Genomic DNA, 144,179 nt, shown 5'->3' with positions numbered 1-144,179 from the left:
CAGATTAACACTTTTTTTTCAAAGACAGAATTTTAATACTTTGCCCAGGATCGCCTGTAACTCCTAGGCTCAAGAGATTGTCCACCTCAGCCTCCTGAGTAGCAAGGACTACAGCTATAGGCATTCGCCACCACACCCAGCTTTGTTTCTTTTTAAATACCCCACATCTCTCTACACTTGTACGATTTAGGTATTTTTCAGAGAGTGGCAGAATTCTTAATATGGATCCCTAATCCTATTATGTTTTAACCCTATCTTTTAGGATGCTTTGGGCTGCAAATAACAGAATCTCTAACAGTTTAAACAATAAAGACACTCTCATATACCTAATATCTAAAGGTAGTCAGTTGCAAGGTTGATTCAGTAATCTAACTATGTCATTAAGGATCTGAGCTGTTCTTACCTTTCTGATCTGCCATACCTCAGAATCAGAAGATAGTGGCTACGCTTTATGAATTCAGTCCATCAGCGTCCAAGGCAGCAAGAAAGAAGAAGAGACTAAAAGGACTTTGTCTTTAATTTTTTTTCAGAAAGGAGCATCTTCCTCAGAATTCTTTTCCTTCCTCCCCCAGCCCCTGAACAGATTTTCTCTTTCATCTTGCCAGAACTGGATCATATGCCCTTCCCTATATAAGTGCCTTATGAAAGGTCAGGGGGGAACCAGTGAGATTCCCCACTTATTATTATTATTATTATTTTTTGCCCTTGTGCCTCCTATGATGAAAGGACACAGCAACAAGGCACCTTCTAAGAGGGCATCTCTTAGAGGCAGAGAGCCCTCAGCAGACACCAAATCTACTGACAACTTGATCTGGAACTTCTCAGCCTCCAGAAATGTAAGAAATAAATTTCTATTATTTATAAATTACCCACTCTTAGATATTTTGCTATAACAAAGCAAATGAACTAAAATAAGCACTAAGAGTTTTCACCATTTTTCATAGTGAGATAGGAACTAGACATTTCTGTGGGAATTCACTGTGTTTTTGTTACAGTTTGATGTATGCATTAGCCAGAGTTCCCTAGAGATCTCTAAACAGAACCAATAGGAGATTGTGTGTGTGTGTACATGTAGTTGTCCCTTGGTATACACAGTGGGTTGGTTCGAGGACTCCCCTCATTTACCAAAAGCCTCATGAGTTTTGGGGAATTGTTTCTAAATACAATTTTACTGTAAAAAGACACAGGAGATAGCCTGTAAGAATTCTCAATGGCCAAAGCTGGAACAATTTGAGCAACAGAATATTGATGGTATTCTGTTATAAACCAAAGAATAAAAAATACATACATGAGCCCATATTGCTATAAATAAATGATAAATATATAGGTAAGTGCAGGAAAAGCAGAAATTTTTCTGTACAGAAGAATTTTAAACTGTTTTTGTAGATATTTGTTTCTCCAGGAGGTAGGGCTTAATTTCCCCCACCTTAAGTGTGGACTGAACTGAGTGACTTTCTTCTAAAGAACAGAATATGGGAGAAAAAAACTGGCAGATATTACATGAACCAAGTAGATAAGGTTAGCATCATCAGTGATAATTCATGTTGATAGCATGTCCTCCCTGATATGCTATGATGTAATGAAAAAGGCACTTCACCTTTGTGATAATTTTCCCCAAAACTCATAACTTTAATATAATCATGAGAAAAACAGAAAAACCCAGACTGAAAGATATTCTACAAAGTATCTGACCAGAACTCCTCAAAACTGTCAAAGCCATGAAAAACAAGGAGAGACTGAGAAAACATCAAAGATTAGAAGGGATTAAAGAAACATATTGACTAAATGCAATGTAGGATTTTGAATTGGATCCTCAAACCGAAAAAGGACATTAGTGAAACAACTGACAAAATCTGAATGAAGTCCATAGTTACTTGTATTGCAGCAATGTTAATTTCTTAGTTTTAACAACTACACCATGATTGTATAAGATGTAGACATTAGGGGAAGCTGGGTTAAGGGTATATGGAAACTTTATAGACTATCTTTACAACTTTTTAGTAAATCTAAAATTATTTAGAAAGTAATATTAAAATGTTTAAGCAAGTTCAGAAAAGCAAATTCTGGCAGTGTCTAGTATAAGTAAAGTATTATTTTGTAGGTCAGGAATATTTCCTCAGTCCTCTGCATGAGTTGTCTGAAAAATGCCTCAAGTCTAGATCTCTCCTTTGGCTAGAATTCCTTGTTTAACCAGCAAATTTTGGAATACAGCAAAATGGGACTGTGGTCCTGAGAAAAGGAATGCATCAAAGAGGGCACATGAGCATCCTGTCACTAGGAAGATATATCCTGTATTAGTCAGGGTTCTCTAGAGGGACAGAATAATAGGGTAGATACATATAAAAGGGAGTTTATTAAGTGTTAACTCACATGATCACAGGATCGCACAATAGGTAGTCTGCTAGCTGAGAAGTAAGGAAAGCCAGCCTGAGTCCCAAAACTGAAGAACTTGGAGTCTGATGTTCAAGGGCAGGAAGCATCCAGAATAAGACAAAGATATAGGCTGCGAGGCAAGGCCAGTCTCTCTTTTCACATTTTTCTGCCTGCTTTATATTCTAGCTTCACTGGCAGCTGATTAGATGGTGCCCACTCAGATTAAGGGTGGGTCTGCCTTTCCCAGCCCACTGACTCAAATGTTAATCTCCTTTGGCAACATCCTCACAGACACACCCAGGATCAATACTTTGTATCCTTCAATCCAATCAAGCTGACACTCAGTATTAACCACCACATATCCTCAAATTGTAAATCAATTAACTAGCATTCAGGACAACTGCATCAGCCTCAGAAAATTTAGTTACTGAGTTTCTCTCATCCTAGGATCTAAAGTCTGCTTTCTGGACCACCAAGGCTCAAAATGAGGCCCTACAAACTGTTGGGCTACATTAGTCCGATCTCACATTGCTATAAAGAACTACCTGAGACTGGGTAATTTATAAAGAAAAAAGGTTTAATTGGCTCACAGTTTCACAGGCTGTACAGGAATCATGGTTGTGGAGGGCTCGGGAAACTTACAATCATGGTGGAAGGCAAAAAGGAAGGAGGCAGGTCTTTCGTGGCTGGAGCAGAAAGAAGAGGGCAAAGGAGGAGGTGCTACACACTTTTAAACAACCAGATCTCATGCGAACTCACCATCATGAGAACAGCAACGGGGTCATCTGCCCTCATGATCCAATCACCTCCCACCAGGCCCCTCCTCCAACACTGGGGATTACAATTTGACATGAGATTTGGACGGGGACACAAATCCAAATCTTATCATGGGCTTCCCCTACACACACCCCTAGTCACCTCCCTGCTCTCTTACCCCTTCACTCTTTTGTCCTTATTGCTGTTCTAGCCCATTTGTCCTGGTAGCCAGCTCTTTCAGGAATAGCCCCAGCAACACCAAAGCTGCTACATACAATCAAGCCTATTTCTTATACTTTGACATTTCTTTTACTTTCTTAAATAATAAGAACACTAGTTTCTCCCATTTTCAAAAGTGTCATCCCTCTCTCCCTTGACATTTTTATTAATTAAAAGCTTTGGTCGTATTGTGGAAAATATAGAATAATAATCAATGGCCCTAGAATCCAGTCTCAACCAGGTTTTTACTGTGTTAAAAGAAAAAAACTTGATTCACTCCCTCTTGTGTAATGAATCTTTCTTTAATCTCTGTGTACTTTCCTTGTGCTTTTAATCATTATGTGTTCGAAGGCCCATGTAACCTGAATTGCCACTTTTCTTTTCAGAGATAAAGAGAAAAGTACACATTTCGTTTGTATGTCAAATGTTAGGTCCTTCCTCTTTCTCACTTTTTATGGCTTCTAAGACTTTGCCTTTAACTTCAAGTTCTTCTGACCAACATGACTGTAACCTGGTTGTCAATAATTTTTAATACTTACGGTAACTGAGGGCTTTTCTTCCCCACCCAAAGATCACCAAATGCTACGCTGTTTTGTCAACTAGAATGTGTCAGTGAGTCAAGCATAAGGCATGCAGGGTATCTTCTTAGGTAAGCCAGAATGAAAACCAAAGTTACTGAATATTTGTTTCCTCTTCATTGTTCAAACTTTATTTCACATAACTTATTTTGATGATTCCTCATTCCACAGTTGACAGGCCTATGCAAACCTACCCCTAAAAATTCAAGGAAGCAGAGAAGCTGAAGAAAAAGGCTGACATATTCAGTTTCTCAGAAAGAAACATTTAATAGAGACTTTCGAACAGAAACCATGTCTATGTCTCAGGTAGAGGTGAGGCAAGGTGGTGGCTCCATCAGTCCCCAGACCCAGGGCTTATATACCACAGGAAAGGAATATGTGGGACAACTATAGGGAAAGGCAAGAATGCTATAGGAATAGCATAAGGGCAGGATGTATGGTCAAGGTTGTTCTGATCTGAGAACAGGATCTAAAGTAAGTATGTGTTCTTACACAAGGAACAGTATGTAAAATAGAAATCTTAGAGCTATTCCTGGAACTAGGGTTAATCCAAAATCAAAATGGCAGATTAGTATTTAAGATGGAGTTGCTTTGGCCTCCACACTCCACCTCGCTAACCTGGCTTTTATAATCTCATGCACCTTCCTCTTCTGTGATGGTCCCTGAGCTTTTAGAGAGAGTGGTTAATATGGTACAGCTTTAGTAGCAGTGCACCGGCAATGGAAAACAGATCAGGCCCAGTGGGATTCCAAATAAGGGAGAATAACAGGCTCTATTGAATCATCTCTTGTCTTTGAAATACCATGGCTTCAGTTTTCTTTGAAAAAGTAAAACAATGAGATACAAAACATTAATAATTGGAATAGTAAAAATATGATGCACACAATGATTACGTCAAAAGAGAATTTGTGTGTCAGAACAATAACAAAAAGAACCTACTCTGTTAGAGAGCCACCACAGGAAGAAAGTTAAAACCCTATTCTCCTTTAGAGACTTCTTGTAGCCAGGAAGTAATTTGGGTATGAAATAATTTCAATATAGTATAATTTCAAGCTATAAATAGCTTAAGAGAAAAAGGTTTTCTTTTTTTTTTCTTTTTTTTTTTTTGGAGATGGAGTATTGCTCTCGTCGCCCAGGCTGGAGTGTAATGGCGTGATCTCCGCTCACTGCAACCTCTGCCTCCTGAGTTGAAGTGATTCTCCTGCCTCAGCCTCCAGAGTAGTTGGGATTACATGCATCTGCCACCATGCTTGGCTAATTTTTGTATTTTTAGTAAAGACGGAGTTTCACCATGTTGGCCAGGCTTGTCTCAAACTCCTGACCTCAGGTGATCTGCCCACCTCAGCCTCCCAATGTGCTGGGATTACAGGCGTAAGCCACCTTGCCTGGCCAAAAAAGGTTTTCTTGACTCTTCTTCAATCAGAGTAGCAGACTTCCAAACAAGATGTTGTTTTTTCACTTTACAGCTGCCATCCACAAACCACGCAGCTCTTTGTCAGTCCGGTAAGAGCTGTTTATCAGTCTCCCTAGAATCCAGCAGCTCCTCACACAGTTGCAGAGTTAGTCCCAGGGGAAAAAGAGGTTCCCTGCTCATGCATATCTCTGCATGCCTTAGGTAGCAAAACTCTATATAAACCATTTCAACTTTATCATGGAACTCTTTTGGGCACTGCTATCCCCATGAAAGTGATTCCCTGACATCACCCCGTGAGTCCAATAAATGTTCCACTAAGGGCCATTGGGTGGAGAATTTGTCCTTACCAGCACTCCAGCTTCTACTCTACACTGTGTGGGCTTGGGCAACCTCACTGGTTCCCATTTAGCATGCCCAATTAATACTGCTCAAAGAGCAGAATTACATGCTTCTTTTTTGAAGTACTAGGTAGGGAAAACATTCCCCAGTTAAACATAAGATTTACTTTCATAAAACATTTAGGTAAAAGATACACAACTACTCTACATGAAGCTTTTTTAAACTTTTCAACTTTCATAATGCTGTCAACCTTTACATTTTCTGTTCTGGTCCCAGAAACTTCATATTTCCACCTTCATGACATTTTACACTCTCTTGCGAAAAAGGATATGGGTTCCCAGCACAGGGTGGAGCCTTTTGGTCCATATTTGCTTCAAGTAACTCGCCTCAACATTGCCCCCGGCAATTGGTCAGCATTCTCATTGTAACCTTTGCCTTCCGATATTTTTTTTCGATCTGGAGTAAATATAGAAAACTCATTTGGGGCTCCCTTTGGTTCACTCAACTTTTGATAGTGTTGTATTAAAATCTTTGCTCTAACCTCATCAATTTCTATTTTACTCATTTCATTTCTTAATAACCATCTACAGATTTCTATCCTGTTGGAATGAGTCCCATGACTTTTTTTTCTTGTAGTTTCACCCCAATGTTTTCTTTCCTTTTTTTTCTTTTTTCTTTCTTTCTTTCTTTCTTTTTTTTTTTTTTTGGTGAGACAGAGTCTCGCTCTGTTGCTCAGACTGGAGTGCAGTGGCAGGATCTCGGCTAACTACAACCACTGCCTCCCAGGTTAAGCGAACTCTTGGGCTCAAGTGATCCTCCTGACTTGGCCTCCCAGAGTGCTGGTATTACAGGTGTGGGCCATTGCATCCAATCCAATGTTTTCTTTATTCACCTTATTGCTTAGTAACTTTTCAAAAATTCTCACCTTCATGAGATGATTCTTTTGACTCTTCCCTCTACTCTTCACCATTTTCTTGTTAGTTAATTGAATGTTTTTATTACCATCTGTAAGACCCATGAGAGAAAGCCGTGATGGCACATTTGATAAGGTTCCTGGAACCAAACCATTATTGGATTTACAGAAGTAATGGCATCACATGGGATGCCCATGTAAAAGGAGTCTCCCAAGCCACAGTATTTATCATGACCTGGGTAATGGGCATTTTGAATGGCCCTGTGGTCATGAAGCCAGTCCCACATGGTTTGCATATGAAACGTATGAGCTGCTTCATCTGGTGATATGGTTTCAATTTGTGTCCCCACCCAAATCTCATATAGAATTGTAATTCCCAGTGTTGGAGGAGGGGCCTGGTGAGGCGATTGGGTCATGCGGGCAGACTTCCCCCCTTGCTGTTTTCGTGATAGTGAGTGAGTTCTCACGAGATCTGGTTGTTTAAAAGTGTGTAGCACCTCTCTCTTCACCCTCTTCCTCCTGCTCTGGACATGTAAGATATGCCTGTTTCCCCTGCGCCTTCTGCCATGATTGAATGTTTCCTGAAGCCTCCTTAACAGTACTTTCTGTACAGCCTGAGGAACCATAAGCCAATTAAACCTCTTTTCTTTATATATCACCCAGTCTCAAGTAGTTCTTTATAGCAATGCAAGAACAAATTAATACAGCTGGGGTAGTTCACTGGGCATTTATAGGGGCTGTTGGGCAGGCCCCCGTCTCCGGGTAAACATATCTTACAGTGGCTTTTATCTAGTCCACCAGACTGGCTGTTCCTTCAGGTATAACCCACAGCATATCTGGATCATGTATAGTCATCTGCTATACGTTGTTCAATACTGAGCTGTGGGTCCTGCATCAACCCAAACATGCTCTTTTACTCTGCAGCATTTAAAACCAAGATACTGCCCCTAAATTAGTTATTCTCACAATCCACTTTAGTAAAGGCTACTCAGGGAGCTGATGATACCTGTCTATAAAATGGAACACTTTATGCACACTGTATCCTCTGGTTTCAATAATTAACTTGGTTTTTCCTTTCCCCCACATTGACTATCTTCTTGGTGACCACAGGTCTTAAAGGTACTTTCTGTTGCCCTGGCATAATTTTGCCCCTCATGGGTAGTTTTGAGGCTGGTGACCTGAGCTCAGACAGACCACATCTGAGCTTGGTCCAGCCTCAAGACCTGATCCAGCACTCTCTTTTACTTTCATTTTAGCTATCATAGATAACAATAACCAAGGGATTGAATATATTGCTTTTTCCTTATTAGTTTGCATTTCCTTATGCAGCCAGTGAACATTCCTGCAAGAGTGGAATCCATCTCTGAATTCCACTGGTAACTTTTACCTTTAGTAACTGAGTGCAGCACAGCTGCAGCTCTATACCACGAATGGTGACCACATGGCCACCTGGGAATGAAAAGTTCCTCATCCCCACCCTTTTATCCTTTCTCTCTGTCTTTCTCTCTCTTTATATAAACACACACACACACACGTATATATGTGTATATACATATGTGTATATAAGTATACAAGTGTGTATATATGTATACATGTGTATATATGTATGTATGTGTAATATGTATATGTGTGTAATATGTATTTGAATGTATATGTATTCATAAATGAACGTATATATTCATAATGTGTTCATTATATATACTATATACTCATATATACATTAACTCAAGACAGGGTCTCACTCTGCCACCCAAGCTGGAGTGCAGTGGCATGATCACAGCTCACTGTACCCTTGACCTACTGGGATCAAGTGATCCTCCCACCTCAGCCTCCTGCCTCAGCAACATGAGTGGCTGAGACTGCAGGGCTGGTCTCAGATTCCTGGTTTCAAATGACTCTTCTGCCTTGGCTTCCCAATGTTTTGGGATTATAGATATTTGCCACCACACCTGGCCTATCCTTTTTTTTCTGTTAAATTTTATCTATACCATCCTTCTCCTCCTCCTTGTCCTCCTCTTTCTCCTTCTCCTTCTTCTTGGTCTTCCCCTGAGCCCATGCTGGAGTGCAGTGGAGCCATCATATCTCCCTGCAACCTCAAACTCCTGGGCTCAAGCAATGCTCCCATCTCAGGCTCCTGAGTAGCAAGGAATACAGACATGTGTCACCTTGCCTGACTGATTTTGCTTATTTGTTTGTTTTGATAGAGATGGGGTCTTGCTTTGTTACCTAGACTAGTCTCAAACTCTGGGTCTCAAGTAATCCTCCTGCCTTGACCTCCCCAAAAGCTGAGATTACAGATGTGAGCCACCACACCCAGCCTTTTCCTGCATTTTGAAACAACCTTTAACTAACATCTAAACTAGACAAAAAACACTTCTTCTTTAGCAAAAACCACATCTTTATGTCATTTTTATAAACTTCCTTACCAAAAACACATCTTTCTTTGCATACTCTCCATATAGATTGTTTCTGTTATATATAGTAGTTTTAATTACACATACTAACTACTGTTTAAACTCTTAGTAACCCTAATTTCCAGTGAAAAATCTAGGATTACTTAATTTAACATAACATGACTTTAAAATTTTAAATTACTGAAGAAAATGTTGAAACAAGTTTTATTTGTCAAAGACCACTAAAGTCATGTGAACTAAAAGGCATTTGAGTCGGTTTTTATTTTTCTATAAGTGTGTGCTTTTTCTTTCTTTCTTTTTTTTTTAATTATACCTTAAGCTCTAGGGTACATGTGCATAACGTGCAGGTTTGTTACATATGTATACATGTGCCATGTTGGTGTGCGGCACCCATCAACTCGTCAGCACCCATCAACTCATCATTTACATGAGGTATAACTCCCAGTGCAATCCCTCCCCCCTCCCCCCTCCCCGTGATAGGCCCCGGTGTGTGGTGTTCCCCTTCCCGAGTCCAAGTGATCTCATTGTTCAGTTCCCACCTATGAATGAGAACATGTGGTGTTTGGTTTTCTGTTCTTGCGATAGTTTGCTGAGAATGATGGTTTCCAGCTACATCCATGTCCCTACAAAGGACACAAACTCATCCTTTTTTATGGCTGCATAGTATTCCATGGTGTATATGTGCCACATTTTCTTAATCCAGTCTGTCACTGATGGACATTTGGGTTGGTTCCAAGTCTTTGCTATTGTGAATAGTGCCGCAATAAACATACGTGTGCATGTGTCTTTATAGCAGCATGGTTTCTAATCCTTTGGGTATATACCCAGTAATGGGATGGCTGGGTCATATGGTACTTCTAGTTCTAGATCCTTGAGGAATCGCCATACTGTTTTCCATAGTGGTTGAACTAGTTTACAATCCCACCAACAGTGTACAAGTGTTCCTGTTTCTCCACATCCTCTCCAGCACCTGTTGTTTCCTGACTTTTTAATGATTGCCATTCTAACTGGTGTGAGATGGTATCTCATTGTGGTTTTGATTTGCATTTCTCTGATGGCCAGTGATGATGAGCATTTTTTCATGTGTCTGTTGGCTGTATGAATGTCCTCTTTTGAGAAATATCTATTCATATCCTTTGCCCACTTTTTGATGGGGTTGTTTGTTTTTTTCTTGTAAATTTGTTTGAGTTCTTTGTAGGTTCTGGATATTAGCCCTTTGTCTGATGAGTAGATTGCAAAAATTTTCTCCCTTTCTGTAGGTTGCCTGTTCACTCTGATGGTAGTTTCTTTTGCTGTGCAGAAGCTCTTTAGTTTAATTAGATCCCATTTGTCAATTTTGGTTTTTGTTGCCGTTGCTTTTGGTGTTTTAGACATGAAGTCCTTGCCCATGCCTATGTCCTGAATGGTATTACCTAGGTTTTCTTCTAGGGTTTTTATGGTATTAGGTCTAACATTTAAGTCTCTAATCCATCTTGAATTAATTTTCGTATAAGGAGTAAGGAAAGGATCCAGTTTCAGCTTTCTACTTATGGCTAGCCCATTATCCCAGCACCATTTATTAAATAGGGAATCCTTTCCCCATTTCTTGTTTTTCTCAGGTTTATCAAAGATCAGATGGCTGTAGATGTGTGGTATTATTTCTGAGGACTCTGTTCTGTTCCATTGGTCTATATCTCTGTTTTGGTACCAGTACCATGCTGTTTTGGTTACTGTAGCCTTGTAGTATAGTTTGAAGTCAGGTAGCGTGATGCCTCCAGCTTTGTTCTTTTGACTTAGGATTGTCTTGGAGATGCGGGCTCTTTTTTGGTTCCATATGAACTTTAAAGCAGTTTTTTCCAATTCTGTGAAGAAACTCATTGGTAGCTTGATGGGGATGGCATTGAATCTATAAATTACCTTGGGCAGTATGGCCATTTTCACGATATTGATTCTTCCTATCCATGAGCATGGTATGTTCTTCCATTTGTTTGTGTCCTCTTTTATTTCACTGAGCAGTGGTTTGTAGTTCTCCTTGAAGAGGTCCTTTACATCCCTTGTACGTTGGATTCCTAGGTATTTTATTCTCTTTGTAGCAATTGTGAATGGAAGTTCATTCATGATTTGGCTCTCTGTTTGTCTGTTACTGGCGTATAAGAATGCTTGTGATATTTGCACATTAATTTTGTATCCTGAGACTTTGCTGAAGTTGCTTATCAGCTTAAGGAGATTTTGGGCTGAGACAATGGGGTTTTCTAAATATACAATCATGTCATCTGCAAACAGGGACAATTTGACTTCTTCTTTTCCTAACTGAATACCCTTGATTTCTTTCTCTTGCCTGATTGCCCTAGCCAGAACTTCCAACACTATGTTGAATAGGAGTGGTGAGAGAGGGCATCCCTGTCTTGTGCCAGTTTTCAAAGGGAATTTTTCCAGTTTTTGCCCATTCAGTATGATATTGGCTGTGGGTGTGTCATAAATAGCTCTTATTATTTTGAGATACGTTCCATCAATACCGAATTTATTGAGCGTTTTTAGCATGAAGGGCTGTTGAATTTTGTCAAAGGCCTTTTCTGCATCTATTGAGATAATCATGTTGTTTTTGTCTTTGGTTCTGTTTAAATGCTGGATTACGTATATTGATTTGCATATGTTGAACCAGCCTTGCATCCCAGGGATGAAGTCAACTTGATCATGGTGGATAAGCTTTTTGATGTGCTGCTGGATTCAGTTTGCCAGTATTTTATTGAGGATTTTTGCATCGATGTTCATCAGGGATATTGGTCTAAAATTCTCTTTTTTTGTTGTGTCTCTGCCAGGCTTTGGTATCAGGATGATGTTGGCCTCATAAAATGAGTTAGGGAGGATTCCCTCTTTTTCTATTGATTGGAATAGTTTCAGAAGGAATGGTACCAGCTCCTCCTTGTACCTCTGGTAGAATTCAGCTGTGAATCCATCTGGTCCTGGACTTTTTTTGGTTGATAGGCTATTAATTATTGCCTCAATTTCAGAGCCTGCTATTGGTCTATTCAGGGATTCAGCTTCTTCCTGGTTTAGTCTTGGGAGAGTGTAAGTGTCCAGGAAATTATCCATTTCTTCTAGAATTTCTAGTTTATTTGCATAGAGGTGTTTATAGTATTCTCTGATGGTAGTTTGTATTTCTGTGGGGTCAGTGGTGATATCCCCTTTATCATTTTTTATTGCATCTATTTGATTCTTCTCTCTTTTCTTCTTTATTAGTCTTGCTAGCGGTCTATCAATTTTGTGGATCTTTTCAAAAAACCAACTCCTGGATTCATTGATTTATTGGAGGGTTTTTTGTGTCTCTATCTCCTTCAGTTCTGCTCTGATCTTAGTTATTTCTTGCCTTCTGCTAGCTTTTGAATGTGTTTGCTCTTGCTTCTCTGGTTCTTTTAATTGTGATGTTAGAGTGTCAATTTTAGATCTTTCCTGCTTTCTCTTGTGGGCATTTAGTGCTAGAAATTTCCCTCTACACACTGCTTTAAATGTGTCCCAGAGATTCTGGTATGTTGTATCTTTGTTCTCATTGGTTTCAAGGAACATCTTTATTTCTGCCTTCATTTCATTGTGTACCCAGCAGTCATTCAGGAGCAGGTTATTCGGTTTCCATGTAGTTGAGCGGTTTTGATTGAGTTTCTTAGTCCTGAGTTCTAGTTTGATTGCACTGTGGTCTGAGAGACAGTTTGTTATAATTTCTGTTCTTATACATTTGCTGAGGAGTGCTTTACTTCCAATTATGTGGTCAATTTTGGAATAAGTGTGATGTGGTGCTGAGAAGAATGTATATTCTGTTGATTTGGGGTGGAGAGTTCTGTAGATGTCTATTAGGTCTGCTTGCTGCAGAGATGAGTTCAATTCCTGGATATTCTTGTTAACTTTCTGTCTCGTTGATCTGTCTAATGTTGACAGTGGGGTGTTGAAGTCTCCCATTATTATTGTGTGGGAGTCTAAGTCTCTTTGTAAGTCTCTATGGACTTGCTTTATGAATCTGGGTGCTCCTGTATTGGGTGCATATATATTTAAGATAGTTAGCTCTTCCTGTTGAATTGATCCCTTTACCATTATGTAATGGCCTTCTTTGTCTCTTTTGATCTTTGATGGTTTAAAGTCTGTTTTATCAGAGACTAGTATTGCAACCCCTGCTTTTTTTTGTTCTCCATTTGCTTGGTAGATCTTCCTCCATCCCTTTATTTTGAGCCTATGTATGTCTCTGCATGTAAGATGGGTCTTCTGAATACAGCAGATGGATGGGTCTTGACTCTTTATCCACTTTGCCAGTCTGTGTCTTTTAATTGGAGCATTTAGTCCTTTTACATTTACGGTTAATAATGTTATGTGTGAACTTGATCCTGCCATTATGATATTAACTGGTTATTTTGCTCGTTAGTTGATGCAGTTTCTTCCTAGCCTCGATGGTCTTTACATTTTGGCATATTTTTGCAATGGCTGGTACCGGTTGTTCCTTTCCATGTTTAATGCTTCCTTCAGGGTCTCTTGTAAGGCAGGCCTGGTGATGACAAAATCTCTAAGCATTTGCTTATCTGTAAAGGATTTTATTTCTCCTTCACTTATGAAACTTAGTTTGGCTGGATATGAAATTCTGGGTTTAAAATTCTTTTATTTAAGAATGTTGAATATTGGTCCCCACTCTCTTCTGGCTTGTAGAGTTTCTGCCGAGAGATCTGCTGTTAGTCTGATGGGCTTCCCTTTGTGGGTAACCCGACCTTTCTCTCTGGCTGCCCTTAAGATTTTTTCCTTCATTTCAACTTTGGTGAATCTGGCAATTATGTGTCTTGGAGTTGCTCTTCTCGGGGAGTATCTTTGTGGCGTTCTCTGTATTTCCTGAATTTGAATGTTGGCCTGCCCTACTAGGTTGGGGAAGTTCTCCTGGATGATATCCTGAAGAGTGTTTTCCAACTTGGTTCCATTTTCTCCCTCACTTTCAGGCACCCCAATCAGACATAGATTTGGTCTTTTTACATAATCCCATACTTCTTGCAGGCTTTGTTCATTTCTTTTTCTTCTTTTTTCTTTAGATTTCTCTTCTGGCTTCATTTCATTCGTTTGATCCTCAATCGCTGATACTCTGTCTTCCAGTTGATCAAGTCAGTTACTGAAGCTTGTGCATTTGTCACTTATTTCTCGTGTCATGGTTTTCATCTTTGTCCGTTCGTTTATGGCCTTCTCTGTGTTAATTATTCTGGTTATCAATTCTTCCACTCTTTTTCCAAGCTTCTTAGTTTCTTTGCGCTGGGTACGTAATTCCTCCTTTAGCTCTGAGAAGTTTGATGGACTGAAGCCTTCTTCTCTCATCTCGTCAAAGTCATTCTCCATCCAGCTTTGATCCGTTGCTGGCGATGAGCTGCGTTCCTCAGTTGATAATGCAGAAATCACCTGTCCTCTGTGTTGCTCGCGTTGGGAGCTGGAGACTGGAGCTGTTCCTATTCGGACATCTTGTTCTGCCCCAGGCATGCTTTTTCTTTAAGCCAATCAATTAGAGTTCTCTCATATAAGTTGGTAGTAAATATCAAATACATGTGACACATATAAGACATACAGAGACACAGACAGAAGCTGATCTTATAGATTTATAACATTCTTCATTTGCCAGTTTTCAAATAGTTTCTTTACCCCTGTTGGAGACTATCAGTCATTTCCAGAGACATGAGTTTTAGGTAAAAAAAAAATAGAAAAGTTTCATTTCAGGTTGCTTCCAAGATGCCTGAATAGGAACAGCTCCAGTCTACAGCTCCCAGCGAGATCGATGCACAAGACAGGTGTTTTCTGTATTTCCAACTGAGTTACCTGGTTCATCTCATTGGGACTGGTTGGACAGTGGGTGCAGCCCAGGAGGGTGAGCCGAAGCAGGGCAGGGTGTTGTCTCACCTGGGAAGTGCAAGGGGTTGGGGGATTTCCCTTTCTTAGCCAAGGGAAGCTGAGAGTGAATGTACCTGGAGGAATGGTACACTTCTGCCCAAATACTGTGGTTTTTCCCATGGTATTTGTGACTGGCAGACCAGGAGATTCCCTCCCATGCATGGCTCGGCAAGTCCCACACCCATGGAGGCTTTCTCGCTACTAGCATGGCAGTCTGAGATTGACCTGGGATGGTAGGGCTTGGCTGGGGGAGTGGGGTCTGCCATTGCTGAGGCTTGAGTAAGTGGTTCTATGCTGACAGTGTAAACAAAGCAGCAGGGAACCTCAAACTGGGTGGAGCTCACCACAGCTCAGCAAGGCCTACTGCTGCTCTAGATTCTACCTCTGGGGGCAGGGCATATGTAAACGAAAGGCAGCAGACAACTTCTGGAGACTTAAAAGTCCCTGCCTGACAGCTCTGAAGAGAGCAGTGGTTCTCCCAGCACGGAGTTCAAGCTCTGATAATGGACAGACTGCCTACTTGAGTGGGTCCCTGACTCCTGTGTAGCCTGACTGGGAGACACCTCCCAGTAGAGACCAACAGACACTTCATACAGGTGGGTGCTCCTCTGGGATGAAGCTTCCAGAGGAAGGGTCAGACAGCAATATTTGCTGTTCTGCATCCTCCACTGGTGATACCCAGGCAAACAGGGTCTGGAGTGGACCTCTAGCAAACTGCAACAGAACTGCACCTGAGAGGCCTGTTAGAAGGAAAACTAACAAACAGAAAGGAATGGCATCAATATCAACAAAAAGGACATCCACACCAAAACCCCATCGGTAGGTCACCAACATCAAAGACCAAAGGTAGATAAAACCGGAAAGATGGGGAGAAACCAGAGCAGAAAGACTGAAAATTCCAAAAACCAGAATTCCTCTTCTCCTCCAGAGGAACACAATGCCTCACCAGCAAGAGAACAAAACTGGATGGAGAATGAGTTTGACGAGCTAACTTCTATTACCTTGTAATAGAAACCTTCTGAAGAAGGCTTCAGAAGGTCAGTAATCCCAAACTTCTCTGAGCTAAAAGAGTATGTTCTAACCCATTGCAAGGAAGCTAAAAACCTTGAAAAAAGGTTAGGTGAATGGCTACCTAGAATAACCAGTGTAGAGAAGACCTTAAATGACCTGATGGAGTTGAAAACCAGAGTACAAGAACTTCGTGAAGCATGCACAAGTTTCAATAGCCAATTTGATCAAGCAAAAGAAAGGATACCAGTGATTGAAGATCAAATTAATGAAATAAAGCAAGAAGACAAGATTAGAGAAAAAAGAGTGAAAAGAAACAAACAAAGCCTCCAAGAAATATGGGACTATTTGAAAAGACCAAATCTACATTGCATTGGTGTACTTGAAAGTGATGGAAAGAATGGAACCGAATTAGAAAACACTCTTCAGGATATTATCCAGGAGAACTTCCCCAACCTAGCAAGGCAGGCCAACATTCAAATTCAGGAAATACAGAGAACACCACAAAGATAATCCTCGAGAAGAGCAACCCCAAGACACATGATTGTCAGATTCACCAAGGTTGAAATGAAGGAAAAAATGTTAAGGACAGGCAGAGAGAAAGGTTGCGTTACCCACAAAGGGAAGCCCATCAGACTAACAGCAGATCTCTCAGCAGAAACCCTACAAGCCAGAAGAGAGTGCAGACAAATATTCAACATTCTTAAAGACCTTTCAACTTAGAATTTCATATCCAGCCAAATTAAGCTTCATAAGTGAAGAAATAAAATCCTTTACATACAAGCAGATGCCAAGAGTTTTGTTAACACCAGGCCTGTTTTACAAGAGCTCCTGAAGGAAGCAGTAAACATGGAAAGGAACAACCAGTACCAGCCACTGCAAAAACATGCCAAAGTGTAAAGACCATCGATGCTGTGAAGACACTGCATCAATTAACAAGCAAAATAACCAGGTAACATAATGCCGACAGGATCCAATTCACACATAACAATATTAACCTTAAATGTAAATGGGCTACATGCCCCCAATTAAATGACACAGACAGGCAAATTGGATAAAGAGTCAAGACCCATCAGTTTGCAGTTTTCAGGAGACCCATCTCACTTGCAGAGACACACATAGGTTCAAAATAAGGGGATGGAGGAAGATCTACCAAGCAAATGGAAAGCAAAAAAGGAGCAGTGATTATAATCCTGGTCTCTGATAAAACAGACTTTAAACCAACAAAGATCAAAAGAGGCAAAGAAGGCCATTACATAATAGTAAAGGGATCAATTAAACAAGAAGAGCTAACTATCCTAAATATATAGGCATCCAATACAGGAGCACCCAGATTCATAAAGCAAGTTCCTAGAGACAACCAAGGGACTTAGACTCCTGCACAAAAATAATGGGAGAATTTAACACCCCACTGTCAATATTATCAACAAAACAGGAAGATCAACAAGACAAAAAACTTAACAAGGATATCAAGGACTTGAACTCAGCACTGGACCAAGCAGACCTAATAGACATCTACAGAACTCTCCACCCCAAATCAACAGAATATACATTCTTCTCAGCACCACATCACACTTACTCTAAAACTGACCACATAATTGGCAGTAAAACACTCCTCAGCAAATGCAAAAGAAGAAAAATCACAACAAACAGTCTCTCAGACCACAGTGCAATCAAATTAGAACTCTGGATTAACAAACTCACTCAAAACCACCCAACTACATGGAAACTGAACAACCTGCTCCTGAATGACTACTGCATAACTAACGAAATGAAGGCAGAGATAAAAATGTTATTTGAAACCAATGAGAACAAAGACACAATGCACCAGAATCTCTGGGACACATTTAAAACAGTATGTAGAGGGAAATTTATGGCACTAAATTCCCACAAGAGAAAGCAGGAGAGGTCTAAAATCGACATCCTAACATCACAATTAAAAGAACTAGAGAAGCAAGAGTGAACAAATTCAAAAGCTAGCAGAAGACAAGGAATGACTAAGATCAGAGCAGAACTGTAGGAGATAGAGACACAAAAAAACCCTTCAAAAAATCAATGAATCCAGGAGCTGGTTTTTTGAAAAGATCCACAAAATTGATAGACCGCTAGCAAGACTAACAAAGAAGAAAAGAGAGAAGAATCAAATAGACGCAATAAAAAATGAAAAGGGGATATCAACACTGATCCCACAGAAATACAAACTACCATCAGAGAATACTATAAACACTTCTACGCAAATAAACCAGAAAATCTAGAAGAAATGGATAAATTCCTGGACACATACACCCTTCCAAGACTAAACCAGGAAGAAGCTGAATCTCTGAATAGACCAATAACAGGTTCTGAAATTGAGGCAATAATTAATAGCCTATCAACCAAAAAATGTCCAGGACCAGATGGATTCACAGCTGAATTCTACCAGAGGTACAAAAAGAAGCTGGTACCATTCCTTCTGAAACTATTCCAATCAATCAAAAAAGAGGGAATCCTCCCTAACTCTTTTTATGCAGCATCATCCTGATACCAAAGCCTGGCAGAGACAAAACAGAAAAAGAGGATTTTAGGCCAATATCCCTGATGAACATCAGTGCAAAAATCCTCAATAAAATACTGGCAAACTGAATCCAGCAGCACATCGAAAAGCTGATCCACCACGATCAAGTTGACTTCATCCCTGGGATGCAAGGCTGGTTCAACATATGCAAATCAATAAATGTAATCCATAACATAAACAGAACCAACAACAAAAACCACATGATTATCTCAATAGATGCAGAAAAGGCCTTCGACAAAATTCAACAGCCTTTTACGCTAAAAACTCTCGATAAACTAGGTATTGATGCAACATATCTCAAAATAGTAAGAGCTATTTATGACAAACCCACAGCCAATATCATACTGAATGGGCGAAAACTGGAAGCATTCCCTTTGAAAACCAGCACAAGACAAGGATGCCCTCTCTCACCACTCCTATTCAATATAGTATTGGAAGTTCTGGCCAAGGCAATCAGGAAAGAGAAATAAATAAAGGGTATTCAGTTAGGAAAAGAGGAAGTCAAATTGTCTTTGTTTGCAGATGGCATGATTGTATATTTAGCAAATCCCATCGTCTCAGCCCCAAATCTCCTTAAGCTGATAAGAAACTTCAGCAAAGTCTCAAGATACAAAAATCAATGTGCAAAAATCACAAGCATTCCTATACACCAAGAACAGACAAACAGAGAGCCAAATCATGAGTGAACTCTCATTCACAATTGCTACAAAGAGAATAAAATACCTAGGAATCCAACGTACAAGGGATGTGAAGGACCTCTTCAAGGAGAACTACAAACCATTGCTCAATGAAATAAAAGAGGACACAAACAAATGAAGGGAAATTCCATGCTCATGGATAGGAAGAGTCAATATCATGAAAATGGCCATACTGCCCAAGGTAATTTATAGATTCAATGCCATCCCCATCAAGCTACCACTGACTTTCTTCACATAATTGGAAAAAACTACTTTATTTCATGTGGAATCAAAAAGGAGCCCACATAACCAAGACAATCCTAAGCAAAAAGAACAAAGCTGGAGGCATTACACTACTTGACTTCAAACTATACTACAAGTCTACAGTAACCAAAATGCATGGTACTGGTGCCAAAACAAACACATAAACCAATGAAACATAACAGAAGCCTCAGAAATAACACCACACATCTACAACCATCTAATCTTTGAGAAACCTGACAAAAACAAGAAATGGGGAAAGGGTTCCCTATTTAATAAATGGTGCTGGGAAAACTGGCTAGCCATATGTAGGAAGCTGAAACTAGATCACTTCCTTATACAAAAATTAACTCAAGATGGATTAAAGACTTAAATTTAAGACCTAAAACCATAAAAACTCTAGAAGAAAACCTAAGCAATACCATTCAGGACATAGGCATGGGCAAAGACTTCATGAGTGAAACACCAAAAGCAATGGCAACAAAAGCCAAAATAGACAAATGAGATCAAATTGAACTAAAGAGCTTCTGCACAGCAAAAGAGACTATCATCAGAGTGAACAGGCAACATACAGAATGGGGGAAAATTTTTGTAATTTACCCATCTGACAAAGGGCTAATATCCAGAATCTAGAAAGAACTTAAACAAATTTGTAAGAGAAAAACAGACAGACCCATCAAAAAGTAGACAAAGCATATGAACAGACACTTCTCAAAGAAGACATTTATGCAGACAACAGACATATGAAAAAATGCTCATGATCACTGGTTATCAGAGAAATGCAAATCAAAACCACAGTGAGATACCATCTCAACAACAGATACTGAAGAGGATTTGGAGAAATAAGAATGCTTTCACACTGTTAGTGGGAGTGTAAATTAGTTCAAACATTGTGGAAGACAGTGTGGTGATTCCTCAAGGATCTAAAACTAGAAATACCATTTGACCCAGTAATCTCATTACTGGGTATATACCCAAAGGATTAGAAATCATGCTACTATAAAGACACATGCACATGCATGTTTATTGTGGCACTATTCACAGTAGAAAGATGTGGAACCAACCCAAATGTCTATCAATAATAGACTGGATAAAGAAAATGTGGCACATATGCTCCATGGAATATTATGCAGCCATAAAAATGGATGAGTTCATGTCCTTTGCAGGGACATGGATGAAGCTGGAAACCATCATTCTCAGCAAAATATCACAAGGGCAGAAAACCAAACACCACATATTCTCACTCATAAGTGGGAACTGAACAATGAGAGCACATGGACACAGGGAGAGGAACATCACAAACTGGGGGCTGTTGGGGAGTGGTGGGCTGGGGGAGGGATAGTATTAGGAGAAATACATAATGTAAATGATGAGTTGATGGGTGCAGTAAACCAACATGGCACATGTATACCTACGTAACAAACATGCATATTGTGCACATGTACCCTAGAACTTAAAGTATTAAAAAAAAAAAAAAAAGGAAAAGTTTAATTTCAAAGGCACAGAACTTAGACCTAAACATCATTATCTGAAGATAAGATTGACAGAAAGTATCTTCTTTTTAACTTAGCTTCTTAATTAGATTACCAGCTTCAGGGTGAAGCCCTTTGTATTAACCTGTTTTCATGCTGCTAATAAAGATACACCCAGGACTGGGTAATTTATACAGGAAAAGGGTTTAATGGACTTACAGTTCCATGTGGCTGGGGAGGCATCACATCATAGGGGAAGGCAAGGAGTATGGTGGGAGGCAAAGAGAGATTTGTGCAGGGAAACCCGTTTTTAAAACCATCAGATCTCGAGACTTATTCACTATCACGAGAACAGAACAGGAAAGACCCACGCTCATGATTCAGTTATCTCTCACTGGATCCTTCCCACAACACATGGGAATTATGGGAGCTACAAGACGAGATTTGGGTGGGGACACAGAGCCAAACTATATGACCCTTCAATGAACAGAGGAAAGAAAGCATGCAGTTTTTAGGGCCTAATGTTTACTGAAAGGCAGAAGACTTAGATCCCACGAAATCAAGGATTCCATTTTATGCTGAATCCTGGGTCCTTAAAAAGAAAAACCATGACCTGGTTAATGCAATGCTACCACAGTGCACCTCCTGCAAGACCATTTCCCTGAGGCTGGTGGGCAACCCCACACCAATCAGCCAATTCAGTGATCAGCCCATCCCCCATGGAGTTTTATCTCTCAGTATCAAGAGTTTCTGTATCCTCTAGATACATAAACCAAAGAAACACAGGTAGTTCCTTGTGGAAATAACCATTTAGTGTAAGCAACTGTCATCAGTCACCTCTAACACTGTAGCTCTTGCCCATGACTTCCAGCCATTATACACACTGATGTCAAGTCCTCTCATAGTACAAAGTAACCTCTTATGTCCCCGCATACCTAAAATATACAAAAGATAAAACAATACAAAAGAGAGCAGTTTTAAACTTGAGTGGAATCTATCCATTTACAACTTTTAGGGTTCCATGAGGAAAAACAGAGATTCCTTCCCAAAAAAGGAGTCTTTGTCAGCTTTCCCTGTTTTTCCCAGAGATCTCAGGTGACATGGTTTGGACCTGTGTCGCTGCCCAAATGTCATGTTGAAATTTAATTCCCAGTGCTGGAGGTAGGGCCTGGTGGGAGGTGACTGGATCATGGGGGTGGTTTCTCATGAATGGTTTACTACCATCCACCTAGTGCTGTTCTCGTGATAGAGTTCTCACAAGATCTGATTATTTAAAAATGTGTGGCACTTCCCTCTATCTCTCTCCTTCTACTCCAACCATGGGAAGTGCTGGCTCCTCCTTCACCTTCTGCCATGATTGTAAGTTTCCTGAGACCTCCCTAGAAGCAGAAGCCACTGTACAGTCTTCCTGTACAGCCTGCAAAATCATGAACCAATTCAACCTTTTTTCTTATAAATTACCCAGTCTCAAGTATTACATTATAGAAGTGCAAGAATGAACTAATACAGAAAATTGGTACTGAGGAGTGATGCAGTGCTACAAAGAAATGTGGAAGTAGTTTTGGAAATGTGGAAGTACCTGGAAATGTGGAAGTAGTTTTGGAACCAAGTAATAGGCAGAGGTTGGAAGAGTTTGGAGGGCTCAGAAGAAGACAGAAAGATGAGGAAAAGTTAGGAGCTTCCTAGGGACTTGTTGAATGGTTGTGACCACAATGCAGATTGTGATATGGACAGTGAAGTCCAGGCTGATGAGGTCTCAGATGGAGATAAGGAACTTATTGGGAACTGGAGCATAGGTCACTTTTGTTACCTCTTGGCAAAGAAGCTGTCTGCACTATTGCCTGTGGCCCTGTGGATCGGCGAAAGAACTTTAGAGTGATAACATAGGGTATCTGATGGAAGAAATTTCTAAGCAGCCAAGTGTTCAAGATGTGGCCTGGCTGCTTCTAACAACCTATGCTCATATATGTGAACAAAGAAATTATGTAAAAATCAAACTTATATTTAAAAGGGAAGCAGAGTATAAAAGTTTGGAAAACTTGCAGCCTGACTATGTGTTAGAAAAGAAAAGCCTATTTTCTGGGGAGGAATTCAAACAGCTGCAGAAATTTGCATAACTAAAAGGAAGGCAAGTACTGATAGTCAAGACAATGGGGAAAATGCTTCGAAGGCACTTCAGAGACCCTCTGTGGCAGCCCTTCCCATCACAGGCCCAGAGCCCTAGGAAAACAATAGTTTTGTGAACCATACCCAGGGCCCTGCAGCACTGTGCAGCCTCAAGACAACTGATGCCTACATACCAGTCACTCCAGCTCCAGCCGTGCCTGAAAGGAACCCAGGTACAGCTTGGGACACCGCTTCAGAGGGTGCAAGCCATAAACCTTGGTGGCCTCTACATGGTGTTAAGGCTATGGGTGTGCAGAATGCAAGATTTGAGGTTTGAGAGCCTCTGCCTAGATTTCAGAGAATGAATGGAACAGCCTGGATGTCCAGGCAGAAACCTGCTGCAGGGGCAGAGCCCTCACGGAGAATTTCTATAAGGGCAGTGTGGAAGGGAAATGTGGGGTTGGAGCCCCCATACAGAATCACCACTGTGGCACTGCCTAGTGGATTTGTGGGAAGAGGGCCACTTTCCTCCAGACCCTAGAATGGTAGAGCCACAAACAGCTTACAACATGCACTTGGAAAGCCATAAGCACCCAATATCAGCCCATGAGAGCAGCCATGGGGGCAGAGTTGCCTGAGGCCTTGGGAGCCCACCCCTTGCACCAGGTGCATCCTGATTGTAAGACATGAAGCCAAAGAAGATTATTTTGGAGCTTTAAGATTTAATGGCTGCCCTGCTGTGTTTCAGTCTTGCTTGGTGGCTGTAGCACCTTTCTTTTGGCTGATGTCTCTTTTGGAACAGGAGTACTTACCCACTGCTTATACCCTCATTGTATCTTAGAAGTAAATAACTTGCTTTTTATTTTACAGGATCATAGGCATAAGGAATTTGCCTTGTCTCAGATGACACTTTGGACTTCTGAGTTAATGCTGAAATGAGTTAAGATTTGTGGGGACTGTTGGGAAAGCATGATTTTATGTTGCAATGTGAGAAGGACATGAGATTTGGGAGGGATGAGGAGCAGAATGATATAATTTGGATCCGTGTCCCCACCCAATTTCATGTTGAATTGTAATCCCCAATGCTGGAGGTGGGGCCTGGTGGGAGGTGATTGGATCATGGGGGTAGTTTCTCATGAATGGTTTAGCACCTTCCCCCTAGTGCTGTTCTCGAGATAGCGTTCTCATGAGATCTGGTTGTTTAAAAATGTGCGGCACTTCCCTGCCCCACTTATGCTCCAGCCATTGCAAAATGCTGGCTCCTGCTTTGTCTCCTGCAATGATTATAAATTTCCTGAGGCCTCACTAGAGGCAGAAGCGGATATGCTTCTAGTACAGCCTGCAGAACCTGAGCCAATTCAACCTATTTTCTTATAAATTACCCAGTCCCAGGTATTTTTTTATGGCAGTGTTAGAATGGACTAACACACCAAGCTATTTCAAATTCCCTTTTTCAGGTCCCTCATGTGATATCAAGGGCGTCAAGAGAAAGGAGGGACAGACAGATAGAAAAACAGAATTCAGTCAACTGAGAAGTTTTACAGAGAGAACAGAGGTCTTAAAACAGTATACATGTACTTTTGACTATAGAGCTCTTTAAAAAACACTTTTTAAAAGTGTTTCCTCAAGCCATCTTACTTTGCTTCTGCTGTTAGCTGGGCTTCCACTGTCAAATGGACTACCCACAGAAGCAGCCAACTGACTGCATCAGCTACTCACTACTCTTCCTTACAGCAGTGTGATGTGTGACAGATGGCTCACAGTTAATGATCGCTCTAAATCCATCAGCATTTTCAGGGTGTTTCTGGATTTGCTTGGTGGCCTACCAATGTCTAACAGGTAAGCCACACCACTCCACATTGAAGTGGCTGGCCACCTTGGGATTTCCCCCATGGATGCTTTATTTCCTTTGCCCATTTCTTGGTCTCTCAGCTCCTGCCTGGCTTGCCACATATCTGTGGTGGGCAGGTCTACGCAAATCTACCCACAGAGGTCCAAGGGAGCTGAGAGGTTGAAGAAAGAGGCTGAAAAACTAAGTTTCTCAAAAACAAAACAAAAAAACATTTAATAGGGACTTATAAGTGGAAGCCATGTCTGTGTTTTGGGCAGCAGCAAGACAAGAAGATGGACCCCTATAACATTACCTCCTAGACCCAGGGCTTATATACCATAGGGAGGGAATGTGTAGGGCAACTGTAGGAAAAGCCAAAAATGTTATGTGAATATGCCTAGGGCCTGATTTATGGTCAAGGTTATTTAGACCTAAGGACAGGATTTAAGGTAAGTACATGCTCTTACACAAGGAACAGTACATAAAATAGAAATTTTTTTTTTTTTTTTGAGACAGAGTCTCTCTCTGTTGCCCAGGCTGGAGTGCAATGGCATGATGTCAGCTCACTGTAACCTCTGTCTCCTGGGTTCTAGCCATTCTTCTGCCACAGCTTCCCAAATAATTGGGATTACAGGCACGTGCCACCATGCCCGGCTAATTTTTTTTTTTTTTTTTTTTTTTTTTGTATTTTTGGTAGAGATGGGGTTTCACCATATTGGCCAGGCTGGTCTTGAACTCCTGACCTCAAGTGGTCACCTCAGCCTCCCAAAGTGCTAGGATTACAGGCACCGTGGCTCATGCCTGATCTCTAGTAAATGTTTTAAACTGAATCACACAACGTTATGACATTGTCACTGGCAGCCCATTAAGCACCAATACCCTACTACCTGGCACCCATATGGGCCTTCAGCATATCTGTTGAATGAACAGAAGGAAATTGTCACTCCAGCCTATGACCTAGTGGGAACACTTTCGGCCATCTCTCTTAATTCCTCTCTTTCCTTTATTTCTCCTACATGAGTTACCAGTTTTCGTCAATTCTACTTCTGAGATACTTTTTGTGGCCCTATCCTCTGCATTCCCACTACCATTGCCCAAAATTATAGTCATTTAAACTTCCTACCTTTGTTTCCTATTCTCCCACCCCAAGTCTTTTCTTCTCTTTAGTTCAACTTCCATGTGGCCACTGGAGTTACCTTTCTAAAGCTCAAAAAACATCAATCCTTTTTATTAAAAATATCAATAGTGCATGGCTTTCATGACTTTTCACATCTTGCTTTAATCTATTTTCCCAACTTCATTTCTTACTACTTTTCAGCGAGCACCCTGCCCTCTATGCCAAACTTGAGAAACAGCAAGCTATTTTTAACGTTTCAACTTGCTAGTCACTCTTTCATGTTAATGTAACATTCTACATGCTCATCTTCTGCCTGGGAAATACGTATCAATACCCTTACTCACCCATTGGGATTCAAGTCATATATTACCTCCTCTGTGATGCCTTCCTAGAATCTCCTACACAGTTGTTCCTCTGTGTGCCCACAATACTTTCTATTGACTTTTCCTGTAGCAGTTACATTTTATTGTGTTTATCATTTTTTGCCTTTTTTTTTTTTTTTTTGAGACTGAATCTTGCTCTATCGCCCAGGCTGGAGTGTACCAGCACGATCTTGGCTCACTGCAACCTCCGTCTCCCGGGTTCAGGTGACTCTTGTGCCTCAGCCTCCTGAGTAGCTGGGATTACAGGTGTCTGCCACCACACCCGGCTAATTTTTGTATTTTTAGTAGAGACAAGGTTTCACTATGTTGGCCAGGCTGGTCTTGAACTCTTGACCTCAAGTGATCCACCCACCTTGGTCTCCCAAAGTGCTGGGATTACAGGAGTGAGCCACCACCCTCGGCCTTTTTTGCCATCTTGATCAATGCTGTCCAACAGGAAGATAATACAAGTCACAAATAATTTATTTTTATTGTTTTTTAGAAAGAGTCTTGCTCTGTTCCCCAGGTTGTAATGCAGTGGTATGATCATAGCTCACTGTAACCTCAAACTCCTGGGCTCAAGTGATCCTCCTGACTCAGCCTTCCGAGTAGCTAGGATTATAGGCATATGCTACCATTCCTGGCTAACAGCCACATATAATTTTAACTTTTCTAGTAGGCACATAAAAAATGTAAAAAACCAGATGAAAATAATTTTAATTTTATATATATATATAAATAACTGGCTGCTCTAAGAAATACCATAATAGAATGATTGAATGGCTTTGTTTATGGAGAAACTGTAATCTGTGCACTGTTCTCTACTTTGGATAACTGGAGATTAGCAAATGAGTCAAATGTTTTATTTCCTTAGAGTCATGCCTTTGTAGACACTGACAAGGTTTTTTACACATAGGTGTGGTTGGCTGTGTGAAGTTCTCCCAGTCTAGGGCCGTTCTTTGCAAATCTACCCAGGAGGAGGCCTTACCTTAGAAGCCCAAGGGTGTGCTGATAGAGACTTTAGAGACTTTAGGTGCTATTCTCAAGAAGCACCCCGCAAAGAACAGGGCAAGTCAGAGTCTGGGGCTTACACCTTGGACATGCTATGACCTTAGATAAAATATGTCAAATTAGTCATTCTCATTTCTGGGCATCTGTGGCAGCTCTGTTCTGACTCATGTGCAAAGGGAGTAAATCCCTAAGAAAGAAAGAAAAAGAAAAGAAGACAGGAAAAAGAAGAATAATTTCCAGAGTTCTGTACAGTTACTATTGCTCCCAAATGAACTCCAAACCATGGCAATGCTACCCACAAAAGACAGGCAGAACAATGACCATCTAATGAGATGTGGAAATAAATTGGCCAACAAGCTACTTTCTTTTCACAATGATGCTTGGGAAATTGACAACAGATGGTATCTAAAACGTGTTACAAATACTGTGCCTCTTCTTTCCAAGACCTGGGAGCTCAGTAATACCAGGGCACTTTTAACAATAAACGTCTAGAGGAGATAGTTGAGAACCAGAAAGTCAATAGTCAAGACACAAAGAATAATTTAGAAGATCGAGGGACATAGCAGCTCCATTTTTGTTCCACTTAGATTAAACTTGTAGAATATCTGAGGGTCAGAGCACTCCCTTTTAGATGAAAACCAAACTTATTTCACACATCTCTGAAACACCCAGAACAGATACTGAGGAAATGAAGCCACAGGAACCTGTGTGTACTTGCCTAGACAGGCAATCGATGTACTGATGGAAATGTTAAAACCTTAATAGACCTTAACAGGATTTTTTGTTTTTGTTTTTACTAACAGGCTTTAAAAATATTTTTAAAGTGGACCTATTCTGGAAGCATCTTTGGGTGCAGGGCAAGGCATATATCATAAAATGAACTATAGAGAATACTGCTCTCATTAAAATTTAGTTCACTTGGGAAAAGTTGCCTGTAACTCTGTCTATGCTGAGAGTGAACATCTCTGGTGCATTCTAGACAGCTATGATGGGTTTTCTACAGCAACTACAAAGAAAGTTGTATTCTCATTAGTTTTATCAAAACAAATATTTTTAATGTACTATAGTTACTTTTAAATAGTTTATATTTTCTATTGTCATGCAATCTGTAAAGTAAAGCATGGTGAAAAGAAGGATTAATTTGGTGAATTCCGTGAGGGGTGTGTATATAAGATTCTGGGCCAGGCGTGGTGGCTCACGCCTGTAATCCCAGCACTTTGGGAGGCCAAGGTGGGTGAATCACGAGGTCAGAAGTTCGAGACCAGCTTGGCCAACAAGGCAAAACCCTATTTCTACCAAAAATACTAAAATTAGCCGGGCGTGGTGGCGGGTGCCTCTAATTCCAGCTACTTGGGAGGCTGAAGCAGGAGAATCGCTTGAACCCAGGAAGGTAGAGGTTACAGTGAGCCGAGATTGCATCACTGCATTCCAGCCTGAGAGACAGAACAAGAACAAGACTCCGTCTCAAAAAAAAAAAAAGGCTGAAGGCTGGGCACGGTGGCTCACATCTGTAATCCCAGCACTTTGGGAGGCCAAGGCGGGCAGATCACAAGGTCAAGAGAGTGGTGGTGAGTGCCTGTAGTCCCAGCTACTTGGCAGGCTGAGACAGGAGAATGGCATGAACCCAAGAGGCGGAGCTTGCAGTGAGCCGAGATTGCACCACTGCACTCCAGCCTGGTGACAGAGTGAGACTCCGTCTCAAAAAAAAAAAGATTGTGTATTACTCATTGTGAGGAATACAAAGATGTATAATGACAAGACATAATGACTTGGTCTGGTTTTGGAAGAGGCAAATGTAGCATGAGTAGAAAGATAATGGGGCTTGCCATCAAATCGATCTAGATTTTAATCCCACTTCTGCCACCTAACAGCTATATGTCTTTAGACAAGTTACTTGTCTCACTGAGCCTCAAGCTTGTCTTCTATAGAATTTAGATGAATAGATGAATACTTGCATAGGGTTGCTGTGAGGATAAAGTGAAGACTTCATCATAACTATACTGAATAAGACATTCCCACAAAAAAATATGTGTTAGAAAATGATACATGCCAGAAGAAAAGTGTTTCCTCAGAGCAGTATTTGCATAAAAATGCTTGAACTTGTTTTTTGTTTCTAAAAAGTTATGAAATTCTGAGAGTCATAATAGCCACGTTATGGCCAATATGCTAACCACGTTAAGGGTAGCATATTGGTTTTGGTTTTTATTCCTATATATTTTCTCAATGATATATAGTATCTCAGTGATATATAGTGTCTCCCTTTAGGCTAGAAATTATAATAGTACATTTTTGGCTTGATGTAATTTACCTTCATTTACAAGATATTGTTTTTATAGCATGGATCAAAAGCATGAAGAGTTGTTTCATGTTTGGATAAAATTATAATGCAGTTGATACCAATCAATATTTGGCAGCCCAATTTTCAGGGATCTTGTTGAATAAAGATGGGAAAGGCAGATGAATGAATGACTGATGTCATTACATTTTTCTAGTTTAAACTCTGGTGCAAAATCTTTCACTGCCTTTTATTTAATTACTCACTTTTTGTAGATTTGTTAATTCTCTGAATTCATTTAAGAATGATGGTATATTATGGAAGATTCAAGTCATACAACATGTCCTACCCATGAAATTGTACCATCTTGGAGAGTGATCTATTTTTTTAAAAATCTTCCTCCAGAAAGCACTCTGTCCATTTGTGTGGGTCTGCTGGAGGTACACATTTCATACACATTGACTTGAATCAAATGAGATCCCTTTATGCTCTCAAGTGTACAGCTATTTTTGAGAATCATTTATTAAGTGATTACTTACTATTTATATCATGTTTTCCTCAGAACTAAGTACTACTTTGCTTTTGTACTTATATCAATTGTTAAAATTAAGACGTATGCACAAACAACGAAAAATTTATGAAGTATTTTCTGGAAATAGTGCCTATTTTCTATAGTGATATTACCCTATCAGTACTGATAAACATCATCAGTGGTTAACTTAACTACACGTGTTCTAAGATGCTCCCGAATCCCCCATGCTGAGTTACATCTTCTTTCTAGGTATTCCCTCATCCTGTATTACACTGGCATTGTTTACGTCTGTCTCTCCATTAAACCCTATGTTCTGTGGAATACTGTCCTATTCAAGTTTATATGCTTAGTGTAGTGACAAGCACTTTAAATAAAGGCATTTACCTGATTTAAACAATTTTTAATGACTAAATTAATAAATATGAATACTGTAATCTTTGTTTTGTTGCTTGTGTTCTTTTACAGGTTAGAATTTGGTCCAAAGTTCTTACGTTTGTTTTGGGAGACTATTTTGACCCACTTCTAAGAAGTGTTTCACCTGATCCTGGCTATTTATGAATTTGGCTATTGGACTGGATGGGTTCCAGGCATACAGTGTCTTGCCTCAAGTAGGAGAATGTGACATCCCTGAGGGTAAGAAAGTGTGTTAGCTTTGTGTTCTGTGCCCTCCTCCAGAAATGACAGTACTTGGTGCAAGACTGTGAGCTCATCGAGGCAGAAGCCATGGCATTCAAATTAGTTTCCTGAGCCAGAACTTAACATCTGCCACAAAGTAGGCAGCTCAGTGAGCTTTTGTAGTTTCCAACTGGATGCAGCACTATAACTGCTTTTAGCTACTAACAGGGCCAGGCACTGAAACAAGCTGTAAATCCCCACCGAAAAATCACTCTGAGCCATCCTGGCCCATCCCTAAATACCAACCTGTGCATGCTATTCACCTTGCCAAGAGTGTTCACTCATTTTTGCTTCTCACAAATCCTTTATTTTCTTCCTATGGCTTGCCTGTTTTGAATGACAGCTAAATCCTAATGCCGACTGTTTATACAATGGAGTCCCACGGAGCCCAAAGGTTGTGGTAATATTATTACAGAATTCTTATGATCCTTTTATTATTTTTTAAAATGAACTGTATGAGTCTGGTAATACTATTAAGTGTCCGGCTCGATGAATTTTTCCATGTGTACACAGCCCGGAACGACCACCAGGATCAACACGCAATGTTTCCAGCTTTCTATAGGTTCCCTCGTGCCCCCACCCCTCAGAAGTAAACGTTATTCTAACTCCTGTCACTACCGGTAAGTTTTGTAGGGTATTATTTTGGAGGAAGTGGAAGATGGAATGAATGGGCCCACAGTGCCTTGCGGCTGGATGAGACCCGTGGAGGCTCCAGGGGTCCACAGAGCTCTCCGCTCTCACCGACCCGGGCCACACCTGCCAAGCTGGTAGTTCTCCGAACGGATCCCTCACGCCCAGCATTGGCTGCAGGGCCCCCAGGCCCCACCATAATAGCGCTAAGCACGCCACAACTGCAGCCCCGCTGTCTCCCGCGCGGGCCTCGCCGCCTGCTCCCAACTTTAGGGGTTGGCGCCCCTCCCGCGCGACGGACAGCCGGGCGTGGCCCTGGGCGCGACCCGACTGGACGCCAGCAGCCGGCGGGGGCGCTCCAGGACTCGGGATGTGGGGCGCGGGCCCATTGGCTGAGCATTCCCCCGCGAGCTGGCCGGCCGTAGGGCCCACCTCCCGGCCCTCCCTCCGCACCCCCATTGGCCGTTCGCGTTCCGCTGGCGTCCGCTCCTGCCCCGCTCCCGCCCGGAGGGAAACCGGGTTGGGGGTGGGAAGCTAAAGCAGGGAGGAGGATGAGTGGTCCTCCTGCTAAGGGTGTGCGCGAGAGCCAATCAGAAGCGGATGTGGAAAAGAGGCGCCGCGCCAGCCACTCACATCGCGAGGTGCGGTCGGGGCCGGCTGACGCGAGTGAGGGCCTCAGCCAATGGACGTGCCACTGCCCGTCCGCTCTTCAGCAGCCGGTCGGGGGCGGTGGAAAAGCGAGTGAAGAGAGCGCGACGGCGGCGGCGGCGGCGCAGCTATCGCTGGACAGCCAGTGGGAGAGCGAGGTCTGAGCCTCTGCGTCTAGGTGAGAGGCGGGTGCGCCAACGGGAGCGGCCGGGCTGCGGGCTCCTCCTCGCCTGGCTGGGGCAGCGGCTGCGGGAGCCGGGGCTGCAGGCCGGGCCGAGGTGGGGGCGACGACCAGCCGTCCCGCCCCCGCCCCCGCCCGGGTACGCCCAGAAGTGAGGGCGCCTGCCTCTGCGCGGGTGGTCTCTGCGCCGTTTGGCCCCGCCACCGCCCTTCACGGGGCCGGGACCGCGAGGGGGACGTACGGTGGGGCCTGGTTTGTAGCCGCGGAGCCCGGGGGGCCGCCTGGGGTAGGAGGCCGCGTAGAGGTGGCGAAGGTGGGGCGGGGTAGTTAACCGAGCAGCGGGCTCGCGTGCTTGCTGGAGGGTGGCGGCAAAGGGAGGCCTGTGATTGCAGGATTTCGGGTCTGGGGAGGAGGAAAGTGGTGGGAAATAAGGTGATGCTCTGAAAAGGGTGCTCAGAGAGAAGGCACGGGGCCCGGGAGTCTGGTTGGCCTCTTAGAAGTAAGCATTGATAGGGCTTGGGGGGAGATCAGCTGGGAGTGAAGGGAGGACGGGCTTGGGGTTTGAAGGTGAAGGTTTCTGAAGAACTGGGGACACGTGGATCTGGAGTAAGAGGCACCTACTGAAACCGGAAGGTGGCCGCGAGAAGGTTTTATGTGAGGTGTGGACGGGAGGCTGTTGGACTAGAAGGCATTAGTTGGTCTGTTAGGACAAAGTATACTAGCAGCAAACGCTGTAGATTTATGTGTGGTAGGTGAAGGTTGTGAATCTTTTATGAGTAGTTGAGCAAGAACAGTTGTCTGATTCTGCAGTGTGGGAGAGTAGAGGTCTCAGGTAGTGTCTTGGTTAGGTTTGAAGGTTAATTTACTGCTAGTCGAGGGCCAAACACTGAAAAGTTTTTAATTCTCACTACCGGGGCTGATCCTCCTCCTGCACTCCACCCCTCCTGCCATCCCTGTGACAGTCCATCTCTTTGTTTTGCCTCAGCAGCACAAAAACTCACTCCCTCCGAAGTAATGGCATACATATTGTTTGCTTTTGGCTGCATGGCAGTCAGGAATCCCTTAATTCTTTATATTTAAAAAAAAGTGCTGGTTTAAAGACAACATCAGAAGATACTCTCAGAAAAACTGCCCTCCAGGGGAGTTTCTCAACTGTCATGTTGGGCGTGTGTAATATAACATAAAAATGATGCAAGATCTCTCACAGTAACACAAGTGAGAATTAACGTATAAGTACAATCCTGATGTCTTTTTTTCAAATTAATTTAAAAAGTAAACAGAAACAGGGTTTGCTGTCTCCCAGGCTGGAGTGCATTAGCGAGATCATAGCTCGTTCCAGCCTCAAACTTCTGGGCCCAAGAGATCTTCCCAGCGTGGCCTCTCAAAGTCTTGGGATTACGGGGGTGAGCCACTCTGCCCAGGCCCCGTTATTCCATACATTTTCCATAAAATTATAAATTTATTTATTTATTTATTTATTTAATAAATTTTTTTGTGTGTATGAGACAAAGTCTCGTTTTGTCGTCCAGGCTGAAGTGCAGTGACGTGATCTTGGCTCACTGCAACCTCGGCCTCCCGGGTTCAAGTGATCAGCTCCTGCCTCAGCCTCTCGAGTAGTTGGGACTGCAGGCACATGCCACCACACCGGCTAATTTTTGTATTTTTGGTAGAGACGGGGTTTCACCATATTGGCCAGGCTGGTCTCGAACTCCTGACTTCAAGTCATCTATCCGCCTTGGCCTCCCAAAGTGCTGGGATTACAGGCGTAAGCCACGGCGCCGGCCAAAATTATTCCATAAATTTATCCATAAAAATTCCATATAAATTTTCTGGAGTTCGATTGTGTATTAGGCTTGTTGGGAAATTTATCACCCTTGTGAAGAATTTTGTAGTTAAGTAAATTCAGTTTTGTTTTTTTTTTCACTCAGGAAAGACATAGTATGTATGCATCTCTGCTATTCTATATGAAGCTTTTGGAATTTTTATTTATGGGGTGTGGATAGAGGCTGGAGGCAGAGACTGAGGTCAGAGAAGAAGTAGTAGAAAAGAAGGTGGCCCACTACCATATTTCCAGTGTATTTAAATGGGAGATAGAGTTTCTATTTGAGGATGGGACAAAAGGTTTGTGAAGAGTTAGAGAGTCAAGGACAGAAGCCAAAGAGAGCATTTGTTGTGTAACATGTTTCCTTGTTAACGAGATCAGCAAAGCATTTTAACTAATGGACCATTATTTATGATCTAGAAACAATTTTGTGAAAGTGATTTCTTTCTTAGTGATGCTATTTCCTGTGATCACATTTGCCCTTAGTATAACAATACCTAAGTGCTGAGGCGACTTGGAGTAGAATAGTAATCTGAGTGGTGTGGAGTGAATCAGGGAAGGTTTCCTGAAAGAGGTGAGTTTTGAGCCATCACTAGAAGTTGTGAACCAGAAGTTGGGATGTGGGTTATTAGAAGACATGAGGATGACATTCCGGGAGTTTGTACTTGGTATAAGCAACTATGGACAAGAGTGACAAATTAAAAATGGTAATTGAAGATTTGAATGAAGATTTAAGGGTTTGGAAATCAAGTAAGTCTATGTTGCAGCTTAGCTGATAAATAATTTTTTTATGTTGGTTAGGAGAGAAAATTAACAGTTAATGGATTGGAGATAGGTAATACAGGAAAGAGCATAAAAATATTATTTGATAGTTATAGGAGAATGAAGTGAAAGTAAGGTTATTGAGAGATAGGTTTAACGGTCAAACATATATCATAATCGAAAACATTTTTGAGTCCTGTGCTAGAGTGTATTGATAATAGCAAAATTTATTGGGTGCTACTTTGTGGCCGACACTGTTTTGAACCTTCCAAATATTTATTATATCATCTTCTGATTATCTGTATTTTATAGATGAGGGAGATAAGGCTCAGAGAGATATAACTTGACCAAGCTCACACAGCTAGGAAGGGACAGGTCAGGATTGGCAGAATCAGTCAGTAAACGTTAATTGAGCATCTGCTTGATGCCAGGCACTGTACTAAGTGCTGGGTATTCAACGTTGACAAGAAAATTCAAGTCAGACCTTATCTATTTTCTAGAGATTGTCAGTTTATGTAAGAAGAGCCAGTGAAGAAAGAAAAAGATTAGTTGGAGAGATTTCTATAGATACTGAGGAATACACTAGAGAAACCTGGGATAGAGTTTTAAAGAGGAGGTGGTTAGCAACAAAATATATAGCTGAGAGATTCAGAACAATTGAGAAGAAACCATTGAGTTAAGTAAGAAAAAAAGTTATGTGAATTTAGTCACAAGAAAGCTGGAATAAAGATATTAATGGTTGGGTTGGTAGTTAATTGTGTTTAGTGGCAGGTACTGTATACAAACTTAAATGTTTTCACAGTTATGGTCAGATTCATAGGAAAGATAATGGTATGGCCCTTTGTAATGTTTTAATCTTTGACTGGAAAGATCATGGATGCTTTAAAATGCTTGTACTTTTTAGTATTTTTTCAAATTTTAAAAAATGAGTGAGGCTGAGGCAGGTAGACCGCTTGAGCTAAAGAGGTCAAGAGCAGCCTGGGCAACATGGCAAAACTCCTCTCTACCAAAAAAAAAAAAAAAAAAAAATTAGTTGGGCAAGGTGGTGTGCGCACCTGTAATCCCAACTACTTGGGGGGCTGAGGTGGGAGCCTGGGAGGTTGAGGCTGCAGTGAGCCTTGATCATGCCACGGTATTCCAGCCTAAGTGACAAAGTGAGATCCTGTCTAAAAAAAAAAATAAAATAAAATAAAGAGTGAGCATTATTTTTATAATTAGTGGGGACAAGCATTCAACTGAAATGAGTGAATAGTCAGGAAAATGTGGGTTGGCTAGTCTGAACTTGGGGTAGGAGAGAAGATAGTCTTATTTCAGTCCCTACTCCGTAAGAGCCACCTTGGTAGGTGTGTTCCCATCTTGGAAATGACTGGATTGTCACTGATGGAAACTGAAACTGTATGTACTGAAAGATGGTATTTGCTTAATCTGAAGGATCCAGTTACTAACTAACACACCCGAATGGTGGAGATACAGTCTTGGCTTTCCTGAACATTTGTTTTCTTAAGAGTTTAATACATGAATTTAAAGTTTAAAAAAACCCAACAAACCACTGATAGAATTGTGTCATTTTAACTGTTTCTTTTGGCTTTATATCCTTCTTCTTCCTACACATTAGTTCTATAGTTCCTCTCATCAGTGGGTTTGTAATAGGCTTAGAGTTTCAGTTCAGTAAGACAAAATGAAAGTGCTGGATTTAGATAGAGCTGATCAACTTAAACACTTATAACTTCACCATTGTTTTGGTTCTCAATTGAAGGGTGGAAACAGACTTCAAGAAAATAAGCTTTTCGTATTCAAAGAATGATACCCAAACTAGTAGGATTTGCCCTAGGATCAATACAGACTTATGATAGTCTCCTAAACAGAGAGGAAAGAGTTGCGTAAATTAATCTAGCTTTTAGTTTAATTTCACTTAGCCCATAGGGATTCTGAGAAGAAATGATATTAATGTGATTCCTATTTCATCTAGGCACTGTACCATAATCCTTCAATAAATTATCACATTTGATTCTCATATAATTTCTCTAAAATGTGAATACCATATTACAGATGAGGAGAATGAGACTCAGAGAAGTTAGTAACTTTCCAAAGTTGGAGAGTTAAAGGGACATGGCTAGGATTCAAACCTTTCTTTGTCTAACTCCAAAACTCATGCTTGTGAAACTAGTAGCAAAGAGGACTGATTTATACCTTCAATTGAAAAAAAAATGCCACAAGCCTTAGGTGTTTAGTAACTATTTGTTACCTTAGAAGGTGAGACTCTTGCTCTCAGTGTTTGTGCTCTGTGACACTGCCTGTAAATAAATGACAGTGATTTTTTGGTGTCTCATAGGATATCTTATATTTTCTTGCTTTAGAGATGGATGTTTTCCATCTCTAAATTCATATTTTAGAATTTTTTGAAGATGTCTTGTCTGTATTTACTTCAAAATATTTGTGAAATGGATACTATGTCTTAAATGTATCTCAAAATTGATGAAGCCTGGCATATACATATAGTTTTCACACATAAGTATCTTACCAATTTGTTGTGTACTTTTTCTTCCTAGGCTTCCCCATCTTATCCTATTATTTAAAAAAAATGATTTAATAAATAATTGAAATGTATACTACCAATAAAATAACTAATTATCTTTTGTTAGTTAACATTATAGTGTAGAGAAAAGCGTTATGATGGAGAAAATTCAAATTGGGTCGGGCGCAGTGGCTCACGCCTGTAATTCCAGCACTTTGGGAGACCGAGGTGGGCAGATCATAAGGTCAGGAGTTCGAGACCAGCCTGGCCAATATGGTGAAAACTCCATCTCTAGTAAAAATATAAAAATTAGCCAGGCGTGGTGGCACCCACCTATAGTCCCAGCTACTCGGGAGGCTAAGGCAGAATTGCCTGAACCTGGGAGGCAGAGGTTGCAGTGAACCAAGATTGCGCCACTGCACTCCATCCTGGATGACAGAACGAGACTCTGTCTCAAAAAAAAAGAAAGAAAAAGAAAGAAAGAAAATTCAAATTGAACTGTGAATCGGTAGATCTGAGCTTTAATTTTTGTTTTGTTAGCTACTTGAAGTGTAACTTTAGGCAAGTCACTTCCCCTCTATGGGCTTTAGTTTCTTCATCTGTAAAATGGAGGGGAGAAGAAATTTTAAACCCGTCTGCCTTGAATGGGTTGTATGCCTTCTTTCTAATTAAAAACATAGATGCCTTAGATGTCTTTCTTAAAAACCGTATTACTGCATTTTACAGTATTTTCTTTTCTCTTCATCTTCCTTCTTTCCCTTCTTAATTTATTAGAGAGGATAAATTATTTTTGGTATCCTACATTTACCAGGACAGCATATCTTAGGAAGTAGGGACCCAGAAAATAATGAATGAATATATGTTTTATTTGAGCTAATGAAAAATTATTTAAATAAAGTACCGTCAAAAAGATGTTGAAGTTTCATTGAAAAGTAGTTCTACCTAAAGAATGAAATGTGTTTTAGTAAAGTTCAATTTGTCTACTCTGTATTGGATAGACGTACAAAGAAGAAAACCCTTGAACTTGTGTTTAAGAAGCCCTCTAGTAAGAGAAGCAAACTTCTGTAAACTTTGTATTATGGAAAATCGACAGCGATAATACACACATCACCAACTTTTAAGAGTTACCAACTTGTGGTCAGTCTTGCTTCATCCATACCTCCACCCACTTCCCTCTTTATTTTGAAGCAAATCCCTAGACTTTTTTTTTTTTAACCAGTTATTACCATGCAGTGTGATAAGTATAATAATAGACATGTTAATCCAAGTGAGGTGCAAATTTGTTCATATAAATGTATTTTGGACGAGCGTTATACTGTTCTGGGCACGAGAAATTAGATATAGTAAGCTACTGTAGGGCAGGGATAATATAATTGAAGAGACTATGTACATATGTGAAACAGAATGTAGCAACACTGAATCATGTGCCAAAATTGGTGGTGGAGACTCTTAAGTGGGAACTGACATTATTTTAGAATGAAAGTAGAACTTAAACAAGTGGCAATAGAGAGAAAGAACATTTAGGAGTAAGGTGAGGGTAATCACGTGGATAAAGCATGCACTTAGAAAATCTAACTTTGGCTTCATAGAATAAGTTATATCTAACTCTGCATCTCTCTCTCTTTATCTTGTAGACCACTACAACATGTAATTGGCATAGTGTAGATGTTACATCAGAACTTGAACTAAGCCAATTGCTGTAGTAGAAATTAGGACACACTCCTTTGTGAATATATCTCTGTTTGTGGTTAATTTTTTGGCACATTCTGTTAAAAAGCCTTCTAAATATCTTAATACCACATGTATTAATGGATCCATTCTTGTTAGAATGTTTGTGGGTTTGTGCCATCAGCTTTGGTGTGCAGTTGTGTGTGTGTGTGTGTGTGTGTGTTTAATTTAAATGTTAACTATTTGACAATTTTAAGATTTTTTGAAATACCTAGTTTAGATCATTCTTGTCTTACATGAAATTTTTTCCAGAAAAGTTGGCATGACATTTCATGAGAAATCCTTGAATTTAGGGAATTGTTATCATTATAGCTTATTATTTTGAAGTATTCTGAGAATAAAATCTTAAAGTATATTCCCTAATGCAGAAATTGCTTGTCAAAGGTCATGAACTTCTCTGAGCATCTCCTCAAAGTGTTGTGCCGTCTCATCAGAAAAATGTACATTCAGATATCCTTGGAGTCTGTGGATTCTGGCTTAATAATTTATTCTTTAATATGTAGGCAGAAAGCATACTGCTAAAATTCAACTCAGTTATCTTTCTGTGTGTTCTGCTTGCCTTTTACAAACAAGTGTTTTTAATTATTAGGAGTGATAAAATGATAAAGCTTATTATTGCAAATGCCTAATTAAAAAATTAGACTAATTCTTAATTGAATTCTTGGGGAAAAACAAGCTGTAGCCAGTTTAATAAATAGGAATTATTTCACTGAAGATTTTGGAATAAGCGTGTGGTACTTTATTTAATGGCTCCTGTCCATCCTGTATTAGCAGGAAGTAGAATATATGACATATGAATGAATAAATGCATAAATACCTTTTTCCCCCCCCGAAGTAAAAACTTTGACTTACTGTGTCCTTAGGCAGTTAAGATCTGTGGAGGAAAAGATCTGCTAAAGTATTTTGAGGTTCACATCTGTGTTGGAACAACCGGAAGTAATGCAGGAGCTTAGAAACCGTACTTTATTTAATGGCTCCTGTCCATCCTGTATTAACAGGAAGTAGAATATATGACGTACGAATGAATAAATGCATAAATACTTTTTTTTTTTCCCCCTAGAAGTAAAAACTTTGACTTACTGTGTCCTTAGGCAGTTAAGATCTGTGGAGGGAAGGATCTGCTAAAGTATTTTGAGGTTCACATCTGTGTTGAAACAACCGGAAGTAATGCAGGAGCTTAGAAACTGTTTTTGGCTGACAAAAGATTGATTCTCACTGGAGCCCTGAGATACAAGTGCTCATCGTTCACTTAGTTTGAGGAGTGGCCCTAAATGAGTTTCTTAGAAATACATGGCTTTAAAAACTTGTGGATTATAATTAAAATGTAATTATGATAATGATTGTTAGCATAAGCAGAATTCTCAGGAGATAGGAACAGGTGAATTAGCTGGTAATGGGACATTTGACCCCACAGAGCTGTGCACACACTGTTCCAAGTTCAGTGAATATTAGGTGAATTGCTTTAAAGTGATACCCTTGTGACCTGTTGGAGTTAATAATTTTTCAAGTACCTAATCTACTAGTAGGAAACAACTTATTCCAATACATAGTAGTAGAAATACAGACTGTGTGAGCCAGAAGAGATTTTAGCAATCAGTGATCTGGCCTCTCCTTCAGTGAATTTAAAGAGTGACCAGAGAGGTTGACTTGCCTAAGGTCTGTTGGTTATGGCAATCCCAACAGCGTTGTTTCTCATTACCTGATTTTTGGTAAGTCTATTGTGCTTATTTATTTTGGCTGTCTTTTCATTCTGGATCTCAGTATTTGGAGAAGGAAGTATATTAACACTAGGATTTTTAGCATGGTAACTAAGTTATTGATAAATTGGCTAAGAATTTCCTGAACTGTTATACCATAATGTTTTTACTTTGCCGTCATATATTCCTTCCATCTTTAACATAATCATAGTTACAAGATTTATTGGGGTAGGTGTTTTAGGAGCTTAATTCCATTCCATAGTTGGAAACAGATATTAAGAATCCACAATTCTTAAAACATTTTCATCATGCTTTTTTATACCTTTCTGGGGTGATCTTTGCCCAACAGCATTTAGTTGCAAGCTGTGTCTATGAACTTGGCATAGTTTTAAAAATAAACTAGGAAAAGATTTTTGAGAAGAGAATTTGTTATGGGATTTAGTCATTTAAATTCATTCTTAAAAGCTGTTTTTTCCCCACTCAAAACTAGACACTGGAAGGATCATTGACATCCAGGTTCAAAGAAGTTACTACTTACATGACTGATTCCGATTCTGAGTTCTTTTGCCACATTTGGTTCATGTGGAAAGGTTGGCTGGGGCTAAGACTTGCCCCGTACATTAGCGACGTCATAGCCAGAGTGAGGACCCTTAGAACAGTGCCTGTCGAGCTTTTTTAATCCTAGCCTTTTAGCTGAGTCATTCTTTAGCTCAATAATTTCTACTTTCTAATGGAATAATTAGAAATAAAAATGTTTTATTCTAATGGAATAATAACAATTGTAAAGGTATAAGCATTTTTTGGGAAGAGCGATATGGATGGTTCTTAATTGAGTCACAAAAAATATACTTGTCATAAAGTCTAGACTAATTAGAAAACTGCAGGCCTCAAATCTTGGTGATGGAACTGTATCAGTATATTCTCTACAGTTATAATAAAATAACTAAAAACTAAATTGATAATGATGAGCCAAACCTAATGGTAATTTTTAATTAAAAGGTAAGAATAATGACAATTGAAAATGAAGACCAACTAAAGACAACACAGTTTCATTGATGGCAAGTGCCCCTCTTGAAAGTTACAGACTTCTACGTTTTGAGTGTGCATACGTGGTAGGAGCTTCCAGCATTGCCAGTTGCAGCAACTGGACATACTAGTGGAATACAAATTGAAGTTTTACATTGTAGTAAAGTCCTCATTTTTGCAACTCTTAATAACTAGCTTAGTAGTTTATTCGTAAGTAGCTTTATGGATTAAAGGAAGGTCATGTTTTCTTTTTCTTTTTTTTGAGACTGAATCTTGCTCTGTCGCCCAGGCTGGAGTGCAGTGGCGCAATCTCGGCTCACTGCGAGCTCCGCCTCTCGGGTTCATGCCATTCTCCTGCCTCAGCCTCCCTAATAGCTGGGACTACAGGTGCCCGCCACCATGCCTGGCTAATTTTTTGTGTTTTTAGTAGAGACGGGGTTTTACTGTGTTAGCCAGGGTGGTCTCGATCTCCTGACCTTGTGATCCACCCGCTTTGGCCTCCCAAAGTACTGGGGTTACAGGCATGAGTCACTGCACCCGACCAGGAAGGTCATGCTTTCTAAATCATTTACAGTCCATCAGGAGTCTTGGCCCTTTCTTGGAAAATCATTAGTTTTGAAGGCTGGTTTAGTAATCCTTGAGCTTCTCATGAGCATTGTTTTCCTAGCCGTGTTGGGAAATTTATGAAGGGCGGGGCTTAGATAGAATTTAGTGAGTTTTTGTTTTGTTTGTTTTTAACCTCAGGACATTTGTAGTCTTTGATATGCTAATACACATCTTTAATCTCTTTGGGATAAGGCATACACTTCCCATTTACCTTTACAAATGCTGCCTTAAAGAACTGAGTCCTGTTTTTAGGTTCAGCCTTGAGAACAGATTCAGAAGGCAGCAATAAGAAAGTGACACAAGAAACAGAGAGAGAAAATACAGCATATATATGAAGCATACATAATTTACCTGTGTTAATTTCGGGTGAAGCTGTGTGTAGTGTATATGTAGTGTTCAGGGTAAACATAGTACATTTTCCTATAACATCAGTTTTACTCAGTAATTTGAAATATTTTATATAAATCTTTAGGTATATCGTGAAGTCAAATTTTATAAATTTTTAAGCAAAAAAGATATTGCAATTCTGTTATAAAAGTTTGAAAAGCTCTGTCTTTGGTAGTACACTTAAAATATTAGTATATCTTTGTATATTGGAATACTATGTTTCACTTCTCTGAGTCTGAAAGTATTAGGATTACAATTTCATGTCTTAATATGAAAACTTTTTATTAAGGTAAAAAGTATTATTAAGGTAATAAAAGTATTATAATTATATAATATATAATATAAAAGTATATTATTAAGGTAATAAAAGTATTATTAAGGTAAAAAGTATTATTAGGTAAACAATAGTTTACCTAAAAAAAGAGTCATATATGACTTACGGGAATTCTTTTATTTAAAAAACTGTTTTCTTCCCCTAAAAGAAAATTGAATACATGTTTTTGCAAGCAGCAGACTGTTTTTTTTTTTCCCTCCAATTTCACTAACTTTACTAATTGTTAGAACTGTTTACTTCTTTGTTATTTTGGGTGCTTCCTCCTGTTTGTTATTCAGTGTTACCAAGCCGTGTGTTAACAAGAACACAGCCCACCTTCTGTAGGCTTTATAGTAGAGAAGTTACCCTACTGGTTCTAGCCTTAAGGACAGAAACAGAAACAAAGGAAAATGTATATTATTGAAAAATTTGTTTTCTGATCAGCAGATAATTTTAATGCTACAAAACTGACATTTCCTCTCTGATAGAGTAGAGTTTGACTTTTTAAAGGTGTCTTTATGTTTGATTTTTACATCACTCAGAGGAATTCTGAATCTTATTTTTCTCAGTGTGTAACATTTCCTAGGATAGTAAGATCCTAGAAGCATTTTAACTCTTGTCAAAGTGCCATGCTTAGGGAACAGCATCACTATATGAAACAGTTGTATAGTGGCCTAAGAACTCATGAATGTCTTTAGATTCCTTAGTACCAAGAAGTGCCTTAGGGGGGAAGTATTGGGGAAAATAGGATATAGACAGTTAAATATTGGTAAATCAGTGCTTGTGTAGGCAAACAGAGTGGCCATTATATCTACTTCAATGGGTACTTACCACAGGGTTGGACACTAGCATCTTTTATTGAAAAAAGAAATGTTAACCGGGATGCTACAGCTAATCTTTATTTGTGGAAAATGCTCAATAAGCCTTAATTTTTGAAAAAGGAGAAAGGAACCCACTGTTATTATGAGCTTGACTACACTAAATGGTACAGTTTAGGTATGCATTTTGGCTCTTTTTTTGTTGCTTATAGATTTCTTTCAGGTGAGGTTTTCTTTTTTGAGATAGGTTCTCGCCCTGTTGCACAGGCTGATCTCAAACCCTTCACCTCATGCGATTCTTCTGCCTCAGCCTCCCAAGTAGCTGGGCACACAGTTGTGTGCCACTGTTCCTGGCTCAGATGATGTTTTCTTTGATGTTGAGTCTGTCTTAGTCCATTTGTAGTGATATAAAGGAATACCTGAGGCTGGGTAATTTATAAAGAAAAGAGGTTTATTTGGCTCACAGTTCTCCAGGCTGTACAAGAAGCATGGCATCAGAATCTGTTTCTGGTGAGGGCCTCAGGAGGCTTCCACTCCTGGTGTAAGGTGAAGGAGAGCAGGCATCACACAGTGAGAGAGGAAACAACAGAGAAAGAGGAGGAGCTGCCAGGCCTTTTTCAGCAGCCAGTTCTTGTGGCTGAGAACTGAGCCAGTTCTCACTTAAGAGTGAGAATGCTTAGTGGCACCAAGCCATTCATGAGGAATCTGTCCCCATGACCCAAACACCTCCCACCAGGCCCCACCTCCAACATTGGGAATCAGATTTCAACATGAGACTTGGTGGGACCAAACAAACCATGTCTAAACCATAGCAGTCTTAATCAAAACATTAAGTGATGACTACAGTTACCAAAATATAGTAGAAAAAACACTGGATCATTGGTTTTCAATATGTTTCAGATGGGAATCAGAAAATCTTAATGGATATACTTAGCTCGAGGCTTCTTCGTAGTCTAACTTCTGTAAAACAAGTTGTCTTGCTTTTGACTAGAGTTGTGTCAACTCCAGATGGTAATGCTGCAGAACTTTGCTCCTTAGTTCAGCTAAAACCGGGTTCAGGAGTTCATAGTTAATTGAACGTGGGAAAGTTAATTGAACATGGGAATGTGAAATTACTGTTCAGTAGATGAGGTTATTGGGTAGACAGAATATTTCAAAGTGTGAGGTCCATGAGTCCATATTTTTAAAATGGGTTTTGAGTGGCTAAAAAAATATGCAGTAAGAAACAACTCTTTGTTGTACCATAGACCTGTGAAATAGGTCCAACATGGGTTGGTGGTTGACAGTCTCAAGAGTAACAGGCAGTTACTTTACTTGATGCTCTTTGTGACAGACTGTATTTTCTAAGGATGGTTGCAACAGTATTTCCCATTGCACATGTGTGAGCTTGTACATACCCTAACTGTTCTCTCATTCTGAGATGCGATTTAAGTCCCTTGAATTTGTTCAGTCTTGTGAATCACTTGTAGCCAATAGAATGTGGCAAAAAATTACACTGTATGACTTCCAAGGCGAGGTCAGAAAAGGTGAGAGAGCTTTTGCCTAGCTCACAAGAGTACTGGTCTTTAAGTCATTAGCAGCTTTGTAAGCATCTGACTAGTCTGAGGTCCCCATGCTATAAGGAAGCCCAGACTATCTCACTGGGAAAATCAAAGAGGCTAAAGTCCGGAGCTAGAACCACTCAGCCAGAATTGCTTAGCTGAGCCCTTTCCAAATTGCTAACTCATAAAAATTGTGAAAGAAAATAAAAAATGGTGGTTGTTTGAAAACACTGTTTTAGAGTGATTTTGTTACCTAGTGATAGGTAGCCAGAATACTACTGTCCATTCAACACTACTATCCCATCCATACTTTTAAATTCTCTGCTTTTTTTTTTTTTATTATTATTGTTGTATGAAGTTTTTGAACAAAGTAGTGGGCAAGAGTTTCTCTGAGTTTGTGACAGGATTATATTCTGTGCTCTTGTTCACTTGTAGTCTTTTCTGCAAAATAATGCAGCCCAAGCCTCATCCCTGCATATCTTAATGGACTTTCCTTTTAGAAATACAGATTTTAAAAAGTATATACCTAGAAAAAGGCTATAGGTAATGTCATCCTTTTGCATTCAGCCTCTGGCATATCTATATTTCTGAAGCCTGGCATTAATTTGTTGTTTTGTTTATGAAGATATTATTGTATCAAACAAGCATTTATTGCCCGTTTTACAGTGTTGTGCCAGTAACAATAGTAGTAGTGAAATCATAGACAACGAATATTTAGACTGTACTGCTTTCCCATTGATGTCTTTCTCATTTATACTTCATTTTTCTGAATGTTTGTGGAATATTGGAAATCACTGTTTAAAACAGAGGTTGGCAAACTATGGCCTGCAAACTGTCTTCCTGTTTTTTTAAAGTATTATTGGAACACAGCCACACCCATTCATTTATTTATCATCCATGGCTGCTTTTGTGGTACAGTGGCAGAGCCGAGAAGTTGTTGCTGAGATTGTATGGCTCACAAAGTAGAATACTTGTTAGTTGGCCCTTTACAGAAACCTTTGCCAGCTCCTGGTTTAGACTATTTCTCAGTTGATTATCCTTTTTACTTTTTTAGTTTTTTACTTTTGAGGCAGGGTCTTACTCTGTCACCCAGGCTGGAGTGCAGTGGCGCTATTAAGGCTAACTGTAGTCTCGACCTCCTGGGCTCAAGTGATCCTTCCACCTCAGCCTCCCAAGTAGCTAGAATCACAGGTGTGCACCACTACTCCTAGCTTATTTTTGTATTTTTTTTCAAGATGGGGTTTCGCCTTGTTGCCAAGGCTGGTCTCAAACTCATGGGCTCAAGCAATCTGCCCACCTTGGCCTCCCACAGTGCTGGGATTGTAGGCATGAGCCACTGCACCTGGCCAGTTCCCCCTTTTAAAGGACATTTGAAGTTATTTTTTCTTTTACTTTTAAAGTCATGCAATCTAATGAATATTAAAAGATTATTTAACTTAACTTTCTATCTGCTGCTAGAATTTCTTTCAGTACTCCTACCATGTGGTCTTCCAGCCGAAAGGGATAAGATAATGAGATAAGCAGAATTAGTTAAATAATTAATGACAACCAGAGCGGAGGCTCACGCCTGTAATCCCAGCACTTTGCAGCACTTTGGGAGGCTGGGGCAGGTGGATTTTTTGAGGTCAGGAGTTAGAGACCAGCCTGGCCAAGATGGTGAAACCCCGTCTCTACTAAAAATACAAAAATTAGCCAGGTGTGGTGGTGGGTGCCTGTAATCCCAGCTATTTGGGAGGTTGAGGCAGGAGAATTGCTTGAACCTGGGAGGCGGAGGTTGCAGTGAGCCGAGATCACGCCACTGCACTCCAGCCTGGACGACAGAACAAGACTGTGTCCCCAAAAAAAAAAAAAAAAAAGAGTTAATGACAAAGCAGCCTTGGATATGGCTGTGTTAAACACAGGAATTGCACCTGATTGGGAGTAAAAAAGAAAAAAAAAACAGGTGAAATATTAATATTTTGTTCTTTGTCCATTTGCTCACCCCACTGTCTCTCCTTTGGTAAGTTTTTTGTTTTTTTAAACAATTTTTCATAGAGATGGGGTCTAGCGATGTTGCCTAGGCTGGTCTCGAAATTAAACAATTTTTCATAGAGATGGGGTCTCGCGATGTTGCCCATGCTGGTCTCAAACTCCTGGCCTCAAGCAATCCTCCTGCCTGGGCTCCCAAAGTGCTGGGATTACAGGCGCGAACAGCTGTGCCCAGCTTCATTGGTAGGTTTTGATTTAGAAGAGCCAATTTTAATAGAAAAAAACAGGTAAATGGGCCAGACTTCCAGGTATAGCTATAGGTGGTAAAATTTTTAGGCAACTGGATTTAATGGTTAGATATTCAATTTGAGACTTTCCGTTGCAGTACTTAGTTTCCCTAAATAAATGTGTAGCAGCTAAAACATGGAACTAAGAGGCCTTACAAACATACCTGTTGTTAGTTACTGGGTTTGTACAATAAATGATGATACAGAAAGATGCATACGAGCAGAGCCAGTCTAGACTTGACTGCAGTACTATATTGAGTATTGTACTATATTTGTATATTCTATGTAGTTTATTGCTTTGTGAACATAGTGAACATTGTGAACGAGGTGAATCTCACAGGAGATAGAAGAAGGTACATCGAATCCCAAGATCAACATTATCTCAAGAGGGAGAATAATTTTTCACACTCCATTCAAGAAATCCATCCTGTTAGCATCCTGTGAATTATTTGTTTCATACATAAGTAACCATGTAATGTTTTTAGTACATTTTCCATCTAATAAAGAAGTGAAATGAATTTAAGTAATAAAGATTAGTAAAAGAAGGAAAATATAGGTTGAGCAAAACATTAAAAATTTTTAGACTATTTCTGAAATCTTACAGATCAGACTGACAGCTGAAGGACCATACTGAATCATTATCATAGAAGTAAAGGGAAGATGCATGAGGAAATGTAATTGTCTACCCAGTGTTTTGTGTTTAACTTCACAAAAATGCTATGAGGTGGAGTTGGGTGGACTGGGTGTTTTATCTGTATTTTAAAGATAAAGAAACTGCGGACCCAAACAGGTAAGCAAGCTCAATAGCAAGGTAAACAGGTAAGTTTAGATTCTAACCTAAACCTGCTAGACTCGGTGCCCCAAGGATTTCTGCTGTGTCTTGGCACCGGGTTATCTGAAAGGCTTATTTCTATGAAGGGCCTACGTTATCTAGGAAGGAGCAGTTTATAAGCTGGGCCTCATTTCATTCAGTATTGAAAATGTTTTCACTAAATATTTAGTTTCCTAATAGCTCACTAGTCTGTGTACTTTATTGCTTTGTGAACATGGTGACCATTTAAGTTTAAGGCATTTAAGTTCCAATGCATATTTTCAAACTGAAGTGATACATAGGATTACCTTGGTATAGGTATTTGTAGAAACATGTTTGAATTTATTATTAGTCTTAAGCGAGACTCCAAAACTTCTTACCTTCTACCTTACCTTATTACCTCTACTGCCCTGGGGGTTTTTTGTTTCTAGTATTTCAATAAAAGATTCTCTCTAGGTAAGATTCTCTCTGTGGGTCAGGTAGGGTGGGGTTGGAAATAAATCTTTGATATGTGCATCTTACCTGAAAATGTTGTCTTTTTATTCAAATTGATAGTGTCAATTAAATCTACCTAGAACATGGTCTTCTGAGTAGTGTTCTAAGGTTGACAGTAGACCACTTATCTTTTCTCTCTCTTATTGGCTGCCTCTGGAAATGGCCCTCAGGGAAATCCTGGTAAAGTCTAATTGCCTTTAGATTTTAACTACCTGATTTTTAATTTTTTTTTGAAATGCAAATGCAAGGTCTCACATATTTGTTATTGAACCCAGCCAACTGGTACCTTCATAGCACATACAGAGAGAAAAAAATATATTCCCAATAAGACATGTCCAACTGTCCAGATAGTGGTGACATTTTCAGCTTGATATGGTAACATGGTCATGACCTTGACACAGCATAAGTATGTGTGCCATCTCATGTGCAATTCTTTATAGACCCAGTCTGGTTCTTCTCCAGTGTCTCCTTTCGGAGTTGTACCTGATTTTATTACCAGTTTTCATCTAAATCCACTGGGAATGGGACCATTTTTTGCTTTTGTTTCTTGGCCAGGAAACGCTTAATCTGGAAACTCTTGTGAGAAGACTTGGTGAGAAGCCAAGTCGAGCACACACAATGATGGTGGAGAAAGGAAGAGAGAGCCTGAATTTTTTTACAGTAAAATTTCTATACTGAGTTGCTTGTTTGGCCCATCAACTTTTAATTAAAGCAATGATGTGGAATTTTTAAGGATTCTCAGCAAAGTTTGTCTTATTTCATATGTTAAAGTTTTCTGTGGAGCAGATTCTTGTCTATTGTATTCAGTTAGTAAAAGCTGAGGCCTTGTAGTGGAGACTGCTGTTGTTTCCTCCTGTGGTGAGTCATACAACTTTAGAACTGGGTAGGACCTTCCGGATCATCTGTTCTAACCCCTTCACTTTCTCTGAACTTCTGGTGCTGTGCACCCAATTCTCATTCATGTTGTGATGCCTCACCTCGCTGAAGGACAAGTAGAAACTTTATGTGCCTTCTCTAAAAGTGGGATTTAGTTAGAAGATTTGGTTCCAATTTCACCCTACCCATATACATGAGCTGAGGGACCTTAGGCAAGAAAAGTTATTAAGGAGACTTGGAAAATAGTATCTGAAGGCATGAGAGAGAGACAGTTTGTGCTAAATAAATTTTTCTTTCCCTTTCTTCTCTTCACTATATATTTTTCTCATCACTGGTGAGTCTTCTTTCAAACTCCATTCTTATTCTACCTGGCTGGCCCATGGAATTTCCTCTCATTTCCTTTCCCCATCCCCCACTTCTTATATATTTGTTCATATTTGTCTTACTGCTTAGCAAGTATCTGAAATAATCAGCTAACATTATGGTAAAAGTTTTAATTAATTTGAGCTGTTTTAAATTCTAATACAGAAAAAGTAATTCTCATTTCTTGGCGCCAAAAAGCAGCCTTTTTAAAAAAAAATGTTAATTTTTTCTGCTTTTTAAAACATGACTAGTCAAGTGCAGTAGTGAGAAGGGAAAGAGTAGAACAAAGAGTTCTATCTATAACTGTGAACAATCAATTGTGATAACTCACGATCTTTGGACCAGGTTTATACTTTTCTGATTATTAGAATACTCCAATCTCTCATTTTAATTGCTTTATCTATTTAAAAAACTCTTAAAAAGTTGAAAATGAGAGGAGCTTGTCTTTAATTACCCAAAATTTCTAAAACTAATGAAACAACATGATTAACCTTCCATTAATATTAGGGCATTTATTAAGAGAATACAATCATGTTACAAAAGTGCAGGTTTATATTGAGTGGGGTGTTACCTTGGAAGTTCTCTGTGATTCTCCATTTGTGATCATTTCAGACTCTTTTGGTCCATGAGACCCGCGTGTTCTTTTGCCTATGAGGAAACAGGTTCAGAGTAGTAGCTTTATCTTAGGATCTCATAGCTGCTAAATGGCAGAGTTTGGACTTGAACTCCTAGCAAGTAAATATATCTTAAGTAGCTTTGTAATGTGTTTCTCTTAAGGCACTTACAAATGCAAATAAGTGATTTTTTTTTTTTTTTTTTTTTTTTTTTTACAGCCACTAGGAAAACCCACTTTGTAAGTAAGCCTAAGTGAATTCCTTGAAAATAATGGTGATACATGGTACTCAGCATTTTGCTGATCTTCAGAAAGATTTCTGCTTCTTTAATTTGAGTCAAAAGATAAGGTGTGTTTTGAACAAAATAGCTAGCTACAACTGCTAGGTGATATTTCCTAAAGCAGCCCAAGAACAGTGAAAATAAATGTGAATCACCTTCCACAGTCCTGTTTTCGCCTTCACCAAATGTGTGTGAATGCTAATGTTGCAGCTTTTCTCCTATTGCAGTGGTGCAGCTACTTTTCAACAGATGATAGGCACTTGTAGATATCTTGCTGTGTAGTAGGAATCTGAACAGCATGCTCTGGAAGGATTGTCAGCATTCCTTTCATGGCTTTTGCTTTTCTAGTTGCTTCTGGCCACTCTGGCAGAACTGTGGAAGATAGGACAAGTCCGAACTTCCCTTAAAAGAACTCTCATTTTTATTGGCTTTGCCAGTAAGTTTGTAGGGTAAAGTGTATTGTTTGGATGGGGAAGCCAAGAGTACATTTCTTTTCAAATTAATGCGGCTTTCCTTTGAGCCAGAGGCAGAGTTTAAAAATATTTAGTGCTTGTAAAGTTTTTGGTGGCATTGTGCTAAGTTGTGGGAATTGTTGTTTTTTTTTTTTTTTTCCCTAGGAGGAAAACCGTAAGTCATTATAGTAGTATAAAATCATTTGTTAATAGCTTTGAAAGAAGCCACTTCATTCTACAACTCTCTTTATTGAATAAAGCAATCTTTATTCTGTTAGGCTTGAGGAGAATTAAGTTTGGTAAAAATTTTCTGCTATTTGGTGGTGAGAGATGAGCTGTTTAGGCTTTGGTAGGGCAGATGTCTTGATAACTGAAGGAAGTACATCATTTTGGTTTTTTTTTAGGGTTGAACTAATCACATATTCAGGCTCTAAATTCTCAATTGTTAGAGGGAAAACTGCTTAATATCTTTCCCTGTCTTAGATGCATATGTACACCTATGGAAAACTTTCTGGTGCCTGGTACCTAGTAGGTCCTTAAAAAATATTTGTTGAATAAATTTTTACGTAAGAAAAACAAAAAGCTCAAACAATTAGCTGTCCTAGGTATGTTCTAAGTATACTATTTAATATATATTGAGTATGTAATTGTCATTAATATCTACTTGTTAGGAACTATATTGATGCAGAATTATTCTTCATATCTCCCATATGAGATTATTGACATCAAACCATTTTATTTATTTATTTTTAAAGAAATGGGGGTCTTTTGTGTTGCCCAGGCTGACCTTGAACTCCTGGGCTCAAGTGATCCCTCTGCCTCAGCCTTCAGAATAGCTGGGACTGTTCAGCTATTCTCTATAGTTTTAATTAGGCTTTTTGTCATTGAAATCTTGAAATAGTCTCAAACCTGAAGTAGATTATAATGAAGGTAACCATATAGTTTATTATGCAAACTGAGACATTTTTGATAAATTAATTAATCAAAATTAAGTAGGAGCAGCATGTATAAACCAGGCTTGTTCCAGGCAAACTAGGACATGTGGTCACCCTGTTTGTTTTTATTTTTCAAAGTAAATGTTTTATCGAAATATAATAAATTCAGAAAGTCCATATTTTCTAAGTGGACAGCTTGATGAATTTTTAAAAAATGAGCCTCCCAGATCAAGAAATAGAACATCACCAGTATCCCAGAAGTCTCCTTCATGTTACCTTCTAGTCACTCCATCTTCTTCCCTGCAAGACCTTTGGCCATAGGTAAGTTTTGCCTAGTTTGAACTTTATACAAATGGCATATAGTAGTACACACTTTTTTACCTGGCCTTACTGGCTCAATGCTCCCTTTGTGAGATCCCTTCACGTTGTGTTTTAGCGATCGTACCTTCATTTTTATTGTTCTTAAATATTTCATCATATGCATATACCACACTGTGTATGTTATACTGTTGATGAACACTTTGGTTTTATTTTGGGCCAACGGAAATGATGCTGTTATAACCATACTTGCTTGTTCTTTTGATGAACATATGTACTCATTTCTATTGGGTGTATAATTAAGAGTGGAATTGCTAGGTCATATGATATATGAATGTTCAGCTTTAGCAGGTAGTACCACCTTTCCTAAGTATTATATCAACCAGTACTTCCTCCAGCAGTAAGATGAGAGTTCCAGTTATTCTGCACTCTTATTCTGAGGGTCAGTGAAATGGGATCACATAGGGGTTTTAACTTAATAACTAATAAGTTGAGCCCCTTTTCATGTGCTAATTGGTCATTTCAATCCTTTTTTTTTTTTTTTTTTTTTTTTTTTTTTGGAGACAGAGTCTTGCTTTGTCGGCCAGGCAGGAGTGCAGTGGCACGATCTTGGCTCACTGCAACCTCTGTCTCCCGGGCTCAAGCAATTCTCCTGCCTCAGCCTCCCAAGTAGCTGGGATTAAAGGCGTGTGCCACCACGCCCAGCTAATTTTTGTATTTTTAGTAGAGACGGAGTTTCACCATGTTGGCCAGGCTGGTCTCTGAACTCCTGACCAGCGACCTCCCAAAGTGCTGGGATTACGGGTGTGAGCCACCGCTCCTGGCCCGATCCTCTTTTGTAATGCCCATTTGTATACTCTTCCTTGTTTGTTCAAACCTTGCCCATTTTTCTATTGGTTTATCTCTTATTGATTTGGAATTTACATATTTATGTATTCTGGATATTAATGTTTTCATTATATATAGATTACAACTATCTTTTACTTTGGTTTGCCTTTTCTCTTTATTGTTAATGTCTTGGGATAAATGTAATTTTAGTTTTGTCCAGTTTAGCAATATTTTCCTTTTTATATTCTATTTAAGAAATGACTACATGAAAGTCATGGAAATGGTCCTCCTCTGTAATCTTGTAGAAACATAATTGTTTTACCTTTCACATTTAGATCTCCAGTTTATCTGAATTTCTGTGTATAGTGTGAGATAGAGGTCAAAATTTCATTCTTTCTCTATGGATAATTGACTCTGCACCATTCTCTTCTTGTCCCAATACTACATTTCTGTAACTTTATAATACATCTCAATATGTGGTAATGTAAGTTCTCCATCTTTGTTCTTTATGTTTGTCTTGGCTAATCTTGGCTCTTTGTATTTCCATAAACATTTTAAAATCTCAGTTTTTATATTAAAAAAACAACATAGATTTTGATTGGGATTATATTGACTCTAAGGATGGTAAATTGACATCTTCAGTCTTCCAATCTAGGAATATAGTATATGTCTCCACTTACTTAGGTATTGTTTAATTTCTGTCAGTATTTAGTAGGTTTTAGAATAGAGGTCTTATATATCTTTTCTATCCCTTTCCAATTCTTGATGGTTTTTTAAAAAATAATTTATTGAGATGAGATTCATATAATATAAAATAACCATTTGTCTCCATCTGTTTTGTGCTGCTATAACAAAATATCTTAGACTGGGTAATCTATAAAGAACAGAAATTTATTTCTCACCATTCTGGTGGCTGGGAAGTTCAAGATCAAAATGTACCAATTGTTTTGGTTATCTGGTGAGAGCTGCTGCCTGCTTCTAAGATGGCACGTTGTTGTTGAACCCTCCAGGGGGAAGGAACGTTGTGTCCTCACCTGGCAGAAGGCAAAAGAAAAGCAAGAGAGCAAACTAGCCCAATGTTGAGTGAAGCCACTTTTATGAGGCCCTTAATCCCATTGATGAGGAAGGAGCCCTCCTGCCCTTATCACCTCTTAACCCTCCTCTTAATAGTATCACATTGGCAAAAACTGATTTTTGGAGGGGACACATTCAAATCATAGCACCATTAAAGTGAGCAATTCTGTCGCATTTAGTACATTCAGTGTTGTGCAACTGCCACCTCTATCTAATTCCAAAATGTTTCATCATTTGAAAGTAAAACTCCTTTAGCAGTTTCTCTATACTCTCTATTCCCATATGCCACAGGCACAGGCAACTACCAATTTGCATTCTGTCTCTGTAGATTTATCTGTTTGGGATATTTCATATGAAAGGAATCATACAATATGTGACCTTTGGTGTCCTCCGACTTCTTTCACTTGATATGTTTTTGAGGTTCATCCATACTGTAGTAAGTATCAGAACTTTGTTCTTTTTTAGGGCTCAGTAGTATTCTGTTGTATGTGTATACCACAACTTGTTTATTCATTTGCTGATTGACATGTGAGTTATTTGTGCCATTTGGCTATTGTGAGCAGTGCTGCTATAGATTGAGTGTCCCTAATCAAAAAATATGAAATTCAGAATGCTCCAAAATTCAAAACTTTTGGCTGGGTGCAGTGGCTCATGCCAGTAATCCTAGCACTTTGGGAGGCCAAAGTGGGTGGATCACTTGAGGTCAGGAGTTCAAGATCAGCCTGGCCAACATGGAGAAACCCCATCTCTACTAAAAATACAAAAATTATCTTGGCATGGTGGCGGGCACCTGTAGTCAGAGCTACTCAGAGGCTGAGGCGGGAGAGTGGAGGTTGCAGTGAGCCGAGATCGCGTCACTATACTCTAGCCTGGGTGACAAAGTGAGACTCTTTATCCAAAAAGAAAAACTTTTAAGCACCAACGTGATGCTCAAAGGAAATGCTTCCAGATTTCAGATGTTCAGATGTTCAGATACTGGGGATGTTCAACCAGTAAGCATAATGCAAATATTCCAAATTTGAAAAAAATCTGAACTATGAAATACTTCTGGTCCAAAGCATTTCGGATAGGGGATAATTAACCTTACAAACCTGTGTCAACTTGTTTGAGTACTGTTTTCAATTTTTTGGTGTGTTTACCTAGGAGTGGAATTGCTGGATCATACTATAATTCCGTTTAACTTTTTAAGGAACTGCCAAACGTTTTTCCACAGGAGCTGAGCCATTTTACAGGCCCACCAACAGTGTATGATTGTTCTAATCTTTGTACGTCTTCACCAACACTTACTTTTTTCTGTAATTTTGGTGTTTTGTGGTGTTTTAAGTGGTGTAATTTTGAGTTTAAAATTTTTCACTATTTGTTGTTGGTATATAGAAATACATTTTTTCTCCATATAAACCTTGTAATCTGGTGACCTTCTTAAATTCACTTGGGGGCTATTAATTTTAATAGTCTATTTATTTATTGGATTTTGTACTTACACCTGAATTTCCAATTTCTAAGTGCTTTCATATTATTTGTTTCCTTTTTTAGTAATTATGGATACAGCAGTCTTGTGAACAACTTGGAGAATATAGGAATTTAAGTTTTCTTAACATTTTTCCTTACCTTAGTTTCCTTTGTAGTTCTATTGCTTTTCATTTTGGTCTTTCTTTATTTTGTAGGTATTTTTCTTTAAAATATCTGGTGATCTGTGGTTATCTATTCGTATTTATAATGGAATAGGGTGGTTGGTTTTGGTAGCTGATACTGGCTTCCTTTAGTTTTTTGAGGTCTATTTCCTCAAAAGAGCTTTTTCACAGATGGTATGGTTGAGAGCTCTGCATGAGTTTCCTTTTAGGTGGGGGTATCCAAGCTTTTGGCTTCCCTGGGCCGCATTGGAAGAAGAAGAATTGTCTTGGGCCACACATAAACTACACTGACACTCATGACAGCTGATGAGCTAAAACAAACAAACGGAAAATCACAAAAAAAACTAATGATGTTTTAAGAAAGTTTATGAATTTATGTTGGGCTGCATTCAAAGCCATCCTGGGCCACGGGTTGGACAAGCTTGCATTAAGGCCAGAAGCAGAGGCTGAGGACCTAAAATGTATTCTGAGTGCTGTAAATGCTTTTTTCTTTTGGTAGTTTTTGTTAGCTCTCTCCTGATCCACTGCCTTCCCCACCTTCAATTGTGGAGGTTTGAAGCAACCATCAGGATCAGTTCCACTTCTGTTTTGTCCCTGGTACCCATGCTGGATGCTCTTCTCAATCAGATCTAGATACTAAGCCTGGGAGCCAAAGTTTATGCAGAAAGTAAGACTGTCATGAGTAGCTCTGCTGTTCTATGAACAGTCTTTTAATTACCTTGATTTCCTTATGCTTTAGTCCAGCTTCTGGATCCTGACCTTGGTGTTTTCTCCCAGGTTCCATTTAGGGGACTGGTAAAAAGAGCTCTTGCCTCGTTATAGTCCTTTCCTGTGCTTGTTTTGCTTGGGTTGCTGTTTCTTTTGGTATGGCTCTTCTACCAATTCAGTCTTATCTATTTCTTCTAGAAATTCTTCTATTTCTTTTCTTTCTTCCTTTTTGTTTGGCTTGGTTTAATGGAGCTATTTTTTCCAGGTTGTTAATGGGAATATATATATTTTTTAATTATGAAAAATTTGGACATAAATCACATGTATCTACTCCCCAGCTTAAATAAAACATAAATACAATTCAAACTCCTTATTCTGTCTCTGGTTGTATTGCACTCCCTCTCATGCATCTATTAATATTTTTCCATCTGTATGCATTTCTAAACAATACAGAGCATTGTTTTGAATGTGTTAGAGCTTTTTGTAGTGATATAATGCATGAATTCTTCACCTTGTTTTTATTTTTCCTTTCATTATGGTTTGTTTTCTTAATATATCTTTTCTGCTGTTTCAGTGGAATTTGGGTAGGGAAGATAAGTCAGCTCATGTATTTCTTACTCTAACTTTTTAAAAAGGGAGATTTAAGCACTTTTTGCATATACTGTCACTAAGAGACACGTAGTAGAAAGGGCTTGGTGTTACCTCTTCTTGTTTCAGTTGGTGTTGATAGGCGAATATGACACCTCCAGTGTTACACAAGCTAGATAATTGAGTCTTGCTGCTGACCTGTATTTGGTGTTATAAATCCCTTTGGAGTCAGAGAAACACCATTCATTTGTGTTTAGGGTGTAACTGAGATTGAATGAAGATTTGGGTTCTTACTGCTGGAAGGAATTTTTACACATCCTTTAGTACAAATTGTACCAAAGAAACTCAGGTCCAGAGAAGGTGAGTGACTTGTCTGAGGTGATACAAGGGTAAAACACAGGGTTAAAATAAGCTATAGTTCTCATTCTTCTTTCCACTTTACTACATTGAACTAGAGGTTAGAGTCCTCTCTTGTTAATGTTCTATTTTGACTTTTGCCTGCTTTTGAAAATACTTATTTGAATACCAAGAGATTTTTAGTATGTAAGAATGATGGTGAATCCTTAAACTAATGCTTATTTGCCATGTTTTTCTTAGGATCAAAATGGTTTCAATCCCAGAATACTATGAAGGCAAGAATGTCCTCCTCACGGGAGCTACCGGTTTTCTAGGGAAGGTGCTTCTGGAAAAGTTGCTGAGGTCTTGTCCTAAGGTGAATTCAGTATATGTTTTGGTGAGGCAGAAAGCTGGACAGACACCACAAGAGCGAGTGGAAGAAGTCCTTAGTGGCAAGGTAAGTATGGAAAATGAGCACTCGGAACGGAGAAAAAAGTGTGTGCTTGTGTGTGTAATTATTGTAACCGTCAGTAGCTTAGTATATTTCTTCCGTATTCTGAAAAAATTGGTAAAAAAAATTTAGTAAGTTCCTACAGGATGGCAAGAAACTGGATATGACTTGTGAATCACAAGGAGAAAAAGTTTTCCTCTGTGACTGGCAAAATTGTACAACAAGCTCTAAATTACCTTTATGGTAGGTATTTAAAGTATGTTTTTTTTTTTTTTTTTTTTTTTTTTTTTTTTTTTTTTGAGACGGAGTCTTGCTCTGTAGCCCGGGCTGGAGTGCAGTGGCCGGATCTCAGCTCACTGCAAGCTCCGCCTCCCAGGTTTAGGCCATTCTCCTGCCTCAGCCTCCGGAGTAGCTGGGACTACAGGCGCCCGCCACCTCGCCCGGCTAGTTTTTTGTATTTTTAGTAGAGACGGGGTTTCACGGTGTTAGCCAGGATGGTCTCGATCTCCTGACCTCGTGATCCGCCCGTCTCGGCCTCCCAAAGTGCTGGGATTACAGGCTTGAGCCACCGCGCCCGGCCTAAAGTATGTTTTTAGAACATTTGAGGGAGGTTGTTTGTAACTACTAAATAATTTAAATAGTCTTTTGATAATAATTAGGTGGTGAGACTACCTACTATTCTGTGAGACACTGTGCTTTGATAAAATTTATAAACACCACTTACTCCCCCACAACAGTATTAGGAGGTAGAGAAGTCACATATTCCCATTTGATAGATGACAGAGGGGCCATATAGAATATAAGACTATGTCAAACATTTTGAGCCTTGGGAAAAATATTGTAAGAAAAAATGGAAGTGAGCTGGAGTAAAATTATTTCACTATCATAAGTTTGTGAATTCTCTCAAAGTGAATGAATTTATCTGGCATTTACTAATAAATAATAAGTTGAATCGGAAAGCTATAAGCTCAATTTTGGTACACATAAGGAATCTGACTGCAGGCATATCTCAAAAAGGAATTTCAAGTAGAACATTTCTTTTATAATTAGAATAACACTCATTTGAATATCTACATTCTTATAGGCCTCTTAAAAAATCCTGAAACTGTAGCAACCCTCTTCATAGCAACCAACTAGAGTTTGACTTTGAATGAACTTCATATACCTTTATGATAGTTCTTTGGAATTAATTGTCATATCCCATTAGCATTTGTTTGACACCATGCAACAGATATTCCTCATTATGTTGGTTTTATTTTTTAATGATGGGATGTAAGATTCTTTCTTAGAAGTTTAAAATTTATTATTATACTTTGAAATTATTCAAATTAGTCGACATTAGTCTCCCTTAATCATTTTTTCTCTCTGATTCTTTGCTGAACCCTTCTGGAATCCTTTGCTTCCCTTAAAACCTATAAGGAAGGAGTCATCAATGGGGCTATAAAACCACAAGACTTGTTCTAAGTAAAATGTCTACATGTGTGTTTTGTTGCTGTCTCTGCCCTTTGCCCTTTGTTTACTCATCTTGGCATTTTTATTATGAACCTCTTGTAATTGGTATGTTTTAATTTTTCTCCTAATATTCCTCTCCCCGCTGTGAGGGGTTATTTGTTCTGACTCACTTTTTATTTTTTAGATGATATTTATTGTGCCTGTTTAGTCCTGGGGGTTTGACTTGTTGCAGGGGGTTGAATTCAGGGATAAGTAAGATACATTCCTGGCCTTTTAGACAGTTTTTAAGAGGGAAGAGGGAAGGAAGAGGAAGTGATAGTCTTGTCAGGAGGAGATAGGAACAGATATTTAAGTTGATGTGCTGGCCAGAATTGAGGGTCTGAGTAAAACATGAAGAAGACTTGGGCATCTTCTTCAGGGTCTTTAGAGCAGTGCTTCTAAAATTTCTTCCACACCAAGCCTAAGAAAATGAGTATTTTCTACTTAGAGCCTGAGGTTTCATTGAACTTCAGTGGTTTAGCCTGAACATACAGCTGTTATTTTCAATATAAAAAAAGTTTTTTCCCCAAATATTTGACTAAACTTGATACTTTATGAAATTATGTAATTTTATCTTATGCCTTCAGTTACCTCCTGGCATATCCTACCACTTAATCCTAAAGCCATGTATTCTCCATTATGTATAGCATTGCTGGTGAGTCCATAAAAATGAGCCCTTTTTATGTCAGATAGCAGTGCGTGTGCACTTAAAGTTAGTAGGAAATTTTAGGTATGGTCTACCTGATTTGAAATAGGAATAAAGAACATAATTCCAAGAGCACGTACCACCATATGGGACATTGACTTATAGTAGGGTTTCTCAGCTTCAGTACCATTGACATTTTGGGCTGGCTAGTTCTTTGTTCTGGAGGCCTATTCTATGCATTACAGGGTTATCAGCAGCATTCCTGGCCTCACTCCCTCTTGTGACAACCAAAATGTTTTTAGACATCTCCAAATGTCTGTTGGGGACCAAAATCACCCCTGGTTGAGAACAACTGACTTATGGGAATGTCTCAGGTAACAGAAACTCCATTGAGTGATGAAGATTGAATTAAAATAATTGATCATGGCTGGTCACAGTGGCTCATGCCTATAATCCCAGCACTTCGAGAGGCCAAGGCTGGTGGATCACTTGAGGCCAGGAGTTCGAGACCAGCCTGGCCAATATGGAGAAACCCTATCTCTACTGAAAAATGCAAAAATTAGCTGGGCAAGGTGGTACATGCCTGTGGTCCCAGCTACTCGGGAGGCTAAGGTGGGAGGATCGCTGGAACCTGGGAGGCGGAGGTTGCAGTGATCTGAGATTGTGCCACTGCACTCCAGCATGGGTGATGAGTGAGACCCTGTCTCAAAAAAATAAAAACTAAAATGAAGTAGTTGATCATGAAGTAAATTCAGGAAAGAGAATCAAGGATATTAAAAAGGCATTCGTAAACTTAGTAAAGTAGGAACTAATTGGGTACTAGTGGGTTGAAAGCACCAGAAAAGATGGTATTGAGTAAAGAGATGTTGGCTAAAGAAGGGAAGAATATCACATTTAAGATCTAGCAAATTTAAGAGCAGCATGATCATGTCCTCGTGGTAGTGGTATAGGTAGCTGATATTAAAGGGAATTAAAGGTCATGAGCAATCAGGAGAATGAAGAAATATGACTTTAGGGTGTTAAAAAGTACTTTTTTAGTCATTCCTTAGGTTACTTTTCCTCTGCTTGCCCTATAAGGATTGATATTCTTCAAGTTTCAGGCTTAGGCCTTGATATCTTACTAGGTCCAGTGAGATGGTTACTCAGCCTCCCTCTGTTTTATATGAGATGAATGGATGTCCTTTAAATTAGATTTGGATTTAGTTTCATATAGTTAGGATCTTGGGTAGTTATTATTGCTGCTACCTGGATAAACTCTTTCCTATTCTCCGGGCTTCAGTTACGACCTATATGTGGTTAATAAAATCTATATTGATAGTCTAGCTCTCTCCCTGAACTTAGACCCACAAAGCCAGTCACCTCTACTAGACCTGTCTTCTGGGGTGTCATGTAGGCACTTTACACTCGACAGTTACAAGACTGAATTTGTATCTCCAAAACAGTACTTCTTTCTCTCCCTGTGTTCCTCAGTCTACTGAATTTATTCACTTAACAAATGTTTAAAGTATTTATCTTGCCAGGCAAGATCTGCTCTCTTGGACTTGTATGCTGAGCAAAATAGATATGGACCCTACCCTAATGAAGTTTGCATTCCTTATCTCTCAAATCCAGTCATTGGCCAAAATCCTGAATGTTCCATCCTGAATCTTTCATTGCCATTATTTTGATTCAGACCAGTAAATATCTTGATATGAGTTAACCACAAGAGTGTCCTAAAACTCATTACTGCCAAAGGATTTTTTAAAAATTATGAACATGCTTGTATCACCTCTCTGCTTAAAATCTATCAATAGCGGCCAGACGTGGTGGCTCACGCCTGTAATCCCAGCACTTTGGGAGGCCGAGGTTGGGGGCATCACGAGGTCAGGAGATCGATACCATCCTGGCTAACATGGTGAAACCCAGTCTCTACTAAAAATAAAGAAAAATTAGCTGGGTGTGGTGACAAGTGCCTGTAGTCCCAGCTCCTCAGGAGGCTGAGGCAGGAGAATGGTGTGAACCTGGAAGGTGGAGCTTGCAGTGAGCCAAGATCGCACCACTGCACTCCAGCCTGGGCAACAGAGCGAGACTCCCATCTCAAAAAAAAAAAAAAAATCTATCAGTAGCTCACCATTACTCCCAAATAAAATTCATCTTTTTAACGTGGCTTAAAAGACACAGTTATCTGGCCTTTCTTATCTCCATACAACTCTGGCCGCTTTTTCCTGCATACTCTATGTTCTAGGCTGACTGAATTATTTTTAATTTCCCAAGCATGTTAATGCCTTCTGATTTCTAAGGGTTATACATACTACTTCCTCTGCCTAGAAACACTATTATTCTACTTTGCAATTTCAGGGCCTTCCTCCCTCACTTTTGTCCCTAACTCACACACATACCACACACAAACACACACATTCTGTTAAGTGTCATTTTCTCTGAGAAGCCAGCTTGTGTGTTTTCCTTCAAAGCTGGGTTAGTTGTTTCTCCTATGCAGACCCATAACACTTATCTGTTATTACTTAGAACACTATATTTTAATTGTACATTTACTTGGACCAACGGCCATTTCGTTGTGTCTTTAGAATCTAGAAGGTTCCTGCCTGGCTCATATGAAATAGTAAGTTTTTATTAATATAAGAATACATTAATATTCAAGTCATGTGCTAGCAGTGGAAGTAGCAGTAGAAGCTATCAGTAGGAGCGAGAAGACTGTTATATACTAAAGTCATCCAGGAAGGTAAAAGTGAGCACTGATATGTTATTTGTCTTTCTCCTTAAGTTAAGACTCCCATTAAACCTCAAGTATGAACTTCAAATGTGTTAGTGCAGTGACCTGGAGGTAGCATCAGTGTTCCTCTGTCAAATCTGGGATAAAAAGTTTAACTTGACTCACAATTGAATATGCCTTTAAACTGTAATCATTTTGTGATCTGATTGTCTAGCAAAATTTATTCCTTTGGGTACACTTAAAGAATGTTGAATTTGCAGCTTAAATCCTGTATATGTAATACTTCCAAAGTTTGTTCAGTTTCTAGTTTGCATTTGCTTACCAACTTTTTCCTTTAACATGTTGACTTTGTTTTCCTTTTTAAAAATTTGTTCTAAAATTTTAGGTAGAATGTAAATCATGTTTTTCTCTAATCTACCAAAAGGGAATAAAATAAAAATGAAGTGAAGTGAAAAATTAAGATCTAGATTTTAGAAATCTGAATGATCATTTTAAACATTGTCCTGATGTCTATTGCTGAAGTCTATTCTGAGGGGTGATACAATCTAATCAGCCAAGGCATGGACAGTTCAAATTCAACTCTGAACTACCAGCTTTATGTACTTAGCAAACTCCTTAACCTCTCTGAGTCTCAGATTCCTTATCTGCAAAATGGGGATGATAGTGGAGGACTCATAGGGTGTTTTCTATATAGAATAATAGCAATTAAGAATAGCAACTTTAGGAATTGCATAGTTTAAGTTTCTAAAAAAATAGTCATCCTTGGTGGGAAAAAATGGTGATAATGAGTGTTAGAAAGTGGAAAAATACTGCCCTAAAATATTTTTCCCCTTTGATAGCTCTTTGACAGATTGAGAGATGAAAATCCAGATTTTAGAGAGAAAATTATAGCAATCAACAGCGAACTCACCCAACCTAAACTGGCTCTTAGTGAAGAAGATAAAGAGGTGATCATAGATTCTACAAATATTATATTCCACTGTGCAGCTACAGTAAGGTTTAATGAAAATTTAAGGTAAGTACAGGTAATTATATAATATTTGGACTTCAGTATAGTTATTTAAAAATCTCATTTTAATTCTACTTTTTAGTCAAGTTGTTTTGACTGTGATTTGAAACTATTTGCCATATGTTAACTGTGGCTTTCAGTGTCCTACCAAGTGTTAAAAGAATTTTCTTCTTCTTCTTCTCAGTTTAAAAACCTTGGATAACTAATACATGTTTATTGGAAGAAGTTGCCATGAATTTAAACATGCAACAGGGAAGAGGCAAAAAATGGAGTAGAAGAAAACTTAGTCTTAACAACTAATAGTGTTTATCTTCTCTTTCTTCAGAAGCCTAAACCCCAGCAGCTTTATTCTTCTAATTCACATCCTATCCTTATGAAAATAAACAAAATTAGGCTCAGGTTTTACAGGATAAGGTAAAATTGCTTATAAATTTAAATCACACACTTATAAATTAAAATAATAAAGTTTTTTTATTTTCAAACTTTTGTGGTAGTGCTAGGGGCAAGGTATGTTGGACATTAATTTAAAAAATAATTTAGACATCTTTCACGATGCCTGTTGCAAGAAAAAGACTCTAAATGTCCACTATTCCTAAAAAATGTAATGAGTATGCATTTCAAATAATGGTTCTGAATTCAGAGCATTCTTTTTGACAGTGTGGCTAAAAACACAGTTTTTATAATGTCAATCTAATTGTATAGTCTCATGCCAATTAAAATGGTATGGACTTGGTATAGGTTTCAAAGCTATTTGAAATGTAAAACGTTCTCTTTAAAATGTTTTAAAGATAAATAACTAAAAGGAGGATATTGAATGCTCTAACAAAGAAATGGTAAGTGTTTGAGATGATAGATGTGCCAGTCACCCTGATCTAATTACTATACATTGTATGCATCAAAACACCGCTATGTATCTTATAAATATGTACAGTTATGCCAATTTTAAAAATAAAATACATTTTTAGAAGTTTAAAAATTGAGTTCTGAGGCTGAGGTGGGAGGATCGCTTGAAGCCAGCCTTGGCAACATAATGAGACCCTGTCTCTACAAACAAAATAATTAGGAATAAAAAAAATTAAAAATTAAGTTCTAATTACAAAAGGTTTGATATTATTCCCCATATTGTCTTTATCTAATACGGAAGTATAAACATCAGTCAACATTATATAAGGTGACAGTTCAGTGCCAAAGCATTACAGTATGTTTTGCCTGTATTCCAGGTGAGGGCACTGTAATAGTCCCTTAAATCTAGTCCTTTGTGGGTTTTCAAGGTATTTTCTCATTAATTATTTTATTCCATGGTCTCCTTACCTACTATAATATTATAGGCAAATTCATTGTACGCTTGAGGAAGCTGAGGCAGCATTGTAATGGAAGGGCCATGAGCTTTGGAATTACATACACTAGTTCTAATCTTGACCATATCATTTATTTACTGGTGAGTTTGTGTAAGTTATTAACCTCCTTAAGCCTCAGCTTCCTGATTTATAAAATTGAAGTAACATTTCTCAAAAGATTATTTTTTTTTTCCTTCAGGAAGTTTAAGTGATGTCTGTTTGCCTGTCCATGACAGGAAATCTGCATGTGTAGCAGTTACTTTATTTATTTTTTAGCTCTTTCTGTGCAGCCGACAGGTAAAATATTGTGCAGCCATTATGTGTTAATGATTCAAAGGTGACAAAAGAATGTTATTAGGACTATAATATCTTATTTTCATAAAATATATGTGTAGATGTATTTATGTACATGTCTTTCTATATTTGCTGATAATACATTTATCTTTGAATGTTGCAGTTACAGGTACATTTTTAGTCTTACCTGCATATTATTTTTTCTACTATGAACATGTATTAATCTTCAAATAAAGCTGTATACAAATGACTTTTAAAAATTATTTTTAAAAGTAACACCTATAAGAAATCTTAAAGGGACTGATACCCTCATAAACTAACAAAACTCCTTATTTTTTACATTTAAAATTTTCGTTGTGTGTATATATTTTTGTATATAGGTCTGTTTGTTTTTAACTAGCATTTCCAAGATTGAGAATGTGATCTCTAATTTTTGGTGCTTTATCTTTTCCTAAAATTCATTAGTGTGAAGTGGTCAGTATAATAGATTTTTTGCCCCCATAGTTCTGGCTTTTATTATTTCCTTCATAGACAAAAGAAAGAGTTCACACAGCTTTATGAAGCTTAGCATGTTTTCATGAAAAGCATATGTAGATATTGGCTAATGGTGGTATAGTCCTCATTGACTTAACGGGGGAAGTTATATGCTTTGAAAGGTGAACAGGAAACATTGATTAGGGTAAAACTCATAAAGGGAAGCTTTACAAGCAGGATCAAAGTACAGCACTTTCAGGGAACTTACTTTCTGTCCCCCTAGGGTAAGCAAGGCTACCATTAATGAAAAGGACACCTTCTCATTATTATTTCCTTATTTTACTAGAGATGCCATAGCAGAAGGCATCTTACATATTACATTGTTCTTCTCTTCCTTTTTCAAGGCATGTATGTTCATTGATCTAGCCCTTGTCATTACATTGAAATTATTTCTGGGAAGCAATTTTAATGTATGTTGACATCCAAGTGGTGATAGGATGTTAGGTTTGGGTCAGACACTCTTTAATACTCCTGGTAGGCATATAACAACTTCGTATGAAAGAATTACTGTTTGTTTTTGTTTTTGTTTGAGATAGGGTCTCACCTTTATTGCCCAGGCTGAGAGTGCAATAACAAGATCACGGCTCACTGCAGCCTCGACCTCCTGGGCTCAAGTGATCCTCCCACCTCAGCCTCCCTAGTAACTGGTACTACAGGAATATGCCAACATGCCTGGCTAATTTTTGTATTTTTTGTAGAGACAGGGTTTCACTAACAGTTACTCTTCATAACTACTTGTTAAGTTAACCCACAAATAAAAAATGGCATGAAGCTTTTACTGTTGGGAGGAAGTTTTCAGATGTTACTACAACGTTAAGCCCAATACCTTGGGAGAGAAACCAACATAAATTGCACACAGATCTTATTTGCAAAGTGCATGTGATCTAGAGGAGATAGGATATGCAAAACAACCATAATATAGGATAGAAAATAAGGATTTATTAAGGAACATATGTGAAATGCTATTAGAGTTGAGAGAAGGTAGATAGAGCTCACTTATTTTCAGATGTGGTGGTTCCTAAATCTTGAGACAGGTGAAAAATAGATATCAGGCTTAGGATTCATAAGGAAATACTGACAAAAAGTGTGGGGAGGGTCAGGCCTGGTGGCTCACGCCTGTAATCCTAGCACTTTGGGAGGCTGATGCAGGTGGATCACCTGAAGTCAGGAGTTCAAGACCGGCCTGGCCAACATGGTGAAACCTCGTCTCTACTAATAATACAAAAATGAGCCGGGCATGGTGGTACACACCTGTAATCTCAGCTACTTGGGAGGCTGAGGCAGAACAATCACTTGAACCTGGGATGTGGAGGTTGCAGTGAGCCGAGATGACACCATTGCCAGCCTGGGCCACAAGAGCGAAACTCCATCTCAAAAAAAAAAAAAAAAAAAAGCGAGGGGAGAAGTGAAGGTAATAAAAGGAGTGACTTAAGTAGTTCATCATGGGATCTGGTATAAGGGAAGGTACTAGTAAAGGAAGTGCAAGTAAGACAGGGTCAATAGAGTTGACAGTAATGGAGAGGCAAGAAACTGGAGAATGTGAGGACAAAAACCAGGCTGAAGGGAGAGATAGATGGACAGATGGTGTGGTTTGGGGAAAATTCATAGTACAAAATTTTAGAAATAGAAGAATTCTGGGTGATAAGACCCAAGGTATGAATATGGAAGATTTTCAGAAAGGAATGGAAGTTAAGATTGATGCTTAGAAAAGATCAAGAAACTATTGAGTTTGTTGGTCATTGATTATCAAACTTTAGAAAGTATTAAGAATCTTAAGAATTACTGGAAAGTGTGTTAAAAATGCATATTCCTAGACTTGCCAAAGTTTGACTTTTTAATTTTGGAATCATACTCCAGAGTTCTTGTTTTTAGCAAGAGTCTTAGGTGTGATTTAGTCACTGTTGGACCTTGTTTTGTCCCTTTAGGACCATTGCTGTCAGAATCAGCTTTGGAGACATGTTTTAAATTACAGATGACTGAGCCCCTTACTCTAAGATTGACTCATTGTTCCCTAAATGTCTGTGTCTGTATTTTCATTAAGATTTTTAAAAAATGGTGGCAGTAGTGATGAGATCTCATCTAGACAATATTTTCTCAGAGGCAGGAGGGTGGAAAAGAGATTTGTGTCAAAATGGCCTGGAGAACTTATTTAAAATAGTTTTCCAGACCTCATTTCATGTGTTAAAAGTATCTGATGATGAGGTCCAGGAGTCTGCATTTTTAATACACTGCCAGGTATATGTTATGCCAAGTATGAGAACCCTGATTTAAGGTCGTTAGAAATATTATCAACATAGATTTCTTTGAAGAACCTAAGATGCCTGTAGAAGAAAGACGAACAAGAAAATGTATTGGCATTTCAGGTCATTGAGCTTTTTTTCTTCTTAAATTTTTCTTTGAAGTGATTTCCATGTCTTCATTTAGTGAAGGATTCTAATTACAAAGAGTTTCTCATTTTGTACCCCTCTCCCAAAAGCCTGTCTTATTGAAGATACATTTATGACTCCGTATGACCAAAACACCGAAAATATTATTTTTGTTTAGTACTAAATGACTTCTGATATCACATGTCAGAGTCTCATTCTGAAGGTCAATGGAGTAGAAATTGGATTGAGGTAAAACAGAGTTAGGTTGACTAGCCTGGCAGAGAGATACTAGACATTACTCATGTGGGCGCAGAATGGCTTCAAGTTTGGGCTCTCAGGTACAGATGCAAAGGGAAAAAGGCAAGGCACAGAAGTGTTCCTCTCAAGTTATCCCTTATTTTCGGTGACCTAGAAACTCTGTCACCATCCTCAGGGACATGTAACAGAATATCCTTTGTGTACTTTTCCCAAAACATTGCTCTTCCTGCCCCTATTGTTTTGCAAATGCAAAAGAAAATAGTGCATTCCCTTATAGTCTAGTGGACAGTATCTTCTGTGTGAAATGTCTTTCTTGTTGGATTTTCACTTAAACAGATTTTCTCCCTCAGTTGAGACAAGGAAGAAAAATAAAAAGATGCATCCATGATTTTAAGAGCTCAACCCAATTATTTCATTAAAAAAAATTATTTCTAGTATGTTTTCATAGGGTCTCGGATACTATTAAATTAAAAGAAAAAATATGGCACAGGACTTTTTTTCTCTCCTGGAGTTATTCCTTGTTCCTGGTGACCCAGAACTTGTTGTCCTGTCCTCAGGAACCTGTAACAGAATATTCTCTGTATTCCTCTCCCAAACAGTACCCTCCCTATCCCCATTGTTTTGCAAATGTGATAGACATCAAAGCACTGCTTTACAGTGAAGTGGACTGGATTCTATCTATGAAATATCCTGGCCTTTTAAAACAATAGTTGGATTTTTTTCTTAAATACTGAAAATAAAAGAATTTTAGAAAGTACTGAAAACTATTTTTGTTTTTTAAAAAAATTTCCTTTGTGTTTGAACAGTATTTTTCTTTGTTATAAATATAGACTTTCTAATTTTACTTTTAAAACTTAATATAGAAACAATTTCTGTATTTCTAAGTTTTTCTGTAGTTATAATTTTAGTGATTTGATGATATTCCATCATGTTGACATACCACAGTTTATGTATTATTCACTTAGAATAAACTTTAAGGAATTTTAGTTCCTTTTTATTTGAAAAATGAAGATTAGAACAAGTTTTTCCTCTGAGTTAATTTCAACAAGTTAACTAGATTAATAAATATACCTTTTCTGTAATTCCTGGTACTTGAACATGTCCTAGGTTCCTTCAAATCATTTGTGTCAGTTTGTAGTATCAACAACAGTGTATTACTTTGCCATTTTTCTCACTGGTATTGAGTATTTAAGTCTTTTGTTTGTTTTTATTTTTTTAGTTAACCAAAGGTTTTGTGTACGACATGTTTTGAAATATGTATACATTGTAATGGTCAAATGAGCTAATTAGCATATTCATTATCTCATACTTTGTGTGGTGAGAATGCCTAAAATCCACTCTCTTCATAATTTTTAAAAATAACAATACGTTGATATTAACTATAGTCTTTATGTTGTACAATAGATCTCTTGGTCAGTTTTTAAAAAGCTGTAAACAGAAGATTAATACAAAGCAAATCTATCCACCATCTCATTACCTTAAGAAATATTTGTTGACTGCCTGTTTGGTGACTATGTTAGAAATACTGCTAAATGCTTGCAAGCTATTTGTTTAATTTTATACCAGTCTTAGTAGGTAGGTTTCATTACTGTTCCCATTTCCAGGTAAGAAAACTGAGGCCTGAGTGCTTCAGTAACTTTATGTCCTGATAGGTAGGCCAAGTCAGGATTTGAACACAGTCCTGATTCCAGAGCCTTGTTTTTAATCCTGCTTCACATCATATTTATGTATTTTTTTGGTATTATTCATACAAATTTTTCATGTTTTTATAGACTTCACATAATTATTTTAGTGACTTATATTCTTTCATTGTGATAAAATACCTACTTTATTGAGTCATTCCATATTCCATAGTGAATATTTGGGCTCTCTAGGTTTTTATTATTACATGATGCTTCATTGATAACTTTTCTGCTTATATGCTTTTGCTTTTGTGGAATTATTTACTTCAAGTAAATTCCAAGAAGGGAATATATAGATTATTTTGGGGTTTTGCATATGCCTTGTAACAAATGTACCAGTTTTATTATAATGTCCCTTTGAATTTTATAAGGTAGCCTTAGAAAAGTGTTTGGATTGATTGCTACAAAGAGGGAAATACACATATTCTTTCTTGATTGTATGTTAATATAATTCACTGTTTCTGAGTTTTCTCTGGCTGTATCACCCTTATTAGTGACTGTACCTTAACATTTTAAAATTACTTAGCCATTGTTTTTTTCTCCCTGTGGCACATCCATATTATGCAAGATTATACTTTTTAAAAATAAGTCCAGCATGACTTCAAAATGTGTGCATAGAAGCTAAAGACTGAAATTATCTGTTTGTTCCTGGACAATTACATAATTTTTAAATTTCTACTTTAATTGTTATTATTATTATTTTTTTTTTTTAATTTTTTTTTTTAAATATGGAACGCTTCACGAATTTGCGTGTCATCCTTGCGCAGGGGCCATGCTAATCTTCTCTGTATCGTTTCAATTTTAGTATATATGCTGCCAAAGCGAGCACTCTACTTTAATTATTAAGTGCTGCAATGCAGTTTATTTTATAATCAAAAATTTTTTTTAACACAGCTGATAGAGTGAACATATTTAATATGGAAATAAAATACACACAATCACAGCTAAAGGCTAAGTTGTAAAGAAACAAAAATTTCTGTCTCTGTTTCTCTACCTTTCTAATGAAAATAAGATTTTTTTAAACAGGTAAAATAAATAACATAGTTTCCTAATTTTCTATTGTTACTTTTTCTTTTTAAACAGAGATGCTGTTCAGTTAAATGTGATTGCAACGCGACAGCTTATTCTCCTTGCACAACAAATGAAGAATCTGGAAGTGTTCATGCATGTATCAACAGCATATGCCTACTGTAATCGAAAGCATATTGATGAAGTCGTCTATCCACCACCTGTGGATCCCAAGAAGCTGATTGATTCTTTAGAGTATGTTTGTTTGAAATTTATATACGTTTACTTTGATCCCAAAAGAGGCCAAGGCGGGCGGATCATGAGGTCAGGAGTTCAAGAGCAGCCTGGCTAACATAGCGAAACCCCATCTCACTGAAAATACAAAAAAATTAGCCAGGCGTGGTGGTGGGCGCCTGTAGTCCCAGCTACTTAGGAGGCTGAGGCAGGAGAGTTGCTTGAATCTGGGAGGCAGAGGTTGCAGTGAGTCGAGATCGCGCCGCTGCACTCCAGCCTGGGCAACACAGCGAGACTCTGTCTCAGAAAAAAAATAAAAATAAAAACAACCTTTGGATTCAAACTCTTCTCCCTCTACTCGTCACCACACCCCATATACACATGCACAAACACACACATACGTATATCTCTTTTCTTAAAAAATTTTTTGCATATCCCCTATATTCTCTTTATTGTATAGATTAATATCTAAATAAATGTTAGTGAAGTCAATGTGTAGTTTTCACTTTTGACCAAGTATAATGGTAACATTTGGAGGAAGGCCCCTGAACATCTTATTAGTGATATTAGGTGCTCTCTTTTTCAGGGAATCAATCTTAGCAACCAAGAAGTACCTGTGGAGACCCATGACTGCCTGTTTAATAGCAGGCCTCTAATTTATTAAAGGATTGCATTCACCACCCCCCGCCCATGGAGTATATCTATAGAGGGGCCTTTAATTATTAGAGAATCAGAGGAATCATAGTCTTTTAATTCATACCCTTTGTCTTACTGTTTATCATCTTTCTGAGGATTGAGATCTTGTCAGCAATTATTACATGAAAATTATTTGTGAGTATTGATAGATAGGGATTAAATGAGGTAGTGTATACCATGACCTTGTTCTCATTTGCTGCAGCTTAGGCTTTCTCATCAAACAGACAAGGTTCAGCCAAGAAAAAGAGAGATCTTTTTTACTTCTATAGACTGCAATTATATAAACATTCCAGTATCCACCATATTTTCGCATTTGTTAATCCTTACATAATATCTTTGAATTTTTTCGTCCTTTCTTTTTCCCTGTCTCTTTTAGTGTCCTTTCTTTCCAGAGATTCTATCCACTTTAACTACTTAGTTAACATCTGCTGCTTTCTCTTAAAATAAGCACAGTCTTTTCTTTAAGGCTTTCCTGCTAATATGAAGAAACAGATTGTAAAAAAAAATAAGTATGAGAAATTACCAAGACATTTTCATTGTAATTCCCTAATTTCTATTTTCTCACTCGTTTTCTTAGATGGTCCCAAATATCTACTTCATTTTCTTCATAGGTCAATAGACAGAAGTGTTTAATATCTGTGGGAAAAGTTGAGTGTGGAAGTTAATGAAGCATTTTACTTTTTCTCTTACTAACAATATATACAAACATCTGAGAAACTGAAAAAGAACTTGTAAGCTAATGCTGTATCTCCTTTCCTTGCTGCAAAGAAATCTAGGTAACATAATTTTAAGATAACTCATGGGTTTGTTCTGTAAACTCGTTCTAGTAATAAGGCTTACTGGCTAAAGTTTCTCCTGAGTTTAGGCAGGTTTTTTTTCCCCCACGTGTCAACTATCCCTTTCATTTTTCAAATCTCATCTCCATGGTGGAATTTTTCCTAAGTTGGGTAGCAATTTCCCTTCAATTTAATTAATGTTCTTTTCCTTTCATATACAAAAAGTACTTCCATATACAGAAGAAAATTTTATCTTGATCTCCATTTTATGCCTTTTTGTCAATTAGTATGGGTATCATTAGAGTATGACAATATACTGAGTCTACTTGCATACATAACATTATCGACAAGAAGGAAAACAAGTACATAATGTATTAGAACTGAAAACAAGTACATAACATATTAGAACTGAAAACAAGTACATAACGTATTAGAATTAGAAGTTTAGGAAAAACCATGGACACCACCTAGTATACCACCCTCCTTTTACAGATGAACAGAGTAGACCATTTCCTCAAAGAGAATTGGAGGAATTTTTTGACTTCATAGTAGGTTGCTAATTGAATTTTTATAGCATGGTTCAATTTATTTTTATTGTTCATCATACTAGGCCTTTTATGCCTTTTATGTTCATTATAAGTGTATGTTAATTGTAACTGTATATAATTTAACATGTTACTTCATTAGGTGGTTATATACAGATCTATATTTCCTAATCTGCAACCTTCTAAAAGGTTTCAGATATATTTTGGAATTTATTTGGACTTTAGAGAGGGAATATAACTTATGTACTATGTAATAAGAAAAAACTTTAACTTGATCTGGGTTAGTATCCCTCATCAAATACATATAAAATATATGAACGTTTAAACTAAGTTGTATCAAAAAGAAGACCGTAAGTCAGTGTAGATCAGATTTTGCTATCCACCGTATGATTTATAAAAGAACTCTTAGTTTTCAGATCTTTTTGGATATAGAAATTGCTGATAAGGGATTGTGGACCTGTAGTTGATGTTTAAGAAAAATAAGACTGAGTTCCATTTTTCAGTAAAAATTGTCAAATGATTTGAGTCAGAACAACAGGTATGTTTGAATGTGCAAAGTTCAATTAAGTAGCTTTTCATTTTATAGTAAAATATCTGGAAATATATTTGTATGCAATTTCTTTACCAGGTGGATGGATGATGGCCTAGTAAATGATATCACGCCAAAATTGATAGGAGACAGACCTAATACATACATATACACAAAAGCATTGGCAGAATATGTTGTACAACAAGAAGGAGCAAAACTAAATGTGGCAATTGTAAGGCCATCGATTGTTGGTGCCAGTTGGAAAGAACCTTTTCCAGTAAGTTGTTAGAAACCTTTGTAAATAATTGGAGTTGAGAATTTTAAGTTGTATAAAAAGAGCTGGCAGTTCTTTAAGAACAGGTATTATTTACTAAAGGTGAATTACCATGGCAAAGCTGTTTTGTGTTCATAGAGTTAATTTTATTGGTACTTTCATTTCTATAATGTGATGCTGGGTGTATAGAAATGTAGATCAACATTTTAAAAATCCTAATTGAAAATTAAATCAGAAGCTGTGACATTTTCTTAAGTCAGAGGAGATTTGGTTTGTTTCTTAGTACCAAAAAGAAGCAGATCTTCCAAGAGGTAGACCCCTTCCTCTGTAGATCACAAAGCTAAAAAAGGTACAGGGTGTTAAGGTATTTGTGAATTCCTGGAATGAGAGAAAGCAGAAATATAAACCAGTTGGGTAAATTGATTTAGGCAAAACCTAGGTCTATGTAATGGTAGTAAGTGACAGCATCTCTTGTTGCTTTGACAATTATTCTATTTTTCTGTTTTATTCATAATTTTGAGGAGGATTTACCATTTTCCCTAGTCTCAGGATACTGAATTAGTAAATAGCATAAAATCAAACTTGAACAAGCTTAATTTTACCAAAGTATTTAACAATATAAACCCTCTTTTATAAATTTCTCTTTGCAGAGAGTTAATGGAAGAGTAGTAGGTAACCCTTTGAAAATGATTTTACTCAATCATTTTTGATCCCAGAGGAAGACTGCTTCTGTTTGGAACTGGTAGAAATAGTCTGGCCTGAATCTAGTATGTTTTTTAGTTTTTAGAAGACAGCTACCAAGTATATATTTGGGGTTGTAGAGTTCAAATAATAAGTCTCTAGCTTCATAATGTTTCTAAGCTTCTCCCCCTTTTAAAATTTTTGGTATTAGGGATGGATTGATAACTTTAATGGACCAAGTGGTCTCTTTATTGCGGTAAGTAAACCTTTTGATTTATTTAATATTCTATACATTTTTCTGCTTTTTGTATATCTTTAAATATACACTATGGCTTATATATCTTAAGGTGTTGTTTTTAATTTCAACAAAGGCAGGGAAAGGAATTCTTCGAACAATACGTGCCTCCAACAATGCCCTTGCAGATCTTGTTCCTGTAGATGTAGTTGTCAACATGAGTCTTGCGGCAGCCTGGTATTCCGGAGTTAATAGGTATATGAGGTGACAATGTCGCTTATTAAATATGTAGTAACTGAAAAGGGAAGACATACCTATTGAGTAATGTTAATTAATCCCTCCATCCAGATATTGCCATACCAATATTTAGGCAGTAGCACTGCCAACTCCAAAAGTTGGTATTATCACAGACAATAGCAAGTGCTCCCATCAGTAGTAATGAAAAATTAATGTTAATGCTCATGTATTACTTACAAGATAGACAAGTTCACTAGAGGTTAAAAATGGAAAAAACAACAACAACAACAACAAAAAAATCTCCCTAAGGATGATTTTTTAATCCAAACTAAAACTTGGTATATATAAAAAGCTGAAATTCACAGAACATGGTTTACATATATTAAACATGGTATTAAACATGGTGTTACATATATTAAACATGATTGATTAAACCAGAGCAGCTTTAATCAACCCATGAGCATCTTTCCTTTAAAAGGTAATAGTAGCATTCACAGGTAACACTTAAACTTTAAACTTCCCAATAACTTCTTTTTTCTAGGTAGTAAACTACCCTTATTTTTGATAATCAGTATTTTCTGTCCTAAAAAAAGAAAGATAGGATTATGTGAATATGTTGTTTCTGGCATAAGGAAACTTAGTCCATAATTTTTTTTCAACTAGATCCTCTGAAAAAGACAAGAAGAGCTGAGGTCGTTTGATGTTTTCCTCATGTTTAAAAACAGATATTCCTAATAATATAAGGAGGAAAAATGTGAAAGAAAAAATGTATTTTTTTAAAATAAGTAATTCTTTTTGGTAGGGGAAGAAGAAAGGGTAATTGTAAATAGTCATTAACATAAAAACTAATCTTTTAAGGATAATTAAAAAAATAATAATTAGTATAGAAAAGATGCCCATCATCCTCATGTCTTCTCGAATACTATGTAGGACTTAGATTGGATATGTTTGGCCTCTTATTATGATTAATTGGTTTCATCTTTGTCTTTGCAGACCAAGAAACATCATGGTGTATAATTGTACAACAGGCAGCACTAATCCCTTCCACTGGGGCGAAGTTGGTATGATTTTACCTGTGTTTTTGAATGTTAGAATAAATCTTAAAGAACCAAGCTCCCTGAAGTTTTAATGTTAGAATACTTATGAGACATTAAGGCCACTGAGTTACCAATTTGTTCTTAATTGTCATCTTAGAAGTAATATCTACCAATACTACCTTGTGGTCCTTAATAATGTTTCACAAATTTAAAAGTATCCTGCTGTCTATTCTTACCCACCCACCCTACCCTTGTCTAAGCCTTGCTGTTTTTCTGCTGCCATCTGCAGTAGCCCTCATAGATACCTATAGCATGGGAACAGTGCTTTTTTTCTCCCTTGTGAGCACCCTTGGTCTTGATATTGCCTATCCATAGACAGTATCACTTCTTACAAGAGGTGGTATATCAAGTGGTACTCAGAGTAATAAATAAAGGAGTTAGGAAGTAGGATACAGTTTGCCAGAATATTTTCTATTAACCTTTATTAATCTATTTAAATTCACAGATTCACAGCAGATACACGTGTTCCTAGTTCTATAGGAATAGTATAACTTAAATAGAAATGGTTAAAACCCATTGAAATTGAATCATTTTTAAATAGTTGGTTGATGAGTTCAAATTTAAAGTAAAATTTTTTTTGGCATTGATTTAGTGATAGATCTTATTTAACCTCTAATTGAATAATTACCCCTGCAGAACAATTTTGATTTCAATGTAAATTTTGTATGACATTTGTCCTAGAATTTTTCTATGGCATTTTTATTTCAGTGTAAAATTGACCATTAGAGCATATAAGAAAAAGATAAAATCTAAGGTGATTTTAACTTTAATTATTTTCAGTATTCTTTCAAGAATAAACATTTTTAATGAGTTAGGTTTTTTGGTAATCTTTTATTGTGTCATAAAGTTTAGTAAAAGCTGAAATTGAGCATTATATTTTAGTGACTATCTCAGTATACATTTCCAGTAAAGTATTAATATAGATGATACTAGGTTTGATTGTGTTGACATTACATAGCCTATGTAAATTACAACAGAAATTAATTTTGGGTTGTTTTAAGCCTGTTGATGTATGTTAATTTAAGCATCTTAAGCAAAGGATGATTATTTTCCTTTTCTTTTTTAAGTAAGTACAGTAATAAGAGTCTGGAAAGAGGAACAGAAAGAAAGAAGCTATCGAGAGAGGTGAAATATAGAAAGTGACACTGTAAACTGACATAGGTAAAACATTAAAAGGATTTTAAGAGTGAATTTTAGAAAAAATTCATTCATCTAATTAAAATTCATGAATAGCAGCAGTTATAAAACCACTTGAGTTTAGCAGTCTAATAACCATATTCTCTTAGCTACTAGAGAGTAGAAAAGTTTGTTTTTTAAATGAACGAACTCTGACATCTTTGGTAAAATATTTTGCATTGTAAAAACGTGATTTTTTTTTTCAAAACTTCATTACATGGTTATTATCAAAGCTGTTACACAACTTTTCTTCTTCAGAGTACCATGTAATTTCCACTTTCAAGAGGAATCCTCTCGAACAGGCCTTCAGACGGCCCAATGTAAATCTAACCTCCAATCATCTTTTATATCATTACTGGATTGCTGTAAGCCATAAGGCCCCAGCATTCCTGTATGATATCTACCTCAGGATGACTGGAAGAAGCCCAAGGTAATGGTGACTAGCTCTGTCTTATCTGTTCCTCTGACTGTTAAACAACCCATGCTTACACTAAAATGCATATTAACTCTGTATTTGTTTATGCTTATGATAAGGCTTAATAGCCTTTTGTGAATGAGAAGACTCTTGAATTTAAGACTTTGTCAGAAAAGCAAAGGTAGTGTTGTAAGTCACTCTAATTTGTTTAAAGTTTGGATAAGTTATCGTCATGTATTGAATTCTAGGTCTTACTTTAGGTTTCTTTCTAAATAACAATATTTAAAATGCTTTGACGCTTATTTTTCCTACAGGATATTATGTAAGTCATTCCTTCAAGATGAATCCTTTAAACCAAGTATTCAGGTGCCCCAGTTTTAAGTTTAATTCCAACAGCCTATCGCACCATTATCGGAAGGGTGTCAGCCATAGAGTATCTGCATTATTGCTCGATTGCACTCATGTTGACAGGTCAGAAACCGCGGTAAGAAGAATAGCAGTAAATACACTATGTATTGGTAAGGTGGTGGAAGCTTGCTGGAGAGATGGAAAATCACTAGCATGAGTTTTACCTTTAGATTTACTCACCTGATTAATCACAATCAGAATGCTAGGACATTTCTTAGAATTTGGAGGTCTTTGGGGACACTAACTATGGACCACATCGTATTGGGTCATTGATCCTCCAAAATTCCATAATATAGGAAATGTCCTACATTATGGTTATCATAGTTATTATAAGCTGAAATTGAGCCCTTCTCTCCCTCTTAAAAACCTAGGGATGAGTTATTATAGGGGATTAAGGGCAAAAGTTTTGCTTTGAACGGATGGTGCAGTTTTATGTGAAAAATATAGGATGCTTCTAGAAAATTACTTGAAATATCTCAACTGCCCATTCAGCTTATAATATGGTTATTTCAGTTTTTGACTAATTTTCCAGGTTTGGAATGGCATAGTTATGAAAGAAAAAGTTAATAACAAATGGAAAACTTTGTTTTCTTATAGTTGCTATAGCCTTACTTTCTTTCTTTTTTGTTTTTGTTGAAATCCCACAAACTTAAAGATCTCCTACTGTCTTTACCACACAATTACAGTGGGATATACTATAAAAATACTTATTTTTTTAAAACTACAATGGCATTACAGTAGAGTCTTTGATTGGAGAGTTCAGGATTTGAGTATTTTTGTATAAAGAAGATGCTGATCCCAGAACTTCCATCAACTACTCAAAAAATAAAAGTGAAGTATCTGCCAATTACAGTGTATCAGGATCTGAGTTCCTTGTAGGTATTGTCTGTGGATTCGCTTTTCCATGATGTTTCTAACCCTATATGTTAGCTAATTGAAATATGTGAGAGGTGTTGAACAACTTTAGCACAGATAAAGAAATATTTTCAGACTTTTCTAGAATGATCTGCAAAATGCAGTACTTGCCATTGGAAGCATTCTTTCATGGCTAAAAAGCAGGTGTAAATTCATGAATGATGGCAGTGCATGCTTTGTTTGTATTAAGATTGTTATAATTTAGGGCAGAAAAGTAAAAACTGGGTCAAAAAATAAAACAAGTTAAATATATCACATTGCCTTACACAAAGAAAGGGGGCTTAGTAAACTTTTAAAAAAATAAGTGAGCAGCTAGTTTACTAAACAATTCAGAGGAGATGTTGCTGCACAACAAATCATCTCAAAGTAAGAGGCTAAAAACAGCAACAGTCATTTTATTACTTCTTTCAGTTATTTCTGTCAGGATCAGGAATTTGAGAAAGAATCCGCTGGGCAGTTTTGGCTTGGAGTCTTTCGTGTGTTTGTGATCAGATGAAAGAGGCAGGTGGGCAGAGAGGCAATGGAATAGCAAGGGGACCGATGTTACTCTTTGTCATGTCATAAGGATCTCTCCATGTAGTTCTTTGCAAGGATTAATGATAGCCTTAGGGGAATTAGACTTCCTACATGGCAGCTGATGGCTTCAAGGGGAAGTCTTTTAGCAAGTAAGGTGGAGGCTGTGTTGCCTTTTGAGCTACCCGTAGAAGTCATGCAGCATCACTTTTGCCTCATTCTTCTAGTCACAAGTGAGTCACAAATCTTCTTAAATTTTTTTTCATATGTTCATAATTTTATTTTGGTGCCTGACATAGCACATTTTTTTAATACTTTAAGTTCTAGGGTACATGTGCATAACGTGCAGGTTTGTTACATATGTATACTTGTGCCATTTTGGTGTGCTGCACCCATTAACTTGTCATTTACATTAGGTATTTCTCCTAATGTTATCCCTCCCCCCTTCCCCCACCCCACAACAGGCCAAGGTGTGTGATATTCCCCGCCCTGTGTCCAAGTAAGGGGATTTAGAAAGTAGTCAAGATGAAGGATATTGTTGCCATCGTTTTTGGAAAGTACAATCTGCTATAGTCAACCTTCTGGCCAAAACAGTTCATATTTCTTCTACATGGAAAGGACAGTTGCTTCTTCCCTCCTCATCCTGCCTTCCCCTTCATGCGTCCCCACCCCCCGACCGCCCTAGATCCCTGTGACATCAGCTGGAAGCCAGGGTTCTGTCTTCTAAATCTGGTCAATTGAGATTGACAAGATGAGGCTTTTTAGGAGTGATTTTGTCAGTATAGCTCCTCAAGTATAGTTCCTCAAGAATTGATCTGTGAACTAAAGCAACGAGTTACATACACCCATTATAAATGATGGTAAGCATAGGAAATGGCTTTAGACAGTTTTATTCAAAAAGAGAGAAATAGGGAGACACCCAGCAAACACTGGTCTATAACATTTCTGAATTCCAGTCAGATATATGTTGATGATTTCTTGATTAGGAGCTGAGTCTTATTCTCTGGGAGTTCTCTGAGGTTCTTGCCTCTGCCCTCTGAGTCATCCTTCTTTATGCATAAAAACTGGCCTGTGGGCTCTGTGTGCAGCCGAGTAGCCTTCTTATCCTGCTTCCTGCCCATGAAAGGTTAGGGGATCAGGGCAGGAACTGGCAAGCTTTCCTTGTAAATTAGGGCCATACAGTAAATATTTTAGGTTTAGCAGGACATGGTTTTTGTTGAAGCTACTTATCTTTGCTGTTAAAAATGAAAGCAGCTGTAGACAATAGGTAAATGAATGAACATGACTGTGTCCCAGTAAAACTTTATTTACAAAAACAGTTGGTGGACTGGATTTGGTATATAGGCCCTGGTTTGCTGACCGTTAATATAGCAGTTTCTTCATTGTTTTGTTTTTTTTGTCTATCCCTTTACATTTAATCTGACATGATTGCTTAAAAATTGTGTGGGTTTCCGGTGTATCTGTTTTCAAGGAATCTAATCCATTAGACTAAAGCCATACCCATAAATCTCTTTGACACAAGCCCTTCTCTATCTTGGGTCCTCTAAAAGTGGGACAACACTTTTAGATCTTAGATCCTTGCCTCTTAGATCCTGCCTTTTGAACAGTAAGAGTTTCTGTTACACATTTAAGATTTAGAGAGTGCCTTTTGTCTGTCTGAAAGTTCTAAAAGGTACTACCTAGGTCCTTCTAAAGTCTTAGCAAAGGATTCATCTTCCCCTACCCTGCTATGCTCAGACACCATTTCTTAAAGAATTCCTGGCTGACATTTTACATTTCTTCCAAATTTCCACTCAAATAATTCATTTTTTAAAGATCATCTTTGTCCTCTTTTGCCCTCTTTCAGCAAATTTCGGCTAGATCATTGAGTTTATTAGGTACACTTTCTATATTCCATATAACCAGAAGTGACAGTTTGTTGTCCTTACTTCAAGCCCTCACCAACAGCTTTCTTAAAACCCTTTAAGGCTTCCATTAATAATGTTTTCCTTGTCCTTTCACATTTCACTACTGCTCACCTAACAGGCCTTACAGATTTTGTTTACCACTTGACCCTGAAGCTAATACCACATGTTTTAGGTTTTTATTGTAGCAGACCCTCTTAGTATTGAGATCTGTGTTGAGATTTGTTAATCTGTTTTACATAACAAGTCACCTCAAACTTAGTGTCTTAAAGCAATCATTTTATTTGTGTGTCACAATTTCTGTGGGTCAAGAATTCTAGAAGGGTTAGCTTGATGGTAATGGCTCAGGATCTTTCAAATGATTGTAGTCAGACAGGGACTGGAGTAGCTTTGCTGTGGAGGGAGTGGTAAAGGGGGGAAGGGGACAGTAGCTGGGGTGGCTGGGCATCTCTCTCTCTCCAGTAGTGTCAGACCCTCTCCATGTGGCCTCTCCCTGTGGACTAGTTTGAGCTTCCTCGCAGCATGGCAGCCTCAGGGAGAGTTGGACAGCATACAAGGTGACTGAAGGCTTCAAGGGTGAGTATTCAGTGAGCAAGACAGAAAGCTCTACACCTTTTCTGACCTAGCCTCGGAAGTCACATCGTGTCACCTCCACCTCATTCTGTTGGTTCTAAGTTATTTTCAACTTTCATTGAGAAGACAGTCAAGGTGACATTGTATTGTAGGTGGGCATGTAGGATGGGAGATCATATCATAGGCACCTTTGGAAATTCATCTTTCCTAAATAGGAAATATTAAGTAAACAATCTTCTTACCTGAGGTTTGTGCTGTGTGAGGCTTTCTAAGTATCAAAGCAGGACAGATCCTTGACTTCTGGGAGCTTATAGTCTGAAGGCAACAAGGAATATAAAGGTTTTTTTACTTAGACAATTTTATAAATGTTAAATACAAAGTCTTATAATTTATATTATTTCATTTGTTCAGAAATTTATTGAGCACAGTAATAGACTTTATACCTTATATGGGGGCCTTACTATAATGCCTAATTCTACATTAAACTGATGTCAGTCATGTCATTCATTTCATCCAGTTTACTCGTTTACGTAATTCTGAATGTGAGCTAGGTAAGCATCTGACCTGACATTTTTTAAAAAATGGCTCCATGATCTTATGTTTTGGTTAACTAGCATAACTTTATCTAGCTTAACTTCTCTAAACCAGATATCTATTTTTAATCTGTATACTTCTCAACTGGAGACATTTGATAATGCTCACAGGTATTTTTAGTTATCACAACTGGGGAAGGGCTGCTGTCAGCACCTAGAGGCCAGGGATGGTGACAAGCATCTTAGAGCATGCAAGATAGCCCTCCACAAGAAAGAATGATCAGACCCACAATATTTATAGTGCCAAGGTTGAGAAACCCTGGACTAGAGAATCATTAAGATCTTGCCTTAGTCTAAAGGATTGTGATTATTTTTAAGTTGCCGTAATAAAGAATAAATACATATTCAGAACATACCTGGCAATGTAGTCATCAACATCTGTTCTATGGTATGTTTAACCAAGGAGTGATGATGCAAAGTTTTACATTTCTTCTTATTCCTCAACTGTTTTCAATCCAGTATTTTTGTTGCATAATAAATAATAAATTTCACACACAAATATATGGCCTTCCAAATATCTTCCCCCTCCCCAATTTTTATTGCAATTATTTTTTGAATGACTGAATTACTGATTGATGTTAGGGTTGACTGTGTCACTTGAATGAATCTGAAGATAAGATTAGGTGAGAGAATTATCAGTGAAAAAAAGTTAAGAAGAAAAAACTTTTAATAAGATATATATAGGAAAACCACGTTAACTGTGTGTGAGAGAGAGATTTAAGTATGCTAAACTGGCATGAGAGTATGGGTTGATTTAGTGACAGATTTGTTGTATCTTTTTGTTTTTTAGAAAAAAATAATCACCTAACCTTTTCTAAGAGCAGCATGTGTTTTTCCCCCTCAGATGCTTTTTATCTACAGAACTATCCCTGTTCAAAAACTACCTTTGATGCTTGATAATTCATTTTGTGTTTAATTGAGATTTTATTTTGAAATTACTTTATTGAATGAAATATAGTTTTTCTTTACCTAATTTATATTGCTTCATTTTCTTCCACTATTCTGGATTCATAGTTTATTTCTAAATGTATTGAATGTGTTATCAGAATTGCTTAGCTAATGATACTTTCTTGTTTTTTTTCTCCTCATTTCTAATGTAATTTTCCTCCATGCCCCTCCTATTTCTAAAGCCCCTAATTTTGAGACTGTCTAAACTATTCGATACATATAATGCTAATTGTTATTATAATATAAATGAAATCTCTAAAAAGTACTTCTCCACAAATTATTTTTCTATTCACAGAAGTTGGGATTTTTTTGGTGTTTGTTTTGTTTCAAAAAGTTCTTTCTTCCCTTTCCCTACTTATCATAAATATTATTGTATAGATGTTACTGCTTAAGTTAGTGTTATGATATCAATGACTTACAGTGAGCCATGATATATAAAATGGCAGATTTGAAGATTAAAGCTCCTTGTACTTTCAAAAACAATCACACTCTTTCTTTAAAGACACACTTTTAAAAGGGTGTCACACTCCTTTATTTCTATAAGGATGCGTATTGGTGGGGTATGCGGAGGTGAGTGGGTATCTGTTTCAGATAGTTTTCAGCATGAGTCATTGATTTCACAGCACATCCAGATGATCAAGAGTGGTGCCAATCATTGTTAAAGAAAAGTTGTTTTGTTTTTTTAAATGAATAGAGTTGACTATGTGGCAAACGAACATTTCTGTATTCTTTGCTTCAGCAGTGCTGAAGAGTTGGAATTATAAATATAACACAGTATGTTATGAATTCACAGGAAATCTTAGGAAATGCAGCTGTGAATTAAAATGTAGTTTAAGGAATAGAAAGCAACGAAATATTAATTGAATCCATTCATTTGCTTAGTATTTTGTGTAGAAAATTTAAGAGTATTGTTTCTCCTTTGAGAATTAATTTTATGTATCAGCAGAACTCTGTTTAGGTAGTATTAAATGCATTTGCTGCTGCTTTCAAAAAGCATTTAGTTTCCTTTTGGATTTATAAGTTGTTCATTCAAGATGCAGAAATATTCTTATTCCCTGCTGATTTGGTACACTTAATGATTAAATGTTATAATTTTAATATTAATGTCTATATTGGGGGAAACTTACACCCTGGGTGGTAATAGGATTTTTCCTAATCTATACAAAATATAAATCTGTCAATTTTTCTTACAATACAGGATGATGAAAACAATAACTCGTCTTCACAAAGCTATGGTGTTTCTTGAATATTTCACAAGTAATTCTTGGGTTTGGAATACTGACAATGTCAATATGTTAATGAATCAACTAAACCCTGAAGATAAAAAGGCAAGCAAGTATTTTCTGTTTTATATTAGAAAATAAGTAGGATACTAATTACAGAACCATTAGCAAGCTGAGAAATATTTTCCACAGCTATTATGCAACAAGAAAGCCATTATTTATAGTCTCTCATAAAGCTTTAGTCATAATTGTTAGTGGTGAAATAAAATTGCTGTATCTTAACATTTCTAATACAAATATTTTAGAGTGGCAAAGGTATTTTCAAAGCATGATTGAAATGTTGATTCTTTTTTTCCCTTAATGTTGCTTTCAGAGAGAATTTTATCTTTATGTGTTTTTCTTTCAAACACTTTGTTTTCTTTGAGTTTTGAGAAAACGCTTCTCGAATAAATTGTTTTTTATAAACTCTTTTACTTTTTATTATTCCATATTTTGCCCTTTGTTAGTTTGGAACTTAAATTCTTTGTGTATGTTTTTTTTGAGCTTACTCTAGATGTTTTAACATGTATATCTAACACAGACTAAATTAAGCAATATTTATAGCTTCCTCCTTAATATTATTTAGAACCTTAAAATGTTTTAGTTGTGATTACCACTCCCACTCACTTAAAATGGTTGTATTAATACATTACTTCAGTTCTCTAAATTTATTTTTTTTATTATTTTTTTTTTTGAGATGGAGTTTCACTCTGTGCCTAGGCTGGAGTGCAATGGCACAATCTCGGCTCACTGCAACCTCTGCCTCCCAGGTTCAAGTGATTCTCCCGCCTCAGCCTCCCTAGTAGCTGGGATTACAGGCACACGCCACCACACCCGGCTAATTTTTGTATTTTTAGTAGAGACAGGGTTTCACCATGTTAGCCAGGCTGGTCTACAGGTGATCTACCCTCCTCAGCCTCCCCAAGTGCTGGAATTATAGGCGTGAGCTACCACACCCAGCCCAGTTCTCTGTTTAAACCCCATGATGAGATATTATTTTGTTCATTTAGTTTTTATTTAGATTTCTCTCTCTTTCTCTCTCTCTCTCTATATATATATGTGTGTGTGTGTGTAATATGTATATATGTATACCAATGTCTGTGCTCTCAGATTTTCTCCTTATGATCTTTTTTCTGTCTGAAATATATTCAGCATACCAAGAATATGTTTTAGTAGGGAGTCTGTTTTATAGTGAATTATCAGTTTTTGATTGTCTGATATGTGTGTTGTTTCACCCTTGGTTTTGGAACATGATTTCAGCACGTTAAAGAACTTTTTTACTGGGCATAGTAGCTCATGCCTGTAATCACAATACTTTGGAGGCTGAGGTGGAAGGATGTCTTGAGGCCAGGAGTTCGAGACCAGCCTGGGCAACATAGCGAGACCCATCTCCACAAAAATAAAAAAATGAGACAGGCGTGGTGACTTGTGCCTGTAGTCCCAGCTACACAGGAGTCTGAGGTGGGAGAATCAGTTGAAGGAGGTCAAGGCTGCATTGAGATGTGATCACGTCATTGCACTCTAGCTTGAACAATAGAGTGAGAGTCTCAAAAAAAAAAAAAAAAAAAAAAAACCTGTTTATTTATATTCTGTCTTACGTTGTTGCTATTGAAAAGTCAGTAGTTGACTCTTCCTTTATAGGTGATCTTTTATTCTTGTCTCCTCTTCCATTTTCTCTTTATGTTTGCCGCTTGGCAGTATCACAATGAAAGTGGGTGTAATTTTGAAAAATTTACCTTGATTGGATTGGGCTTTCTGAATCTGAGGTTTGGTGTCTTTCAGCAATTCAGAGAAATACTTAGCCAGTGTTTCTTCAAATATTGCCTCTTCACTATTCTTATATCTTCTTCCAAAATTCCTAGTGTATGTTAGATTATTCTGTCCTCCAAATCTTTTAACCTTAATTTCCTATTTTGTATCTCTGTGTTTCTGGGCTAAACTCTAGATAATTTAAGATTCTGTGGCAGTCTGCCAGCTGTGTCTAAACTATCCAATTGAATGTAGAGTTTTAGTTGTCTTATTTGCAGTTTTAGAAAGTATAATTTATTTTTCAGATCTTATAAATGTTTCTTAAACAGTCTCTAGAATTTTTTCTTGAAACATATTAAATATGATTGTTTTGCATTCTGCTTCTGATAATTTAAACTTCCAGATGATTTGCAGCATCTGATTCTGCCATCTATTGATTGAGCTGGGTGTCACCCATGGCACCTAATTTTTAAAAAAAAAATTTGTTTGACTATAAATTTATATTCTTTGAGGATTTCTGCGAGAATTTTTTTGAGGCCAGGATTGAAATTACAGTTTTCTGATAAGGATTTGCCTTTGCTTCTACCAGTAGCCTAGTTAATTAGCTAACTGGCATTTATAAGCCAGGGCCCCTTTAAAGTATCTGATTAGGTTTTTAGCACAACTCAGATTAATGTAGGTCTTATATAGACAGTAGGGGCCAGGCGTGGTGGCTCACACCTGTAATCCCAGCACTTTGGGAGGCCAGTGGATAACTTGAGCTCAGGAGTTAAGACCAGCCTGGGCAACAAAGTGAGACCCTCTCTCTACAAAAAATACAAAAATTAGCCAGGCGTGGTGGCGCATGCCTGTAGTCCCAGCTACTTGGGAGGCTGAGGTGGGAGGATGGCTTGAGCCTAGGAGGCAGAGGTTGCAGTGAGCCAAGATTGTGCCACTGCACTACAGCCTGGGTGACAGAGTGAGACCCTGTCTCCAAGAAAGAAAAAAGACTGTAGATTTGGTTCATTACAGTTTCTCAAGAGTTTCTTTTTTCATACAGTACTAACTTCCTTTCTCTTCCCATTTATTTTTTTAATTTTAATAATGTTTTATTTAACTCAATATATAATCAAAAATATTGTTTGAACATATCAAAAATCTAAAAGTTATTTAAAGGATATTTTACTTTCTGTTTTTTCATACTGAGCCTTCAAAACCCAGGGTGCATTTTATACTCCATAGCATGTTTCAGTTTGGACTGGCCATATTAAAAGTGCCCAAGAGGCACAGGTGGGTACAGAAACAGAAGTCTATACAACCTGCAGAACCATGAGCCAGTTAAACCTTTTTATCTTTACAAATTACCCATTCTCAGGTAGTTCTTTGTAGGGATGTGAGAATGGACTAATGCACCTAATCACTACCTCCTTTGTCTTCTTCCCAAAGGGAACAGCTCTTGAATTCTAGCACGAAATATTAGTTTTACCTATTTTTGGCTTCACATAAATAGTATTATACAGTATTTTTTCATTCTTCTGTTGATAGACATTTGAGTTATTTCCAGTTTCTGGCTATTAGGAATAATTATCATACGATCATTCTTTACGTTTATATGTACACATTTGTGTAGGGTATATACCTAGAAATAGGATAGCATAGGGCATTCATACGTTCAGTTTAGCAGGTAATGGCAGTTTTCCAAAGTGGTTGTATCAGTTTACATTCCAAAGGACAGTGTATGAGAGTTCCTGTTAATCCACATCCTCCATAACACTTGGCCTTTTAATTTTGATTTTTATTTTTAGTCACTTAGGTGATATATAGTGGTATAACAAAATGATATATTCCCTAGTACATACAATGCTTATATAAAAATTGTAAAAAAAAAAAAAAAAAAAAAGAAAAAGAAGTAATTAATCCTATCAGAAAATAGATTAGAGAGATGAATAGTTTACAGAAAATGATTCACAAGTTTGAAAACATACTCAGCTTTACTCAGTGTAAATGCAGACTAAAGTTAGACTGGGATATTATTTACTATTTATCAAATTTGCAAAAATTAAAACTTGGACAGTGTACTCTGGTGAGTCCCTGGACAAATCAGCATCCTTATACATTGCTGGTAGAACTATATGGTGTATGTTTCTCCATTCTTTTATTTTCAGTCATTTTGTGTCTTATCGTTTGGATATGTCTTTTGTAAGCAGCATATAGTTAGTTGTAAGCAGCATATAGTTCTTAGTTTTTGTTTTCAGTCTCACAATTTTTGGCCTTTAATTGGAGAACTTAACTCCTATGTAATTCCTATCATTTTAGATTTAGCCTGACTTGTGCTTTATATTTGTCATGCTGGTTTTAAGTTCTTTTTTCTTTTCTTTTCTTTTCTTTTTTTTTGCTGCCCTTTAGATTATATTTTGAATAATTTTATTTTTTCCCATCTTATGTGTGTTGCATAGAATTATGTTCCTTTTTGGTTTAGTGGGTTACTCTAGAGATTATAGTATCCTTTAATTTAGCAAGGTCTAATATAAATTGATACTTTTACCCTTCTCTGATAGTGAAGGATCAGCATGTATCTGTTGTTGTTGTTATTAGGTTGGTGCAAAAGTAATTTCGGGTTTGGCCATAATGCATGTTTTAATTCTGTATATATATATTAAGCCACACAAGCCGGTATATTGTGGTTTATGCAGTAAATATTCATACAAATTTACCAGGGTTAATTGTCCTTTTATTGCTCTTTATTTCTTCCTCTATCCCCAGACTTAAATCTAGAATCATTCTCCTTCTGCCTAAAGAATATCCTTGAGTTTACTTTCTCTAGCATGGGTTTTCTGCTGATGTCAGATTGTCTCAGGTTTTATTCTCTAGAAATATCTTTATTTCACCTTTATTTTTGAAGGATATTTACAGTGGCATAGAGTTTTACCTTAGCACTTATTTTCATTGAGTACTTGGAAAACATCTCTCAGTCTTTTGGCTTTCATTGCTTCTACTGAGAAGTCAACTTACAGTCTAATAGTTATTCTTTTGGAAGTAATCTATAGGACCTTTTTCTGATTCTCATATGCCTAGATGTGTATTGGGGCAGGGATGGGGGAGTGGGAGTTGTATTTGTGTTTTAAATTCGTGACTTGGTTTCTTACCATTTTTGGAAAATTTCCAGGCATTGTCTTCTCAGATACTGCTTCTCTTCCATTTTTTTAAAAAACTGTTCTTATGGGATTCCCAATAACATACACATATACCTTCTCAAAATGTCTCCTAAGTCTTCATTTTAATGCAGAGTTACTGCATTTTTATATTTTACTAATTTTTTATAGTAGCTTTTCCCTTCCTAGAATTGGCTATTTTTAAATAAGTGATGGTATATACTAAATAATATCTTTGTAACTCCAAAAAATTATCTGATTATATGCTAAGGGGCACTGAGCAGTGCATAGCCCTCTTACTTTGCCGTAACATTTCTGAAGGCTTTCTTTTCTGGATTTACCTATCATTTTCATCAAATAGTCGAATTACTGTTATCCAAACTCCTTTGCCAGCTTTCATCAAGATATGATGTCAGATGTTGTTTTTATAACGTCTGTTGATGTCAGAAATATTCTCCAGGAACATTGGTCTGTTCAGTAGGCTTGATGTACAGGAAGAGAGAAGAGACTGCAGATAGAAAGGAACTGGAAATGTATCAGTACATGCATAAAGTAGTGAGGAATACATAGATCTATTTGGACAATAGAATTTTGTCTTTTTTTTCTTTGTTTAGCAAAATGGTACAGGCTTTTTTCTTCCTACATTTAACCTACTACTTTTTAAATGCTGACATTAGTTTCCAGATTATCTTCTCAAATGTTTCCATGTTTAATGGATGGTATGAACTAGGAATAAGAACTTTTCTGTGACTAGCAGTAAGATTTCAGAAGTTAATTCTGTATTTAAGAATTTTGTAATTATGTCACTTGGAACTGGCCTTCAGAAAAAGTATGAACTTCTGACTGGTTGTGAGAAAAATTAGTCAAGAAAATAATCAGTAATTTTTTTGTTAACGTAGACTTTCAATATTGATGTACGGCAGTTACATTGGGCAGAATATATAGAGAACTACTGCTTGGGAACTAAGAAGTACGTATTGAATGAAGAAATGTCTGGCCTCCCTGCAGCCAGAAAACATCTGAACAAGTGAGTTTGATGCATGGATTTGATTGCTTCTTGTCTTCCTTATGAAATATTCCACAATTTTTTTGGTAAACTGGTATATTGAATAAAAGATATTGCTAATCTATTATATTAAGGAAAATTACTTACCTTTGGACTGGAACTATGGTAGTATTACTTTAGCCTAAGATTGTTGAAACTTACTGTCTTCAGTTTATATCTTTCTTAGTATGAAGTTCAGGTGGAATTGAGTTTCAGAAATTACTATTATCTTTCTTTATATTGCTACTTAAAAAGTAAAGATATTAGAAGAAAGAAAATGTAGATAATCTATTTTAAAGGTTTTTTTTTTATTTTAATCCTCAATAATCTTTGGAGGAAGAGAAGAGAATACATTATTCAACATAGAATATTTTTTCTTACATAAAATAGAGCTGTATCTTTATCTCTTTATACAAGTAACACATACTGTTTTTTTTTTTAATACTCAGAAAATAGAAGAGGAAAAATCACTGGTAATCTATCGTTCAAAGATGCAGATAATTTTTAATGGTAATCTCTTATATTTGTAGTGCTTTTTAATATGATTTTTATGACACTTTTAAAGACTTTCACATTTTTATCCCTCTCATGCCTCATAACTCTGTGAGACTTTGCAGGGCAGTCAGTTCAATAGATGAGGAAATCGAGGCTTAGGAAAGTTGTATTTGCCTAGGCCATATTGTATTGAGTGGCAAAGCAAACTAGAATATTGATCTTTGACTCCTTATTCGAAGCTTTTTTCTCTACATCATTTTTCTTTTTTTTTTTTTTTTTTTTTGAGACGGAGTCTCGCTCTGTCACCCAGGCTGGAGTGCAGTGGCCGGATCTCAGCTCACTGCAAGCTCTGCCTCCCGGGTTCACGCCATTCTCCTGCCTCAGCCTCCCGAGTAGCTGGGACTACAGGCGCCCGCCACCTCGCCCGGCTAAGTTTTTGTATTTTTAGTAGAGACGGGGTTTCACTGTGTTACCCAGGATGGTCTCGATCTCCTGACCTCGTGATCCGCCCGTCTCGGCCTCCCAAAGTGCTGGGATTACAGGCTTGAGCCACCGCGCCCGGCCTACATCATTTTTCTTACATTGCAGTCCTATCTTGCACTGCCTGCTGAAGTGAGTATAATTTATGTAGCATTATTACATATCTAAAGGTTTGTATTTCTTTGAAACACCATCAGAAACATCAAAATTTGTTGAAACATGAGCTGAGTAATATGTTGTTACTCTTTGAGAAAAGGGAAGATCCTCCTTTATCGAGTTAATGCCATGTTTTATACTTGGATGAGGGCTTGTCCGGTTGGCCTGTGATCTTATGACTGTCAGCTCTAACTGAAGGAGTAAGTTACTTGTCTGACAACTTGTAAGCAACTAAAGATGTAAAAAAAAAAAAAACTTTGCTCTATTTTGTCTGTACTGTGATGTATGTAACGAATGAACCTTTTTAGATTAGATGGGAAGCTCTAGAAATTCAAGGAACGTATCTGTTTTATTTACAGTATACTTAATGTCTAGCATAAGTTTCAAATTAATACAGATTCGAGCTTTGATTTAGAAACTCAGTATTAATTAGCTGCCATCTAACAATACTTTATTCTAGAAAATACTGTCTAACATATCTCTTGATTTGCTTTCCAGGTTGCGGAATATACGTTATGGTTTTAATACTATCCTTGTGATCCTCATCTGGCGCATTTTTATTGCAAGATCACAAATGGCAAGAAACATCTGGTACTTTGTGGTTAGTCTGTGTTACAAGTTTCTGTCATACTTCCGAGCATCCAGCACTATGAGATACTGAAGACCAAGAATTCAGCATTAGAACATCTATACATGTGGTGATCTAAATGCACAAAATGTAAAATGTACTTAAGTCATCTCACCTTTTGTCAAGACATTAAACCATCTTAGATCAGAGTGCGAAGTAAATTATGATACATTTTATGTAACATTTTAATGTTTATGCTCATAAAACTTAGTGAACACACTGTGTTATGCCAGCTCAAATCTACAATAGCCACCAAAACCATGACTTAATATTTTGAGCCCTAGAAGAAAGGGATGGGCTGAGGGCAAGAGTGGGGAAATAGGAACACTGACCAGTATAACTGTGCAATTCTGGAACATATTAATTAAAATATGCCTTAACATATAGTGAATTTCTAATTCTAATGTTCAGTGCAATGGAAGACATTTATTTGGACAGTAATACTAGCTAAGTTGGTAGATATTTGATTCTTCATTGTTTGATTTTTTTCATTAGTTGAAGTGGGTTTTAGTTTTGTTAAAATTATAACCAACCTATTTTCACATCATTCTGTAAGTTAAATGATATCAAACATGAAAGACATGTCTTCATTTTTCTTTTTCTGATTAAATGTCTGATGCATATCGTTTTTCAATTAGCAATCAGTTGCTTTTAAAATCAGAAGGCTATATTATTCTAATGACCCTATTGCATCTAAATGGGTTTGAGAATCCATATCAACAACATATGCTACGTGTTTTTTGACAGAAAGTGAAAACAAATTCAGTAAAACTGTTAGTATCAAAAAGAATAGGAATACAGTTTTCTTGTCCACATTATGATCAAATAAAAATCCTGTGAGAGTGCGTGTATGTTTTGAAGCAGGAGGATTTCTTGAGACTTTGTTGGAAGTGGGAGTTGGGAGGGATTCACCATACTTGTGTTCTCCTCCCTTTATAAATTTTATTCTTAGGACTTTTAAAAGGCTTGTGCTATCTTTCCAATGAAAACTGAAAGTGCATTATTATGGAAGAATGTATTTGCAGGTAGTAATAACGTTAAGAAAATGTCCTCGTGTGTAAACACATACTAATTTTGACCTTGAAAGTTGAATTCCTTCACAAAAAATAAAATAATGCTTCAGATAATGTGTATGAAATTAAATAAAGGACTTTATTTACATGCCACAACAGTAGCAAACTGTTGAATGAGTTTTAAGGTATCATTTATTTTTTATGCATGTGGTTTTAGCTTTAGAAAGAAATGCATTATAGAAACAAGTAATAGCAAGAAAATTGATGTATATTTTAATGATACATTAAAATTCCCTTTTAATCATAATAGTTAACTCTACTTACTGTTTTAACATACATTTGATTTAACAAATTGTTCAGCATAACACTTCTAATTAAGTTGATCAAGTTGTACTATATTAAATAATCAACAGTGTATCTGGAGTATGTTTAAAGACAACAGTTCACAATACAAAAAGTTACATGGAGCTTTACATCTTAACTTTCTTTGTCAATTTAAATGCAATGTATAAGAAGTTTATTTTGCTATTATGAAAAACTAAATGTAAAGGAAATCACCTACTTTAATGCAGGTGTATAATCTTGAAAAGGAAAAATGCTTCCATGTTGAAGCCAGATTTTGTGTAGTAAAACTTTTAAATATTATTTTAAAAGAAATATGTATATAAATATCTCTATATTCTTTGGAATGATACTAAAGTCTCTGGTCTAGGACCATACCTTATATAAAGGTATAAGAGACCATGACAATGTCTGAAAATGGAATAAATAATGATGCCTTTTATTTAAAGTGGTCCACATAATATACATTCAGTACTCCATCTCTCCAAATGTATTTCCATAATGTGTCGAAAACATGCTGACGTTTGTATGATTTTTATACTTTTGCCGAATAGACTTAGAATCAGATGAATTGTCTTTGTGTCTTGCAAAAGAGTTGGGGACAACTTGGGCAGGCCTGTGAAGTGCATAGGGAGTGTATGTCTTCTGAACTGTTTTATTGTTCTTGTAATCTAGCTTAAAGAAATGTTAACTGGGAGGGTGCTGAGGCCGCTGCATTAATTTTGTGTGTTTAGAATTCTGTGGTCAAAAGAAAACTAATGAATAAATTGGTTTGTCATTCTAGAATTTAAAGTTCTAAGATTAGTATAAAGAGTATATAGATTGTTAATCCCCACCAACTAGACTTTGAACTTAAGTCAGACTTAAAGATTTGAGAAGTCATTTGTGTCATTTACTAGATGTGATTTTTAGTTGTTTGATTATGTTTCCTACACAAACTTGTTATTTAACAGGATAGCCTACTAAATTAAATGTTTCTTATTTCATTTAACTCATTTGATTAAACTGTATTATGAAACATTTGGGGTTTTTCCCCCTATTCAGTTTTAATCCTGGAATACGCATTTGTAAATTGTGATGTCATTGAGACTGTATTTAAATTTGACTTGACAACATTAACATGTCCTAAGATTCAGTGCAGAGAAGCATGGGCAGTACGTTCTTTGACTTAAGGATGGCATAAAATAATCATTTTGAACCTGTGTAATAAAGCTTGAAAGCAGGGAAAAGAATTTCCTTTTCCCCCTTTTTTTGTGTTGTCTGTAGGAATTAACTTGGGATTTTTTGTTTTGTGGGGTTTTTTTTAATGTAAATTGATAATCTTTTATAAGAAGGAAATAGAAGCATTATTGTGTGCCTTTGTTTGTAAACCAAAAAGTAATAAATGAATCCCTATATTTCCATTATAGTATTTATTGTATTTTTATGTTCTGAAAATTATCCATGAAACAATATGGTTAGGATTACAGGAAGCAGTCCTTACTTACACTTCTTGTCTGTTTTAGGTGTACTTGTTAATTCTTATATCCTAATTTTATTTAATTCTGAGTTGCTCACACGGCATTTTAGGGGAAGCGTACAGGCAGGATGAACACTTTGTGTTAAAGTGTTATTTTTATGTATTACTTGGAAGGAGGCAGGTTTTTTTCTATTTTCTAAAAAGAGTAACCAAGAGACCTCCAAGGTGTCATTAGGTTCCAGCTGCTCTCCTCCACACTGAATAATATCCTGTTAATTTATAGGTACATTTGTAGTAATGTATATGTCTATTAAGTATAAGAGATAATTCATTAGTAATAGAAATTAATTGAACCCTTTTGGATGGGGAGAGCATCAGGCTGGGGTCAGGTAAGTGTAAATGGCCTTCTGAGCATGCTCTTCTAGGCTGACTCCCAGCCCTGACTTGAAACCATTAGTGGTGACTTGCTCTGTTTTGAGAAAAATTTTCCAACCTTTTGCATGAGAAACTAGAAAAAGGAATGTATGCCACGTAACTGGATTACAGAAATGAGTTAATTTAATAGTCTCTGTGATTAAAAAAAAAAAAGAAATATTTTCTTATTGAATTAATATTTTTGTCTTGAAGCGTTTTCTAGTGATAGGATGTATTTGTCTTTTTCCTGGTGATACCCTCTTAGCTTATATCTTTGCTGTCCTTAAGATCCTAAACAAATCATCTTTGTCAGTTAAGTATAGTTGTGCAAAAATTGTTAAATAATTCCTTTGTCTTTATTAAAGAAAAATTTGAGTAACAGTAAGTTTGATGTGCTCCTTTGCAAGTTGATGTCTCTAAAGTTCATTTATTTAGAAAAACATGAAATGGTAAGTAAAAGTTTAATGTCTTTACCGTGGGCCTGAACTCAGAGAAATAAGGACATAATTGTTTTTTGGCCAGAGATCACAGATGATAGCTATAATACCTATAATTTTATACAAGGGACAAGAGAGACAATCAAGATTTTTCTGAATTCATTTATTTAAAACAAAGTTAACATTCCTAGTTATTGTCTTCAAAATACTTTTCTCTTCTAGACATTTAATTTTCATTTTTAAAGTTCCATAAAGTTGAATTAGGTGTCTTCCAAAGATGCTTTGGAGGCAGAATTCCTTTATTTTCTGCTGTTGTACAGTAAACCTAATTCTTTCTCTCTCATATAAATCTAGAGAGCGTCCCTTCACTTGTCTTGAGCAAGGTGTAACTGGAAAGTGTTAGGTTGAGCCATATAAAAATGCTAATATATCTTTGACCTAGAAGAAATTTCATATGGCTCAGTCTAGTATTATAGCTGCCTTTTGTTCTTTTGTTTTCTAACAAACAGCTGAACCTAAACAGATGGGTGTAGTTTTATTAGTCATCCAGATTGTTTATCAGTATTTAGTTGTTTGACATTTAATACCTAACTTTCTGCTTTATGTCACATCTTTAACAGGTTCTTGTCATTTCCCCTAACTTCTCCCAAGTTGGTTGTTGGTTTCTTGAGAGCGAAACCAGCATTGCATGTTGTATGTTATAAAAACAACACTAATGACATTTGTTAAGTTCTTACAATGTGCCAAGCACTACTCTAAGCATTTTACATGTAATAATCCACTTACGCCCTCTGTGTTTGTAAGTGTGATAACTAAGGTATATGATGTTAATAAAGTACCCCAGGTTACACCGGTAGTAGCAGAGCCGAGACTTGAACTCAAGACTAGTTCCAAAGCCCACGGTCCAGTCCATTATACTGTACTGCCTTTCACCATAGGAATATAGATATTTCTGGACTATTCAGAGGTTCCCTGACTTGTACTAAATGTCTTTGTTGACTTCATTTCAAAAACTCAACATTCATTCAACACATTTTGAGTGCCTGGTATGATTTAGGCACTGTGTCTTATATTGCAATTATCTGTATCACATAAATTAAGCTGCTCAGTGGCCCAGACCTGAATATGGCACACTGCCTTCCCTTAGGATTTTATGATTTGGTATAGATAAATAAGCAGATAATTTTAATATGTAATGACAGGTAAGAACAAAATACTAAAAGCACAGAGGAGCGATTTCTTGCTTATTTCAAGAAAGCCCATGCAAACAGGACTTTTGAATTGTGGTTTTATGTCGTATTGGTGGAATGCTGGGGTAGGGAAGCATCCAGGTTTCAGGAAGAGCATTTGCAAAGGCTGGGAGGTGTAAGGAACCGAGAGGAAATGTTTTGGTGCTAAAGGAGAGGATGGCTAAAGAGAGATGAGGCTGTAGAGATTGTTGGGCCATCTGAGGGTCTTCATACACTCAGAATGCACTATAGGCTGTTCAATGGCTGTTAGAAAAACACTAAGAAGGTTTTGCTAGCTAAAGCACATCTGTTACTGGAAAAGGGGTCCCGATCCAGACCCCAAGAGAGGGTTCTTGGATCTCATGCAAGAAAGAATTCTCAATCCATAAAGTGAAAGCAAGTTTATTAAGTAAGTAAAGGAATGAAGAATGGCTACTCCATAGGTAGAGCAGCCCCGAGGGCTGGTGGTTGTCCATTTTTATGGTTATTTATTGATTGTATGCTAAACAAGGAATGGATTATCCATGCCTCCCTTTTTTAGACCGTTTATGGTAACTTCCTGATGTTGCCATGGCATTTGTAAACTGTCGTGTCGTTGGTGGGAGCGTAGCAGTGAGGATGACCAGAGGTCACTCGCATCGCCATCTTGGTTTTGGTGGGTTTTAGCTTACTACTTTACTGCAACCGGTTTTATCAGCAAGGTCTTTATGGCCTGTGTCTTGTTCCGACCTCCTATCTCATCCTGTGACTTAGAATGCCTAATTTGGGAATGCAGCCCAGCAGGTCTCAGCCTTAATTTTACCTAGCCCCTCTTCAAGACGGAGTTGCTCTGTTCAGATGCCTCTGACATACCCAATTTCTATTAAATATGAGTAGATTTTGTACTTTAAGTGAACAGACTTTTAAATATATTTTCTAAATGAAAATTTAAGAGAAAAAAGTACTGGTGTGGTGTCGCTTGTTTTTTGAGAATACAGACCATACCAGTGTTTAAACAACCAGTCTCTGTTTTTCAGTTTTCTGTGATTCTCAAAGTGCAATCCGAGACCAGAGGAGTCAGCATGGGCATCACATGGGAACTCACTGGAAATGCAAATTTCAGACCCCACCCCAGACCTATTGAGTCAGAAACTCTGGGGTGGGGCTCAGCAATCTATTTTAACAAGTCCTCCGGGTATTTCTGATGCACACTAAGATTGGAGAAACACTGGTCTAAGTCAGTCTTCATGCCATACCAACATGATCTAAGTAGAGTGCTTTTCTGGGATTTTGGGACAGGGTCAAGTAAGCACCATTTAAAAATCAATGATTAATGCCAAATGCGGTGGCTCAAGCCTGTAATCCCAGCACTTTGGGAGGCCAAGGTGGGCGGATCATGAGATCAGGAGTTTGAGACCAGCCTGGCCAACATGTTGAAACCCCATCTCTACTAAAAATACAAAAAGCCAGGTGTGGTGCACACCTGTAATCCCAGCTACTTAGGAGGCTGAGGCAGACTTGCTTGACTCTGTCAGGCAGAAGTTGCAGTGAGCTAAGATGGCACAACTGCACTTTAGCCTGGGTGACAGCAAGACTCCATCTCAAAAAAAAATAAAAATGTATAAAACATGATACAAAACATGTACATAGAAAAAGGTCAACTGGTAAGAGTAAGGCCAAAATATTAAAGAAGTTAGCGCTATGTGGTGGTTATGGGCCCCTTGTTCTTTTATATTAGTTTTCTGCAGTGACCCTGAATGAGTTTTTAACCAAAGCAAAGTTTTTATTTTAAAGTAATGTAAGGATGAGGATGATTGGATCTAGAAAAATAAAAGTGTAAAAAATGTCTTATCTCCAATAAAGGGTGAGGGTTCATTCATTCTGAATTTTTAGCTTGAGACAATTTTTCTTGTGAGTAGGGAACAACAATTTATTAGGCTGCTATGGCCCGTCAAATTGTCCAGGTTTTTGTTGTTGTTGTTGTGTGTTTGGTGGACTTGGTAAATACTACCAGCCTTACCAGTTTCTAACTTGATCTTTCTCTGATGACCTTGCCAACTCCCGAGTATACATCTTGTCCGTGTAATAAGTAATCACTCCTTCAGCTAACTTGGTTTTCCTTTGTGATTCCCATTATAATGCTATGTTGGCATTCTCATTTATAAATCAAGTAACTGAATTTATAGAGAATCAGCTCCCACAGAGACTGCTCAACTCATAGTAGACTGAGAAGGTATTTCTGGTCCTTAAAGCTGAGTTCTAGAGCCTGTGCCATGGGAACGTCTAACTACCATAGCATGGCACCAACAGTTGAAAGTATTGCTCATTTTCAAATGTCTTATTAGAAGAAATCTGAAATAATCAAGATTCTTTTGCCTTAACCTCTATGAAAACAGGGCCTAACCTACCCCATTACATTAAAAATGCCTATTTACATTGTTTTCTCTATTTGATGTATGAGCATTCTTACAGGGCAGGGCCTATTTTTTAAGGTACCTGGCACATAGAAGTTACTCAATGAATATTTCATCTTAACTTTAGAATGAAGTTTGTCCTTCCTTCCATCAGTCACAGGATTCTTAAGCTTCCTGCTTATATATAAGATTTTGCATTCAAGAAGACTTTGCCAAGAAGGGTATAACAGTTAACACCACTAACTTTTTTGTTGTTGGTCACCTAGAGATGTTAACGCAACATGTAATGCAAATATCCCATGTTAGAAACTCCACAGTTGACAGACTTTACTGTCTTTTAATCAATAAGCATTGATTAGCTGTTTGTGGTCCACTAATGTAAAATCATGCTAAGTGCTCTTTTCTAAATTGTTAACAGATCATAATCAAAGTACTAACTGATGCCTTTATACCTCCAGGGTTTTTCGTTGAAGACATTTTTCCAAATATATCTAATTGTCTAGATTGAGGGGCAACTTGATTTCTGGTTTATGGGTAGGTTTGATGACTCTGCTGAGCTCAGTAGTGCTGAAGTGGTTAGGAGGGTGGGCTGTACATGTGACACCTGACAGAGCACAGTAGATGGAACACTGCCATGCCTATATCATCTGCCTTCTGCAGTATGCCAGAATGCATCTTATAGACCTGCATTATAGTTTTTATTTTTCCCCCATCTGGTACAAGAGACAGTTCTCAGTGCACTGTAAGAACTGCCTACCTTGCTCTGAGATCCACCAGACTTCAAGCCTTAGTTCCCTCAGTGTTCAATATTGTTCTCATACCACATTATAAATACCCTTCTGCCTCTCATGTATTGTCAGATATACTTTACCTACAAGCACATTTTGTATATCCATACTCTGTTAGTTTTACTAGACCACTAGATTCTGAGTCATCACAGAGGAAATGGATAGTTCTTAAATAAATGTCAGTACTTGGGTCCTGGAGTACTCAGAAATCCTCCTTGGCACTAGGTAGACATATCAAAAACACATACAAAAACTATCCTGTAGGAGGAAAATGGAAGAGCCCCTTAGAGCAGAAAGGAAACATTTTTTTCACTTAGCGGAGAAAAATGCAAGGGGAAAATGTTGACTTTGAGGCATTCTAAAACTCCAGTTCACAGGCTTTTTTACAAAGCCTGAGTATATTGTATAAACCTAGCTTCATCTCTTTGAAAGCCACTTATGCTTGTTTGCCTACCCTGGTCTTATTTGCTATTCTTCTTTTTGTCACATAGTTGCTTGACAGATCCTGTCTGCTTCTGCCTTCCCCATCTCCCATTTGAAAGCTCCCTTGCCAGCTGTAATGAGCCTTCTAGGGTCAGTTGGCATTCTTCTTCCAGGGGACTGGGCTCCTGTAGGGTCCACATACAAGAAGGATGACACTTTTGGAAATAACCAAGCAGATAAAGATCAGTGTTGAAAGGGATTCTTAAAGAGCATTGAATATTGCTAACTTACTAAACTGACTCCAATTTTACCATTGACCCTTGAGGGGTCAGTGGTGTATATATATATTTTATATATGTTTAATATATATATTATATATGTTTTATATATATTATATATGTTTTATATATAAAATATATATATAATGTTAATCTATATATCCTAATCTTTTTATGTCACATAACTCAGCAAATAAAAGATGCTGTCAGAGAAAGAATATTGGTTTGTCGGGGGAGACCTTTTTTGAAACATAATAGTTTTTAAAAAGCAGAAAAGGTTTGTCAAACATTATGCTTATTTAATTCTTCTTTAATTCAGATGATTTCCCTGAGCCCACTCTGTTCACATTATTGCTAGGGTTCTTGAAGAATCAGATCATAAGTTTATAAAGCCCCAAGCTGAAAATGCCATCTCCTTGGATGATGCCAATCACTTTTCTATCCACAAAAAACCACAAGCTCAGAGTTCATTCTAGCTAACCCCCAAACCCGGATCTCATATCTAGCCAGTTCAAAATTACTGGCTAATTTTTTAAACATAAAGGTTCCATGGACTGACCCCTGGAGTTTTTTTTTTTTTTAAACAGAGTCTCACTCCATCGCTCAGGCTGGAGGGCAGTGGCGCGATCTCAGCTCACTGCAACCTCTGCCTCCTGGGTTCAAGCAATTCTCCTGCCTCCGCCTCCCAAGTAGCTGAGACTACAGGCCAGCGCCACTGCACCTAGCTAATTATATTTTTTCTAGAGACAGGGTTTCACCACGTTGACCATGTTGGTCTCGAACGCCTGACCTCAAGTGATCCACCCACCTTGGCCTCCCAAAGTGCTGGGATTACAGGTGTGAGCCACCATGACTGGCCTGATCCCTAGAGTTTCTGATTAGAGAAAAGCCCAGGGATCTGAATTTTAAAATTATCTCCCAGTGACTCTGATGATCCAGATTTGATTGTCCCTGCCCTAAGCCAGTGGTATGCAGCAGGATCATCTGAAGAGCTCCATATACATAGAGGTATCTAGGCCCTACCTAGGAGCCATGTATCCCAGATAACTGGGACGGGGACAAGACATTTATTATAATCCTTGTGGGTGATTTGACATACTTAGGGTATTTACGAGTCACCCAAACCTTTTCAAGAAATGTTTTGGCACTCTTAGGAAAAAAATACCAGCATTTTTTCCAAATAAGACAAAAGTAGATGACAACAATGTTTACAATTTCAGTTCTTTAGCATTGTTCAGCAAATTCCACTGCCATTTTAGTATAAACATTCTGCTGTTTTTGTAAATAAATGTACCACATCTGCATCTCTAACATACTATTCCATGTTAACTCCAGAGCAGAAGTACCTAGTCACTTCTCAAATTAAAAAAAAATATATAATACCAGCCTGGGCAATATAGTGAGACCCTGTCTCTACCAAAAAATAAAGAATTAGCCTGGCGTAGTGGTATGTGCCTGTTGTCCCAGTTACTAGAGGCGGAGGTGGGTAGGGTTGGGGACTGAACACAGGAAATCGAGGTGTGATCGCACCACTGCACTCTGGCCTGGACGACAGAGAGCAACCCTGTCTAAAAAAATTAAAAAACTATGGTGACAAAACTCTTCCGTAAGGATAGAGAAGCAGAACTGTATTGTGGAAAGAGAGAGACTGACTAGGTATAAATTCACTGCCACTTACCAGCTGTGTGGTCATGAATGAGTCATTTAGCCTCTCAGCTGCAGTTTCCACATCTGTAAAATACCTACCTGGGAAGGTGGTTGTAAGGATTTAAATGGTACAGTGAATATAAAGTGTGTAGTACATAGTAAGTATCTAGTAACTCTTCCCTCAGAATCACCAAAAAAAGTCCCAAACTATAAAAGGAATTATATTAATGCAACCTAATTTATATTCTCCACTTTTACACTATGGTTTACCAATTTCTAACATTTTATTTCTATCACATTTTCTTTTTTTAAACCATTTTTAAGGATTACAGATTCTGAAAATTTTGAGTAAAAATATAAAACATTAATTCCCTTTTCTCTTTGTGGTGTTAATAATAATATCTCTTTCCTTGAGCACCTCCCCCACTGTGGCTTTTCTGCAGCCAGCAGTTCTTGGCCATGGAGATAGAGAAGATCCTTCTAATCTTTCCCACCCAATGACAAAATTCCTACTTACTTCTCCCAAAGGCAGAAGAATTCCTCAGTTTGCAGCTTCCAAATTATCATCCCATGGTTTTTTGCTGTTGTCATTGTTAGCCAGACCTCGAGACAACTCACCCTCTTTCCCACCTCCAGTGGTCTGTAGGCAGCCAATTTTCAAGCAAACAAGGGTTTGTCTTCCCTTGTGGGGTTGAGAAGTTTATACCATGTAACTTGGGCCCTATTTGTTTCCCAAGAACATTTTGGGAGTTTCCCTCCTTTTGCGTGTATTTAAAAGAGATAAACCTGAAACACAAAATAATTTGATTTTGCTAATTGTGAAACTTGGCTCCCAAGAACATTTCACATTTCACTAGCCTTGTAGTCCTCCATGCTGAAAAATTATAGGCACAGGATGAGCAGTGGCTTATAATTCATGAAAACTTTAAACTGTCCAGAAACAAGCTCCCAGTTAACTGAAACAGGAAGGAAATCATCCACTTAGCCACATATGCATTTAAAATCTTACAATCAAACTAGGTTCCTTCCTCAGAACCAAACATCTATGCCAGAATAGTTTCACTTACAACTAGAAATTGCAAAACACATGTGTTTAGAAATTGTTAAATCACAGGTTCTTAGCTCTAGTTTTGGGTCTTTTTTTTCTTTGAGACAGAGTCTTGATTTGTTGCCCAGGCTGGAGTGCAATGGCATGATCTTGGCTCACTGCAACCTCGGCCTCCTGGGTTCAAACAATTCTCATGCTTCAGTTTCCTGAGTAGCTGGGACTGTAGGTGTCTGCCACCACACCCAGCTAACTTTTGTATTTTTAGTAGAGATGGGGTTTCGCCATGTTGCTCAGGCTGGTCTTGAACTCCTGACCTGAAGTGATCCACCTTCCTTGGTCTCCCAAAGTGCTGGGATTACAGGCATGAGCCACCACGCCTGGCGTGGTCATGATTTGGGTCTTGTTGCTCCAGGCATTCCATCAGCTTTCTCAGCCATTCTCATTTTCAAAGGAGTGTGTACGATGTTTCCACAGTCAGTTGCCAGTGTTTTCTTCTAGGCTTATTCTTTTTTTCCATTACAGTTTAAATGAATACATTCACAAAATAAATCTGGTTATCTTTTATCTTTTTTCCTTGGCTAGAACTTCCTAGTTATTTCAACTGAGGTAAGTTTCTATTCTGATTCAATCCCCACCCTAACCTCCTTCCCCTAAGAGGAGGGTTCCTATGCTCAGTGTTACCCCTTCACTCCTACAGAGCCCTCTTCTCTCTTTTCCACACTGCTCTTTGCCACAGCAAGCTGACCTTTGTGGATGACACATTTGGGTTCCCTTGCCCTCCGGCTTCTGGTGGGGTTCAGCCAATGAGGGGTACTGGCAGGAGTAGAGGACCGGAGAGAGGACTGAGGGTTTATTCCTCAGTCACTCCCTATGGGCTCTGGCTTGGCAGTGGTTGCCTTCCTCTACCAAATGCCAGTGCTTCCATAGGGTGGCCCTGCTCTTAAGGCTATATATTTCTCAGAGTTTCAATAACTGCCACCTCCCTTTGCCCTGACATTCTCCTCACTGTGTTTCACCATCTCTTGTTGGGTGCCATGGCCCTCCTTACACGTTTGTAAATAGTCCTTTCCTTAAAATCTGTTACTTTTCTGAGGATGCTGCTTCCTGCTGGACGCGGGTACAGCTCCTCATTTACATTTTGGTAGTGCTGTGACACCAAATATGATGGAATAAAGCCTGTTGACCAGTCTTGACAAAAATTGTCACTGCCTTTTTCTATTTTTCAAATTGGTGAGTACTTTCCCTGTCAGTGCCTGATGTACCATGGGGATACATAATTACATGGGAATCATGAATCATGTGTGCTGTTTCACATGTCACTATATGGCAGAGTGCTGAGACCACGGATTTGGTTAGTCCACCAACGTCCAGAAACCAAATTCTTTACCTTTACAAACTTCCTTTCTACCCAGTCTGAAAGTCATAGCACTTCAGTAGAGTGCCCTTCATCCATTCCCTGAGATCCACTCCACTCTGGAAGAGGAAGAGACTGCTCAAGGTTCCCCAACATGGAATCATCTTTTTTTTTTTTTTTTTTTTTTGAGATGGAGTCTCGCTCTGTCTCCCAGGCTAGAGTGCAGTGGCGCGATCTCGGCTTATTGCACCTCTGCCTCCCGGGTTCAAGCGATTCTCCTGACTCAGTCTCCCAAGTAGCTGGGACTACAGGCACCCGCCACCGCGCCCAGCTAATTTTTGTATTTTTAGTAGAGATGGGGTTTCACCATGTTGGTCAGGCCGGTCTCGAACTACTGACCTCAAATAATCTGCCTGCTTTGGCCTCCCAAAGTGCTGGGATTACAGGTGTGAGCCACCGTGCCCAGCAGGGAATCACTCTTATATCTTCTCTCTCCTTATACTAAATATTGCATAAGTCACCCCATGTTTTCCACCCTAGTCCCTTAACTTTCTTACATCTTCACCACTACTACTGTGATCCAGAAGACCAACACTTCTCTTACATGGATTATAACATCTTTGTAACTGGTCTTCGTGTCTCTAGCCTGGTTGCTTTCCAAAGAATGAGCCTGGTTGCTTTCCAAAGAATGCTCTTTTCAGCAGCCAGAATAATCTTTCTAAATCACAAATCTGATCATCCCTTTTGTGTACTGGCCCCAGGATCAAGTCCATACTTCATAACACAATTTCTAAGCTCATTACGGCCTGGACAATAGCTTCTCATGTCTCACATTTTTCCTACTTCTCACACCCCAAGCACTTTTTGTTCCACCAAAATTCTAGTCTCTTTCTTGCCTTCATCATTATGTCCTTCTACCTGCAAAGTTCTGTCTACTTTCACCTGTCTTTCAAGTTTCAATGTGGGCATCATGTCTGTATCAGGAATGCTTTCAACTGCAAATATCTAGAAGCCCAGGCTGCAGTTAATTGTTTTTTATGTAAGAAGTCTGGAAAGCAGCAGTGGCTAGCATTGACTCACTGTATTTTTATTTTTATCACTATTACTTTTAATAGAAATTATTATTTTTTTATAACAGTAAGATTAGTCTTTTAAATTATTGTTCCCATGGTTCTGATAAAACTCTATTCCACATTCTCATTCTCCTGGTCTAAACCAGATATCGCAAAGAACCAGGTTTTATCTGACGTTTTTGCAAATCAGCTAGCTGATATCTGTGTTAAGAAAAATGTTAAGGGCCAAGAGGGGCTCAGCAGAAGAGAATGCCATGCATGACAATTTAGTCACGTCTGTCATGGGTGCAGAAAACAAAAACATGACAATGTGTACTATGTATCTGCCATCTTTTGTCAAACTTATGTATCTGTAAGCGGCCTGGTGTTAATACAGTTTTCCAGTTACCTTGTCAGGATGGAAAAGGACAGTTCTAGAACAGGAAAAACATGATGATGATTTGCCTTTAATCTGTGGGGCTGGTGAATTATTCCACTTTAAATGATTAAAACCTCACATTTCTTCATGTGTCTGTTGGCTGTATGAATGTCTTCTTTTGAGAAATGTCTGTTCATATCCTTTGCCCACTTTTTGATGGGGTTGTTTGTTTTTTTCTTGTAAATTTGTTTGAGTTCTTTGTAGGTTCTGGATATTAGCCCTTTGTCAGATGAGTAGATTGCAAAAATTTTCTCCCATTCTGTAGGTTGCCTGTTCACTCTGATGGTAGTTTCTTTTGCTGTGCAGAAGCTCTTTAGTTTAATGAGATCCCATTTGTCCATTTTGGCTTTTGCTGCCGTTGCTTTTGGTGTTTTAGACATGAAGTCTTTGCCCATGCCTATGTCCTGAATGGTACTACCTAGGTTTTCCTCTAGGATTTTTATGGTATTAGGTCTAACATTTAAGTCTCTAATCCATCTTGAATTAATTTTCGTATAAGGAGTAAGGAAAGGATCCAGTTTCAGCTTTCTACTTACGGCTAGCCAATTTTCCCAGCACCATTTATTAAATAGGGAATCCTTTCCCCATTTCTTGTTTCTCTCAGGTTTGTCAAAGATCAGATGGCTGTAAATGTGTGGTATTATTTCTGAGGACTCTGTTCTGTTCCATTGGTCTATATCTCTGTTTTGGTACCAGTACCATGCTGTTTTGGTTACTGTAGCTTTGTAGTATAGTTTGAAGTCAGGTAGCGTGATGCCTCCAGCTTTGTTCTTTTGACTTAGGATTGTCTTGGAGATGCGGGCTCTTTTTTGGTTCCATATGAACTTTAAAGCAGTTTTTTCCAATTCTGTGAAGAAACTCGTTGGTAGCTTGATGGGGATGGCATTGAATCTATAAATAACCTTGGGCAGTATGGCCATTTTCATGATATTGATTCTTCCTATCCATGAGCATGGTATGTTCTTCCATTTGTTTGAAAAAATGCTCATCATCACTGGCCATCAGAGAAATGCAAATCAAAACCACAATGAGATACCATCTCACACCAGTTAGAATGGCGATCATTAAAAAGTCAGGAAACAACAGGTGCTGGAGAGGATGTGGAGAAATAGGAACGCTTTTACACTGTTGGTGGGATTGTAAACTAGTTCAACCATTATGGAAAACAGTATGGCGATTCCTCAAGGATCTAGAACTAGATGTACCATATGACCCAGCCATCCCATTACTGGGTATATACCCAAAGGATTATAAATTATGCTGCTATAAAGACACATGCACACGTATGTTTATTGCGGCACTATTCACAATAGCAAAGACTTGGAATCAACCCAAATGTCCATCAGTGACAGATTGGATTAAGAAAATGTGGCACATATACACCATGGAATACTATGCAGCCATCAAAAAGGATGAGTTTGTGTCCTTTGTAGGGACATGGATGCAGCTGGAAACCATCATTCTTAGCAAACTATCACAAGAACAGAAAACCAAACACCGCATGTTCTCACTCATAGGTGGGAACTGAACAATGAGATCACTCGGACTCAGGAAGGGGAACATCACACACCGGGGCCTATCATGGGGACGGGGGAGGGGGGAGGGGGGAGGGGGGAGGGATTGCATTGGGAGTTATACCTGATGTAAATGACGAGTTGATGGGTGCAGCACACCAACAAGGCACAAGTATACATATGTAACAAACCTGCACGTTATGCACATGTACCCTACAACTTAAAGTATAATAATAATAAATAAATTAAAAAAATAATAATAAAAAAAAAAATAAAACCTCACATTTCTAGGATTAAACTCAGTCATGGTATACTAGCTTTTGTATAGACCACTAAATTTATTTTGCTAATATTTTAACTTATCATAGTATACTTTGAATTAATGTTACACCACCTAACATATTCTACACCACCTAACATATTCTAACCACCTAACAATATTCTCTTGCTTTACAATAGAATATTGTAACATATAGAATGTATGTAACACCTATAACATATAGAAACCTTACAATAGAATATTTCCATTTATCTCCTCCCCATTCTGTGCTCTGCTGTGGTCAAACTTATTTTTTTTTATTTTTTATTTTTTTTACTTTTCCAAATGGTATACAACATTGCAATACATAGTTAATATTTTTTATTTAAATAATCAGCTGTTTTTCTTGTAATAACTTAAAAAATCATAAAAACATTTCTGAAGTTTTGTATTCCAAAACTCCATGTTCGATTTATATTTCCAATTGCTGACATTTCCCTTCAGCCTGAAAACATTAACATTTCTTGTAGTATATAGCTCTGTGGTGATGAATTTCATCAGCTTTTTTTCTTTATCTGGAGATGTCTTTTTTAATCTATATTTTTATTTATCCCTGGAAAAAATTATAAGTTGATAATTTTTTTCCTTATTACTTTAAATATTAATACATCATTCTATTTTCTTTTTATCTCTGTTGCTTCCCATAAAAAAATCGGTGATCATTCTTAGGATTGGTCTCCTGTATGTACTTTTTCTCTAGCTGCTTTATTTTGCTTTTGGCAATTTAACTATAATGGATGTGTTGAGGTTTTTTTTCTTTTAATATTTATACTGCTTAGGTTTTATTGAGCTTCTTTGGGGTCTAGGGGTTTATAGTTTTTATTAAATTTAGAAAAATTTGGCCATTAAAAAAATTTTTTTCTGTGCCAATCTTACTCTCTTTTATGCTGAGACTTCGTGTATACATATATTACACTGTTTAGTGTTACCTCATAGGTTACTCAGTCTATGTTTAATTTTTCATTTCTTCTTCTTTGTGCTTTGGTTTGGATAGTTTCTATTGACCTGTCTTCAAGTTTACTGATTTTTTTTTGTAGTGTCTTATTTACCATTAAGCCCATGCAGTAAAATCTCACTTAAAATATTATATATTTTAGTTTTAGAATTTTCATGTAATTATCTTTTTATACTTTCCATTTCTCTATTCCAATAGATTCCCTATGTCATCTATTCCTTTGAATTTTGAATATATTTATAATAGCTGCTTTAAAGTCCTTGACTGCTGATTTTAACATATATGTTGGGGCTGGGTTTGGTGGCTTATACCTGTCTATAATCCTAGCACTTTGGGAGGCCAAGGCAGGAAGATCACTTTAGGCCAGGAGTTCAAGATCAGCCTGGGCAACATAGTGAGAACCCAACTCTACAAAAAATTTTTAAAAATTAGCCAAGTGTGCTGGTATGTACCTGTAGTCCTAGCTATCTGAAAGACTGAAGTGGGAGTATCGTTTGAGCCTAGGAGTTTGAGGTTGCAGTGAACTATGATTGTGCCCGGGTGACAGAGTGAGACCCTGTTTCTAAAACAAAACAAAACATGAATGTCTTCTCTGGGTCTGTTTCTTTGGACTTTTTTGTTTGTTGTTGTTGCTGTTGCTGTTCCTAATTATGGGTCCCATTTTCCTGCTCCTTCTCATGTCTAGTAATTATTATTGCTTGATGAACATTGTGGTTCTTGAACTCCTGGCCTCAAGTGATCCTCCTGCCTTAGCCTCCCCTTATTCTAGGACTGGAGCAGACCTACTCCAAAGGTATGGTCATTCCAAGCTTTCAAGTGAATGCCTGGGGTACTCAGTGAAGTCTCTTTATTCTGGCTAGATGGAAGACCAGTATCTCCAGCAGTGTGCAAGCTTCAGAATTCTCATTTAGCTGATAGGGACCCCATTAGCTGTTTCTTGACAGGCCTGTGGTCTATTGCTCTGTGCATCTCCTGCTTAGCACTTGGCCAAAGACTCAAGGGGGCCCATATGCAGATTTCAGGACCTCCTTCCCTGTGTAACTCCCTCCATCTGGCACCCTGACCCTCAATTTCCAACCATTTCAGCAGCTCCAGCCTCTGATCTCTGTTTCCTCCATGCAGGTGGACCATTGCTCTTCATTAGTCTCCACTTTTCTCCTTACGTACATAATCAGGTCCATTTAGATTTCATTTTAAGGGATCTGGGGAGTCATTCAGTTCCCAGCCTGGCCTTACTGGCTGGGCCCAGAGAACTTCCTGTTGGCTTCCTGCCAGACAGAGAATGGTCCAAAGGAACCAGGAAACCACCCTGCCATGTGAGACTTTGCTTTGCTGTTTGTCCCCTGCCGACATCTTCCTGTCTAGCCTGACTCACACTTCCCCTGGATTCTAAGCAGCCTGGTCCAAGCTGACCGTTGTGTCACTAGGTAGAGAACTTTTCCTTCCTCATCTTTTGAACCTCAATCCAATCTTGGTAGTGTTTCTGGCTGTCTGAGTAAGGAAGTGCCTAATGTCTAGAAAGAAACCTGAGGCTTTCTTTGGTTCACTAGGCAAGGGCAACAAGCTCCCTGTTGCCGATGTACCCTCTTCTAAGTTCACCTGCACCCTTAGGACTTTCAAACCAGAGAGCCCCACCAGAGGTCAGTATTAGTGAAAAGGGGAGACTGGAGGGAGTTTTAGCCTCTTTGTAATCTCCACTAACATCCCCAAGCCTTCCCTTGTTATTCTTTGATAGGGATAATTTTTCTATCATAAGAAGCTTGCGTATAAGCATGTTAGAAAATATTGCTATTTATATTGATCTGTAAGTTAAATAATGTGGAGTTTGGGTTCTTCAGGATGGACTCTGGGTTGGGTTGAAATTTGGGCTCAAGATCTGTATGAGGGATCAATAGCTGTGAAAAGAAGGGAGTGAAAGCTGGATTGGGCAAAGAAAGAAATCAAACTGTGTTGCAGGCCTGATAAAGTCTCAGCCCCACAGCGGGGAGTGCAGGAGTCAGTACTGCCCGTTAAAGTGTGGTGCATCAAGCTGCAATAGCTAAGCCTTGATACCCCACCTCTCCCAGGCACCAGATAAAGACTGATGACTTCGGGCTTGGCAACTCTGTAGGTGAGGTAGACCTGTAGGGAGCTGACATTGAAGGCTGTCTGCTGGCTACATCCCCTGCAGTTGTGCAGCAAGTCCTTCTTCAAAGAGGAGTGTGGTGGTTCATCTCTATTTCTACCACACAAAAAAATGGTGCTTGCAATGGAAATGCAAATTTAAGACAGATCTCGCTGACCTTTCCAACCTGCTTACTACTCCTAAGAGCCTCCTATTTAGAAATTCTGGAGCCAACTGAACTCATCTTTTGAAACACCAGGAGGCAGTAAGGACTAGACTTATCACGGACCCTCACTGGGAGGCAGTCAGGGAAGGGGTCACATGGCAGGCTCCAGCAGTGGTCAGTGCATGCATCTGCAGATCTACCCATCTGTCTATCTGTCCACGTGTCCACAAATGGACCCTGTGTCAGGCTCTTGGTCAGGGGCTGATGAGATAACTGTGGCTCCAACACCTTCTCTGTCTTCAAGGAACTCATAGTGAGGTTGACATCGCTCAGAGCACAGCAACCCTCAGGTGACTGCACCCTCAGCAAGAGGGCTTCAGCTAGTCAGATATTCACATTGCCTCCGGGCCCAGAAACCAGTGTCAGGCATTGAGAAGTCACCCCATGGGAGAAAGTACTAGTCATGAGGCCACGGGCAAGGCTGGGCAGGCAATAACTGCCAAAGTAAGAGTCCAGGCCTGGTCTCAGGAGGCATGGGTGGGGCACAGAAGAGCTAGGCCTCGGGCTCCATGGGAATCTTGCTGGTCCCAAAGCCTGAGGTGTCTGGGCACAGGATGCAGCTGAGCTTTCAGGAACTAGGGAAGCTGCAGTAAATCGAGAAATGAGGGGTGATGATGATGTAGGGAAGATGTATGAGAGGGGTGAGGTCAGGGGCACCAGCAGTGGGTGTCTGTGACAGGTGGGAGGGCCACAGACTCAGAAAGCTTAAGCTTTCACAAGACACTTTTCTTTTGGAGAAAAGTGAAAGGAAAAAGGAGATCAGCATGAACTTTTAGGTTGTTTTCTGCTGGGGCGAATTCTCTTGCACACAGGCCGTAGGGAAAGAAAACCAAAACCAAAGCACAGCCTGTCTGAGCAACCCTGGTGGGCCGCTTTGCCCACTCCCCACGGTGGCCATTTTGTGCCTTCTCCACTCTCCATAAGTTCATAATCAGTCTAGATTCTTTCTCTCAAATAACAGAGAACATCAGTCATGAAACCCCTCTAACTTACAGACTCTGAGTACTGCCACCCTCCTGGGTCTCAGCCACATCCCTTCTCCTTCAAAGCCAGGCCCCAACCTGTGCTCATGTGCCCTTTTCCTCTTGGCCATTCCAGGGCATCTATCTATGAATTATTCCTTCTAGCCTTTTGCTGTCCACTTCCTCCCCTTTACCCTGGCAGCCTGCTCAGACATACTCCATGGAAAGACAAGCACTCCTCCTTACCTGAATGCCTTGTTTTGCTCTCCTTCCACTTCTAAACTTCAAAGAGTTGTCTATCCTTTCTCAACTCCCTCCCTTGCCACCCACACTTCAGCACATTGCAATCTGGCTAGGCACATCTGATGCAGCACCATTTGGTACTGTCGACCAATTCATTTTCCTTGAGTTTCTCCCTTCCTGTACCTATCACAATGATATCCTGGTTTTCCCAATCTACTTGGTCGACTTTTTTTTTTTTCTTTTTGGCCGCTCTTTACTTATCAATGTCCTGCAAAGCTCTGCCCTCAGCACTCCTCTGTCTTTTAGATGCTCTCCGGCAATAACCCATCCACAAAAGAAAGCTCCCCTCTGATGATCCCAAATCTATATCCTCAGTTCAGACACCTCTCCTGAGCTTCAGATGCATGCTTCCACAGGTCTACCTGTCAACTCCCGAAAGGTATCATAGACATCGTCAAAAAAGAGCTTCCTACCTTCTAATTCTCCCTTCTGTGTTATCTTAGTCAGTGGTTTCAATACATGTGGTTATTTAGCCATAAACCTGACAGCTATCCTTCTCCTCTCTATTTATGAACCTGCCCCAATCCTCCTCCTTCTCCTCCTCCTGCTTCTCCTCTTCCTCATCTTCCTTTTCTTCCTTCTGCTCTCCTTAACCACTGCTCAGCCCTGTTCCTTATAACCTCTTATCCCAATCTTTCCAACAGCCTCCCTGGTAGTTCCATTCCTCCTCTTTGACACTGTTCAAATTTATTCTAGGTGACCAGAACAATCTTTCTAAAGCACACAGCTAATCATCCTCTCCTCTGCTAAACACCTTCAATGGCCTCCCCACTGCCTGACAGTACAATCTCCTCAATGTTATCTATAAAACCATCTTTCATTTGGCTTCTGTTGACTCCTCCAACTTCCCTTCTCCTTCCCTGCCCTGCATTTTATACACCAGCAACACCAAGCTGATGCATCTGCAACTTCGCTTATGCTGTTCCCCCTGTCAGGAATGTCATCCCTAAGTCATCCCTTCAACTTTTCCTCTCATCCAAGATATACTTGTCTGGTTTACATGCCCTTTTCCTGTCTTACAACTACATAGCTTTTGTCACTGCTACATTGTAGTTACATATGCACAAGAGTGTTCTAGTTGAGCCCAAACTGGGAGTCAGAACTGGTGGACCAGGCACCCTCTTGTACTCTATTTACATGAGCTGATGTGCATGAAGGTATGTACTGTTAGTCCCCATGGATAATATATAGTACTATAATTGCTTAAACAGTAAGTGTGGGATGGAAGACTGAGAGAAGGGGGAGATAAAAGGACAATTTTTGGGGGGTGTATATTTTCTGCCAAGCCCCTTGAAATGTTTGTGAGTCCTGATGGAGAGGTGAGTTACAGATGTTGTGAGACTCTGGGCTCAAGCAGAAAGGGAACAGCCATTTCTGGGTGTGTGGAGGCTCCCTTATTCAGATGTGACAACAGAGGACGTTGACAAGGGAGAACCAGGGCAAGCTGGAGGGTGAGGCCAAATGTTGGTTTAAATTGATGGATTGGTTCATGATTCTATGCCAAATATTCAAGAAGTATTTGAGACATGGGAACTTCAAGAAGTATTTGAGACATGGCAGACTGGAGGCAGGACTGGATTGCAGCTCTGACTTGGACGGACAGAGCAGTGTGAGGAGGCTTGCATCATGAAATTTTGCTCCAGAATGACTGCAGGAATAAATCAGGAAATCTGAGAGGACCCACAGACCCCCTAAAGGAAGCAGGTTGCTCCTGCAGGACCTGGGAGACACCTCAAATACTGTGCTGGTATCCACAGCTGAGAGACCCACAGGCGGTTCATATCACAGGACTCTGTGCAGACAACCCCCAGTAACTTCCAGGAGCCTGGTAGACTTGCTGGGTGGTTAGATCCAGAAGATAGATAACAATCACTACACCTCAGCTCCCAGGAAGCCACATCCATAAGAAAAGAGGGGAGAATACTACATCAAGGGAACACCCTATGGGACAAAAGAATCTGAACAACAGCCTTCAGCCCTAGATCTTCCCATCTGGCCTACCCAAATGAGAAGGAACCAGAATATGACAAAATCAGGTTATTTAACACACCCCCAAAATCACACTAGCTCACCAGCAATGGACCCAAACCAAGAAGAAATCTCAGATTTACCTGAAAAAGAATTCAGGGGGTTAGTTATTAAGCTCATCAGGGATGCACCAGAGAAAGGTGAAGCTCAATGTAAGGAAATCCAAAAAAATCATACAAGAAGTGAAGGTAGAAATATTCAAGGAAATAGATAACATAAATAATTAACAGTCAAAACTTCAGGAAATGATGGACACACTTAAGAAATGCAAAACCCTCTGGAAAGTCACAACAATATAATTGAAAAAGCAGAAGAAAGAAATTCAGAGCTGGGAGACAAGGTCTTCAAATTAACCCAATCCAACAAAGACAAAGGAAAAGGAATAAGAAAATATGAACAAAGCCTATAAGAAGTCTGGGATTATGTTAAACAACCAAACTTAATAATCAGTATTCCTGAGGAAGAAGAGGAAGAAGAGAAATCTAAAAGTTTGGAAAACATTTGGGGGAATAATTGAGGAAAACTTCCCTGGCCTTGCTAGAGACCTAGACATCCAAACACAAGAAGCACAAAGAACATCTGGAAAATTCGTAGCAAAAACAGCATCACCTAGGCACATTGTCATCAGGTGATCTGAAGTTAAGATGAAGGAAATAATCTTTTTTTTTTTTTAGACAAAGTCTCACTCTGTCGCCCAAGCTGGAGTGCAGTGGCATGATCTCAGCTCACTGCAATCTTCACCTTCCAGGTTCAAGTGATTCTCCTGCCTCAGCCTCCTGAGTAGCTGGAACTACAGGCATGCACCACCATGCCCAGCTAATTTTTATAGTTTTAGTAGAGACGGGGTTTCACCATGTTGGCCAGGCTAGTCTCGAACTCCTGACCTCTTAATCCACCCACCTCAGCCTCCCAAAGTGCTGAGATTACAGGAGTGAGCCACCATGCCCGGCCTGAAGGAAAGAATCTTAAGAGCTGTGAGACAAAAGCAACAGGTAACCTATAAAGGAAAACCTATCAGATTAACAGCAGATTTCTTAGCACAAACCCTACAGGCTAGATGGAATTAGGGCCCTATCTTAAGCCTCCTCGAACAAAACAGCTATCAGCCAAGAATTTTATATCCAGTGAAACTAAGCTTCATCTATGAAGGAAAGAGGCAGTCTTTTTCAGACAAACACTGAGAGAATTTGCCGCTACCAAGCCACTACTACAACTCCTAAAAGGAGCTCTAAATCTTGAAAGAAATCCTGAAAACACATCAAAGCAGAACCTCTTTAAAGCATAAATCTCACAGGACCTATAAAACAAAAATACAATTTTAAAAAACAGAAACAAAAAACAAAAAAAAAAAACAATGTATATAGGCAACAAATAGCATGATGAATGGAGTGATACCTCACATCTCAATACTAATATTGAATGTAAATGGCCTAAATGCTCCACTTAAAAGATACAGAATTGCAGAATGTATACAAATTCACCAACCAACTATCTGCTGCCTCCAAGAGACCCACCAAATGTATAAGGACTCATACAAACCCAAGGTAAAGGGTATAAAAAGACATTTCATGCAACACCAAAAGCAAGCAGGAGTAGCTATTCTTATATCAGACAAAACAAACTTTAAAGCAGCAGCAGTTAAAAGGTAAAGAGGGACATTATATAATGAAAAAAGGCCTTGTCCAACAGGACAATATCACAATCCTAAACATATATGCACCTAACACTGGAGCTCCCAAATTTATAAAACAATTACTAATAGATCTAATAAATGAGATAGACAGCAACACAATAATAGTAGGGGGCTTCAATACTCCACTGACAGCACTAGATAGGTCATCAAAGCAGAACATCAACAAAGGAAAAATGGATTTAAACTATATGCTGGAACAAATGAACTTAACAGACATATACAGAATACCCCATCCAACAACTGCAGAATATACATTCTATTTAACAGCACATGGAAATTCTCCAAGATAGACGACATGATAGGCCACAAAATTAGCCTCAATAAATTTAAGAAAATAGAAATTATATCAAGCACTCTCTCAGACCACAGTGGAATAAAACTGGAAGTCAACTCCAGAAGCAACCTCCAAAAGCATGCAAATAAATGGAAATTAAATAACCTGCTCCTGAATGAGCATTGGGTCAAAAATGAAATCAAGGTGAAAATTTTAAAATTCTTTGAAATGAACAACAATAGTGACACAACCTATCAAAACCTCTAATACACAGCAAAGGCAGTGCTAAGAGAAAAGTTCATAGCCCTAAACACCTACATCAAAGTCTATAAGAGCATAAACAGACAATCTAAGGTCACACCTCAAAGAACTAGAGAAACAAGAATGAACCAAACCCAAACCCAGCAGAAGAAGGGAAATAACCAAGATCAGAGCAGAACTAAATGAAATTGAAACAAAACACATACAAAAGATAAATAAAACAAAAAGCTGGTTCTTTGAAAAGATAAGTAAAATTGATAAACCATTAGCAAGAATAACCAAGAAAAGAAGAGAGAAAATCCAAATAAACTCAATAAAAAATGAGAAAGGAGACATTACAACTGACACCACAGAAATACAAAAGATCATTCAAGGCTACCACGAACACCTTTATGCTCATAAACCAGAAAACCTAGAAGATGTGGATAAATTCTTGGAAAGATATTTCCAGGACTCTAACCCATCATAGCTTAAATCAGGAAGAATTAGATACTCTGAACTGACCAATAACAAGCAGTGATACTAAAACGGTAATTTTAAAATTACCAACAAAAAAAGCCCAGGACCATACAGATTCACAGCAGAATTCTACCAGACATTCAAAGAAGAATTGGTGCCAATCCTATTGACACTATTTCACAAGATACAGAAAGAATGAACCCTCCCTAAATCATTCTATGAAGCCAGGGTCACCCTAATACCAAAACCAGGAAAAGACATAACCACAAAAGAAACTACAGATCAATATCCCTGATGAACATAGGCTAAAATCCTTAATAAAATACTAGCTAACTGAATCCAACAACATACCAAAAAGGTAATTCACCATGATCAAATGGGTTTCATACCAGGGATGCAGGGATGGTTTAACATACACAAGGCAATAAATGTGATATACCACATAAACAGAATTAAAAACAAAAATCACGTGACATCTCAATAGAGACAGAAAAAGCATTCAACAAAACACAGCATCACTTTGTGATTAAAACTATCAGCAGAACTGGCATACAAGGGACATATCTCAATATAATAAAAGCCATCTATGACAAACCCACAGCCAACATAATACTGAAAGGGGAAAAGTTGAAAGCATTCCCTCTGAGACTTGGACCAAGACAAGGATGTCCACTCTCACCACTCCTCTTCAACATAGTACTGGAAATTCTAGCCAGAGCAACCGGATAAGAGAAATAAAGGGCACCCAGATTGATAAAGAGGAAGTCAAACTGCTGCTGTTTGCTGATGATATGGTCGTTCACCTAGAAAACCCTAAAGACTCCTCCAGGAAGCTCCTAGAACTGATAAAATAATTCAGTAAAGTTTCCAGAAAATATATTATCTGGAAAAATACAACTTAATAATACAAATGGTGTACAAACTAATCTACGCAAACCAGTAGCTCTTCTACAGATCAACAGTGACCAAGCTGAGAAACAAATCAAGAACCCAACCCCCTTACAATCACTGAAAAAAATAAAATAAAATAAAATACTAAGGAATACACCTAACCAATGAGGTGAAAGACCTCTACAAGGAAAACTACAAAACATTGCTGAAAGAAATCATAGATGACACAAACAAATGGAAACACATCCCCTGCTCAGGAATGGGTAGAATCAATATTGTGAAAATGACCATACTGCCAAAAGCAATCTACAAATTCAACATAATTCCTATCAAAATACCACCATCATTCTTCACAGAATTAGAAAAAACAATCCTAAAATTCATATGGAACCAAAGAAGAGCCCACATAGCCAAAGCAAGACTAAGCAAAAAGCACAAATCTGGAGGCATCACATTACTGATTTCAAACTATAAGGCCATAGTCACCAAAACAACATGGTACTGGTATAAAAACAAGCACATAGACCAATGGAACAGAATAGAGAACCCAGAAATAAACCCAGATACTTACAGCCAACTGATCCTAGACAAAGCAAACAAAAACATAAAGTGGGGGAAGGACACCCTTTTCAACAAATGGTGCTGGGATAATTGGCTAGCCACATATAGGAGAATGAAACAGGATCCTCATCTCTCACTTTATACAAAAATCAACGCAAGATGGATTAAGGACTTAAATCTAAGACCTGAAACTATAAAAATTCTAGAAAATATCATTGGAAAAACTCTTCTAGACATTGGCTTAGGCAAGGATTTCATGACCAAGAACCCCAAAAGCAAATGTAATAAAAACAAAGTTAAATTGCTAGGACTTAATAAAACAAAAGAGCTTTTTCACAGCAAAAGGAACAGTCAGCAGAGTAAACAGATGACCCAAAGAGTGGGAGAAAATCTTCACAATCTATACATCTGACAAAGGACTAATATCCAGAATCTACAATGAACTCAAATCAGTAAGAATAAAACAATTCCATCAAAAAGTGGGCTAAGGACGTGAATAGACAATTCTCGAAAGAAGATATACAAATGGCCAACAAACATATGAAAAAATGCTCAGCATCACCAATGATCAGGGAAATGCAAATCAAAACCACAATGTGATACCCCACTTTACTCCTGCAAGAATGACCATAATAAAAAATAAAAATTAAAAAATGGCAGATGTTGGCATGGATGCAGTGAACAGGGAACACTTCTACTACACTGCTGGTGGGAATGTAAACTAGTTCAGCTGCTGTGGAAAACACTGTGGAGAGTCCTTAAAGAACTAGAAGTAGAACTATCATTTGTCCAGCAATCCCACTACCTGGTTATCTACCCAGAGGAAAAGAAGTCATTTTATGAAAAAGATACTTGGACATGCATGTTTATAGCAACACAATTCACAATTGAAAAAACGTGGAACCAGCTCATCGATCAACCAGCAGATAAAGAAACTGTGGTATATATATACCATGGAATACTACTGAGTCATAAAAAGGAATTAATTAATGGCATTTGCAGTGACCTGGATGAGATTGGAGACTATTATTCTAAGTGAAGTAAATCAGGAATGGAAAATCAAACATTGTATGTTCTCACTCATATGTGGGAGCTAAGCTATGAGGATGCAAAGGCATACAAATGACACAATAGACTTTGGGGACTCAGGGGGAAAGGATAGGAAGGGGGTGAGGGATAAAAGACTACAAATAGGATGCAGTGTATACTGCTTGGGTGACGGGTGCACCAAAATCTCACAAATCACCACTAAAGAACTTACTCATGTAACCAAACACCACCTGCTCCCCAATAACCTATGGAAATAAAAAATGTTTTAAAAAATAAGTATTTGAGAGACACATTGTTGGGAATTAAATGGTTCTGAAGGAGTTATTTGAATTAATGGACTCCTGTTTATATTCGTAGGCTGATGAGGACTGGGGACATTGAGTTTGTTATTTTCAGTCTTTCCACAACTGCACCGCAAGCTTTGAGGACTAGATCTATTCTTATACTTTTGTTGCTATTGTTGCTACCTGCAGCAGTGTCTGCACCTTGCAGATTTTGGATGGATGGAAATATGATTATGTATGTAAAGTACCCAGGACAGTACCTGACTCAAACTAGCTGCTTAATAAATGCTAGCTCCTATAACCAGGCAAGCCTGGCAGAGCAAGTTCTTTGGCCCCCTCCTGGGATGAAGACCTTTATACAGACTCGGAACAAAGATTCAGACAATCCATTGGTGCCACCTTTACTCAATCTAAACACACACGAGCCACACAGAACAGGGTTTGCTTTCACTGAACTGGGGGCCTAGGTCTTGGAAGTGAATTCAATTTGGCAAATGTTATGGGCCTGTTTGCATCCACACTTAGTCTGGAGTTTCAAAGACATGAAGGCAGCATTCTGGGGCCAGGGACAGAATGACTAAGAATCCAAGGAAGAACCCTGGGGAGAGGGGCAAGCCCTGGGAAGCAGAGCTGGGTATCATATGAATGCATCCACCACCACCTAAGTCTCCCTCCAGAGCTCTGCAGGGACACCTGCTGGGTTTTAGAAATGGGAGCCATTTCTCTGCCGTTGGGGAGGAATTTCACCTGCAAGAGGGACCAAGGTCCATAGTGAGGCTGTGAGATCCTCCTCAAATTGGTGCCAGTTCATCTTTCCACTTACATCTCACACTGAAGTGTCCCCTTCCTCATCCAGATTATCAGTTTCTCAGTAGAGCTGCTACTTCCATGTCAGGCAAGACACCCCTTCATTGTACAGGACTGTCCTGCTCATTTCTGGACATTTGGCTTCACTGGCCTCCACCCAATAAATGCCTGGAACACCCACCCCCTCATCATGTCCAAATGCCCATAAATTTTTCCAAATGGGCCATGTGTATTTTGCACTTGCTTATTCCTCTCCCTGTAACCTCCTCTACTCTTCTCAACCAAGTGAAGATGTCCTTCATAAAACTCCAGCTCAAATGTCACATCTCAGGGAGCTCCTCCTGTTCCCACAGCCTCCCAAGGGCTCCCACAGTGGCCGTCCTCCCTCTGATCTAGCTGGGATCTCCTCTATTGGATGGGTTGTTTGGGGGTCAATTTCCTTTGTTACACTTCTCAAAAGACAACATTACAACAAATGTATAGATCTAATTGGCTTTCATTCATGATTGAGTGGGGGCAGCCTCTATTCAACAAGATAGAATAAGAGTTCCCACTAGGCAATGGCAGAAGAGGTGGGGATGAAGAAACAGAATCAGAGGGGGAAACAAGGCTGATTAGTTTACGTGAGGTTACTTCAGGCTACCTTTTTGTAAGGATTAAAGCAGAGGGGACTTTCCTATTTTGCTTATTTGGGTAGACTGGAATCTCCTGTTTTCAGGAAAAAAAAAAAAAAAAAAGTCTGTTTTGGGATCTGTTGCTTCCCTTAAAGTTTCAGTTTGATTATGTGGCATTTACTACGAGTGACTCCATTTTGGTTTGGTCTGGTCTGTTGGGCCTAGCGCAGGAGCTCAGTCCAAAACAACAGCCTGGATCATTTTTGTTTAACACACTGCAGCTCCTGAAGAGCTGGACTGTGCCTTACAAAGTTTTTTTGTATTCCTCACAGTGCCTAGCAGCAAAAGGTGCTTCATTCAGCAGGGAGTCCTCAGGGAACTAACTTGTCTTCCTGAACAGGGTGGGACTGCACTTCAGGGGACCTGGCAGGACCGCAGCGTGGCTTTCACTGCCACCTGGCGGCAGACCCATTGTGCAGGTTTTCATGCAAATGAAAAAGCTTCTGGGCCCCAGGCCAGACGGCCGGAGCAGCTGAGCTAAGGCCCAGTTACCGCATTGCTCCTGCCAGGAGCCAGGATGTTACAGTGGCCGCCATGATTATTAGTACTAGGACAACTGCTGTCTATGCAGCTATTCACACTTTAAAGAGCTTTTATTTCCCTCAAACCACCCTCAATCTTGTGAAGTCAGTGGAACAGCAATTATTATTCTTATTTTACAGATGGGTAAGCAGAGGTGAATAATACCAGTAACAACATCATCTACTACCACAAAAATAACAACAACCTCTCCTCCTCTTCTTCCACCTCCAGTCTCTCCCTTATCCTAGTGATTGCATGCTTATTGTGTGCCAGGCAGCGGGTTAAGGGATTTACAAATGTCATATAACAGACTCCTGAGTTTTGGTCCAGGCTTTAAAGCCAAGTGCCCATAAATTTTAAGGCAGCGCCTATAGAAATATAAGGTAAGCCATGTATGCAGTTTAAAATTTTCTAGTAGCCACACCTTTTCTTTAAAAAAAGATGAAATCAATTTTGAGATATTTTGTTATTCCAATATGTGAAAATATTATTTCAACAACTAATGAATATAAAAAATATTAATAAGATATTTTACATTATTTTATTTATACAAAGTCTTTGAAAGCTGCTGTGTCTTTTACACTTAGTACAATCCCAGTTTGGATCAGCCATACTTCAAATGCTCAGTAGCCATATTTATGTAGCTAGTGGCTGCCATATGGGATGGTATAGTTCTAAAGAAAGGAATTTGGCCATCTAGGCAGGCCTTGCCAACTGGAAGTCTCCAACATGATTATGAGCCTTATCCCAACATTCTGACCATTTGTGAGAGGAAGTAGGGGCTGGAGAAAGAGAGTTGGGGAATGAGGATTTCTTTGAGAAGAGTTGTTGGAGTGCTGTGTGATTTCCTTCCCCTGCCCATAGAGGAGAGGAGGGTGGTGCCCTTTCTCCAATTTCAGACAAGTAAAGGAGGCTTCATGAGTTTATACAGTACAGAAGCTGATGCCTGACTCATGCCTGGAGAAGCCAAGAGGTGAGCCTGGCTGGAGATGATTCTGATGTCAGAACAAGGAAAGAGTACTACAGAGTGAATGAGGTGGATTGTGCTGACAGCTGGGCAAGGGCCATGCCCTCCATGGGACATTAATCAGCTTGAGAGATCCAACCCAGGGACCTCATGCCACTACAGAGAAGCTTCCTGGAATGTATCAAAGGATCAGGGGCTTGAGCATGGGAGCAATTGCATCACCCACAGCTGTGGATGGTATAGTAAGGAAGCCCCAGGTAGGGGGTCTCTGAGAAACCATGAAAGTATTCCATGAAAGAAAGAGCTACTACTTTGGCATCTGCTACCTACAGGGATCTAAAGCTGGATTACAATACTATGTATGGAAGGCCTTGCTCTTTTCTTCAAATCTTCTGTTTCTCCCTGTATGTGACCCAAGAGAAGGCCTAACATCACAGCGTGAGCAAGGGGAAAGCAGTGGAGCAAGGAAGGGACAACGCTGACCATGGCCCTCCTTTCCTTCTGTGGCTTCTCCAGTAGTGCAGATGTTATATGATGGCTGGGGCAGGAAAGCACTGAAATTCCTAGAAAAGGATCTGCGATTATGTGACCTCGGCTGGGCCTTACCCTGTTGTTTGACAAGGCTTTCATTTACTTTGGTGACAGTCATTTAGCTCGTGAACATTTACTGAGCACTCAGCAATAGTAGCTGCTGTCGTTACTATTCTAACCTTTATTTGGGTTAAAATGTATTTTAATAAATTTTGATGGCACTATGAGGTTAATATTGGAAGATGTATAATACAGGTAGATTAATTAGACATCTCTGCTGTGAACAAAAGAAATCTAACTCAAGCTAACAAAAGTGAAAAAGTTAATAGAGTGGCTCATATAACTGAGAAATTTAGAGGGGATTAACATCAGTAACAGTTTTATCCAGGAACTCAGACAATATTATCAGAATTATTTTTCTTCAATAGATATTTTTTTCCTTACTTCTCCTTGTGTGAGGATCATGAACTCTCTTACCATAAATGGCTTCTCCTGCTGAGCTGGGGAAGATGGCGTCCATTGCTCCAGACTTGTTTCAGTACTGTAACCCAAGGGCAAGATAATACCTTTCTGGCTAGTGGCTGCAGGAATGTTGGCCTGACTCATTCCGGGGTCCATCCTTTGGAGTTGGGGATTAGGAGAAGATGCGGTATGGCAATTGACCGCATCTGAAACACAAGGACTGGGGGTAAGTTCCCTGGAAAATATGAAGGTGCTATTGCCAGAAGTGAGATGGAGGTGCAGGTTGAAGTAAAGAAACTCCACTGTCTACCACTGCAGGGAATGAATGCAATGTGCCATTAGAGCACAGATGAGGCTGTGACCAATAGTGCTTTCTTATTTAGCACCTTTTAGTTATAGTACAATGATAAAAACAATAACAAATCTTATTTTTGGTTTCTATAAGTGGGTACTTTCTATAAACAGCTTTATATCACATCAATGACATGTGCTTTGTTCAACCAGATATGTGTATCTAGCATAAATTTCTTCACTTTTTCCTCAAGGAATTCCTGGCATTCCTTGTCAAATACCTCACTTGTGTCCAGATACATTTAGAATATTTGATTTCCATAGTAGTCTTCAACTGGAAATCTTCTATTGGCCCCTGCAGACCTGCTCTCCACCCTGTCCACCCTGTTCTGTGCCCCAGGAGCTGACTGCATGGATTACATCAATGACTTTTTGGCCCTCTAGTTGGATTTTCAGTTGGGTTTGGTCAATGGAGACAAAGGACATTGGAAGGAAAGAGAAGGATGAGTTGGGAATTTGGGGTATCTCCAAATTCCCTTAATGCAGGGTCACTTCTGGCTGGGCAAGTGTCTCTGCATTTAGTCCCTCTGTTTGCACGCTGCTAGTTCCAGGGTTCAGGCTGCCCCCACACCTTCATGCTCAGAAGAAGCAACATCCCCACTGTTACTAGCCCAGGATTCTGTACTACTCCCTGTGATTTTTGTACATCGTGTTCATCTTTGTATATAGTCCCTTTATACAACTTTCTTGTAATGTCATCCTAACTTGAGTACACCATCTGTTACCTGCCAAGACCCTGTAGTAAAACCTGTCTGGAAAGCAAATGAAAATTCGTTGGCTGTGATTGTCCTTGGTGAACTGCACTGATTACTTATGATTGTTGCTTTCTTTTCTACAGGCCCACAAACCTTTCTTTTTACCTATTCCATCTAGACTCTTGTAGAGAGCAAAAGTCAACCTTGGCAGCCTGTAGTTTCTGGAACACCCTTAAAAAAAATACCTGTGTTTGCTGGTCTCAGTTCTTCAAGATCCTCTATTTTCTAAAGTGCCCTAGAGGTTTGTCCATTTCACCCTGTTAGTGTTTCTCAGTCAGAATAACCCAGGTTATGCTGTGATAGCAAACAATCTCCGACACTCAATGGCTTAAAACAAAAACAGGTTTCTTTCTCATTCCTGCTATGTATCTATCATGCATTAGGAGGGAGCTCTGCTCACAGCAAACACCCAGGGACCCAAAATGATAGCACTGACACAATTCAAATGTTGCTGATTGCTGTGCCAGAGGTAAAGAGAGCTCTGGAAGGTCTTGAATAGACAATTAAATGCTTGGCCTGAAAGTGACACCAAATGTGTCATATGGCTTCATTCCCTAACAGGGGGCTATGAAGGTAGTCTACTGAGTGCCTGTCTCTTTGCGGGGAATGTAGTTATTTCAGGAATATCTCTCATCTTTCCAACCAGGATATAAGCTCTTTGGGGGACAAGGATTTTTTTGGTACTGCTTCCTTTTAGCTTATGTCTACATGCAGATCATGGGATTACCACTTGAGGGGCAGCTTGTCCAACTGTGATTTTTCAAAGTGAATGACATATGAAAGCAGGAAAGCGTGCTATATGTTATGCTGTTTAGCCAGCAGTTCCTAAGGTTTTGTTGTGTGTGTGTGTTTTATGTCATAGTAAATACCAGTTTTTCTTATAGTAAAATCTCATACAAGAGGTAAAAAGCATAATACAAAAACAAAAATGTATTTTGTAGATGTACCAGTTGTACTATCACGTTTATTTTGAAATAAATATACATTTTTTTTTGGAATCAACACAATGCCTAGCACATATTAGGCTAAATATTTGTTGAATGGATGAGTAAATATCATTATCTCTGCTTATTCTCTTAACCTCATATATCAGCTTTTTCTTATGTTACCAGGCAACAGAGAATATATGTTCACTTTATGGTTAGTATAATATGGAGGAGCTGAGCTATGTGCAAGATGATGCCAATAAGGTGAAGTAAAGAGGGTTCTTACTGAAATACAAAACAGTGGACTCTGGACCAGAAGGACCTTTTATTATAAAGGGGGTTAAGTAGGAAGCGGAAAGCCGCGTAAGCCACACTTACTATTTGTTGGCCTTTGCTAGCCTTACCTGTGTTACCTCAAGTCCCCTGGCTTCCTCAGCCTGAGAGTATAAAATATGATTAACTTAACATTGAATCTCACATCATGAGAGTTATGAGTCCCATCTGCTCACAGAGGAGTTTCAGGTGCTCTCATAGTGACCCCCAGGAATTTCTGCCTGCCTCACACTCAGGTGTGAGTCCATTCAGGCTTCTCCACTCCTGCCTGCAGGCTGCTGCTGGAAGCCATCCTGTCCCTGCTGATGGTGCCCTTGCTTTACTGTACTGCTCTGTCAGGTGCAGCTGTCTGTCCTCTGTTGGTGGCCCCCTAAGCCATCCATGGGGGTCTGGTGTGGTGTGAACACCCTCTCTTCAACTCTGAGTCACATTGGGTCACCTGGCTCTTGAAGCAGCAGCACAGATGCCTTCATGAACAGAGTATCCTCAGCCTCTGACTCCACGTCCTGACCTTCGCCATCCTCTGACCCACTCCCCAACCAAGCTAACTCTATTCCCCTTCACCTCTGGCACACCCCTACCCCCACTCTCCACCCCTGGCCCTGGTTGGGGATGGCCCAAAATCAGTCCTTCAAACTAGGCCAGGGATCTATCAGCCTTTTCTTCTCCCCACCGTGGTTCTCATCGTCCCCTTTGCCCCACCAAGGGCCTCTCTACCCCATCCACACTCTCACTAACTCTCAGGAGTCTTAACTCCAGCCAGTGGATCCTTGGGCAGTGTTAGCTAATTTTACTTGCTAAGGAGCAGTCACAGACCCAGCCAAGAATCCTGTGCACTTTCAGTATTCCATTTAGCCCTGCAAATTAGGCAGTTGTTATACCAAGAGGTCACTAGCATTGCTCGTGGTCAAACAAGTAGTGGGTGGTAGAGGATTTAAACCCCTGCCTGCCTTTGCCTTTTCCCCTAACAGCACATGCTGCTACTGCAGAGCCACTCCTGACCCTATTAAGGTAAAAATCAAATAGAGCAATTTGCTAATTCAAGTCAAGACTCTTTAGAAACCCCCCTTCCCAAATCCAGTCCTCTCCGTGTATCCCTTATCTCAGTAAATGGCACCACCACCCACCCAGCTTACTCATGCTGGAAATCTAGGAATTATTCTCAATCCTGCTTTTCCCTCACCCCTCAGCAAGTCCTATCAGTGTTACTTACAAAATGCAGCTCAGATTCATCCAGCCACCACATTGCCACTGCCCCCATCCAAGTCTTAACCACTGTTCTCCCTCTCTGATCTCCTGTTAATGATCTCCTTACTGGTCTCCTTGCCTTCATGATGGGCCCCTTCCACTTAGTTCCCTGTAAACTACACCCCCTCCATTAGGTCTCAAACACCATGCCAGCCTCCCTTGTGTTTGTTGATCACATTTCCAAATGTTCTTGAGTGTGTTTTCCCCACCCCACCCACCCTGTGCTCTGTAACTTCCTTTATACTGGATCAGGAAGGCGTCTTCCCTCCGGGTGGGAGCAGCTAGACAGACATCCCCCACTGTGGAAGTAGAAGAAAATCTGCAGATATTCAACTGGAAGCAAGCAAGCAAGAAAATGTTGCTAGTCTAAGCACAAGACTGAATATTCCAGTGCAAACTTGCAGAGTGAGTGTTTGTTTGTTTTTTTTTTCTTTCTCTTCAAGAGATTAGTTAAAAAGAGGCCAAGTCCTGCCCTGGGGAGAAGACAAGGCAGAGACAGATGGAAAACTCATCAGCCCCTGTGGACATGCCCCCTTTCTGTTGCCCCGCATGCTCGGTTACCCCTCAGAACGTGACATGGTGGCAGGGGGCTTGATACCTTGACAGGTGCAGGGGGCAAGAAGGGAAATTACTTCCCATTCAACAGCGGCCTGAGTAGAACACATTTATAATTTCCCTTGAGCTGGAAAAGGAGTGAAACAGCTCTATCACATTTGTGAGACTAATGTCTGTCTCCCCAGCTAGACACTGTGCTCCTGAGGACAGGACTGGGGTCTGATTTTTGCTGTTTGTGTGATTCAACAGTGTCAGATACATGGTAGACACTTGATACATATCTCTTGCATGAATAAATTATAAATATATATACACGCCCATAGGTGTGTGTATATAAACATACATGTAACATATGTGTATGTGTTTATATGTATGTGTGTATATGTTGAGTTGTAAAAGATGGAGGCTTCAGATTGGTTAATGTCCACTCTGAAAGAAAAAAATGCAATGATTCTTGTTAAAGCATAGTAGGGAAGATTTTATTCAGGGGACAGGTACAGGAATTGCTGTGTGAGGAAGAGAGATTGGGCTCAACTCCAATTACAGCATGGAGTGGGAATTTACAGCCAAGGAGCAGGTTGGGGGTCAGTGGATGGAAAATTACTAAGAGAGGAAACATCGGGGCTAAGGAGTAATTGTCTAAACAGATCTAACAAGATTCTTGCTAAAGACAGGCCAGAGTAATCAGACGTCACCTGGGAGATAGTGGCAGATGAGGAATCCGATCAGATATCCAAGGTGTTAGATATGATTCGGGGATGTTCTTGCTAAACTGACTTAGCGGGGCACTTTGCTAAAACGAGATTTTACAACGAAGTACACAGATAGGCCTAGGAGAAGGTTCAGAAGCCTGACTAAAGTTTGGCCAAGCCAAAGAATCTTTGTCACCACTTTGCTTTTCAAATTTAACATTCCTCAGCAAAATTTAATAAAGGGCAGAAAGGAATAAAAAAGGTAGTGAATTCTACAAACCTTTATGTGCTACTATATGAAGTCCTTGTTTTTTTATTTTTATTTTTTTAATCCTGGATAAGCAATAATTGTCTATGGGGCTGAGCTGTGTCCCCATCTATTGAGGTTTCATCAGAATCTTTTTGGGGAGTGGGTGTGATGTAAAAATATCATTGCTTTAATTTTCAGCCAAAATAGTTTGACTATTTCAAATTACCTTAAAAGGCTGGGTGCAGTGGTTCTTGCCTGTAATCCCAGCACTTTAGAAGGCCAAGGCGAGCACATCACTTGAGGCCAGGAGTTCGAGACCAGCCTGGCCAACACGGAGAAACTGTCTCTACTAAAATATAAAAACTAGCCTGGTGTGGTGGTGGGCGCATGTAGTCTCAGCTATTGGGGAGGCTAAGGCATGAGAATTGCTTGATCTCTGGGAGTGGGGTTAGCAAGTCCAGGTGGAGCCATGGATGTCAGACATGAAAAAACATGAAAATATCTCTGAAAAGGCCAATCTACAATAGTGATGTTATCCACAGGACATATCTTGTGACCAGTCTGCACTTCAGCAGTATTTGGGTTCCTCTCCTTTCCCTAGCCTGATGGCCTTTCATTAGCTTTACAAGAGCAGTTGGGTTTTGGGGCCTATTATCATTTAAACTATAAACTAAATGTCTCCCAAAGTTAGCCTAGCCTAAGCCCAGGAATGACTAAGAGAAAGGCAAGTTGTGTTGTGGGTGGGTTGGGGGTTATATCAGATCTTTTCTAACTGTTGTAATTTTCTCACCATTATAATTTTTGCAAACGTGGCTTCATTTGGAGTCTCTAGTAGGTGCTCAGCATCCATGTCCTCTCTTGGTCCTCAGTTGTAGTATTCCAATTCCCCCCATCTCAGGGAAGACACACGTGACTGGCCAATTAGAGTACTGTATCTTATGACTTTAGTGGTTGGCTTAGTAATTGACATATACTCTACTGAAAGCAATTAGGTTTTCAGGGGTGGAGTCTGAGACAGCTGCTGGGGGCCATTACATGGCTCCTGACAATGAAACCAACAGAGGGAAACACGATGTTGAAAGATGGATAGAATTCGTTTTCATGGTATCTTTTTGGATCACTGGATCAACCCATACCTGAAGGTTAGTTACTCTTGGACTTTCCAGTAAAGTAAACCAAAAAATTACCCAACTCCTTTTGTCTTTCTTCTTCCTTAAGCCTGTTTGGCTGTGTTTTCTGTCACATGCAATACAAAGAATCCTAACAGATAATGAGTCCTGTCCCACTGGAGGACTTTGTGTTAGGCAAAGGTCATGGACATTGATGAATCCAGCATCTCTCCTCTATTGTTCAAGTCTCAAAGAATGTAATTATTTTCTGAGTGTTTTCCCTCTTTGTCAGCTCTTGGAATACTTTCCACTCGGGAACAATCCAGCTCTATAGGTTCTATGTGACTAGGCCTTTGAAAACAAAAGCCTGTTAATTCTCCCATAAGGCAAAGGTCACTTAGGTCTCTAAGACACAAATGTTTTACTGTTCTTCCAATAATGGGGGAGGGAAATTTTACCTTTTCATTCGCCTACAGCTGGGGGAGTAAGCTAGAAAAAATATCTCAATAAATTACCTGTTAATTAACTTTAAATATGTAGAGCTAAGGCAGCCATGTCTTGATAATAGAGTACCTGTCCATTGACTCAGCTTCAGGCATGCCAGAAACACCATAAGACTAGGACAGCACAGCAAGACAGAAGGAACCTGGCTCAGCCCTCCCTCACCAGAGAACACTTGCCAGCTGCTGACTGAAGAGGTGTGTGGCCAGAGTTAAACTCACAGGGCAGATTGCAAACTTAAATGCTTCCACCGCCAGGTAGCTAAGAGTGAAGGAGGCTGGAGGGGCATAGGGCATAGTGGGGACTATTGCAGACAGGAGAGGCTGGTTCAATAAAGGGGCAGCTGTGACTTCACACAAACTACTGCTGCCATGTGGAAAAACAAGCCCAGTATGACTGCAGTGTAAGGAACGCCCTAAAATGTGCAAATTCTAAATGTTGACAGCTAATTTTAACAATAAAAATAGAAACCAAAAAAATGGTACTATTGAACTAAACAAAACACACAAGAAGGCCAGGTCAGCTTGAAGACTTTAAACTTCTGCTAGATAGTCCATAATTATTTATATACTTCCATAGTAAATCTACTTATAAATTCATGGTGTGTTGAGATACTATTCTTTTAAGTTCAAGATAAATAGTCTGCTTCAGATAGCATATTCATCAGAAACCAGATTTTCTTGTCAGGTGCCTGGCTTGGACCACAATGAGTGATGGGTGACTGAGTTGATCTGTTCCCCTTTCCAGGCACTGCACCTGTCTTCCTTTTGGAGAGAGACATCTCCCTCTCTTTGTACATGTGGTTTGGGTGGGGCTGAATCAATCCCTGAATCCAAGGGTCAGCCTACACCCTGGCCTGGCCAATCAGAGACCATGGTTGGACCACAGCAGACCAGGTCAAGGTTGGGGAGCATGGACAACAAATAATGTCAATGAGATAGTTCCTGGTTTTTGTGTCTTTTTGGCAAAAATTGGGAAAGAAAAGTTCATTTTCCTCTAGGGTTGCTAGTTCTGAGGATTATGAATCTGGAGAATCCAGGTACCATCTGTGGGTGAGGGCTTGGGAAAAAGAGTGACACCTTCCACAAGCAAGGGAAGCAGATAATAGGGGAGGGGGAGGTAGGAGAGAGAGAGGCACAAGGACCAAATTTTCATCCCTGATTCCAGCTAAGCCTGAAGCCACATCACATCTGAAATTTTTATTAGGTTAACCAAGCTTTTCTCCCTTTCTTAGGACAGTTTTAGTTGGCAGTCTCCCACTTGTAACCAAAATAACCTTGTCAAATACATACTGTCGTGCTAACTAGTATAGCACATCATAGGAGCCTTGGAGCCCAGAGCCATGATTGACCCCATTTGGCTGGCACATGGGGACATGTGTGAACCTGACATTGAGGCATAGGGAGACAGGCTGAAAGGGAAGCAGGGCTGACAGAATCCATCCTTTTAGCAGGGGTTAGTATTAAGATGTATGCTAGAGAGAAGCATCCCATGCTCATTCTGTTTTGCTATAACACTTATGTGTGTGTAATTTTAACATAAATTAGCTCAAATGTGGTTAATATATGGTGGAACGATGTCAGTAAAATGGGATATTACACTGGTTCATCTGTGATGTTCCTAGTCAGTCAGCGTTTTGCACAGGCGAATGTCAGAAACAAAGGCGGAGGGCACAAATAGCTGAATGCAGCAGGCTGATGAGGGAATCTGTATGGTCCACAGTTCTCATTTGCTTCAAATCTCTCTTTGACCTTAGGCAAGTCATAATCTCTGGCTTAGGAGTGCCCATGGCTCAGTTCTCCCTGATCCTGTGCAGTTTTTTTTCTTATTTTCATGACTCAGAAGACTACAAGTTCTCTTACATTGCCTTTCATCAAATTACCCAATCTTTCTTTCTTTTTCTTTTTTGAGACAGTCTTGCTCTGTCACCCAGGCTGGAGTGCAGTGGCATGATCTCAGCTCACTGCAACCTCCGCCTCCTGGTTTCAAGTGATTCTCCTGCCTCAGCCTCCAGAGTAGCTGAGATTACATGCATGCACAACCACGCCTGGCTAGTTTCTGTATTTTCAGTAGAGATGGGGTTTTGGCATGTTGGCCAGGCTGGTCTTGAACTCCTGACCTCAAGAGATCTGCCCGCCTCACCCTCCCAAAGTGCTGAGATTACAGACATGAGCCACTGTGCCTGGGCTTTCTTCTTTTTTAAGGCAAAATCCTTTATTTCCTGTAGAATTTATTTATTAGGCACTGAGTGAGCATACTCTTTAAACTGTGCTGGTATTTTGATTAAGGTTGTTACTACCTTTGTTAATGTTCCAGTTGCAAAGCTGCATGTGTTTTGAATGGTCTTTCTCAATCCTATTTTCCCTATAAGTCTTAATTATTTTTAGTTTGCAATTTTATAGAAAGGATGTTTCTCTTTTCCTCATGAGAATATATATATTTAATTATTGCAGAAGTACCTGCATTTTTTTTATAGGCAGAGTGATAGCCATAGATGTGCTGACTCTGGACCAGGCTGCTTTGGTTTTCAATCATTTCTTTGCTTTTATAGAGTGTCGATAAAGTTCAACCTGCCTTCTTATAACTTTCTTGTCTAATATTTCAATATCAAGAACACGTACCTGATTGCCGGGTCCTAAGCTAAACCCAGAAGCCTTTCTGGAATCCTGAATTAGATTTTCAACCTGGGAGACCTAGCACATGCCATGCTCCTCAGCATCCAGGAGGGGCCTATTAAGCAACACCACGTACACCAACAATGCAGCATAAGCAGATGCTACACACTGTAAAGGAGGTGGGATGCAAGCAGCTGGAAAATCATGGTACAGAAATAAACACCCAATGTCTGCAAATTGGGTAACTCTCATTAGCCCTAAAAAGCTCATTTTCGTGGTTAACTAGTTAAGCAGTTGATTAAAGGCACAAGATTATTTAGGCTCCTGCTTATTTGTTCATTTTCTTTTAAACTTTGGACAGGAGATGGCGCACTTGAATGTAATTTGGCAGAGGATCACTCAGCCCTAGCGCTAGCTACAAGGACAAATTCAGCACCTGTAAATACTTCCTTCTTAAACTGAGAAAATGCTTTGGATTTTCTGAGGGGGAGAGGAATGCAATTTTAAAACCAGCTAGAAGTTGAGTGGCTAAGAACATAATAACACCACCTGTCATTTTTAATTTGGATTTAAAAATTCAATTAATTCTGATTAGTGGTGGGGACAGGTGCAGCCCCAGTGCTGCCATGTTAAGCCAGGAAGTAATAATATTTTGAAGTTGAAAAAGTCATTTGAGGAGGAACTAGTTTTAGAGCTTACCGTAATAGAATAAAGACAGGTTGGCCCACTGGAGTGTGGTAGACCTGGATTTAAATCTTGGAGACAAATGCCAAATATATCGGTTTACACCTTCCAGATGTGCCTTAGCATGTTATCTGAGCCCCTTAAAAAGCCATTATGACCAGAACTGAGTAATGAGGGAGGAGGTCTTAAAAACCAAAGAAGAATTTACATCTTCAAATACTGCGTTTTAGGCAGTTTCCACCTATATTTGAAGAGCTAGTTCTAGAATGCGGTGGCTTGAGGTCTGGATATTACATGGAGGTGTGGGGGCCAAGAGAGTGGAATCCTAAAATAGAATCATAGCACTTATTGATGGTTCACAGCATGCCAAGCTCCATGGGAGGTGCTCTGAACGTATTCTCTTTTTTAATCTTTACAGCAACATCAGGAGGTGGTTACTTTTATTATCCTGTTTTACAGATAAGGTAACAGAGGTTTAAAAGGGCTAAATAATATGCCCAAGGTCAGCGAGGTAGTAAATATTAGAGCTAATAAATTATTCATCTTGGTATAGAACCCATACCATTAATTACTGTGCTGTACTTAAAACCTTCTGAGGGCTTTCAAAGCCCATGGGATAAAGGCCAGACCCCTTAGCCTGACACTCAAGGTCTTTTATGAATAAATTTCAAGCAAGAGTAGATCAGAGAAATGGCAGTACTATTATCTGAGGCCATGTCTAAGGCAGTGACCACTGATCATCATTACTGAAATTGTTCTGGGGCAAGCACCCACAATATGTGAATGCTTATTCATAAATTAATCACAGGTTCTATTGTCAATCCATACATTAAAAATTATTAAACCTTAATTTATTTCTAATTTTAAGTACATTCTAAATAATGTCTAATAGTTCCCTCCTTCACTACAGTGAAAGTCTTGCTTATCTGCTGCTGTGTACACTCTGGAAATCACTGGTTTAAGGTAAGGCCAGCTCTATCTAGTTCTCTGCTCAGAGGACAGAAATTCTTCTCTCTTGTCAATGTTCAGGAAAGAATAGCCAAAGCATCGCAAACAAAAAGAGCAAAGCCAGAGGCATTAGGTTGCCCAACCTCAAGCTATACTATAAGGCCACAGTAACCAAAACAGCATGGTACTGATATAAAAGCAGACACATAGATAAATGGAACAGAATATAGAATCCAGAAATACAGCCACCTGATCTTTGACCATGTCAACAAAAATAAGCAATAGGGAAAGGACTCCCTATTCAATAAATGGTGCTGGGATAACTGGCTAATCATATGCAGAAGAATGAAACTGGATCCCTGTCTCTTACCATAAGCCAAAAGTTAACTCAAGATGGATTAAAGACTTACATAAATCTTAGAATCTTAGAAGAAAACATTATTCTGGACATCAGCTTTGGGAAAGAATTTATGACTAAGTCTTCAAAAGCAATTGCAACAAAAACAAAAATTTACCTCTAGTTAAACCAAAGAGATTCTGCACAGCAAAAGAAACTATCAACAGAGTAAAGAGGCAACCTACAGAATGGGAGAAAATATTTGCAAACTATGCATCTGACAAAAATCTAATATCCAAGATCTATAAGGAACTTAAACAACTCAACAAGAAAAAATGGCTATTATTAGAAAGTCAAAATACAACAGATGTTGGCAAGGCTACAGAGAAATGAGAATGCTTACACACTGTTGATAGGAATGTAAATTAGTTCACCCATCATGAAAAGCAGCTTAAAGATTTTTCAAAGAACTTAAGACAGAACTACCATTTGACTCAGTAATCCCATTACTGGCTATATACCCAAAAGAAAACAAATTATTCTACCAAAAAGACATATGCACTTGCATGTTCATTGCAGCACTATTCACAATAGCAAAGACATGGAATCAACCTAGGTGCCCATCAATGGTGAATTGGATAAAGAAAATGTGGTACGTATACCCTATGGAATGCTATGCAATCATTAAAAAGAATGAAATCATGTCTTTGTAGCAACATGGAGGAAACTGGAGGCCATTATCCTAAGCAAATTAACACAAGAACAGAAAACCAAATACTGCACATTCTCATTTTTAGGTGGAAGCTAAACATTGGGTAATCATGGACATAAAAAATGGCAACAAGAGAAACTGGGGACTACTGTGGGAGAGAAGCAAGGGCTGAAAAATAAACTACTGGGTACTATGCCTAGTACCTGGGTGATGAAATCATTTGTACCCCAAACCTCAGCATCATGCAATATGCCCAGGTAATAAAACTGTACATGTACACCCTGGATCTAAAATAAAAGTTGAAAATAAAATGTTCTGGAGAACTCAGGCCCTAAGAGGTATTGGGACTGGCACACTTATGCTGAAGAGTCAGAACATTCTTACCCTGGTGTGGGTAGGTAATGAGAATCATAATTTGGTAAGCCTGGAAACACAACCAAGGAAAGCACAAGGACTGAATGATGCTTATGCCCAGGGGGCCCAGGATGGGCAAAGTCCATTGGCCAACGCGTCACCTCCCATAAACAGTATATCAGATGTATTAGTCTCCAGGGCTGCCATAACAATGTAAAAAACTGGGTGCCTTAAACAGCAGCAGAAGTTTATTGCCTAAGAGTTTTGAATGCTGAAGACCTAGATCAAGGTGTCCCAGGGGCTGGTTCCTTCTTAGGGCTGTGAGGGAGAATCTGTTTCATGCCCCTCTCTTAGCTTCTGGTGGTTTGCTGGCAATCTTTGGCTTATAGACACATCAGCCTGATGTCTGCCTTCATGTTTACATGGTATTCTCCCTGTCTGCGTGGTTCTTCATAAGGCATTATTTTTACAAGGACACCAATCATATGGGATTGGAGCCCACCCTCCTCCAGTATGACTTCATCTTAACTAAATATATCTGCAATGACTATTTCCAAATAAGGTCACATTCAAAAATACTGGGGGTTAGGACTTCAACATATCTTTTCTGGATACACAATTCTGAAGTTGGTTTCTGTGACTCTCCCTTTTCTAAACTTATCTGTGGCTGATTGTTCCCTGCTGATTAATGTTTATCTGCTTTAGATCAGGTTTTCTGATTCTCAGCACTATTGACATTTTGGACCAGATAATTCTTTGTTGTTGGCAAGCTGTCCTTTGCACTGTAGGATGTGGAGCAGCATCACTAGCCTGTACCCACTAGATGCCAGTAGCACTCCACCCCTTGAGCTATGACAATCAAAAGTGTCTTCAGACATTTTGAAATTTCCCCCGGATGGTAAATTCATCAGTGTAGAGAACCACAGCTTTAGATGCAACCCTACATTGACATGGGCTCCAGCTGAACCCTGGGATCAGGGACCCATTCTGCTCCTGGAGACTTTGCGTTCCTCTGATCTCCTATGTACATCTATTTCCAGTTTCACTCCCAGAAGGTAACCTTACATGCCTCCCAGGAGCTCCTAAGACCCTGTGCTCCCCAAAGACTGATCTTGCAGTTGCCTGAGCTCCTCTTGCACTCTAGCAGGACTGTGACCAGCCTGAGGGCAGATGCAGCATCTGACCCACTTCTCTATCACTCTATCTCCCTGCCTGGGGCCTGGCACCCCACCCTTGACCCAGTATATTTTTCAAATGAAAGAATCCTAGTGTCTCCTTATTCTGATGGTTTCCTATTTGTTACCAACATATCTCTTTTTTAAATAGGAAAACGATTTGATTGAGATATAATTCATATACAATTTCCCGTGTAAAGTATACAGTTCAATACTTTTGGTATATTCAGAGTTCTGCAATCATTGCCACAATTTTAGAACAACTTCATTACCCCCAAAAGAACCACCATACCTATTCTCAGTCACTCTCCATTCTGCCCAATGGTGCCTAACTGAGCAACTATGAACCTACTTTCTGTCTCAATACATTGCTTATTCTGGATCTTTCATAGAAATAAAATTGCTATTATGTGTGATTGACTTCTTTGCATGGCTTTTTTTTTTTTTTTCAAATTTCATCCATGTTGTAGCAGGTATCCGTCATTTGTTTCTTTTTATTTCCAGATAATATTTAGTTTATGGATAAAACACATTGTATTTATCTAATAGTTGGTGGACATTTGTGTTGTTTCCACTAGTTGGCTATATAAATATTAGTTTTTGAATATGAATGTTCATATGCTATGAATATTTGTATATAAGTTTTTGTGTACCCCCAAACTGGGTGATACGGCAACTCCATGTTTAACCTTTTGAAGAACTGCCAAACTGTTTTCCGAAGCGGCGGAGCCATTTAACATTCCCACCAGCAGGGTACGTGGGTTCCAATTTCTTGGCATCCTCACTATCACTTGTAGCTGTCTGTCTTTTTGATTATGGCCATCCTACAGGGTATGAGGTGGTATCTCATTGTGGTTTTGATTCACATTTCTTTGATGGCTAAGGATGGTAAGCGTCTTTTTACATGCTTATTGGGCCATTTGTATACTTATTTGGAAAAATGACTATTCAGCTCCTTTGCCTATTTTTAATTGAGTTGTCTTTTTATCATTGGGCTCTCTGAACTCTTTATAGAAGAGTTCCTTATACATTCTAGATAGGGGTTCTAGAGATATGATTTGCAAATTTTTTTCTCACATTCCATGGATTGTCTTTTCACTTTCTTGATAGTATTATTGGAAGCACAAAAGTGTTAAATTTTGATGAATTAATTGACTTCTCTTGTTACTTGTGCTTTTGATATCCCCAGTGTATCCTGAATAACACATACACTACAGGAGCCCCTCCCAGACAGTATTGAGATATCACTGCCTTGACTCTTCCTGATTAAGACAGACCAAGCTCTTTAGGGGAGTGGGAACAGGGAATAATCCTGCTTTATTAAATTTGTATCCTGAATAGTTCCTGGTGGTTGTCCTTGTTCTAGTAAAGTGGTTGAAGACATGGGCTCTCCAAATGGGTACCTAGGCTAGAATCCTCTCTGCCATGATTCCTGTTACCTTGAGCAAATTACTTAGACTCACCAAGCCTCAGCAATCTCATCTATAAAATGGGGGAAATGGTAACCAATCAGCATTGTCGTGAGGATTAATTGGGTAATGCATATAAGGTGGTTCACACAGATCTTGCACATAATAAACATGTTAGCTGTGCCATTAATATCCTTAGGACCTGGGACAGAGAAGGCTGTCTGTGACTGCTGAATCAATGACCGAAAGAAGTAGTATTATGGAGAACAACCCAATCTCCTACTGAGAGTCACAATCTTGGTGCTCAGAATGGGCAAACAGAAACATTCGCTCCCTTAGAAAGAAGGTAGGAGAAACTTCTTCAGTTTTATGAGGGAAGGGCAGAAAAATCCCTGTGGGAGTTGATATCAAAAGGATTTTCCTCCCATACCAAAGGGGTTTGACAGAAACTCCACTGGCAGCGTCCCTCAACCTCAGCATTTCCCTTATCTGGAGAGGTCTGTGCACATTACTTACCCTGTAAGGGTCCTGGGGACAGCATCTTCTGCTTCTCTTGATTAATTGTCTCCTAAAAATCCAAAGAAAGTAGATAATTGTTCCAGGAGGAAATACTGGTAGGCTTTGATTCTTAAAGCTGGCATTAAAGCAGTGTCAGCATTTGTTACAAAGTCCCCTTACACACGCTTTGTACCAGCACTCCTTGCCTTAGGTCATTATTTCATGACATTTGTTAAGAAATATGCTTTCTTTTTCACAGTCAGAAGTTTCTTCCCCCAGGCCTGCATCTCTCCTTGGTTTGCTTCAGTCTGTGTTGGTGGGGTTGAAGCTGAGTTCACAGGACACTGAACTCATGTCAGGTTTTTTTTGTTTTTTTTTTTTTGTTTTTTGTTATTTGTTTTTGAGTTGGAGTTTGGTTCTTGTTACCTGGACTGGAATACAGTGCCGTGATCTTGGCTCACTGCAACCTCCACCTCGCGGGTTCAAGCAATTCTCCTGTCTCGGCCTCCTGAGCAGCTGGGAGTACAGGCATATGCCACCAAGGCTGGCTAATTATGTGTTTTTAGTAGAAATGGGGTTTCTCCATGTTGGTCAGGCTGGTCTCAAACTCCCAACCTCAGGTGATCCACCCGCCTTGGCCTCCCAAAGTGCTGGGATTACAGGCATGAGCCACTGTGCCCGGACGCTCATGTCAATTTTTAATTAATAGATGCTCCTGAGTAAAGGCAGATTCTGGCTCTGGGGTGTTACTAATGATAACAGGGCAAATAATTCGAATCTAGATGAGTTAAAGGATCATCACAACAAAGAAAAAATGTAAAATAAAATTAGTTATATTATCAAAAAATGCAGATTAAGACTACTTTAAATTCAGTTTTTCCTACTATTTGGGAAGCTCAAAAAGTATTTTCCATCATTCCCCAAAAGAGGAAAGCAAGATGACTACTTTGGTGGCATTGGCATTTATTGGACTTCCCCAGTGTGTCTCCTTAACAGTCTGAAGGTGCTGGGGTGATAGCTTCCACAGAACGTCTAGAGCTGGGGTGCTGGGGCTCACCTGCATGAGATATGTAGTATGTTCCATGAGCAAGAAAGAAATAGGGGCTTAGAGATCCTTGAAATGGAAGGGGATGTGTCAAAGCAGCAAGGGTGAGGCTTTCCATATTGATGGATGCTGCCCAGGAACACAGATGGGGTGAGGAGGAGCATAGAAAACAGCAGCATGAAAGGTTACTTTCAAAATTAAGAAAAAAAAGTAACATCAGAAAACAGTTATGGCAGTTCCTCAAAAATTAAACCTGGAATTTCCATTTGATCCAGCGTTTTCATTTCTAGATATATACCCAAAATAACTGAAATCAGAGTCTCAAAGAGATATTTGTATACCCGTGTGCATTGCAGCACTATACAAAATAGCCAAAAGATGGAAGCAACTCCAGTATTTATCGTTGCATGAAAGGGTTAACAAAATGTTGTATCTACAGTCATCTCTTAGTATTTCTGGGTGATTGGTTCCATGACCCTCATCAGATAACAAAATCCATGGATGCTCAATTCCCTTCTATAAAATGATATTGTATTTGCACATAACCCATGCATATCCTCTTGTATACTTTAAATCATCTCTAGATTACTTATAATACCCAATAGAATGTAAATGCAATGTAAAAAGTTGTTGTATTGTTTAGGAAGTAATAAGAAAAATGTCTGTACATGTTCAGTACAGATGTAACCACCTTTCTTAATCTTTTTGATCCAAGGTTGGTTGAATTCATAGATGCAGAACCCATGAATACAGAGGGATAACTGCACATATAATGGAATATTATTCAGCCATAAACAGGAGTCCAATTCTGACACACGCTATAAGATGAATGAACCTTGAAGAGTCTTGAATGATGTGTAAGTGGTTTGGATACTATTGAACAAGCATTTTCACTTTCATTGTAATATGATTATGACCTATGGCTCCCAGGCCACAGAGCTGAGAGGAACTGAGACTAATATCAGGATAATTGTCACAAATCACACCCTATCCTAGATGCAGCTCCCTTGGGAACTCTTCCACCAGCTGCATATGCATAGTTCCTTATACTCTTCTGTCGGTGTCTTGTTTCTGAGTATGCCATGGAAACAATGTGTGGGAGGGCAGTGTAGGGTATTTCATCTTTTATTTTTCTTAGATTGCAGCATCTTGGCCTTTGGATTCAGCATGAGTTCAATGGAACAAGGGACAATCCATGTAAGAGTCACCATGCTGTCTTAGCTCCACTTGCCTCCCCAACCGGCCTGCCATCTCTGAATCTAACTTATGCTCTTTGACTTTAGGGTGAATTCCTTCCCAGAAGACTCTTGGGCTCTTATTGCAAATACATTCTCAGTAGACTGGCGCCTCTAAGTCTACTCATACCTAGTTCCTATGGTAAGCACAGAGAGGCCTCCAGCCGGGACTCGCAGCCATGTTTGCTTTCTGTTCAGCTGTGCCCTCTCAGAAATGGGTTCATTTCTCACACTGAATGCATTTTCCACCAGATGTATCATGAAGATCAATTAGATGCTTTATTGTATGAGTCATCTTAAGGCCACACATTCTCATGGCAATATCATCCTCATCAAGGTGAAAATTCATTCTTAGTTACGTGGTGTATGTATAAAGTGCAGACATACATACCATATATAAACAGATATATAGTATATCTATGGTGTTAAAATTTCATAGGGAGGGTGATTAGGGAAAAAATGTCTAAAAAGGCTACTGAAGGAGGCCATCAAAAAAGTTTGAGAAACATTCTGAAGGTCCCAAGATAAAAGGAATATTTGTAGAAATTAGAAATATACTGCCTATATAATTATCTTTATGTCCACACTTAAGATTTCCATTTAAAAGAAATATTTGTAAAACAAGTGTTGAGATTTCTGTTTTAGAATGTGTCTACAGATGTCATACATTCCAAGGAAGCCTCTTATATAGGCTATATTTTGGGTACTTCATATATTTGGAACTCTAGGTTCTTTTTTTATGAAAACATAGAAATTCCCCAAATGGTTTTATTGGCACTGGTTACCGTCACTGAATTTTAA

General features: G+C 38.7%; 1 protein-coding gene and 1 non-coding gene across 4 annotated transcripts; one reads left to right on the top strand and one right to left on the bottom strand.

The window, feature by feature from the left end:
- The first annotated feature begins 32,105 nt into the window (after nt 1-32,105).
- On the top strand, nt 32,106-97,093 carry FAR1 (fatty acyl-CoA reductase 1). Of its 3 annotated transcripts, none has more exons than XM_005578560.4 (12): nt 32,106-32,220; nt 58,264-58,459; nt 64,140-64,315; nt 71,864-72,043; nt 74,668-74,845; nt 75,735-75,779; nt 75,895-76,013; nt 76,989-77,056; nt 78,527-78,698; nt 85,736-85,865; nt 91,579-91,706; nt 93,354-97,093. In XM_005578560.4, the coding sequence occupies exons 2-12, from the start codon at nt 58,271-58,273 to the stop codon at nt 93,514-93,516; spliced, it is 1,548 nt and encodes a 515-aa protein (XP_005578617.1). In that variant the 5' UTR covers nt 32,106-32,220; nt 58,264-58,270; the 3' UTR covers nt 93,517-97,093. The 3 variants fall into 3 exon arrangements, with proteins under 3 accessions (XP_005578617.1, XP_015290529.1, XP_073870326.1); XM_015435043.4 differs by having other exon boundaries at nt 75,895-76,022; XM_074014225.1 differs by having other exon boundaries at nt 32,106-32,509.
- LOC123568867 (U6 spliceosomal RNA) lies at nt 71,503-71,609 on the bottom strand. The gene has a single exon (XR_006692427.2). It is a non-coding gene; the product is annotated as a U6 spliceosomal RNA (small nuclear RNA).
- Nucleotides 97,094-144,179: the final 47,086 nt, after the last annotated feature.

Source organism: Macaca fascicularis, chromosome 14, assembly GCF_037993035.2.
Source record: "Macaca fascicularis isolate 582-1 chromosome 14, T2T-MFA8v1.1".
NCBI lineage: Eukaryota > Metazoa > Chordata > Mammalia > Primates > Cercopithecidae > Macaca > Macaca fascicularis.
The sequence above is the reverse complement of the archived record's forward strand: the minus strand, read 5'-3'. Positions and strand labels throughout refer to the sequence as shown.

Excerpts from the sequence above, each read along its gene's own strand:
- FAR1 (XM_015435043.4), top strand. The coding sequence starts at position 58,271 with ATGGTTTCAATCCCAGAATACTATGAAGGCAAGAATGTCCTCCTCACG. Across the intron at positions 78,699-85,735 it reads ATGACTGGAAGAAGCCCAAG|GATGATGAAAACAATAACTC; the intron begins GTAATGGTGACT and ends CTTACAATACAG. Across the intron at positions 85,866-91,578 it reads TAAACCCTGAAGATAAAAAG|ACTTTCAATATTGATGTACG; the intron begins GCAAGCAAGTAT and ends TTGTTAACGTAG.